Raw genomic sequence first — 144,179 nt, 5'->3', positions numbered from 1 at the left:
AAAAATCATTCAAATAGAAATCTAAATGCTATGTACACTATGCACATGTCCCTAGGGGCTCCTATATGGATTTTGTCCCCATACTCCTCTGTAACACTACTATGAGGGCATATACTCTAAATTTCGTCAAAAAATTATCACAATAAAACGTAAAAATTCAATGCATCTCACAAAACATTGTCCTCTAATAGTCATAATGTTAGGTCCACATTCAGAAAGCCTCCCCCCTTCCTATTTGGAGTCATCCTTTACGACATGGTATTGCAAAGGGTATGTGTTGTGCTTGGGCAATTAAAAATTGTGCCTATGCAGGCCTTGTAATGTAGCCCTATTATGCATACACAGTCAATGCATGGAAAAGATTTACGTTGTGCAAGATGTGGGTATAAGCAATTTGCTTATTGGCATTTGTTGGTGAGGCTTCCTATTTTAAGCAATGTAATGGTCTTTGAAGCTCCTGTATTGTTGCTTGATTAAAGCGACTTGCACTCTTTCAGAAGAACTTAGACTGTCATTGCTTTCTTTCTCTTTGGATTCCTCCTCTTGAATGGGAGAGAGTCTTCTTTTGGGGGTCTCTTCAAGAGGCCTCCTAAGCTCTCTCTCCTCTGGGAGAGGAAGGGAAATTCCATAAGTACAAAGTTGTTGAGTAACTTTGGCTTGCAAAACAGGGTTGCCCATAGCTTATTGCAACCTAGTGACGAGATAATTCACAAACATGGGAGCATCATCATTAGCACCTTCATGTGCAAAATCAAAGCTATCAATGTTCATTCTACTCTCTTGATTATTGTCAGCCATGTTAACAAAATTTATGTTTATACTTAGTGTATGCTTTGGCAATACAAAACCTTAGTTGCCACTCCTCTTAGCCTTTGAAAATCGGCTCTTAAGTATCTAGGCCCACGGCTCAAAGTGGTTAATTATAGAGAGTAGAGGAGTAGGTCTAACATAGCAGAGTTGCCAAGAGATAGCTCCTTTCAGACTTCTTATGGCTCAATAATGGTAAAGCCGTAGGCAAGTCTAAAAAGACTCCATTATTAAGTCCAAAGCTCCCGAGGTGTGCACCATCCCCCACATAGTGGGCTTAACAAAACCGATATTAGATCCCAGTTCCACTTACTCTATTATAATTAACAACATCAACCATTTATAGGCTACTTAAGGACCTCTCTTCTTAAGCAAGAAAAGAGAAACCAAATGCTCTGATACCAATGTAATGGAATTTGCCTATTCAATTTGAGAGTAGCGGAATTTAATGAGAATACTTTCAAGAAATGATTTTGTGAGCATAGCGGGTAGACATAATTGAAGATAGCAACATAATTATAGCAATTAGTTAACTTGGCATAGACAATACTTTTGCAAGAGAGAGAATTTAGAGAACATGACAACAGTTGAGGACCGGATTTATGTGGAGCCGGTCCCCCCTCCAATAGGCATTTGTATTATGATTTCTCCCATAAAAAGAGACTTGTTACAATACATTCTTTGTGTTCCTTGTGACCTAGGTGAAGCAATGAAAATGGAAAGCTTCATGCATCACCATCATAGAATAACCTAAACTTGAAGAAAGATTTAACTATACCAAGCCTCAGTCCCAAGACCTCAAACACCTTCGAAGGTGGAGAGAGCTAGCAGGGAATGAGGGTAGGGAAGAGGAAGAAGAAACATTTCGTAGGAGAAAGAATTAGTTCCTCACTTATCATACTCTTGTTGCTAGCATACATAATAGCATAGTAATGAAGAAGAAATAGATGGCAAGCTCAAGCATTGAAGCATGGCTCTTGGATGGATTTGCACTCCATAGCCAAGAGTGTTGGTGTAGGCTCTCAACCTCTACTGCCTTGGAGAAGGAGAGGGAGCTCTTGCACTTTGCATAGTACACAATGAGAGTGCTTGTGAGTGTGTGTGGGTGAGTATACCCCCTAAGCACCCCCCTAGCTTGCTTGGGTCGACCCCCCCTAGTAGCTCATGCTTGAAGCTCATTGGACCCCTCCAGGCCTAGCCAATCACAAACAGAAGCCATTACAAGCAACATGGGTAGCCTTGGGACAAGTGTCCCCCTTTCCCCTTTGAGAGAGAGGACTTGATAAATACAAAAACAATTAGATAATTCAAGTAATTTATCATTGGACCCCTTTGAAGCCTAGCCAATAGGCTTCAAGCAACACATGAAGGTAACATGGGTAGGGACCTGACATGTGTCCTTGCTCCCTCTTCAAGCTGGGGCTTCCCTTGTGAGTGTGAGTGTGTGTTCTCTCTCTAATCCCTAGGAAAAGGGCTCTCCCCCCCTCTTGTAGGGATGATTTTGACTTTAGGAGCTCAAGCACCTTAGTCATCAAGCATGACAAAGCACTTGGACTAGGGGGTATTCCCACAAGCATCTCAAGCAAGCTTCTCAAGGCACCTCAAGCACCTTAATCATGCACCAAGTCAAGCACCTCAAGCACGACAAGCACCTTGAGCTTGGGCCGGGTTCCCACCTCAAGCTCAGCCCTAGCTTACCTAAGAGATTCATATAAAACAGAGTCCAACATGCACGTGTCTGGATTTTCAAAAGTGAGAGAATACCAACAAATCCTTTTTGGCATGCAAACATATGTACTATGTGTACAAAAAAGTGCTCGGACTTGAACCTAAGGAGCATATGATTATTCATCAGCCAACCCTCTCACCAATGGACATCGCCTTTATTCTTGGACAACCAAGGAGTATTTCTCCCTCCATTTAATTACAGCTGGTTTGGTATGCATCTTTCACTCAACTAGAATATTGATCTATGATATTAAAGTGTTTTTCTGTATTTATTCTGGTTTATTTCACTTGTGATTATTTATCTTGAAAAAACATTGTTTATGCAGCACACGATTTCAAATTTCAAGCAAAAGACATGAAGCAACTTGCAAGCTATTTGGGAGCAAATTACTTGCCTTTTAGAGTGACCATTACATTTATGGAGACTATCCTTTTTTATACTCTAATTTTGATCTTTTCCTGTGGTAGTTTAGTGAATGTACTTACATCCTCAAACTTACGTTGTTTCAAAAAGCTCAAGCTTGGGAAAAATAGTATTGTCTTTATTTGGCATGATTTTTGACTTCATCACATTTATATATGTTGTGGATTACTTAACTCTGAAAATAGTGTTGTCTCTATTTTGCACGATTTTTTATTTTATCGCATGTATATATGCTGTGGATTATTTGACTCTGATGACATGCGTTGCGAGCATATTTGACTCTAATGGCATGAGTTGTGAAATGATGATTTTATTTGTTTACATTTTCACGTCGTTATGCCCTCTCGATCTCTCTCTCTCTCTCTGTGCATAGTGATATACAACTCTATGAATTTACTTTCTCTCTCTAGAAGAGAAGTCGCTCTCTCTCTCTCTCTCAAGGATTTATGATCTCTTCTTCCAATGGTAATGCGCATAAATACTATCTCTTTAGAATTTATACTTTCTCTCTCCGTCAACCACACATATATGGAGTCTTATGATGATTGAAAATTACATTAAAATAGATACTTTATGCTATGACACATATTTGGTTTAAAAAAACTCTAAAGATTGCTAAAATTGTCAAAAAAACTTGAAATGAAAAACTCGCAAATGTTAAATCCCCATAAATGTGAATGTGTACACCCTTCATGCCCGTCTATGAATTCAAGACAAGTTTCTTATGCTCCATATTAATTATGCTTGGAATATGGAGCCTGTAGAAAGAAGAGAGAGTGTATAAGAGAACTCAAATTTATTCTATCAAGTGTGGTTTATATGGGGGTGTTATTGAGTTATCAAAGGACAAGAAGGCATTTGGAAGTACACAGGATCGTCCTAATAAAATATGTATGGGTGGTAGTAAAGCTAAGTATTTGCTTTTAGACTATTCTAACTTATAAAGTCCCAATGAGTTTCAATTGTGGAAAAAGGTGTGTGACATTACCACCTACAAAGGTAACGAAACAACCCTAGGAATTAAGTGTGCTCGTCTGTGGCAGTCTATAGATGATATTTTTTGTTTGCTTGAAAAGGCAAAGCTAACATGTATTGAGATATCCACTTTAAAGTTTGTAATCAATAGTTTCACAGTGAAAATGGTGGATGCTTGGGGGGAGACACACATAACACATTACATGGTGGATTGAACACTTTGTCTTTGCAGTCAAAAAACATCAGTGTTTGAACTAAAGTTTATTTTTTTTTTTCAACACATTCTTGTTGCACATAGTTCTTTTTTCTCGACACATACGGTTCATTGGGCATTTGGAGTAGCCAAGGAATGGAGAGCTCACACTATCAAGAAAAAGCAGTGTCTATCAAGCAAAAGCAGTGTATTTTAAAAATACACGGCATGGAGGTGGAAGGAAAAAGAGCAATGCCCTGCACGAGATGTTCAATAGGTTCTACACAGTTTTAGCGAGGAGAGAGAGGAAGAAGACTAAAGTTCAAAGAAGTTTGAAACACAGAATAGAGAAAGTGGTTAACATAAGCCGATCACAATCATATCATGCTTCAAGTGCAAAAGATCGATTTTGACGATGGTTGGAGACAAGGCGACGAAATGGCAGGCATTGGGTGAAAAACTAATAAATTTTTAACACTAACCACTTCTATTGTAAACATGCATTGTAATGCCAAGTGATTTGTTGACGCCCTAATCAGTGGTCCCGTGGGTCAAGTTTTGTCTATTTTGGATTTTTTTAAAATTTTATTAGTATTGTTGATTTTTTAAGTTTTTTTAAATTTTTTGAGTACTATATAAGTCAAAACTCACAACTTGAAGTTCATTTCTTGTTTGCACATTCTAAAAGATTCTCTCAAGCACAAACACACTCATATCTTGCACCACATGGACGATTCATATGAGTAGACCACTACGCACATCGCTACCACCACAGCCACTCATACCACTGAAAATCCGCAACCAACACCCCATGCAAAATCTACGGCTTCAAATCCATATCCTGAGTCACAAGTGGATAACCCAACGCCGCAACCCATTCCATATGCCCAACAGTCTCCCCAACCATCGAATCTAGATGATCAAGCCACCATGTCATGTGTCGTGGTCGTCCCGTTACCTTCATACGTCCCTCTAACACCCGGTTTTGTTAAAAATTATGAGAGGTGCCCCTGGGGCTGACGGGTGCTTGTATGGTTGAAGTTTTGTGCACATGTTGTAAAAATGAAATTTATTGGACAATATGAATCATGAAAAAAACAAGTATAGAATGTTGACAAAAATCGATGAAAAAAACAATTATTATGTATTGATTTGGATATTACATCATGGTCGATTAGTTTCTTTATGAATTCCATCTGTGGGTATGGGACAAATGGCTGACTTGACGCCAAAGGATTTTACAATTTCCTCTGGGTTTGTCACCCCTTGACGTAGGCTTAAGGCGTAGTGGGAGAGGACTTATCTAGGGTGCTTGCTTATAAAGGCATACAATGACCTCTCGATCCACCAATATAAATTTTTGAGCATTTAGGGTGAGGGAATCTTCAGCGAGTATGGCACTTAATGGTTTGCACTTGAGCAGTTCTGCAGAACCATTCTTGGAGAACTCTGTGTAAGCAACTCAAAGAATCAATGGCCCAAGTGGCTCAGGTAGTGCCAAAGCAAACTATCCCTACCCATGGGCACGTTGCAGGAACCTCCAGTATGCATTGTGAACTTATCAACATGGTATGCCATCTGCAAAGCATTTAAATGACTTTAACACTTGTTGTAAGGAACAATAGACAATCGACCAGGTTAAGAAATGTGTACCTCAATTCCTCATCCATCTCTTCAAGATTTTTCTTTGTAAGATTGATGCTAGAGAGATCATCTCCTCCCATAGCATTTAGTAGTTTGTGTGGATGGAAAGCACTTTTTGGGATGCTTTCGTAAAATGAGGCACATGATTTGATTTCCACAAGTGTACTTGCCACTGTTTGCACCACCTTTTGTTCGTTTTCATTGGGGAGGAAAGAGAGGCTTGCTGCGAGACCTTGGTCTTCAAAGTCAATTTGAAACTTGACTTTCTCTTTCTTTCTACTAAGATCCTTCATGCCCGCATAGATAGCCAGCACTGAGAGCAACTCCTCTTCTCTGAGTCCTAGTGTTTTGGCAATGTCGTCAAGGAACAAAAAGTGACAATCATCCACCCCTACGGAATGCAAACTAAAAATTTGGAGGTCTGGGACTTCCTCTAGCACCTCATCTCCCTCTATCATCTGATCTTCCTTCTCATTGGAGCTGGGCTTATGCAAGAGGATGAGTGCCATAGATGCTTCAATTTGCTTATCAACCTCTTTGATAACTTCATTTGATTCCTCCACAATGGTCACAAATGGTCTTTGGCTGGCCTTTTTCTTTGAATTTCCCTTATCCATGCTCTCAAGCACAAGTAAGGCAAGAACCATGTCCCAAGAAATAAATTGGGTGCCTATGCACCCCATGCCCAAGTCTATGAGATCATCCTCATCCTCTGTCCTGTAGTCCCATTTTGTGAGGCCTTTAGTAAACCTCAACAAGCGAAAGAAAAAGTTTTTTTCGATCGCATTTGAGGAAATCCACTGGCAGCCATGCCGTGTTGGATCGCTCAAAGACTATGGTATATTCTTCCATGTGCTACGCCATATAGTCAAGAAAGCCTTTGAATGCCTCTGCATGAAGGTTGGCAATGACCTGCATGTCAATTGTCCCCTTGAACACACTGAGTAGTTCATGTGCTCGATCCACAAGTCCTATTTTTTCTAGTTCTGTGAGAAGTGCATCATAAGACGTTGCCATGGGTTTGTTCGTAAAGGAGATGCAAAGAGAGCTTAGAGCTAGAGTTTTGTGAATGTGAGAAATGAGGTTTAAAACCTAAAAAGTCACTTATATACACAAGGTCACTTATAAAAGAGAACTTAAAATTAACTTCAAAATAACTTTATAATTTTAAACAAAACCACGTGACAAAGCATTGAAGACACCAACATTGAAAACATTTGTGCTCCACATCAAAGAAATTGCACATTTCAATCAAAATCTTGAACAAGTTGAGAATAAACAAGTATGCACAGAGACAAGATTCAAAGCACTGTATGTATTAATGGGAGTACAATCCGTGTCAATTACAAGCTTTTACAAAAATACATCGCAAAAACAGAATGTTCTCACACATAAAGATCTTCTCTTTTTTGGAGCAAACAACGTTTTCATTGATTACAAAGAGATATTGCTTGGGCAAGATATATTTGAGATTAAGATACTTGCGAAGGTGTCATTGACACCACTTACTGCTATACTGCTCCACCTGCTTGTCGGCTTAATGGGGAAGATAATGTTGCAAAGCTTGAGAGGGAAGTAGATCCTCTCTAGAGAGCTTAATGGAGAAGGACTAGGAAACCTGTTGAGGAAAGAAAGAGGGATGATCTAGCAGAAGGATACGTTGCAGATCTTCAGCTTTTGGTAGAGGTGATTAGTGAGGCTCGTGGAGAAATGGAGAACTTCAGCTTGAGGAGAATGCAACAAGCTTGAGGAGACTGCATTAAGCTTGAAGAGGGAAAGGAGGTTCAAACTTCTGTTGTAGAGCTTTTGAGAGGGAAAATAAAAAGGAAGGAAAGAGAAGCAACTTGCAAGGTAAAGTGAAGAGAAGTGAGAGATGGTACAATAGAGAGAGAGGGAGGGAATGATCACCACATTTTTGGAGGGATCCCCTTTTAGGAGAGAGAGGGGGGGAGAAACTGACAGCCCCACTAGAGAGAAAAAGGATTGGTTTTTACCCACCTATATAGAGAAAAGTTCATATTTTTGAATGTATAAAAGATTTTCTCTTTATATTTTATAAAAGAGTACAAGTTTGACCGCTTACTTTTATGCCCTGCCATACCCACCATTTTAGTCCACATGGCATCCACCCATTTTCCCCTTCCATAATTTTATATTTCCCATGGCAAATAAAGAGGCCCCCTTAGGCCCCATTCCCTTCCTAATGATCTAGCTACACTGTTTTTGCACAAGGACGACACAAGCATTGGCATGTGTGTGGAGTGTGACTTCTTTTCAAGATATGTGATATAGTGTGTGTAAAGATTGATATCAGGTACAACTCTATGTAATCTACATAATATAACCAACAAACTAGTTTTAGTTTACCTTTTTTGATAATGTCATCCTTGTGCAAAAATAGTGTAGCTGGACATCTATCCGGGGCTACATTGTTTTTGCACAGGGACGACACAACTATTAGAGTAACTCCTTTGAGCTTAATATAGAGTGACTCCTTTAAGCTTAATATAGAGATGTGATATAGTGGAATGGAACAAGGTAACTCTATTTAATTTTGTAGACCAAAACCGTAATTTAATGGACCAACAAATTAGTTTTAGTTAGCTTTTTTCGATGGTGTCGTCCCTATGCAAAAATAGTGTAGCCAGACATCTTTCGAATATAGGGTTTTTGCACAGGGATGACGCAACCATTGATGTGTGTGGAGAGTGTCTCCTTTTGATCTAATAAAGATAAGTGATATATTGTGGGATGAAATCAAGGTATTTCTTTGTATTTTTTTGTTGGGAACACTTTAATAACTTTTTGTGAATGTGTTTTTTTATTTTTCTCCTTCAAGGTCTATAGATATGACAAGCACCATGAAAATTGCAAGGAAAGTTCCCAGAGAAAATGTCAATCCAGGAGATGTGAAAGGAACACTAGCTGCTTTCAAACTAGCAGACATAGGTGAAAGCTCACAAGAAGGAGATAAGGGAGCTGCATCCCCCAAGGAACATGCCAAAAAATGGGGTTGATATAAAACTCCCACTTGTAAAGAGAAGGACATTCTCTCAAAAAGTAAGATGCTTAAGAGAGATAAGGAAAGCACAGGAGGCTCTTACACTTGCAGTGCAAAGGATTCCTTTTCAAAGGCTTTGTAGGCAAATAGTAGAGCAATTTAAGATTGAGATGAGATGGACAAGAGGTGCTTTGGCATGCATACAAGAAGCTGCTGAAGACTGTTTGATTGAGATTTTCCAAGATGCATACATATGTGTAGCCCACTCTCACAAGATAACACCTATGACAAAGATAAGATTTTATTGAGGAGGTTAAGATACAAATTTAGCAAAATTCTTGAGCCAATACCTCTACAAGATGAGAAAACCTTCAATATTCTCAACATACCCCCATCAAGAAAATAAAAAGATCCTGAAGTGGTGATTGAGGAGACCACAGAGGAGGATGTTCAAAATCCCAGAGTTGAAAGGGAGGAGCTGGAAACAAAGGAACTTAGGGAGATTGAAGCTCAACTCCCTTTAATGTTGAGAGCTGTCAATCCCACAGGCTTCTTGGTGGATGCTTTCTTAGAGGGGGACCTTCTTCAAAGAACATATTATATAGCCGTAGATGCTGAGTTTATTGTCCTTAAAAATTGGCATAGAGAGATCAATGACCGTATTATTATTGCATCCTTGAGGTTAGCCTAACTATCAACATTCTATATGGCTTTTTGAAGATTGTTCATAACTAATAAGTGTTCTTTGAATTTCTTTGTAGATTAATGATGCATGACTATAAGCTAGATGTCCAGCAGAAAGTGGACATGGTTGACCCAACCATCTCTCACTATTTGCGATCTGATTTTGACATAAGGAACTAGCTAGCCAATATTGAGTGGTATGTTCTATTGTAACCCTATGTTATCTTCTCGCCTTGCCATAGCCGTCAATGGAGCTGTCTTGCCATGACTCTCACTGGAATCTTATAGCAATTGATATCACTGATAAAACATGTTTAATATTAAACTCTCTTCATGGCCATTGTGGAATGGCTAGGCTGTAAGTGTAACTATCCAATACTTTAGCCAGTGCTCCCACTTTCAATACTGCAGCCAGGACTCCCACTTTCAGTTATTCTGTAACAATGATTTGGATCTTTGTAAATAGGGCTACCTCAAGGCTAGTAGAGGCAATTGAGCAATGTCCTCCTATTACAAATCTCATGGATGACATGCAAATTGTAAATGTGAAGGTAGACTGATCTTCAAATTGTGTATTTATTTTTTCTATTTTGTTTGTGTAGCCATCTTTATAGGAGGAGTCTTTCTCTTGTGGATGGAGAGTGATAACAAATGCCAATATAGTGATTGACTACACCTATTGCAATCCAAAAGAGACTATCAAGGTAAGACTTTGACCATATAAATAGCTATTTCTACAAGGGTAAGCTATCACACTAATTTTCCTTTGCTAGATCAATATGAATTGCTACACTGACAACCATGTTTGGTGGGTATGGGAAAAGTTGATTAGATATATAGTCAGTGTCCAAATACCACTAGTCACAACAACACCCAAGCCTCCAAAGGCCAAAGGAAAAGGCTAGGCACCACACAGGTCTACACAAGTCAAGGAGTATACGCAAAAAAGAGCAAAGAAAGAGAAGCCCAAGGAGGTTCCAAAGGAAGAGAGGCTCAAGGTAAAGAAGCCCAAGGAGGTTCCAAAGGAAGAGAGGCCAAAGAAGGCAGAGAAGCCCAAGGAGTTTCCAAAGGAAGAGAGGCCAAAGAAGGCAGAGATGCCCAAGGAGGTTCCAAAGACGCCTGTTGCACCTAGAAAGAGCCCCAAAAAAATACAAACACATGCCAAAGAGGAACAAAAGAAATAGATAGTTGAAGAGGTAGAGCCAAAAACACTCCCAAAATAGAGGAAAATAGAGGAAGCTAGCACAAGAAAGAGTCCTAGGACTCACAAAACCCCCAAAGTGTTTTGTGAAGGAGAACTTAGTAAATACATACATTACATAATCAAGAAGATCTACTTGAGAAAATTACATACTCTCTTCTTGAGAGCACCCTTGTAAAGAGAAAACATTACATACTCATTTTCTTTTTTGCAATGAGAAAAGTATAAAAATTCTCTCCTTGAGAGTTTACAATTTCATTTCTCATGAAGCTCCCAATATGGTCTTTTATTTTCTACTGCAATTGTGATAGCCCTTGCATTTGTCTTTGCATGTTTTTCATAGTCCAACTGTGTTGACAACAACATGTCAAGGCCCAATCCATAATCCATGCCATCCTCCAACCGTACCCTAGAGGGGCATAAGAAATCTGCCAACCATGGTGGGAGTTGTTTCAAGTAGGTGGGGATAATGAAGAGTGGCTTTGGGTCTTCCTTCTCTTCCACCTCTTCCCTCTCTTCCTTCTCTTCCACTTGTTCATGGACTTTCTCTTCTTCTTGCCCATAGGAAATGAGGAGGAGGAGGTAGATTCCTTACCCATATCTCTTCACCTGCTGCTCATAGAAAGAGGAAGAGGAGAAATGGTGGTAAGTCTAAACCGGGCTCTCCTATTTATTGAAGAGTTAAAAACAATACTGATTACATTAAATAAGACATCTGTACAATAAAAACATCAAACAAGACATCGGAAGAAGACATTAACATCAAACAAGACTTTTGAACCAGAATGTCATTTCACATTGATATGGAAATGTACAAAATGTCAATCTGTTATAAGAAGGGACAACCAGCATTTTTACAAAATTCTAGTTTGATACAATTTGCACAGGCTTTGGCAGGAGGCCTAGAAGAGGCTTTAGCTTGTAAGAAGATGTACTATCTCTTTGTTGAACCGCTGGGTCAACAACACAACATAACTCAAGTTTCGTACCAAAGTCTTATCTTTTGCGAGTTATGAAATGCTGCGGATTATGGCTATAAACGTCATTTGTAAGTAGTTATTCTAGTTTCAGAAGCCGGGGTGCAATGGCACTTCCAGATTGTAAATACAAAGCCATTTGACCCTTTCAACCCCATTTTTGGTTAAACCTAAGGTAGCCTTAGTATATAAGGTACCTAGGTCATTTTGTAAAGGAGGACTTTTGTCATAATCAAAACTTTAGCACTGCCGTCTACTGTGTGAGAGAGAGAAAGAGAGTGAGCGTGAGCTTTATCCTCTCACAACGCACGGCTTGCTCAACACATTGGAGATCCGACTGCACCATTGCTGTAGGCTCGAGGAGAGCTACGCGACAACGCCAAGCATTCCACGCGAGACGAAGCGCACACGCCGACGCATCTACAAGCTATTTGTGGCCGTAAGTGTATCAAACGATGTCTATTTTCTATGTGCTAGTAGTCTATAGAATCGCGGCAACATAAGCTACGCATTGGTACTCATAAATTTTAATTTCGGGCACTTTCAAAATTCTGCTCTGTCATCCTACACGTTTTCTGCAGATGGGTTTAGAGTGAGGGATTTGAGTGTAGAAGCTTAGGGACAGGTGTATCCTAGTGAGGGGATGGTGTTCCTTAAGTTTCGTACGAATCTGGCATGATTAGGTGAGTTACCTTCTGTATGTGTGTATGTGGCTAGGTGGTGTAGTTGAGAGCAGTGAGGTTCTTGATTGTGGTTTAGTTGGCCTTCCAGAGTGTTGTATGTATAGGATGGTCTCAGCTTGACAAGCTAATGAGATTTCCTCCGTGTGCCTATCGTGTCATCTGTGTCCTCGATTGACATTATGTTGATCTAGGTAGTGTTTGCATGCACTTCATGGGTGTGTGAGTCGCTCCCGTCCAACACTCTTCTAGCACATCTTGACATAAAATATTCTTCTCAATTCTCCTCAAGACCTACAATCACACAATAAAAGTAAGATTAGGTCAAACAAAAATTTCTCCATAAAAAAGTAACTATTATTTACATACCTTCCTTCTTGCTACCTGAAAAGCAAAAGTTGAAGGTAATTCTATCTCCTCATTGTGTAAGTCTTGCCTCACTTGGTGCAATGAGCACTTGGTCCTTATCTTCAGTGTTGCCAAGTGTTCATTGTGCATCCACAGATCAATGTCTTGAATGGGATTCTCATTGAAATCATCCATGTTTTGATCTAAAGGAACCAAGTCCCCCCTCACATGATGCCATAGACTATAAATAAAAGAAATAATAAAGTTTTGGATATGGATCATGTATTTACAGGTAATCCAGATTGCACTTTTCAAAGAACCCCATTCATTGTTTTTTGACTCCAACCCTCACCCACAAATTCTAACATATCTTCACTTTCTAAGAACTTAACTGACATCATTGTTCTAGAGACTTTCACATCAAGATTTGCAAAGAAATCTACAAAGACAATGATGGGCATAAACATTGAAACTTTGCTCAACTTGCTTGCAATGTTGGCCTTTAGACATTTTTGGATCTTAGAGAAGATATTGTACATATAGCTTTCACATGTTATAGAGCTTGGAAATGGCCATTCTTCAGTTCTAAAACTAGGCAGTGCAACCTTGGTGACAGTCCCCCAATCCCTTACAGATTTTGGGGGGACATAAAAATGATCATAAAAGAATATCCCTTTTTTTGCCAAAGAGCCACGTGTTCTACCTTTGTAAAGCTCTTCACCAATGGATGCATGCCATATATCTAAAATATCTATGACACACTCCACTAATTGCCATTCCTCTATGCTTGAGGGATATATGTCTGTAATAATCCTAGTAGAGAAACACAAACCACAAAGAAAGTGCAAAAGATAAGCATAGTGGAGAACCACAAACCACAGTCATGTAGAGAACAACAAACAAGAAGAGAAGTGTGAAATACTTACATTTAGCTCTATGTAGAGGAAGATTTGAGCTTTCGAATTATAGATGAAGCTCCTTATGCATGTAAACATGCTGCACCAAAATCGAAGATCATAATCTCAAGCAAAATTAAGCCAAAAACAATGCATAAATCAACAAAGAGTGCTGACTAGGCATAAACCGACATATGTTGCTCAAAGAAACTACCGAGTGATTGCCCAATCTGGCATCAAAGAAGTTATACCCGTCTAAACATGTCCTATGGAGATGGGGATCTCTAGCAACCTTTTCCAGCTCACACTAGATAGCCCGACCCCTAGTGCTCGGCTTCAAAAAACCTCACACAATGACCCTCCCAAAAGGCTATGCAGACATGACTAGCCACAATTTCAGAAAGGGTTCTTCTAGATCAAGTCTCAAAAATGCTCAGGACTGCCAAAACAAGCCAAGATTGATTCCACAACAATGTGCAGTGGCAGTATCTATAAGACAACGTACATCCAAACTGTGAAACTCTCACTGCAAAGTTACAGGACACGCGCTCAAATAAGCACAAATGAGTATGCGAGAAAATTCACAAAACCAGCTCCCTGCGAGGAGTAGAACACTCTCAATAGAGTACAATGACTCTCAAGCACTAGTCATGCATAAATCACATGCATCCAAACTCCCATTGGAATTGTCAAAGATTCTCACGGACCTGCTGTGTTTAGAGAGTAAACCATAAATGCACAAAACAAGAGAACAACGAAGCTCAATCTAAGCTCTCTAGATGTAGAAAATTAGCTCCAAAAGAAATCTAACTCACCACAATATGCATACATGGTATGCATATCTATCGGCAACTTCCAGAATACCCTCAACTGGTCAGTTGTTGATATATCTCTCAAACCGTTCAAAATTTGCAAAAATTTTATTATGCAAAGTTGTAGATCTTAAAAAAATGGTTAGGAGTTCTTGGAGTGGGCATGAAACAGTCCGTTTTTACACGTCAAAACAGATCTATAGAAATCCATAGCTGTCTACCCTCGACTTTTAGACAATTTGCCAAACGTACAACAAAATCGGTGCAAAATTTGGAAAAACTTTCAACTCAATAGTTGTAGACCGCAACATTTTCGTTAAGAATAACGGGAAGAAATCTCAAAATCAACCTTTTACTCAGTCCATTTTTTGTTGCAAAATAGTGCTTAAAATTTTACAGCTTCATCGCATTATTTGCTACATCGCAATGATGCAAGACCTTCATTTTGAATCTGATACCACTTGAAGAGTGTGTGATGCATGCGGAGTACAAGGGAGAAGAATAGTAGACATGAGCACGATGTGGGTGCAACTCTCAGTGAGGATTAAGAATTGCCTCATTACTCCTTATTGTTCTATATGATCAAAAGAATAGGTAAGGTTAGTACGATCAATGTGATTGGTGTTTGGCAAGTTGGCTTGAACCTTAACGCCTCTAGTGGCTAGAAATGCTTCCTCTTCAAAGGTGATGAGGTGTGCCTGGTTTTCTTACAATAGATGCAATGTTCACACATAAAAATTTCAAAATAACTTAACACAGGCAAGTAACCAAAAACATGCTAGTTTTTTCATTCCCTTTTGGCTCATATGGCCTAGTGGGCTATGCCACAACTCAACAAACGATAGCTCAGCTATTGAAATACAATCCTCTTTTACATGCCAACAAACGAACATGGAGTAAAGTGTTCTATGCTTTTGACCTCTGATAATCATAAGATTATTGACCATGAACCATTCCCAAAGGTGGTTGTGTAACCCAAACTGACTAGTAGGTATCAAACTCTTCGCTAGCTTGGGAACATACCTGACATTCTTGACTATGAATTCCGTGCCGTTATGCATGACTAGCTTGATGTCTCCAACACCATGTATCTCAAGCTCATAACTGTTAGGGTATGCCCAACTTGTGGCACCATATGGGAAAGCCCTCTAGCCACCTAGGAAAAGATAAATGATGACATGGTCCAATAATAAGAGGATGCAACCTCTCTATCCAATGATTGTAGAGCTCTAAGCCTATTTGAGAGGTTACTTTCTAGTGAAGCATAAACAATTTGACTCTATCCTTGTGCCTATACTCTTTCTCTTTATACTTTTGCTCTTGGCATTACCTAACCCTAATCTCCATCTCTCTATCCCTAACCTTAACACTATGGTCAAGCTAAGGCTCCATCCTCTATCATGAAATCTACTATCCACCTATCCCAAATGGTTTTCTCATATTGAACTGATCATTTAATATGGGGAGATAAATGGGAACAAGAGTTAGCTATGTGCTGCTAGACCCATTCTCAGCGGGGGACCAAGAGGAGAGATAAGCTCATCTCAGTAAGGATCCAAATGGAGAGAGGTATATGAAGGAGCAATGTGCACCTAATGAACCGTTAAAATACCTTAGGTTAAGCTTAATTAAAGCCTCCAAGGTGAGTGATAAAAAGTACTTAGGCCTAGAACCTTTAGGTAAGACTTTTGCCAACTTTAGGTGCTTGAGGTGCTTGAGCCCAAAAGTCAACAACTAGTCCTACAAAGGAGGGGGTGAGCCCTACATGTAGGAGCATGAGAAAGAACACACGCACACCCAAAGAGTCACCCTTCCACATGAGGCATAAAGGACACTTGTCAGGCCCCTAGCCAAGTTGCCCCCAATTAAGCTTAAATCCTATTAGATGGCTTATGGAAAGGACCAATGAGAATTAAGCTTAATTAAATTAAGCTTAAACTTTATGGAAAAGCCCATAAAAGGACCAATAAGAATACAAATCCCTTTAATTCCTATTGGGCAATTTACCAAGAGGTCCAATGAGGATTGAGCAACCTATGTGCAACCTTAATTCCTATTGGTCAGTTGACCTAGAGAGCCAATAAGAATTTAGCTTCATTATCTAATAAATCAATCCCTATCTCAAAAGGGCAAAGGAGAATACTTGTCTAAATGCTACACCCCTTGCTTGATATGACCAAGGCCTTTCATTGGCTAACCGTAGGCTTGGGTCAATGAGCTTGCAGCTAGTGCATTCTAGCTAGGTCAACCCATCTCTCTCTCTCTCTCTCTCTCTCTCTCTCTCTCTCTCTCTCTCTCTCTCTCATTCTTGCAACCCATGAGCACACACACACATACACTCATTGTGTGTTAAGCAAGAAGTGATGTCCTTCTCCAAGCTTGAGAAGTAGAGAGCCTACGCCAACACCACTTGGCTATGGAATGCAAATCAAAGCAAGAGTCAAGATTCAAAGCTCGCTCAACTTCTACTCAAATCTCCATCACTATGATAAGGTATGCTCTAATAGTGATGATATATGAAGAGAATAATTATTTCTTGTATGTTACATCTTCTTCCTCTTTGTTTTTCTCACTCCCTACCAGTTCTCTTCACCTTGGAAGGTGTTTGAGGTCTTGGGATTGAGGTCGGGGACAAGTTTATGCTATTGCAAGTAGGGATTTAATATTTACGTAATTACCTAAAATTTTGTGTGATCACAAGGTCTCATTAACATATTTACATAATCACACTTAACATGATTACAAACAAGCCGGTTAAGAGCAACTTGGAAACCCACAAAAAACCCGCCGGGCATTTACATTTTCCCGGTGGGCCCGCCGAGAAAACCCTAATTTCCGATGAGCCTACAACATAATATATATAGGGCCTCGATCGGGCCTCTTGGGTGTTATTTCTTGAGCCACTCTGAGAGAGAGAGAGAGAGAGAGAGAGAGAGAGAGAGAGAGAGAGAGATGATTACCTTCATAGGTACGTTGAGAGGAGAGAGGGAGAGAGCGGGTCGTATGGGAGCATGCTCTGCATCGTAATGTATGGTAGTAGCAAAGTTCCTAACCACACGACCTGGTGTGTGTTGTGTGTGTGTGTTTTCATTGTGTGGTAGCATGCCTTTTGTCGTATTGCACAACAATCATAAGGTACCTTTCCACACAATGTGAGTGTGTGTGTAAGTTGTTCTATAGAACAGTGCTTTCCACGAGTGCATCACCTTGGTGACGCAGGAATTATGGTGTCATTGTGGTAAGTATTGGCTCGCTATTTGGGTACTATGTTGGTAACATGACGGTTCTAGCATCCTTATGGTGAGTCAACTTCCCTTCCCCTTTCCAAAAAACATATGGGAATCAATTGATAACGAGGCTAATCGAGTGTCGTTTGCTAGAAGCATTTGTTTTTGCATAAATGTGGCATTCAGGTCGTTAACCCGGCCGTACGAACGCCATATAATTTGTATGTGCATGTGCAGTTCATTTTTTTAAGTATTAAGTATATGATATTAGTCACCATTTTATCATGCATATTGTTTAGGTAATTATGATCACCAGTCGCTTGTGGTTAAAGAGAGTGCTTTCTACTCTCTCTATGCCATATTAGTCTAGTAATTTAAGAAACTTGAAATAACGGAACTTGAAATATTTAGATAATTATGACCTCCAATCACCTATGGTTAAAGAGAGTGCTTTTTACTCTCTCTAAGCCATATTAGTCTGGTAGTCTAAGCAACTTGAAATAACATCGTTTGATTAGTTTTTAGCAACATGGTTAGTTATGATTAGTAATGAACCATAATTAGAGGGACACAACAAAATTAAGAAGTTATTTCTTCTTCCCAAGCAAAAGGCTTGCTTATGAAAAATGTGAGAGCTTAAGCATGAACTTAAGTAAGCATGAAAATAAATCACTTTCATTAAAGTGCAATAGCATAAAGAGAACAATAAAACATTACCTTGTGTGTATGGTATAGTCTTCTCCTCAATTTGGGAGAGTATAGAAGAAGTATGTTGATGTATACGACTCTTTTCCTCTTCACTTTGCTTGGAGACCACCAATTAGACCACTTGGAATGAGAGAATGGCAAGAGGCAAAAATAAATTCAAGCTATAGAAATCTTGAGAATTAGGAGAGAGGAGAGGGGGAGGGTAATGTGAAGAAAAAGATCAAGTTTTTGATAGATTTGATTAGGGTTTTGACCATGGATTCTCCTGGGGAGATATGTGTGTGTGTGTGTGTGTGTGTGTGTGTGTGTGTGTGTGTGTGTGTGTGTGTGTAGGAGGTGTGTGTGAAAGAGGTTTGGCTATGGCTTTCTCAAGCTTACTCTCAATTTTGCACCTTGAGAAAATGAAGGAGAGAAGTGTAAAATGAGAAGAGAAGCCCTCTTTTTATGAACATTTTTTATAAGTGTTTTTACTTATTTTGATAGCTTATCTTCTTTATCTTGATAACTTATCTTTCTTTGACAACTTATTTTACTTATCAAAACTTTCTCAACAAGTTACTTACTCATCTTATCATCATCTTCTCTTTTCCTTCTTTATCTTTTTCTTTTACCTTTTTCCTTTTCTCTTATCTTATCTTTTCCTTTATGCTAATTTTTCTCAAATTGAAAAACTATTTTCCTATGCATTGGTTATGTCCATGTTCCCATGGCATAAGCCGGAATTGTTTCGTGAGTATACTTTGGTGCCTAAATTGAGCCCGAATATTCTCGAACATTTTTTTCTTTGTATTATTTTCTTTTTCTTTTTCATCTTTTAAGTCGGCGACTTAGATGTGTTGGCCTCGCATAAAGGCTAGGAGAAGGCCCTTACAAACTCCCCAACAAAAAGAAAGAGTTGTTTTCAGCTCGAAACAAGAAAAGAAGATGGTAAATCTTTAATCGCAAGTTACACCTTTAACTTCTAGGTAACACTAATTTGTTCTTTGCTAGCTAGCTCATCTATATAAGGAGCAATCTCTCCTTCTTTCTTAAAGTATTCTTACCTCCATCTTTCTCTTTTCTTCCCATCTCCTTATCAAGAACTTCTTAGGATTGTCTCTTTTAACCCTTTTCATTGTCTCTTTGGTCATTACCTTACCTTATGGATGAGTGGTGGTAAGAGGTGGTTTTATCTGTGGCCATTCCTCATCTGCAACAAACAAGTGAATCTGTGAGGAGAGATTTTGTGAAACGGTATGAGCATCTAATCTTCCCTCACTGGAGAATCTGAGTAGCTCAAACCAAATGGTGGACGTTCTGAGACATAACAAGGGTGACACTCTGGGGTCGTGATCACTTTCGAAACCATGTCCACTTGGCTATGGTAATTGAAGCAATGGGTTTGGGTCCTTGATACAATTGCGTGATGAGGTCGATGTATCATGGGTTCTCCGAGCGATTATTTTTGCTTGCACAATTTCTTCCTCATCAAAAGATATATCTTTACCCTCACTTTCGTTTACCTTTTAGAGAGCCCTTTAACTTCTCACCTCATACTCAAGAGATTAGTGCAACAATTTCACAGCAAATTCTTCCTATGGCTAAAATCACTAATATGCGTCCCGCTTTTGTGATAGTTGTTTTTGTGATCATGTGATGGATGGGCTTACTGACTCTTTAAAAATCCATCTTCATTGTATCTCTTAACAAGTTCGTCGTTTATTAAGACCTTGGTTCTTGTTTTAAATCCTTCTTTCTCGGATTTCTCTTGACAAATACAATTAACTTCGTTCTTAGCTTTCTATATTTGATATTTTGTAGAATCCCTTGAGAGAAATACAAATATAGTTAGCTTAGTTACAAAGGATAACGCTAATCTTGTTATTATGTAGCAAAAATAGTCGTATTACAAAAGGTAGTATTTCTTGAGTGACACAAAAAGGTTACAAGGCGAAGCTTGTTTTCATCGATTACATCGGCTATGGAAGATTAATATGGTCACAAAAGGAGAAATCTTATTACAAAAAGGTGAGGAAACTGAGAAATAAGATGATCGTGGTCTTCCTAGGAAGTAACTTCAATGGGATAACCCTCCCACTGGACCAAAACCTCCCAAACTATTCTCTATGTATCAACTTTGATTACTTCAAGTCCAAAATTTTCTCTATCTCCATCTACTCTTCTTTAGTCTTGAGAATGGGGAATTGCCAATTACGGTTAGTAGTATCCATGGTAGCATAACCATTGGCTTGTTCATCTATCTCATCCTTTACTGAGACAAATTTTATTGTTTGTTGATGTAGGTGGGTTGACGGTTGGCCTTTGAGAACAAAAATGAGTGGTAGGGGGAGTTCTTGCTTGGGTTGGATTCCTTCCTCTTGCTCCAAGGTTTTTGAATTGTCCCCCTTGATTGGGTGGATTCTAAAGGTTAACAAGGAGTCTTGAATTACTAGGGTCGTTTCCTTTAGGGCACTGGGCCTTCTTATGAACAAATTCTAGGCATTCATAGCACTGAATTTGCCTTCCACTCTGAGTGACTCGAAGAGCATTCACATGAACAAAGCGCAGTAGTGATTGGGGTTGGGCAACTGGATTTGGTATAAATGGTACTTTGGTTGCTTGACATGGTTGACTGGGGTAGGAAGGAAATTCTCACTTCCTATTGGTTGTAGTGCCTCTCTGAAAAAGGCTCTTATGCTTTGACTTGGCCGAGATTAGAGCGTCTGCAAGTGAGGCAGGTCGAAGGGACTCTACTTCGGGAGTCAAATCTTCTCCAAGCCCAAGGATGAAGAGACTTAGCTTTTGTTCCTATGTCATAAGAGGAGCATATTATGAAAGCCAGAAAAAATCCTCATAGTAAGCTTTAATAGATGTCTTCCCCATCTTGCAAGAAAGGAACTCATTCATCTTAGTGGTGGAGTAGTCTAGGGGAAGATAGTGTTCCTTGAGATGATGCTTTAACTCATCCCAACTTTGAGTCACCTCTACTACTTGGCAAGATTGGTAGTTGAGCTTCCACCATGTTTTTGTTGGTCCTTCTAACTTAGCTCTCCCCATTATTCTCTGAGCAACTGCATTGTAGCCAGCAAGAGAAAAGTAGTCATCCATCTAAATTATCAATTCTTCTAGTTGAGTAGGCACATTATCACCCGTTCCTAAAAAAGAATGTGGTTGCACAGATTTGAGCAAGGCCTTCAGATCCTTGTCACGTCCAAAATCCTCTACGAATGTTGTAGGCAAGCGACATCTAATTTGGTATAGGGACAACTTGAGGGTCTAGTGGCACTTGTGTATCAGGAAGAACCGAATCTGAAGTGTTAAGTACAGGCGAGTTTCAAGCAGCTCTATTTCTTGGGAGTTAGGTGAAATATTTTATGGTTGTGGCAAACAAAACTACTTCCTCTTAGTGATAGGTTTATAAACATCACAAATACAAAAGGGTCTCTTAAAAAGTCACACATTGCAAAAGATGGATTATCTTTATCACATCCAAAACTACATTTGGGAAAATAATTAACAATCAATAGAAACACGTCTTTAGCATTTTGTAAATCCTAAGTTCTCCCATTTCATGCTTTTGAGATGACTACCCTTAAAAACCCTAGGGCTAACAATCATGAAAAATACAATATTATAGACTTGAATAAAATTTATCAGGAGTTTTTTTCTCATTTCTTTTTGGGAATATATCTTGACATCCTTTTTGGATTCTAAGCTTGGTGATTCCTTATTGGGTTTATTTAAGTTGATGAAATACTTGAATAGACGTTTCTTAAGTTTCTTAATAGATTGATTAACTTTAACTACTCTTCTGCCTTGTACTTGTATCTTGTTCCCTTTAATTAGAGGCAAATGGTTCCATTGACTTGATTGCAATAACTTGATTTTTGCTCAACCACACTATCCTTAGAATTTCTTTATATATATATATAATGTTTCCATCTTGCGTACACAAAATTGAATGAGAACTAGAATGACCTTCTAAGCTGTAATGAAGGTCTATGCCTTCCTTGTCTATGAAAATAGTGGACCTACTAGCCCAATGATGCTCTCAACTCCTTATCCATGGCCCGAGCCTCGAGTCACTGTAGTCTCCTAGTGATGAAAGTAAATTTGAACTTATCTTGAATAATCTTTTTTTATTTGTTTCTTAAAATTCCTTAATTTTCAAAACGGTCTTATTAACTCTGATTTTTGTTACAAAAATTTATTACCAAATCTCATTGGTCCGAGTACTTTCAAGGGAGCTTCTCTCGCTCTACCTGGCACTAAAACTTGTTCACCATTTGCGTTTTGAAAATAAACATCTTCTTTTGTAGGAAAGATGAGGTGGACAAAATGTTCTAGCATGGTTATTGTTTCTTTTCTAGAGAAGCTACTTCCATTTCCTCTTTTTACAATTCCAAGAACTTCTCCTTTTCAAAAGTTCTTGGCTATTTTCTATTTTTGTTTGCTCTTACACAATGTTTTTGAGAACTTCTCATTCTTGAGAGTTCCATGCCATTTTTTGTCCATACCTCAATCTCTTCCTACAAAAGCTCTACTAAAAATCTTTATCTGGCCAAGGATAGAAACTACGCTCTGATACCACTTATGAGGGCCATGACAGGGACCGTCGGCTACACCATCTTCAAATGGATACACCACGATTCTTGACATCCCTCTCGCTTGAGACTGACACCAAGACATGACTCCTCCTGCTCTTCGATGTGAGAGTCAAGGAGGTGATAACATTCACTTTTCTCTTACAAGACCCTTAACCCTGAAATATCTTTCTTTATGGCTTTGAAATTTCAAGTCGAAATCATCAGACTAAACGTGAACTCAACCTTCCAGGATCGACTGGTGGGTGTTCTGTAGTTCACCCTTGGTTCAAGGTCACTAACGCTTTTTTCTCGGTTAAGGCCGAGCAGAGTCATCAGAGCATTCCCCTAAGATGAGTGTATTTAATAGCTACACAAAGCCCTCATTCCAAAGTTTGATTCCCGCTCCATAGATTAGAATCCCTTATCTTGTTTTCGACTGGACAATATAAAAATTGGGTTCAACTTTCCAACCAACAAATTAACCCTCCGAAATCCACCACCCACCAAACCATTTGATAAATGCAGGTAATATTATGATACTAGAAAACAGTATTCCAATCATGTCAAACCAAGAACACATTTCAAGCATTTGAAAGCAGCATGCAAATTGTTGCATACCCTTGCAAGTGTGCATTTATCTTTAGAATATTTTACTTCCTTTTTCCTTTAGTATTAGTAAAATTATCTAGTTATCTTTCAAGCAATCACATATACTCCTCCAGGCATATCCCTATCATCGTCCCAAGACTTAGGTATCATGTCTCCTCTGCCATGTGAGGAGATGGCACCTATACACAGATTTTTAATTTTTATTTTTCTTTATCTTGTGGGGGAAAGGCTTAAAAAAATAATCTACTCTAGGTTCTTCTTAAATCAATATCCCAAGAAGCAGAGCAAAGGTTCGACTGATGACGACAATTGCAAAATAACCCATTTAGGTGCCTAGACTTTCCAAGGTTCCTTTTCATCAAATAATTAAAAGAGTTCCTTAATTAAATCACATCCTCCCCCCTTATCCTAATCCCTTCATGAATCCATTTTTCCTTCCTCCATTTTTTCATCGGCATGAGGCCTACCTGGTCTAGGCCGATTTCCAGATGCATTCGCGGGTCCCTATCACCCGATCGGGACTCACTCCCATTCAATCCCATTTCTAGGGCAATGAATGAACCCGAGCTCAAAACATAGACCAACATTTATCAGTCCTAGCCAAAAAGGACCATCCCTTGTTGCATCCCATAGGTGAACACCTGCACCAGTCTTTTGCAAGCATGTAAGACAAAGTTCACGCTTAAATCTTCTATGTTGTGCTAGGGCTATCCACGTCAAATCTTCTCAATAAATTTTTAATCCTAGTTTAAGTTTAAATTAAGTTCCTTGAGTTACAATTTTTTAGTTCCTAGTTCATTTTAATTTTCAATCAAACAAGATCTTAAGAAATACAACGAGTCTCTTGGGAGTTTAAGGTTTTGTCTCGATGTAAGTTTCAAGTTAACCTTGACTTTGACAAATCCCATTTTGGTCCCTTTGCATCATTTTCCATCCATGGGGCATCTCCATGGAAGCAATGGGAGTTTTATATTAAGAAAGATGGTCACGACATCCATGAAGCTATCCCCTTACTCCCCGCCATATCACAATTGCAAAACAATTTTGAAAGAATACGAACTTGAAACGGGCAATACATATGCTCTTTGCTTTAGAATGGGTCATGAATTACACACATAGAACTTTAGAGTGCACCAACTTACAATCGTACCCTTCTTTTGAGTGATTATGCAATAGGCGATGCTTGATTGTAGAAGAATAGAACCCTTCAAAGAATGGTAGTGCAAGAGTGAAAATGCAACATTCCTAAGAGTGGACATGTTAGTGTAGTGAGAAATACATACGCAATGAATTATGAATGATTAACAAATTCTTATCAAGATAGGATTTATGCTTGCACCTTGCTTCCGTGGAGAGGATTAATCACACAGCTAGGATGATTTGGGAACTTTTCAATTGGCAAGAGGGAAGGGAGAGAATGACCTTATTGGGAATTGGGAATCTTCATTCTCAAAGAAAAGGTTTTTTTTGTAATTATAAACTTACCCTTCAAACCTCAACTTCTCTTGGAATTTAGGTATTAACTTAGTATGTCACTAACAGCTTTTACACACATAGTTTATGCAAAATTAAGAGCATCTCTTTTGGAAAAATTATAGTCCCCCTTCATGGAAAATAAGATTAGTTCCAAAATAACTCCATTATCTAGTTGCCTTTGAATTATGGCTTTAGGTAAGAGTATATAATAGCTTATAAATCAATAAAAAGTATATAATAGCTTATAAATCAATAAAAAGTATAGGTAAGAGTATATAATAGCTTATAAATCAATAAAAAGGTTTATGCAAGAGATTAAGAGATAATTAAGGATATTAGTCACCATTTTGTCATGCATATTATTTAGGTAATTATGATCTCGAGTCACCTATGGTTAAAGAGAATGCTTTCTACTCTCTCTATGCCATATTAGTATGGTAATCGAAGAAATTTGAAATAACAAAACTTGAAATATTTACATAATTATGACCGCCAATCACCTATGTTAAGGACAGTGATTTTTACTCTCTCTATGCCATATTAGTTTGCTAGTCTAAGCAACTTGAAATAACGAAACTTGAAATAACATTGTTTGGTTAATTGTTAGCAACGTGGTTAGTTATGATTAGAAATGAACCATAATTAGAGGGCAACAAAAAAATTAAGAAGTTATTTCTTCTTCCCAAGAAAAAGGCTTGCTTATGAAAAATGTGAGAGCTTAAGCATGAACTTAAGTAAACATGAAATTAAATCACTTTCATGAAATAAACTTGAAATAACATTGTTTGGTTAGTTATTAGCAACGTGGTTAGTTATGATTAGTAATGAACCATAATTAGAAGGAAACAAAAAAATTAAGAAGTTATTTCTTCTTCCCAAGCAAAAGGCTTGCTTATGAAAAATGTGAGAGCTTAAGCATGAACTTAAGTAAGCATGAGATTAAATCACTTTCATGAAAGTGCAATAGCATAAAGAGAACAAGAAAACATTACCTTGTGTGTATAGTAGAGTCTTTTCCTCGATCTGGGAGAGTATGGAAGAAGTATGTTGATGTAGGCGACTCTGTGCCTCTTCACTTTTCTTGGAGACCACCAATTAGACCACTTGGAATGAGAGAATGACAAGAGGCAAAAAGAAATTCAAGCTATGGAAATCTTGACCTTGTGTGTATAGTAGAGTCTTTTAGGATCTGGGAGAGTATGGAAGAGTATGTTGATGTAGGCGACTCTGTGCCTCTTCACTTTTCTTGGAGACCACCAATTAGACCACTTGGAATGAGAGAATGACAAGAGGCAAAAAGAAATTCAAGCTATGGAAATCTTGAGAATTAGGAGAGAGGAAAAGGGGAGGGTAATGTGAAGAAGAAGATCAAGTTTTTTGACAAACTTGATTAGGGGTTTTGGCCATGGATTCTCTTAGGGAGATGTGTGTGTGTGTGTGTGTGTGTGTGTGTGTGTGTGTGTGTGTGTGTGTGTGTGTGTGTGTGTGTAGGAGGTGTAGGAGGGTGTGTGTGTGAAAGAGGTGCTATGGATTTCTCGAGCTTAATCTCAATTTTGCAACTTGAGAAAATGAAGGAGAGAAGTGTAAAATGAGAAGAGAAGCCCTCTTTTTATGCACATTTTTTATAAGTGCTTTCACTTATTTTGATAACTTATCTACCTTATCTTGATATCTTATCTTCTTTGACAACTTATCAAAACTTTCTCAACAAGTTACTCACCTTATTCTCATCTTCTCTTTTCCTTCTTTATCTTTTTCTTTTACCTTTTCCCTTTTTCCTTATCTTATCTTTTCCTTTATGCTAATTTTTCTCAGATTGAAAAGCTAATATCCTATGCATTGGTTATGTCCATGTTCCCATGGCATAAGCCAGAAGTGTCTCGTGAGTATATTTTGGTGCTTAAATTGAGCGCAAATTTTCTCGAACATTTTTTTCTTTAAATTATTTTCTTTTGCTTTTTCATCTTTTAAGTCGGTGGCTTAGATGTGATGGCCTCGTGTAAAGGCTAGAAGAAGGCCATTAGAGAGAGAGAGAGAGAGAGAGAGGAGAGAGAGAGAGAGAGAGAGAGAGAGAGAGAGAGAGAGAGAGAGAGAATGCTGGGCTGAGGAAAATCTCTTATTCGACTGTGGTGTGTACCCTCTATGTATGCTTCTGTGCATACAATATCCGTTTAATAGCTTATCCTATAAGGATACAACAAACTGCTTATACAATGCTCTCTTATAGAGATGCAACCAAAAACATAAGCTGTAGCTTGACCCACCTACCTTGGTTATGATCGTGACTGTATCATATTGGCTTACTTCTAGCGCTTTGCCTGTGAATTAAATATGTGTGATTAAATCATTTTAAACAGTCAATATCTTTCCTTATCCTTGGTGCCATAGTAACTAGGGTTATAGCAAAAGCATATACCATTCATTCGCGGTGTCTAGCTCCATATCGGGCATCGCTGGGTGGGAACGCCCCCTTTGATCACTTAATGGCCATGCAATGTGAAGTACCTTCTACTTGACTGGCATGTCGTACATGCAAAGGTGTAAGCCCTTGGTTAGAGTGATGGTCTCAACAGTGTGAGCCGATTCCATAAGCATTGTGCACAATCGAGACTAGCATGGATACATCACAATTCAACTTTATCCTAAGTAAAATGTGAACTTATATCCCTATAGTGCCAAATCTCCAAACCCAGTGCTTTTGATCCCAAGTCAATCAAAAATACCTCAGCACAGGTTAGAAGCCTTTATTGTCATTAAATATGCCAAAGCACTTTGCTTGCATAGCAAGCAATCCTTTCCAAATTGAAGGTTTAAAACATAGAAAAACAAGGAAAACTTAAAATTGCCTAACCTTGTCGCCTTGCTGTAGCGAGTTGTCCTAAAGTTTTGAAAAGAAAAAACTCCCTCAAAGCTATATTTGATGCACAAAAGAGAGTTGTTGTATGTAACAGGTCTCCAAACTTTGGAAACCTCGATGCTGGATGTCGAAATTGAAGCCTTGCTTCACATGATTACCATGGAGTTCTTGTGCTCATAGCTAACAATGACTCTTGTCAACTTACAAACATCGTAGCAAAAGAAAGTAGACCTTGTCAAGTTTTCATAAATAATCAACCTTGTCGAATCATAAATCATATTGAAAAGAAGAAATATATTTGCAAGGTATGTACCTTGTACCTGCTTGTCTTTATTACAGTTGTCCTTGACCATGTAGAGTTGTCTTGATCGAAGAAAACTCTAGAAAACTTTGCCTAGGATCCATGTCCTAGCAAAAATGAAAATCCAAAACACAAAAAGAGAGAAGCCCATGTCGGCTTCGCAAGCTATAACAAGTGGTTGGCCATGCCGAGTAACTTTGCACTCATCAAGTCTAGTAATAGGCCGTGCCAATCTCCTTGAGATGCTAGAGAGACAGTTTACACTCAAGTTATGCTTTTGGGTTTGCAAACTTCTCATTGATCCTTGCCAATAATGTATGCAATAAAATTTTAATGTTTATGGTAACGGTCACAAGTCCTGCTTGTGGTTGGAGTGCTTAACCTAACACTCACCTCTATTGCATAATAGGGCTATGCAACATTGTATGAAAAATTTGTCAAATAAACTAAAAATCTATACATACCTCATTAATCACTCAACTTGACTTGCCATGATGTACATCTATTGCAGGTTTCATGACCCTACAGGCCAAGCTTTTTGTATCCTTGCAAATGTGCCCTACAAAATCTTGAGCTCCACTTTGCCGTCGGATACTTGCCAACAATTTTGACAAAACCATTGCCATTTTTGGAGTACAATCTACACTTCTCCACCTACCATTGGCACCGGTGTATCTTGCATGATCCGATGACGTAATCAAGTATGTGAAGCATGCAATCAACACTTTTGAAATCGACTCTTCTTGTTGAAGGTCTTGATATGATCCCCATATGGAGATATTTTGATCAAGACTTTATGAAGTCTGCTGCATGCCACTCTTTGGCCATCTTAAGGGCTTGTAGCTTGAAAGCATATACCATTCATTCACGGCGTCTAGCTCCATACCAGGCACATGTGGGTGGGAACACCCCCGTTGGCCACTTAATGGCCTTGCAATGTGAATTCACTGGAAATTGAGCTATGCCGGTCATTTGCAGCAGAGCCGATGGTGAGGGAGAAAAACTAATGACGCGTTTCTCTATTCAACCCTGTCCAAAGACAGACTGTGCTTGTGCTGCCCTCGTGCTCCTATCCAGTCCCTTTGAGTGTCGTTTGGTGTAGGTCAATCCTGCCAGCATCTTGTGTGCAAGCGGCTATTTTCACAACTACCAAGACTCCGAGATCCACACTTTTCTCCTCCACCGCCATGCAAGGGCGCATGCTTCATGCAACTCCTCCGCCATGGAAAACTGAGAGAGAGAGAGAGAGAGAGAGAGAGAGAGAGAGAGAGAGAGAGAGAGAGAGAGAGAGAGAGAGAGAGAGAGAGAGAGAGAGAGAGAGTCCATCCCCCATGCCTGCTTTCCCCCTCCTCCATAACTCACCTTTCCCCTGCCTCCAAAGCTCATCGCTCCCCTAAGCTCTGATACGAATATGATGCCCCATGGAATTGCTTTGAGAATACGTCCTCCCTACCACCCTTTATATAGGCCCTTGATCGTATGCATATGGTATTCCCATGTCCACACCTTGGAAATCGTCCATTGGCCCAATCCGTGCCCCTCTAGGATTGCCCTTGGCATGAAAAATTGTTTAGGTTTAAGTCTCATATTTCTTAACTGGTCAATTAATCAATGGTTTGGATATGTGATCTTGTAATAATTGAGCAGGCTAGGGCACCATGAAAACTAGGTTGCTGAAAGAGTTAGGACTAACTAATAATATTAGGGTAGCTACTTTTTAGAAGAGACCCCCTCTATAGGCGCTCTGATAGGAATGATGGATTTATGAGCAACTAGCTATCTGCAAGGTGTATCATTTTGGGTTTATATAAGAGATGAAATTTAGCTTTAAGACTAACCCCATGTGCACCAAGAACACATGAATAGCTAGATTGTCATTCACCCTCTCCCTAAGCAACAAGCTCTATGGCATACAATTTTGGCTAACTAATCATACGCACATGAACAATTAGGGAGGTTTTCTCCTTGAGAAGCAACCTTTACAATCAAGATTTAGGGATAATTGTTCATGTGCAATGAGTGCACATGAATGATTAGGGAGACATTGAATTCTCCCTCAAAATCAATATGCTAGAGGAAGGTTTTGGTCTAATTCATGTGTCTTGAGTGCACATGAACGATTAGTGAAGAGTGTGCATGCTTAGATGCATGAGTGTAGTGCTGTGTGAGGATGGTGAGCACACAGTGTGTGAAGCACAGAGAGAGTTATCCTCTCTCGTTCCTTATTCTATGTTCATGTAAAGAATAAGTGAGTTGGTAATGATGGGTTAGTACCGAGTGTCCAACCAATTGGCCTAAACCCTAACAATCTCCCACTTGAATGCCAATGTGGCCCAAGTGGCCTACGTATGTACAACATGTACAACCGTGAAGCATTATAGTGGCTTCACTTACAACGAAAATCTCAATGCAATGTGCAAACCACTCTAAGGCTAGACTCTTCGTGCGAGCATCTACAGGGTTGTCATCAATATGAACCATGAGTATCTTGATGCGCTTGCTAGCCACTATGTCCCATATCACATGATACTTGGCCTCTATGTGTTTTGACTAAGAATGAAACATGGGGTTCTTTGAGAAGGCAATAGCACTCATACTATCACAATGAAACACTAGAGTCTAATAAATGCTAAGGTCTCTCATTAGACAAGGTAACCATACAAGTTCCTTGCTAGCATGAGCTTTATGCGTTTTGACTTGGAGTGAAACATGAAATTCTTTTCTAAGGCAATAGCACTCTGACTATCACAATGCAACACTAGAGTCTGATAAGTGACAAATATCCCATTAGATGAGCTAACCATATAGCTTTCATGCTAGCACCAAAAACTGCAACATACTCTACATTTGTGGTGAAAGATGAAGTGCAATCCTAGAGACAAATCTCCATGACATGCATCAAATATGAATACATAACCAAATGTGGATCTTTGACTATCCACACAACCCACATAGTTTGCATCCATGTAACCCACTATGGATGCATCACCATTTTGAAAGAGCAAGCACCTGCTTTATATACCCTTAAGGTATCTCAAAATGTGTTCCATTGCTTCCCAATTCTTGCTACCAGGATTCTCCATATATGTGCTAACCACTCCCACTACAAATGTAATGTCTATTCTGGTGGCTACCATGGCATACATAAGAATATCTATTGTAGAAATATGGCACTTTTCCATTTTGCTTTCTTAGCATCAGGTTTGGGAGCATCATTCTTGCTAATTTTTGCATAGGCGTGCATTGGGGTAATCAATGTAGCCTTCCCTACTCTACATATTAAAACGGTTCAAGACCTTGTGGATATATGTTTAACACATAACTCAAGTATTCCATGTTTCCTATACCTCTTGATATGCATACCAAGAAAGTGATTTGTATCTACCAAATCCTTCAAAGAAAACCGTGTGTTAAGTGACTTCTTCAAGATGGCAATCTCATCTCTAGACTTCCCAGCATTGAGCATATCATCAACATTAAGTATCAAGATGATAAGTGGACCATCGTTCCAACTTCTAGGTATACAAGTAATGATCTTCTTGGCTCCTTGCATAACCTTGGGATTGCATGTACTTGTCAAATTTTTGGTGCTAGTGCCTTGAGCCTTGCTCTAGGCCATACAATGCCTTATGCACTCTACACATTAGTTCTGACCTTATAGGTTTTTCAGGTTTTTGTGCCTTCTAGGTCCCCAAGAAGGAAAGTCATCTTCATGTCTATCTGGATAAGTTCCATGTTCTCAGTGGCTACTAGTCAAAGCACAAGGCACAATGTAGTCATATTGACTACTAGAGAGAAGATCTCATCAAAGTCCACTCCTTTCTTCCGCTTGACTCCGTTAGCAACCACTCTAGCCTTAGACTTAGGCTCGGGATCTTTTTCTGTGTATTCATTCTTATACACCCATTTTCAAGGCAAGGCTTATTCGCACTTTGGAAACTCTATTAGTTCCCAAGTCTCATTTTTCATAATCATTAGGGGAAGTTTGAGGTTTTTTTTTTCCTTTTAACGTTTAAACTTTAGAGAGAGAGTGCTCTAGGCCAATGAGAGGAGGGCTTTTGTCACCGAACTTTTATTTTTACAATTGCTTTTGGATTTCTAAAATGATTTTTTTGGAAAGAAAATCTAAGGTAACTTTTCATCACATGGATCTTTTACCTCAAAAAGGTCTCCTTCACTGACCAAACATTGTTTTTGAATCTTCTTGTGGCCTTCTTTTCCCTCCTATTTTCACCTCTTTTTTGAATCTTCTCATGGCCTTCTTTTCCCTCTTATTCCCACCTCTCTCCTCATTCCACTAACTTCTTCTTCCTCCTCTTCCTATTATTCTCTCTTCGCTCATCTTCTGTGTGTCACTACTAACACATTTGTTTATTGCAAGTTTCACTACTAACTCGACGGTTTAGTGATCTAACATGCAATCAACCATATCAAGCAAATACTCCAATGATTACTAGCTCCAGATCAGGATCAAATGAAGTCCTACCTAAGCTATTCCTAATCATAAAATGGGTTTGGTAATTGTGATTTTAAAGAGATCCACTGCCACTCACGGACTAGCAAATTCTTCTTCTATCAACAACTACTCAACACCAACAAAACAACAAACAAATCTAAGCTAAACTAAAAAGACTGTCAACACGGAAGACCCAGGAATACCCCACTTCCTAGTATCTCTCGAGATCTTCGGAGTCCACCACTCCTAGATCTTTTCTAACTAAAGTATACAAAGTAGTTTATACGACTCACCTCATAGGATTAGTCTAAGGTCACCTACTTACGGCTCTCGTCCCCGGCAGCGGCGCCAAATGTTAAGGCGGTTACGCCGCTAGCGGAAGCTAAATAGCGAGAACTCAACCAACAACAGAATTTGTCAGACGAGGACGAAGCTTGACCCGCAGGCGCATGGAAACAACTAGGTGGGTGTCAAATCACCTACTTGACCTTCTAATGACAATCACTACTAAGGAAATCAAATCTAAGTTCTAGAATACGCAAGTGACTGAAATCCGTACTACGAACGAATGCTATACGAAACAGGATCTAGAATCATTGAATCGATCTCAAACTCAAGGGGAAGTCTATACACTAAGTAAGAACAACACCTTAAAGACTTGAACTGCAAAATCAACCTATAATCACTCCGTGCGGTAAACGCGTATGAAGACAGGCCGAAAAATAGAGGTGATTGAAACTTGACCCCGATGGTACTAATGTGTAGCTCTACTCGTTGTGGTTCTATAGATATGCTGCACGCTCCATTCCGACACACGAGTTGGAAGAAAACTCACACCGAAGCTCGTAGGAACTTACCACACATAGAAGCCGATAGCGCGCACTCTTGGTATCTGTGCGTAGCTCTCGCCGTTGCTAACACAATGGCGGTGTCGCTTCTCCAATGGCAGCTCCGTAGCTCGCGTAGCCAGTGGATAAGACTCTCTCTCTCTCTCACACTCTCTCTCAGACACAGTCACGGCGCTCAAAAACTCACTTTGATTAATAAAACTGAATCCCTTAGGTTACAAAAACTTTGGCTTATATACCTCAGCCTTGGAGGTGAGATCATCTCTAACTAATTACATCAGCGAGTGAAGTTACTTCGGAATTACAAGCTGGAAACTCAATTGAGTCCCGTTACTTAATGAATGGCTCCAATCAAAATCAATGTCGGAAAGATATTTATTACAATCAATGGTTACAAAAATGATGAGTATGAGCAAAATTGTGGGTGTGATCCTCTACTGGCTCTGTTGGCTCAACACTCCCCCCCCTCCGCGTTCATGTCGTCCCTGACATGACTTTTATGCTTGGTCAATAAAGTCCTATCGTCTTGAGCATCTGCAAATGTGATTCGTATCGTAGGTTGCCGATGGTCAAGGTTGGGCCGAATATTTTACTTTCGTGGGTGAAAAATCCGGTGTAGAAAGCTTCTTCGAATGTTTGCATGTGGAAGCTGGGCAAAAACATAATCCTCTGGTATAGGAGGTGCAACACTTTTGGAGAAGGCTGCAATGAAAGATCATACATCATATCAGTCACTGTGTCGGCCGTCGATAGTAGACTCGAGGTCGTGGCTTTATCCGGCGCGAACACTTCAATGCAAGCTAAGAGAGTCCTGCAAATTTTCTTGAGCATCTGACACGAAAGGTCAGGAGAGCCAGTAAAGAGCTTGATGGTGCCCGTTAGGGTTTTCACCATGTAGGCTTTACCTATTCTCTCTCCTGCCTTTGGTCCTGGCATCCTGGGGTAATTAAGCCAATTTGGCTTCTTTTCTGCAATCCTGCCATGCTCTTTCCAGCTTCTGACTCTTGGCAACGGGCAGAAGGTTGCATCCTCCCGAATCTCCTTTGGTGCCTCTACCAAGTAGATGAGGTAGGCTGGGTATTTGTTTAGCCAACCTTTCCTCCATCTAGGCTGCGAATCTACAATCTTCTTTGATTGTTCCTCTTTTGTGATGTCGCCTTCGTAAAGAGCGACATACTGCTCCTCCTCTATTCTCTTTTTCGTTTTTATCACTTCAAAATTCATCAAAGGGAAAGGCAGGTTGGGTTGCATCCACTCTTCATGGAGCACTTTTGTGTCTAGTCCCTGAAGTTTAATGGAGATTAGGAGTCTCCTCTCCCATTCCATTTCTGCCTTGGCACTCTCCTCTGCTGACTTTTCTATTTGGTCATGGAGCCTTTGTTCTTCTTCTTCAGAGATTCCTGAAGTCGCGGCCACCTCGTGAACTGGGGCTGGATCTCCAATTGTGGTTGCCTCTCCAGTTTCTGGTAGCTCTATGGCTGCTCCACCTGATTCTTCTTGTGGTGTCTCTGTCTCTCTTCTTTGTTGCTCTTGTAGATCTTGGAGCTGTTTGCGGAGGGTCTCATTCTCTGTTCTTAGTGTTTGATTTTCTAAAGTGAGTCTCTCCTCTGTTGCCAATGATCCCTCCGCAATGTGCAACCTTTGCACTTGCTCCAATCTTAGTTCTCTTTGTAAGCTTCGGACCTGGTCTTCCAGAGCTGGTACAAGAGCTCCCTCTTGATCGGTTCCTGCTCTGCTAGCTCTAGGAGTAGTCCTGAGTCTAGTGATTGTTCTTTCGTGGAGCTCGACTCTTTCCCTTAGCTCAATGAGCTCATCTTTAGCCGCCTCCAAGTCGTCTTCCATCCGCTCCCTTGCTTCCTGTGCACTTGTTACTTCTCTTGAAGCCTCGGCTAGCTGGAGTATCAAGCCGTCTCTCTCATTTTCAGCGTCGTAGAGTGATGCTTTATGACTTTCAGATTCAGTCATAGCATCCTCTAATTTCCTCTGCAACTCGGCTTCCCTCTGTTTGGCTGTCTCAATCTCCACTTCCTTTGCCTTGGATCTTTCTTTGATCTTGTTGAGCAGTTCATGCACCATGTGCATGTCTTTTTCATCTTCATCTGTCAATTTTAAAGCTTTTTCTGCCACCACCTCCACTGGCTTCGGCTCTTCTAGTACGTTCTGCTCGTCCAGTTTCTGTTCACTCTCTTTTGTACTCTTTATTTTTTCCTCTGTCCCTCTCCGATCATCTTGTTTTTGTAGGTGGATCCCATATACTGCCTCAAGGGCCTCTTCTTCAGTGTACCCTATCGCTACCAGATCCTCATAATCGTTTTTCTTTTGCTGAATTGGATCTATCTCGTTTTCCTTGGTCCCGGCCTCCGGCTTTTCCATACCAACCGTGTCCATCTCTACTGTGGTCTCTTCCACAATGATTTCCGTCTTCTTCGGGCTTGGTACATCAGTAGAGGAGGGCTGATTGTCCTCAGTCATCTTGGCTTTCCCTTTGTTTGCTTGCCCGTCTTTCTCTTGAGGTTCAGTAGACTCATCTACTTTCTTCTTCCCCTTGTCGTCCTTTTTCAGCTCAGCTTTTAAAAGCTGTACTTCCTCTTCAGTGTATGGCTCGACAGGTTGCTGCTCCAGTATAGCCTCTGACTCCTCATAAGCTCTAATATATTGATCATATTGATCAACATGTGGCCTGGCTGAGCTAGTTTCGACTTTAGTGGGGTCTGGCACCCACTTTTCTTCAAAGTCCCCCTTTAGAGCTCTTTCCGCTCTAAACTGCTCCACCAGTCTTTCCATTCTTGCCGCTTTCTGACTTTTGGTTTGCTTGGGAGCAACCTTCTTCTTTGCTTTCTTCATAAGCAGCTCATCCACATTCTCTTCAGGTTCTGAAACTATTTCTAGTTTCCTGCGTGCTCTTGTGGACGCCCTCTTGGATACTTCAGGCTGTTCTTCCTCCTCATCGGCTTCTCTAAGCCACTCATTCTGGGAGGGAACCTTTGGCCATTGATCTCTGGCTCCAATAGCTTCATAAGCTATTCTTGTCAGAACTTCAGCTCCTCCTATATACTTTGGCTTCTCGTTGTGCATGGCAATTACTTGCTCGTGGATGTGTTGAGTGTAATTCACCTCTTTTGGCATATTGCTCTTCAATGCCCATGTGATGGTAGTTGCAATGGCATGGGGTGGTGTCGTATACTTTTGCGGTCTTTTACTGCAAATATGGAGAAATTGGTTGTACAATCGGCAAAGGGTTGCCGCTCTTTGGTCTGCCATATCTCCATAAGTTGCATTCTGTTTCTTGGACCCATAAACCTCTATAGCCTCCCTTCTTTCCCTGACAGAGCTCCCTTTGTTGTTCGGCTTCAATGCATCTGCAATGAGCTGTGGAGTGATCTGTACCTCTACTTTCTCTCCATCTATTGCTGTCAATGTGGCTTTCCCATCCTTCTGAATGGAGGTTGCCAACTCATACACTCTTCTTGTATCTACACCTGATGGTCTCGAGGTGAAGAATCTGTGCAAGTCTACCCTTTCTAGGTACCTGCTGATGTTCTCTGACCTGCTATAATCCACCAATTCTTGTGGGATCATCGGTATATCCACCGCTTGCCCTTGAGGATCTCTAAAAGTCCCCTTGTAGATCTTTATTCCCTCTTTCTCCAGTGCTGCTTCCTCCACCCAAGTTTTGGTTGGCTTGAGGGTTTCTGCTGGAATGTCAAAGGGTTCTGCTTCTACAAGAGCATCTTTGATTGTCGGTCTTTTTCTCTTTGCTACTGATGACTTGGCGGAATCCATGGATCCTGTAACTCCAAGTTCAAAAGTTAGCGTCTTTTTAGTACTGAAAGCCGAAATGAAGCTTTTAACTATTCAAATGACTTGAAAATTGAAACATGAGCTATTCAGGGCCTAAGGATGCAGGGTAGGTGAAAAAATATGCAAACTGGGCTCAAAATCATGCTGGAGACATCATACGCGTATGATGTCTTTTGTGTCAAAATGACTTCATATTGGTTGTGCTTGTAGCTGATAGTGTATACATGAGTATCATATGCTTGGATTTGAGTTTGGATACCATTTGGTCAAGTTTTGGCCAGTTTAGTCCAGTTCAGGCTCTTGGCAAAATTTTTGAAAGGGAATTGGATTTTATGATCCAAATTGGATAAAACTTGGTGGTTCACCTTCAAATGGCATGTAGATCACTTCTGTTTGGTGGTTGAAGCCCTGAGGTGCCAAAATCACATAGTGAGACATCATACGCGTATGATGTCTTTTAGTGTATTTTTGGACCAAATTTCTCTATAAGCTTGGATTTGGCTTTAGATAGGCTTATTCAGTGGATTTATGAATTTTGGATAGATTTTGGGCTAAAAATGGCTCTGGAGACATCATACGCGTATGATGTCTTTTTCAGCAATTTTTCATGGGATTGGTTCTGTGGACTCCCCATGTACTAGTGAAGGACTGTCCCTACTCAAATCTTGGTTTGGACTTAAGTATGTTGGATTTGGGCTAAAATAGGCTTTGGATGAAGGATTTTCCCTCAATTGGGCTAATGGGGTGATCCACTTGACCAAATGGTTCCAAACTTCATATGTAGCATGTATTAGATATATATAATGGATGTATGATGACAAATGAGCAGTTTTGGCTCTGTAAGTGCAAATAGACATCATACGCGTATGATGTCTTTTGTGTCAAAGTGGTGCTTTTTGGTTCCAGATAGCTTATAGATGTGTTAATCAACAATCCTACAAAGTTTCAATGAGTTTGGAGTTATTTTGACAAAATTAGGACCAAAAATCAATTTTATGGCCTACTTTGCGTCTTTTTGGTTTTCCTTGGGTTTTCTAACTCCAATTCTCATGATACTTGGTTCATAAGATGTGATTAACATGTGGAGTGAGGCTATGCACTCAAATGTTGAAATGGATGTGAAAATCATGCTATGAGACATCATACGCGTATGATGTCTTTTCTTGAAATTTTGGTCTTTTTGTGCAAAGAATGCTTTGTGCTAGTGCCTTAAGCCCTGCTAACTAGTTTTCAACTTAAAAAGTCATCAGTTTAGCTAAAAAGCCCCCTTATAGGCATTTCAGTCTCCGAAGTCGTCTTTTTGCCTTGGAGTTGAATTTCTTCAACTTTTCTTCTTGAGAGTTGCATTTCCAGCTCATTGGATATGTTGTGAAGCCACCTATTTGGTTGAACTTGACTTTGGCTCCCCGTTCTCCATCTTTCTCCATTTGGTTGCCCGAAAGCGTCTTTTTCACCATCGGTAAGTGAATCAGCTTTCTTTTGGGTTTTGCTTGCAAACATAAGTCATCCATGTATATTTGAAGCTGCTTGTGAAGTTTCATGTCATTTGGTCGTCAATTTTAGCCGTTATGCCAAAATGACGCTTTGTGTGTCCGCAGCCGAATCGGTTGTTCCGACCTACTTTTGGTGATCCAAACCCGGAGATACCCCATGGTTGCATTTTCCTCGATGTTGTTAAGCTTCCTGAGAAGTTTTGTGTCGTTTCGATAACTTTTTCCTGTTTGCCTCTTGCAGGCTCTGTTGACCTAGGGTTTTTCAAGTCGTTCTTTCTCGAGCTTTGAGTGTTAGAAACCCATCTTCTATGCTAGGGTAACCCACCTCTAAGTTCTTGCAAGGTTTGGTTAGGCGGTTGTGCCCCTACCTAGCGTTCTTTCCCATTCCCCGTCTGCTCTTGTTTCTTGGTTTTGGTCAGTTTTCGCGACAAAAGTTAACGATAAGCATCAAAAGCTTATGGCAACGAGTCTACCTCTCATGTCTAGTGTCCTCTGAGCTCTCGTAGCAGTCGTAGAAGACGGTAGAAGGTCGGATGCTCCTATGTGCTCTTTGCTCTCTCCAAGAAGGTAATAGTGGAAATGAGCTTGAAAGTGATGTGAAAAATACTTAACTTCGGGCTTCCCGGATCACTTGTCACCAAATTTGACATGTGCTTCTATCTCGTCGTGAAATGCACTTTAGGATTTGAAATTTCTCAATTTGGACTCCGTTTGACCTATTTCCGAGAAATCTGTCCACTCTGCCAAAATTCTGTCATTTCGGGCTTTTCGCAACTTTTTCAGAATTGTACCCAATTTTTACCATGGGTTGCCCTTGTCATTAGGACCATCACCGTCTATTCTTTTCTTTTTTCTGATCTCGTTTCACCTGCTTTTTTATTTTTCTTTTATTTTTATTAAGAAAATCATAAAAATAAAGAAAAATAGCAAATTGAAGCCAAAAAATTCCAAACATACACAATAAATAGCTGGTAACCCTGTGGATATGAATATACACTTATTTGTGATTTCTGGACTTGGATTACCACTTTTTTCCACTTTTTAGCTCCAAAAACACTCTTATTTAGTGATATTTACATGTCTAGAGACCCAAATTCATCATTTGATCTCTTCTTGTTGCAAAACAAGGTATATAAGGGCATAAATATTATCAATATCCGCAATCAAACATAAAAAATTGCAAAATCATGTAAGACACTGCCCTTGTAATATAATTTTTGTTTTTCTTTGTTTTTGGCGCTTGTAGCAGCTTTGTAACTCCCGTATACCTGTATACCTCCCCCCTTCCTAGTCTGAGTCCTGTCGGACGACTATGAAGTGTCTGTGGGCGAAGCATTGTAGTTGTTTTGGTCATAAGTTCCCAATGCAATTGCAGAGCGATGATACAACAGTCTTTCCAATAAAGCTGCTCTTTGTTTGATTGAAAGATTGTTGGTCGGGTTTCGGGTTGGTTTTGGCATTTCGGTAGTAGAATCAGTAGATGGATTCTTCTCTACCTTGTTGTTCTTTTTCACAATCCAAATCTGCTTCCGCTTTGCTTGTGCTTGCCACAAACTCTTTGCGACCCAAACCTGCTTTGTCCTTTGTGTTTATTTCCTCGCCTTGAAATACCTAGGAGTTTCCGTTGATTGTACTGAAGGGAGTTCCTGGTTACAAATCTTTGGGATCCAAATTTGCTTGCTATAGCTTTGTGCCTTCAAAAACTCACTTTGATTAATAAAATTGAATCCCTTAGGTTACAAAAACTTTGGCTTATATACCTCAGCCTTGGAGGTGAGATCATCTCTAACTAATTACATCAGCGAGTGAAGTTACTTCGGAATTACAAGCTGGAAACTCAATTGAGTCCCATTACTTAATGAATGGCTCCAATCAAAATCAATGTCGGAAAGATATTTATTACAATCAATGGTTACAAAAATGATGAGTATGAGCAAAATTGTGGGTGTGATCCTCTACTGGCTCTGTTGGCTCAACATAGGTGTAGATCTAGAAGATGGCATGGATTATGCTTTGGGGCTTGACATGCTAATTTCAACAAAATTAGATGGAACTAAACATGCAAAGACATATCCAAGGACTGCCACAATTGCAACAAAAATTGAAAGACTATATTGGAAGTTACACTTGGGAGACAATGAAATTATAATAATGGAAGCCTTTGATTAAATTTATTTAATTTATAATCAAAATGTTTGATTTTACAAGGGGTTTATATCTATAGAAAATGTTGATTTATAAAAAGAGATATTGTAAATTCTTCACAAAATGCTATGTGCTCTTTGCAAAATGTTCCACCTCATATCTATTTTCAGTTGTTCTGCAACATGCAACATTTCTAGAAAGGAAGCCTATGAATTGCCATAAGGAGTGCCTTGTGTGCTCTCCTATTCTCTTTGAAGCATACCAATCTTTGTTCTCTTCTCTAAAGAGAATGAAATGAAATCTTGTTATCAATTCATTCCTTAAGAGATAGGCTTTTAGATGCAAGACTTTCTTCTTGCTTTCAGCTCTCTCCTTTGTTTGCTTTTGATGCATCATGTAGCTCCTCCTTCTTCATCTCCTCTTTAGGAACCTTCCTAGTAGTTTCTTGGTCGTTGCCATTGATGACTTTCCCTCCTTGTATCATCAACCATAGTATACGTAAAAAGAAGCATATAATCTAGAAGAATACTTGTCTTGTGTGTGTGTGTGTGTGTGTGTGTGTGTGTGTGTGTGTGTGTGTGTGTGTGTGTGTGTGTGTGTGTGTATATATAGAAGATGGTGAATTTCATCCAAGTTTATTATCAAGGTAAATATCGTTTATAACAAAGGGTGTCCCTTATGCACAAAATTAGAGAACCCTTGAAATTCTTTAAGCAAGGTACTAAAATTATCAACAATTTATTTTGAAAAATCAACAATGTGATTCAAGAAATAGTGCTTTTGACCCCGCCAGTGCATTCGACACGCCCAAAATTCCTAGGATAGACTCCTAAGTCACCTATTTTGGACATCCGTAGAGGGGAAAACGACAAAAAAAGCCTCCCAAAATGTTGTGTCCTCCCTGTGCGAATTTAGTGTATGCGGAGGCTTTTTGCACTTAACTCACTAAATTTGCACAGGGAGGACACAACATTTTGGGATGCTTTTTTTGTCGTTTTTCCCTCTCCGGATGTCCAAAAGAGGCGACTTAGGAGTCGAACCTATGGTTTTTGGGCCTTCCAGATGCACTGACGAGGTCAAAATTACCATTTCTTGAGTTTTAAAATCAATTTTTTCTTGATGGTGTCCTCCTTGCACAAAAACTATGTATGTGGGTGGATCTTCATTTTCGCTTAAGGAGGACACCATACAAAAAATTATACAAAAGCCTTTGGTCGTAGTAAATAGCCCAAACACAAAAGTTGTTTCATTTCTTTTTGATCCATATGACCAATTTGGCTATGCCACAACTTAGTAGAAGATAGCTCGATAACATAAATGGAATTCTCTTTCACAAAAGAGATCTAGAAAGAGTACAATGAGCCATACTTTTGGTCTTTAGAAAAAACCAAGTTTTCCTTGCAAATCATCCAAGAAACATTACCAAAAATTGTAGTATATCCCAAATCATCAAGGTGACCGACTGATACTAAGCTCTCAGTCAATTTTGACACATGCCTAACACTTTGAAGCATAAACTCAATGTCATCACGCATACATAACTTCACATCTTCAATGCCACAAATTTCAACTTAATGCAAGTCACCTAGCTTGACCAAACATTGCATAAGAGAATAGCTAGAGAAACATTCCTATGGGAAGTAACATGGAAACTGGTACAAGAGTCAATGATCCATTTTTGTGCATAACAATTATCAAAATCCAATAATGCATCTGGACTCAAGTCAGCAGTGGATATCAAGACAGCTGACAAAAACAGCATGTCAAGAACAACCTAAGTTGGTGGAGACTCAACAACATTGAGTTCCTTGATCTTCACATTGATCTTAGGAGGGCCAGACTTGACAATGGATTTACCCTTTTAACATTGCAAAATGTGTCAATATTTCTTCAAATGCACTTTCTTGTGGCAAGGATAGGAATCCACATTTCACAAGTCATGTCCATGACTCTTCCTATGAGCATTCTTGCAATCATGTGATCGATCGCGACTATGATTGGGACCTCTTTGCCTATGATGACCGTCACTAGCCATATATGCATTTCCATGCCCAATCATATCAAGAGACTGACGTCTAATTTTATTCATGAGCAAAGTACTGGTAACATCACTGAAGCAATATTACCACCAAGTGAGAAGTTACTAATGGTAGTGTTCTACATGTCCCATAATGAAGGCAAAGAACATAGCAAGAAAATATATTTCATTTCATCATCGACATTGAGTCTCTTAGATGTAAATTGTGTAAGAAATCTATTGAACTTATTTAACTGTGAACTAAAATTGTTGCCTTATTTCATATTCAAATGCATGAGCTTTTTCATAAGAAAAACCTTATTTGAGGCACTCTTGCCATTCCAAGCTGAGCATGATGACTCCCATAAATCCTTGCAGTAGTCTTGTCCATAATTTTAAAGAAAATGGACTCACTAAGGTGCACATGAATGGTCATCATAGCACTCACATCAAGCTCCTTCCACTGATCATCAGTGCAAACACTCTGTTTGCTCCCTTTCAATGGAATTGCAAGGCACTTATTGACCAAGACATCAAGCATACACTACTTCCATGTTGTGAAGTTTGTGCCATCAAACTTCTTGATATAATACTTTGAGAGAGAGAGAGAGAGAGAGAGAGAGAGAGAGAGAGAGAGAGAGAGAGAGAGAGGTTGGACAAAAATGAACTTGTAAATGCAATAAAATGTGGACAACACTCAACTTGATTTAGCAATTATAGTTCAATGAGGCAATAGCCACACAGGTAGTTGCATAAATAACACCTTGTTTTCCACGAAGGCCAAAACATTTCAAAAACCAATGGCACAAACATCCACTAAAGACATAAACAAAAAAAAGAGCTTCATATTTCCACTACATAATGGGAAAGTAGTGTGTAAAATATGTGTGCATCTTGCTAGAGCATTGCTAGAGCAACATCACATGTCAATTCATAAAGGTAGTGACCAAAAGTCAAAAAGTTCATATGTCTATGAGTAGATTAATCAAAGTATCCTTGGGGGTGCTGAAGAGCAACACAATGTACTTCACTAATCTATGCCCACGCTAGGTTCCATCCTTCCATTGCGTTTTTTTTCTTGTAGATAGATCCTCTGCAAACACTTGCACCAAAAACACCTCAATTGCTAATGGAAAGCTGCCACAAGAGGGTACTTGAAAGGAAAGTAAGATTAGAAAGCACTTACACATCATAGTTAGGTCTTTGCCAAACTGTAGGCCAACCCCAAGATCTTGCTCTCTTGAATTATCTCATGTATATTAAAATAGTCCATAGGGGAAGAGGAGCACTAAAAAAGGGGAAATATTAAGTAGGAAATCTCAAAACATTGAGTGGTTAACAACAATCCACGATGTCAAAAGAAGCACATATATCAATTGTGCACTAGTTGTGCCAAATACCTATGTGGGCATATGCCTTATCTTTGTACCAATTGGGCGGTGCACCACACCACCCAGTGATGAAAGGTGACAAACTCAAAGGTGTTTGCAATCTGCTCAAATCTAATGCCTTCTTCCATGGTGCATAACCAAACCTCACGTGGAAACGCTTTATGAAAGGTGGCAAACCCAAAGGTCTTTGCAATGTGCTTAAAGTCAATGCCTTCTTCCATGGTGTATAAAAACACCTCACCTAGAAACTCTTGATTAGAAATTCTCCTATAAAGTTTAGCAATTGGGGAAAATGACTATTGCTCCACCAATGCCTCCCTTTCATCTATTTCAACTACCTCATCAGTGGTAAATGACTATTGCTCCACCAATGCCTCCCTTTCATCTATTTCAACTACCTCAGCTTGCACTTCAGCACTACTTCCGTCATTGGACTGAGCATCTTGATCCATTGTGCGTTGCCAAATCCCTTGCCTTGTCGAGGAGACTCTTGGCCCCTTAGCATCTATGACAGTCTTAGCAATTTGCACATCTCTTCATGTTCTCTTAGGCATTGGGATGTCAAAAAGAACAATAAGACATCGATTATACATCCTGCAACTCAGCCTAGTAATGACATGCATTTCCAATAAAATTATAAGACCATGATTCTTCTTTTGAATGACATAAAGTGATACAACAAATGATTTTTCTTGGAGAAGTACTCAATATTCAATCATTTCCCTAATTTTAATCATTATAGGATTTTCACTGCCAACAAACAAAAAATCTTTTCGAAAGGATAAATAGCGTTGCAATGGCCCATCCCAAAAGGTGGGAGTTCTGAGAGGGGGAATTGCCAAACACCTACAAAAATTTAAAAATCACATTTATAACTAAAGGATATCTTGGAAATTGTGCCATTAAAGACGACAATGTGATGATAGAAAGCTCAACTTTCCACAAATGACTCCATTTTGATTATTTTAATAAAATCCTTTTGGCATTGTCAAAAAAAACTATGAACCAAACTCTAATGAAAGCTTCCTCATTAGTAGAATATCTCATTATCTTAGCATATCTGTGTTTTGTGCCTCTCCTTACACTTAGAAAACTAAGTGGTTATGATTTAGCCTAATTGGAAGTTAAGTCCTAACCATGTTGTTCAAGCCCTAAGCCATAAACAATTAAATGTCCTAACCTCCACCTTGTGTGTTGTTGCTCAAGGCACATGATTAATTATCCTCATACCTAGATTTTGTGGTTTGAGTGCTTATGTTGATTGTCCAATGACAATCTCCTTGACGGTTCATGTACATTCAATGCACATGAAAGATTAGCCATAAACATTGTTTGCATAGGTTGTTGATTTAGGGTTATTGTCCATGACAATCACCCTAATTGTTCATGTGTGCTCAACACACATGAGCAATTAGCATAGAAACTTTTTTTTGGAGGTTGCGACTCCAAAAGAGCATCAATTACAATCTCCCTAATTAGCCCAATTTTTTCTTGTAGTTTGCTCCTCACAAGGATTAAGTCAATGGTAGTTTCTTAATCATACATTTGCACTTAGAGCACATGAAAAATTAGCCCTAACCTTATTTGTGTAGGCTGTTGATCAAGGAGAAATTCAATGAGAATTTCCATAATCATTCATGTGTGCTTAGCACACATGGGCAATTTAGCCCAAAACCTTTTTTGGTAGGTTGTTGCTTAAGGAAAATTAAAATAGTCACCTGAATTGTCCATGTGCGCTCAGTGTAAATGAATAATTTGGCCAAAACCTTGTTTTTGTAGATTTATGATCAAGTAACAGTTCCCCTAATTGTTGGGGTTTAGGCCATATCATCCTCCTTGTGCTTAACCTTGAATTCTAGGTCCTTGCATAGGTAAGCAACAACCTTAATATAAAAAAACTAGTATATCCCATGCATGTTTTATTATTTGAGTTTAGCAAATTTGTGGAATAATGGAATGCTTAATAAAAAGTGCAATAAATGCATGAACATGTGTATCCTTAGCATCCAAATGTGCGTGTTCAATAGCAGGCACAACAACTCTAGCATTAACATTGCTAGGACTTGCATCATCATCCATAAAGCCGGTACCCATAAAACTTGGTCTTACATCATAGCCACACCACAATGTTCCAAACACCTTTTGCAACAAGGATACGTTGCATCTTCTATGTCCAAAGTGGGAAGCTATCCTCATCATCTACCTTGTCCTCAATTGACCACAAGCGGAATACATCATTGCTTTCAGCCATGGCTAGGGACTCCACCCAATGCAAAAGTTTCTTGTTCAGAGGAACAATTGCACAACACCAACCTATGCTATGTGGCATAATCCACAATAGACTACAAAATATTTGTTTCAAAAAAATTTGCACCATGAAAATATGCACAAAAGGACTATGCAATATGACATAGTGGAAATGGAGATCGAAATGAGCTTTAATCACAATCCTAATGATACAATTATGTCACCTTGAAAACGATCACCAACCATTATCTCAATCAGAGGAAGTGAGCCAAAAGGGTGCTAGTAATGCTGTTTGGGATGCCTAAGATAGAGATGATGAAGCAAATGCCTAAGAGTGTTTATACAATTTTTCTAGAATGATGGGCATATATACAAGCTGATGGAAAAACACATCCTAATGAGCAAAAAAAAAATCCCATGGTTCTAAGAGTGTTCACACACATCACTGCCATATTATGGTACAGTGACCTATAGGAGCCAAAGATGTACATGCAAGATGCGTCGAGAAGACTAGGTTCATATGTGACATGGGATGAAGAAAAGGGATCCAAAGTGGAGAGGTGCTAGCATGGTTCTCAAGGTGGTTAGGTATGATGCAAATTAGATCATCATCTCTCATCAACTATGGTATACATACTCAAACTTAGCATTTCAATGCATGAGCAACGCTTACTTGTTCAACATTTGCACGCATGTTTGACCAATTGCATGCATGCATGTAAACAAATCAATGTGACCACATTGGATGAGGATCAATAAACATGCAGTGTCCTAATTGGCCTTGACATTATGATAGCATGATATGAGTCTCCTTGGCCAAACTAAAAGGCTAATCCCTCTCCAACTTTTCAATGATTTTCAGAAAATGCCCAAATTTGGAATATTGCAATGTGGCAAATGCTTTCACCATGAATTTGATTTATAGCAAAGCAATGGCAATAGGGAAGTTAGTACATGGAATACTTGGTGGAGTGTAGGTATGATGTTTCTCAAAACCAAACATCAATTGTGCCTTGCCATGTAACCACAATGTGTTGTCCATTGTTTTGCATGGGCATGAACATTAGAAACAATGTTACAAATGTGAAATGCTAATCTTGTGCATTTTGATGTGTGGTCCTTAATTGATTCTTTTGCAATTAAAAGAAGGAATATTCTCTCTCAGGATGCCATGACACGTTTGTCATAAATTGTGAGCTTGCTGCTCATAAATCACATTCATTGATTATGCAAGAATTTTCTATGATATAAACATCCTTTGAACTATGAAAAACTATGAACCTGGAGTGATCTTGACTTTCTAGTGTCCTTACTCCATCCTCATCAAGTGCAAAAGTTCTTGACTTGCAATTACATGGTACCTTAACTTCCTTAGTAGTCAAGGGCTTTCACTTTAGGTTTTCCAAACTTGCAGTTAGATGGAACCTTGATCTCTTTAATAGACGAGATATTTTATTTTATAATTTCTAAATCTCTACATAGGAGAAATACGATGGGACTAGCGAGGAGCGATGAGACAAGAAAACAATGTCCTAAACACCCATGAAAGCATAAAGGCTATTGATTGCTTCAAGTTCTATAGCACTCTTAAGAAGGACATGAGAGGAAAACTCAATAAGGAGATGGTGAGGATGTCTTGCATATTTCTATGAGGCTATTGTTATTCCCTCTATAGCTTCACCACTAAGTGAATCTATGTACATCTAGCTATGTGGATGCCTCTTGTGTTAGGTGTTCATAGCATATATTCCTCGCATTTCTTTGAAGGGTTGTGATATGTCCGCATGGTTCTACCTTTGAACATAAGGAAATGTATATATGTAAATATTTTTGAAAAAAATACAAAGTAAGAGAGAGCACATAATATAATTTAAAACAAAGTGTAGAATATAATGGGAAAAAAATAGTGTCTGCTTTGAAGCTTTCATTTGTTGAAGGTTTTGACTCTATCATTGGCTTGAAAACGGTGGTAAAGCTCCCAAGAGTTGCAAGCTCGAGGAGAATTATAAAGCCTTATGTACTGAAAAAATAAGGAAACACAATGAGTCTGAAATGTGTCCATATTCAAGAAGACTAATGTGATAATCCATAGCTATGCAAGTCCAATGGTCAACAATTTGTCCTCATTGTTCTACAGTCTCTTAAGGCCTTATATAGGCCAAAAAGGAAATGCTCACATACTACCTTTAGTTGCATTTCATGTGGAGCTCTCTTGTTTGACTTTAAGAACAATTTAAAATTGGATGTATGTTAGCAAAATATTAGATATCTTGCAAGGTTTTGTGCTAAAGGCTTAGAATCTAGTTTGTAAATTTATTGGCACGAAGTAGTCGGCACTAAGTGGCACATAGTCAGTGGGGTAGAGTGATGGGAACAACAGTCAAGATGAGTGCACAAATGTCGAGGGAAAGTGGTAGTTCGCTATGAATTGTTAATGAAAATGTTTCATTGTTTGTACCTAGATGTGATTTATGTTTTATATTCTATTCTAGATCAAATGTTTTAGCAAGGCTTGCAAGTGATTGCAATAGGAAGTATTTAGTTTCTTCTTAGAACTATTTACCCTCTGATTTCATGTGTGCTATGAGTATCACATTTTCCATATGCGTTGGAAGTTATAGTCATGAAAATGCACATTTGGATTAGTTTCTGCTAAAGGCATACACACTAGGTGTTATGGGCCCTAGTGTTTAAAAAAGGCCGATTTGAAGTGGCATGCAAATTCATGAAATTGATGGATTATGAAGCATTTTGCACTCTCAAGGTCATGGCTCGGTGTAGATAAGCCGCTTAAACTATGTAAAGTTTACTCAAGTTAACCAATTTGGTTGTTTTTAACATTGTTGATTCTTCAACAATGTTGCAAGGAATTGTGACCCACGTTTATCAGGCATTTTTGGAGACAGTCTCTGTACACAGTGGAAAACACAACTCACTATTGTCAGTCATCCAGATATGGATAGGGTTACAAGTGTTCATCTTATGATAAAAGATATGAAAACAGTGTACATTAGCACAAAGCAATCCAATTGGAAAAATTATCTTTGTGATTGGAGTTTGTGTACCACAAGAAAAATCATGTTGCGACTAGGTTTAGTCCCTTCATGTTTAGGTTAGGTTTTCAACCTAGGTCACCAGTTACGATGGGGTTGGCAACTGAAGAGCTTCAGTAGGTTCATGATTTCTCCAAGACCACGTGGAAATGCTCAGACTCTTGGCTCATTAAAATGTTTGACAAGCATAGGATCGGTATCAAAAGTATGCTGATGAGAAACATCGGCAAGTTACCTTCATGGAAGGGGAAGAGGTATTTTTGCATGTGTTAGAGCATTTAGATAGTTTGAAGATTGGACCAACACCTAAATTTTCTTTGACATATTGTGGGCCTTTTAAGATACTCAAGCGAGTTGGTGATATGGCCTACAAACTCTCATTACCTGTGCACTCTTGTATTCATCTGGTATTCCATGTAAGTCATTTACGTAAACGCTTACATAAGGATGATTGTTATTGAATGGCAGATCTTCGTTAATTTCATTGAACTTCCTACTTAGCCGCATGAACCTGAGCATATTTTTTACTACAATGATCTATGTACGTGTCATCATGTACGTCGACAAGCATTAGTCAAGTGGAAACATGGACCTAAGGAAGGTGCCACTTGGAAAAATTATTGTTACATGTACGTGTCATCATGTATGTCAACAAGCATTAGTCAAGTGGAAAGACGGACCTAAGGAAGGTGCCACTTTGAAAAACATTACTGTTCTTAAGAAGAAGTTTCCCACTTTTTTTAAAAGGGAAAAAACACTTCTCCAAGGGGGGAGTAATGTAATTCCAAGGGCCAGAGGCCATGAGCTAGTCTGAACGTGGCTCGGGGGTTCCTATAAGAGGCTACCGATGGGTGGAGAGTCAGCATTCACACTTCCTGTGGTCTCATAATGTGACTATGTGTGGTGTCTCTACTTCCCAAGAAGAGTCCAAAGAGGGGAGAAGCGATTTCTTCATGCAAAGTAATCTAGGACAAGTATAGGATAATCTTGAGTTGCATTATGAGGTGTTTCCACCTCATTGGTCAAGTTATAAGCATTCTAATTGAAGACTAGTTGTACACTCATAGGAGCATATAAGGAGGGGCTCGTTGGGATTTTTTCTCTCTTGCTGCTCTCACACACTCTCTCAAGTGCCCAAGTTGGCAAAGCAAGATCTCTCTCTCTCTCTCTCTCTCTCTCTCTCTCTCTCTCTCTCTCTCTCTCTCTCTCTCTCTCTCTCTCTCTCTCTCTCTCGACGGACTCTATGCTCAAGCTCTTGGCTGTGGATGCAAATCCAAGCCAATGAAAGTTTCTTTTTCTCCATCTCTTACTAAGCTATGCTAAGAGATTTCCCATGAGTAAGTGTACACGGATGATCAATCCTCTTGCTTGAAAAATACTTCTTTTCACCCTCATCTTCCTCTTTCCCCGCAATTCCTTTCTCTTCGTTGGTGTGTTTAGGGTTGGGGAAGGATGATTATACCATGGAATCTTGAAGAACACCATCTTCTGGATGCAAGAAAGGCTTCTCAAGAGTACAGACATGTATTGTAACAAATCTCTCATTTGAGAGGATTATAATACAAGTCCTTTTGGAGAGGGGACTGACTCCAAGCAAATCCGTTCCTCATCGAGTTTTCAATCTTAATTGTGTATTCTGTTTGAATTATGTGCATGATAATAGTGTTTTCTTTAATGTGTGATTTTGTAAAGAATTCAGCACCACACAACCTAATGTATACATAGAAGTATACCTTTTGGATAATTAATTATCGTCTTTAGTTAACTCACAAGATATGATACACATTTGAAACGTGACCACCTCCAAAATCTCTACATAAAGAACATAACAATACACATTGATGCCAACCATAAATTGGCAACAATCTCTATAAGGTGGCATAACGCATCAAGAGCTAATCTCACATAAAGAGAGCATACACAAAAAAAAAAAATCAATGGCAATTGCCACGCAACCATAACCAACCTCAACTTAACATCAGCTGGCATAAAGCATCAAGAGTGTATCTAATCACATATAAAAAGAGCACACACAAAATCAAAATCAATGTCAAAGTGCGCACAACCCTAACTTGACTCAAAATCATGCCACTGTTGAGAACTTGATAGTGAAAATGCACTCTGTAGGGCCAAATTCTTTATCGATGCTTGCTGTTGAAAGTGCTTTTTATTGGCTGCTCATTCACAATCATTTTAATACCAACAACTTCTTCCACACCATGTGAACACAAGATGTGGGTGGCAACCCAAGCTCTTAGGTGCCATCGGGCTCGTCTATACCCAACCTTAGAGGGTTCCCCCCATAAGCCCTGGTAGAGGCACGGAGCCCCATAGCTAGTACCTTGCAAAAGGTTTTCTTATACACAAAGAGGGGATGACCACATTAGAGAAATGCCTTTCGTCAGGTTATTGTAGGTGAAAAGGTTGCCACCTCACCTACGATGTGGGTGCTGGTGGAGGGTTTAAAGGAGTATGGGACCCAGAGAGCCAACTTTCAAGACCCTCCACAACCAACACCAAGGCTATTAATGCGCTTTTGGGAAATGTTGAGGCTACACATGCCCAATGTGGGTGGAATTCCTCTCCTTCACCCAATAATTGAGAGAGCATACCTGTGCTCACCAACTCTTGGCACGAAAAAGACAAAGCAAAACCACTCACACAATATGAGCTACATAAATAGCCTGCACACTTGCAATGCACTCGTGGATGCTTCTTATGAAGAAGTACATCGAGCCTAATAGAGGCCCACCATGCCATTGCACTCAGCCATTGGGACTCTCATCGGCACCTCTACAATGTCACTATAGTAATCGTAATTATCACCCGTTTCCATAGAGAGTAGAGGCCTCATTTGCTGCGGGATAGAGCCATTGATGGAGTTGACCTTCTTCCTAAGGGAATTGAGAACGGCTACATCTGCAACATATGCACATAATACTGTAGGTGGTAATCATTCACTCTCGATGAGCCGGCTCCTACACCAACACATGAGAGCCGAGTCGTCCAAGAATTAGTGAAGCTGGAAATCAATGCCTCATCAACTTGAGATGGCAACGGTCAAGCCGCTTTCTTTTTTTCCATAAAAATAGCCTATTGCCTCCCTTTTCCAAAGTGATCCATCCATGTTGCCATTGTTGCCTTCATTGTAGGAGTTATCAAATGTAGAGAATTTGCTCTCTCCACTCCCCCTATTGAGCCTGAGTGTGACTTGACTTTGAGCATACCATAACAGTTGGCAAAAGGAGCGTCCAGCTATGGGCAGTCTGAATGGAGCATTGGAAGGTGTTCAAACTGTATGGAAAAGCCTCTTACGTAGGAGCATAAGTCAAATGTGTCACGGCTTCATTGGTTCAAAAGAAATGGTCTGCACGTCCAGACCCTCCGGGCTATGTGTGGCCTCTCGCCCTTAGAAACTCACCCAAGTAGTTCATTGTTCAGGATGAAAACTAGAGAGAGCTTTGGTCTCTTGACCTCACATGCAAAAGGCAAAGCATCAAGCCACTAGCTCGTCGCTTATTTGCTGCTTTACAAGCGTCTATAGAATAACTCCTTGCCTAGTGTGAATTACAAATGCATGCAAGAGGTGCATGGCGATCTACAACATGTGTGTAGTCTGAATGGGGTCTTCTTTAGTATAGACTAAGGATAAAGGGGGAGGGAATTCCGGTTCCCCCTCCCTGCCACGCATCAGAATGTCCTTCAAGCGGCGGGTGTGGCCTGCAGCTCCAGGAGCACAGTGACGCAGAGAGAGAGAGAGAGAGAGAGAGAGAGAGAGAGAGAGAGAGAGAGAGAGAGAGAGAGAGAGAGAGAGAGAGAGGAGCAGGCAAAGCCCGCCCACTGTACTAGTGGCTCTTAAAAATTTCAAGCATGGAAAGGGCTTCCACATGTCAGACATAGGTTTTCTTAAAAGAAAACTTTACAAAACATCTAATGTAATAACAATTGAAGGGTCCTTAGAAACATCTAATTTAATACAAAAGTGAAGGGTCTTACAAAAAAGTTAATTTAATCAGAAGTAAAGGGTAAAAAGTGTGTGTGTGTGTGTCAAGGGGTGGGGGAAAAGGGGGTGGGGGGCTGGGTGTTTCCTATATCCACATTCTGTCGCCAAGGGCGGCGATGGGGCAGACTGGCCTATCGATCGATCTTGAACCACTAGTGGTCTAATTTCTTTGTTAGCAATACATCAGCATTCAAAAAACTACTTCCACATTGCTCCACGTGGCATCTTACTTTGCACAATGTCTTCTCTTTTTACTCAAGCACAACTTTTATTATCGACCATGCGTGCAATAGATTTACATAGAGAATCTCTCTCTCTCGTGGAGAGAGCAACAAAAAGTATAACACCTAGTTAGATAGCATGAACAATACTTCAAAAGAGAGAGAAATTAAGCTATTGACAACAATTGAGGACCGGATTTACATGGAGCCAGTCCCCCCTCCAAAAGGCTTTGTATTATGGTTTCTCCGATCAAGAGAGACATTTTACAATACAATTCTTTGTGTTCCTTCAATACTAGCTAGTGCAATGAAGATGGAAACTTCACGCACTAAGCAAAACACTTATTAAACACAACATCAATTCCCTCACGATCTCAGACCCAAGACCTCACACACCTTTGAAGATGGTGAGAGCTAGCGCGGTATGAGAGTAGATTGAGAGGAAGAAGGAGTAGTCTTACGAGAAAGATGTACATCTCCTCACATAATCAGTCATATTAGCATAGATTAGCTTAGTAATTAGCATGGTAAAGGAGATGAGCATGCATTGAAGCTTGGCTCTTGGCTGGATTTGCATCACAAAGCCAAGAGTTGTTGGTATAGGCCTCCCTTCTCACAAGCTTGGAGTAGGTGATAAGCTTTCCATTAAAGCTTGAGAAGGAGAGAGAGAGTCTTCTTGCTTCACGCATGAGTTTGTGTGGATAATGCCTTCAAAAAATCAGCCCCCTCTCTCTCTTGCTCGACCCCTCTTGCTATTTGCTCATGCTACAACCCTATCGAACCTTTCCAGGCTTAGCCAATGAATATTAAGAAGCATAAGTCATAGCCTTCTGACATGTGTCCCCCTTTCCCCTTTTGTGAGAGCTTTAGGTAATTAATAAATGCAACTAAACTCTCATTGGACCCCTTTTCCTCCTAGCCAATAGGAATCAAGCAAGCCATTGGGCTCTTGAATGCTCATTAGACCCCTTGGGAGACTGTCCAAAAGTCTTCTAGAGAGCTTAATTCTTATTGGTTCTTTTATTAAGTGTTTTTAAATTAATTAAACTAGATTTACTCTAGCCTAATTCTCATTGGTCCACCTCCATGGCCATCCAATAGGATTTGAGTACACCTTGTGGGCATCTGGGCTAGGGAGCTGACATGTGTCCCTCTTTCCCCTTGTGTAAAGGAAGCTTATGAGTGTGTGTGTGTGTGTGTGTGTGTGTGTGTGTGTGTGTGTGTGTGTTTCTCTCTCATCCCCTACTTCCAGTGCTCGCCCCCTCATATGTAGGACTTGTGAGGACTTTTTGGGACACACACAAAGCATCCAATTTCCCTAGTCTTTGACCTTTGGACACGACCTTTGAATTTTGGAACCTTAGCATTTTGGAAGTCTTAATGGGCTGAACCTTTGGGTCTTTTAAGCCCATTGTTGCACATTGCTCTTTTGCAAATGGACCCTCCTTTGGATCCCTATTTTCTCTCCTTTGGATGCCTACTATGGCCGCACTGCCAGCTTAACCAATATTCTAGCTTTTTCTCCCCTGGTACTTCCCTATATTAAATGATCAGTTTAACATGAGAAAATCATTTAGGAGAATTCGATATTAGTTATTATGACATGATTAAACTTGTCATCTTCTCCATCTTCATTACTATGCTATTATGTATGCTAGCAAGAAGAGTGATGATAAGTGAGGAACTATTTCTTTCTCCTATGAATGTTTCTTCTTCCTCTTCCCTACCCTCATTCCCTGCTAGCTCTCTCCACCTTTGAAGGTGTTTGAGGCCTTGGGACTGAGGCTGGGGATGGTTAATGCTTTTTACAAAGCCTATGTTATGCTCGTGATGCATGAAGCTTTCCATCTTCATTGCATCACCTAAGTCACAAGGAACACAAAGATTGTATTATACCAAGTCTCTCTTGATGGGAGAATCTATAATACAAAAGCCTATTGGAGAGGGGACTGACTCCACATAAATCCAGTCCTCAATTGTTGTCAAGTTCTCTAAACTCTCTCTCTTGCAGACGTATTGCTCATGCCAAGTTAATTAAGAATTATGGTTAAGTTGCTACCGTTAAATAAATTCACCCTCTATGTTTTCAAAGTAGTCTCACTAAAATACGTTCTCTGATTCTCCTAGTTTCACTGATCTCAAAGTTCATAGGCCATTTCCATTACATACATTGTATTGTCATCTTTGTATTTACTTGGTGAGCCTAAGATCCTTTTCTCAAATAAGGCCAGGGGTTTGAGCCACTGGGCTGAATCGTGACCATGAATCCCCAATCAATTATGGCTCAATTGTGACCATAGATCCCTAGCAATCAATTTAAAAAAAACCAAAAACACTGAGCTCATGCAAAGAGCTTTTTATAATGCTCTGCAGTGCGCGCTGCGCCTATATCGTTTCCTTAATCCTGTATTTTTTCCTTCTCAAGTTGTCGAAAGCTCCCCGCTTGAGATTTAGCAGAGAACGCCAGCGCGTCTACCCACTTAGCAGGCCAACGACTTCTTCTTGCCAGGCCAAGAAAGAAAGACTTCTCTCGACCCGAAAACCTGCTTCACTTAACACAACTTGTGAAGGAGTGGCAGCAAGGCACCGAAGCGAGCGACGGCTCAATTCTTGGCAGGTGCGTGGAAATGACATATCACAAGGTGTAAGCCATAACGAGCAGAGTGACGCATTGAGAGCAAGCAAAATAATTAACAATATGGGTCAATCACCCGTCTTTTCAAGTGATGATGCTTGTTCCAATAGAGAAGAGATGACCAGGAACATGCAAGGGGGCTTTGGAGTTATTCGTCTTTGCACGCATCTTACACAAATCACTTGCACTACTCACACTTAGCACAACAGATTCCCATGTGCCAAGGTTGTCGAGGACCTTGGTAGATGAAGTGATCTGTAGAAAGCCATATTCCATAGAAATGGGCAGACATTGGGCTACCATTGTTTGAGGTGATGGAGGAGGCCAAACTCCACCGGAATGGAGTCATATCCACGACCAAAGACTATCAAAGACCCTTTGTGATCAGAGGGAGCCTAGTGATAAAGAAACTCCATTCTTTCCATGAACTCTGGCTCACCTCTACCATCGAGGTAATCGATGCCAGCTTCCATACATGCTACAACAACGGGTTGGTCGTAAAGACGAAAGGGGCCGACATAGTTGAGCACAAGCTTTGTGCATCTGCACATGGCTTTAAGTAGAGGGAATGTAGGTGGATTCTGCAATTATCAATATTTACTTGGCGAGCCTAATATGCTCGAGCAATTTTGTTCCCATGAGAACTCGATGGTGCTGAACTCAAAGCGACGACTTCGAGGAGACAACAAGCACATATGGAGCCAAAAAGAAGCTTGACATTCAATTGCCTCCTCATGAGAATGCAAAAGCAGCAAGATGTAAGATAAGTTCTTCAAGAGGACATGTCTCCTTGGATATTCATCATCTCTTTTGCGACCCCTCATGTCAACTGTCACACTCATTGTGAGCGCAGGTTCAACATGAGAGCGAGGTTGGTGGAAAATGGTAGGTAAAATCTCGGAGTTGGTGCTAATGAAGCAATAGCAACAGACAACAGAGGCTCCTCGCTTTAAAGAGCACCGGGTAGTATGAGTAGCATCGTAGATCTGGTGAAAGACAGAGGAGGAAGCAACAAACCTTTCGGGATGAGGGGAAGTGGCTGAAGGAGAACCAAAGATTTGCAAAACAAGCTTGACCATGAGGCTAACAAAAGTAAGCATGTAGAATCACTCTTCATTGGGCTTTCTCAGGGAGAATCAAAGATATGCAAAGCGATTTTGAACAGAGCCTAAGTTGAAAAAAGAGAAACAACATAGAAGTATTGGTGATGATAGACATGATAGCATAAGTAAATGCAAAACTCGACGTGATGAAAAGCTATTTGTAGCAGAGATAATGAAGCAATAGTCAAGGGCCCTTGGAGTAACATGTTGTGCTTGTCAATTCTTTGTTCGATATACATAGCAATTTTAATGGCACAAAAGTGTGTACCTTGGCACATGCCCCCAAGATGAGATCTTCATGGATGCATCAAAGAGAAACTTTAATAATGCCCTTAGAATACAAAGTTAATATTGATTGAGCCATTCTATTGTAGTGATTGTGCTGGAGCTAATGAACTAATTAGAACTCATCACTACGTACCAAAAATCTTACACTGTCTATGACATAGAACATAAAGTTACCTCTGCTTCGTTTTAAGTTAAATATATCTCTTGCATCTTTTGTCTTAATGCGTGCTTTGTGTATGACACAGAGGACATATATTCACAACATTGAATGTTTTGATTGCACAAGCACGACTCCAACTCGACAACACTGCAAGATCCGTTATCTGAATCCAATTCCCCATGTCTATGTGTTTTCTTGGCGCAACATAGAAATGCTACGGGACAGGGCATCGCTTTCGTTTCTTATAATTTTTGGAGAGATCACAACTCTCCACCATACTTTTGTATGGCACTTCTGCAGCATTTTCACTCTGTGACACTTCATTGCAAGACAGAATGTTTAACTATTTACATTGATTTTATGTAGCTTGACTCAAACATTGTCCTCTAGCTTGCACAATTATACGACACCCGTACACGATTATTAGGTCAGTAGTGCAGTTTAATTTTTATAGTTTGTTGATGCTTTTTGTAAATTTTGAGTTTCTTAATGCTTCCTTAAGTTTAGTTTACATGGGATATCAAAACTTTTGAATGATTTTTGTTCGATTGTACCTCAAAGATGGCTTTTAAAAAATAACAATTTTACATGAAATTATTTACATCTATTTTCTTTTCAACTCCCTGCATGCCTTGAGGGGTTTGATGAGGTTTTTTGGGGTCTATGAGAATAAGAATTTACAAGAAAGTTGCTTATAGCCACAAAAGTGGCTCATGTTCACACATCCCCAGTGTTAACCTGCAACCCTTTTGCTATTAGCCCTCTGTCATATAGTGATCCCTATGGGACACAACTTGCTTCTTCCCAATGGTCATCAAACCCCAATCTAAGCCATTGATATTGCCTATCAATTGGTTCTACTCATCCGCTCGTGTTCCACAACAAAAGCCAAAGCGATAGCAATCACAACCAATAACCAACTATGCTTCAAAATCTATCAAAACATGTACGGCAAAAAGCAGTGCCTTGGTCTCACTGCTCAAACAATTGGAGACGAAGCTGTGAAATTGGACCATTTTAGAGACAACTATAGAGTTGTGTTTAATAAATACACTTGCAATTCTTTTTTGAAAATTTGTCAATGCACTTTGTACTTGTTTACTTCAGTGCTAGATGCTTGATGTCAATCTGGGTATGTCTTGTTATGTTCTATAGCAATGTCCACCAATCAAGGCTAGTTCTTTTTCCTAGGCCTATGCACTATACACTTAAGTGTGCCTCAGCTTAGCCTTGAGCCAGTTGCAAAATCAAAGTAGCCGGTTGAGGGAGGGCAAGAAGGAGAAAATTCCGCTTAAAATACATGGAAAATAGTGTAATTAATAATGAGCTTAATTGTCATACTGGTGGCTTCATTATTATATTCATTTCACCACATATTCGCAAGAATCTCATGCTCCCCCTTATCAAGGCCTTATCTTATAAAAGGATTGAAGGGAATTGAACTCACGTCTCTCAGCGAGTAGCATTGCAAATCCTCAAGCCTAACCACATGCACCAACATGTCGAGCTGCGATTGCACCAACCTCTGCTCATTGCTTTGTCTTCGCCTCAACATTCGGCTTCGTATCCTGTTTGCTGCACCCCCCCCCCCCCCCCCCCCCCTTGCTGATTCGTCAATGAGCTTGAGGCCACCCAGGCTGGCTCCGCCCCTCCCTGCCTCTACTCGCTCCTTACCTTTGCAGCATCTTCAAAAGATTCTGGTTTATGTATCATTTTTTGAAATCGTAGGTGCATACTGATGAGATAAGCACGACTGTAAGAGAGGGCCACGTAGCTGGAAGGAACATCGCCATTTCTCACAGGCGAGAGAGAGAGAGAGAGAGAGAGAGAGAGAGAGAGGAGCACAATGCCGAGTGCAGAGGCGACATGGAATGGAGCGGTTTTGGCGGTAACAGACAAGTTTGAGACGGTGGAGGGCAATGTCTATTTCCCCCCCTCCTCTGTCAACATGCAGTACATGAAACCCAGCTCCACGCATACGACCTGCGGTTGGAAAGGCGTCGCCTCCTACTACACGGTGGAGGTAGACGGCAAACAGAACAAGGACTCCGCTTGGTTTTACCCGTCACCTCTCCCTGCTGCTTCCAACATCAAGGTCTCCATCTCTCCCTTTGTTTCAATGAGCTTATATGCCTTCCTTTCCTGCTTGTTGTCTCGTGATATTCTCTGTGTTTTTGGACCTTGCCAATGGTGGGCGCCTTGGATGGAGTGTTGCACTACTTGCATATTTTCTGCCAGCTATACATGACTAGGATTCATGAGACCTCTGTACAGTTTTGGTCGTATCGACGTGAAGAAATTCATGGTAAAGAGGCTCAAAAGATTTGGGTTGGCCCTCCATCCTTTGTCTGTGCTTGCAAGTGAGCTCTTCTTGGGCAAATTGACAAAAGTTGAGGAACCGATTGCTTGCCTATGCTGTATGTAGATATGCTGATGAACACCCGAACCCAAGATGTAAACTATTTTTTTTATTTTTTATTTACATTCAGGTTCTTTTTTTGCAATCTTTGTGCCTTCACGGCTGCAGAGATGTCTGAACAGGCTCTTGCCTTTCTATTCTGGATATTGAACTTAAATTGTTTTCTTTTTACACTCACATGTTGCCCTTGCCTTTTGCAGGATCATGTGGCATTTTGGAAGGGCGTCTCTGTGCAAAAGAAAACTTGATGTAGATTATACTAAGCTATTGTCGACTGAGGAAAGCCTGTATCTCTTGGTGTATTAATAAGCGTAATGATTTTGTTTGACTCTGTGTGGCGTCTATGTTTCATCGTACTGATTATCACCTGCACATCGAGGTGTGTTTTGGTGAGATGCTGATTGATTTAAGAAGTTGCTATCATTGTTTGTGAGTTTCAATCAATTGCTACTATTGCATGCAGCAGCTTTTCATGCGTGAATTCTGTCTTTGCTTATCTGCAAGCATTCAAGAAGACAGCCTGCTGTTTATTTTGAGGATTCAAGAAGAGAGCCCTCTCCTCATGCCATTTTCTTCGGAGGAGAAGAAAAGCAAAATGTCACGTCCTTGTTTGCCACCTATCCCCTACGGATGAGCCCTCGCTAATTGTCCCATGTTTATGAGGTCTACAAGTCTTTGAAGGCTATTCTCTTGTAGATCAATCTTGTCGTATATTGGGAGTCATGGCTCCAAATTGTGCACATGTGAGTTCAATGCACCTCCGTTTGCCAAACATTACTCAAGCAAGGATGGAAGAGGTGGCCTTCATCCATGCATTTGAACCAATCTTTCTCTCTAATAATGTACCTTTTGTGGATAATTATGTTGGAATTTCTGCTTCTTTGTGCTAACCTTGTGAGATAGCAAGACTCTTGCAACTATGCCATCATGAATGGAGGCACCAGCAACGCCAGTGCTTGGAAGGGGTGTCTGCCTCTCTTTTCCATCGGTCGTGTGGCTATGCGTTGCCTCTCCCACAAAGACTCATCATGCTGAACACTGCAAGGGACCCCAGTTTCCGATGTGAAAGATTGTGGAAACTCTTCCTATGCACTCTTGCCTCTTGGATTTGCTGGCCAAAGCCTTCACAGTAGCCAATAGGCCACGAGCGAGACCTTTGGTTTGTTCAGGCGCTGGGGTATCGTACTTGAGCCTTGCCTGCTCTTGGTGCTGAAAAGTGTCCATGCTGAACACTGCAAGGGACCCCAGTTTGGTATACATATCAACCAAAGCACCACCAAGCACAACATCTTCCTCCAAATGCTCCTAACCAACAACCACCCATGGAAATGGCTTGCATAAGGCCACACACCTTCAAGGTGCAAGCGTAGGGGTTGAAGCATGTATAGGTGGTAGCACTTTTTCACCTTTTGGTGGTACCACCAATAGCCCCAAGAAGGAGGGAGGTTTATTGTTTTTCAAATGTGGGAAAGGGAGATAGAGGGAACTGTCATGTTACATGCAAAGATATTTTTTGAAAAGCATGCAAAATCTAGGTGTATCTGCATGCAGGTTATTATGGCATGGTGTGGGGTCCTCGTTTTTTAAAAACCTCATTAAGAACTAATGTGGCTGATGTGGCCGCGCCTCGTGCCTACGCGCGAAGCTCTTTCTTCTTCTCCATCCTTCTCACTAAAACTACCCTACTCTCCTCTTCTCCACCCTTCTCATAGAAGCTTCCTTGCTCTCTCTTCTCCACCCTTCTCACATAAGCTACCCTGTTTTTCCATCGCTCAATACAGAGATGAGCACTCCCACCCCCAAGATGACCACACCCCTCCCCCCCCCCCCCCCCCCGCAGAAAGTGCAAGGACCCATTTCAAGATTCAGAATATGTTCAGTTGACCCCATCATATGTGCCATAACCAAAGCATATAGAAGCTTCTCGGTCTAAATGCGGCCCCCCAACACCAAAGTCTGCTCGAAAAGGTGCTATTTGTAGTCTTTTCTTGTCTGATCATTGCATGTATCTCACTATTGGCAGCAAACCTAACTTTTTATGATGATCTTATTGGCAACATCATTAGAGTATCCAAAACTATCTCGATTTTTCTACTTAGCATTGGAGTTGCATCAAGAGTATGGGTTGAGCATGGAGGGCAAGTTGCCCAAGGAGCTCACCGACGAGGACTTGCCACCTGATCAGTGGATCACTGTCTTAAAGGTGCCTGAGAAGAACAAGACCAAGGTCTTCCTCCACATGGTGCACGACCACCTCTATGACGCTTGTCACCTCCTTTATCAGAAGGTATGCCAAGCTGCCCTTCAACGGTGAACTCACGACCAAGTTTTCAAGGGCCTTTGCCTATGAAAATTATGGAGCAGCCAAAGCAAAACCTGAAAGCCATAGGATTGCATGGGTAGTGGTCGGTGGCATGGTCTTGGAGAGGGTCAAGTCATAAAAGGGGGGTTTGAATACGATAGTGATGAAGTTCATGACGGATTATGGTGTGCGCATTTTACGAGGACATAAGGAATTTGTTGTGGACTCCTACGGTCCTACTGTGTCCAATCTCCTTTCAAAACAAACTGAGACTGCAAACCAACCCTTGTACGCAGAGTGGGTGGATCAAATTTCAGATGAATTGGATCAATTGGTGGTGGCTTGACCAATGTTGCAAAAATGAAGGAGGAGGTGTCTGTAATGCAGGTACTAAACTTTTACAATTCTAAGTTTTGAGAACTTTTAGGTGCTTAGACCACTTCAAAGTGCCTGGACATCACTTGAGGGATCAGAGCGCTTGAATGTGATTAGAGTACTTTAAAGTGCTAGGACCACTACCAAGTGCATGAGAAGTGATAACACTTATAAAATTTCGAAACACTTTATACCTCTTAAAAGTGCTTAAAAATGCTTGTAAGTACTTGGTAGTGCTTAAAAGTGCTCCAGAGTGTTTCAAAGTGCCTCAAAGTACTTGGAGTGCTTCATAACATTAAAGTGTTGTAAAGTATTACAATGTGCTTCAAAGTACTTGAGAGTGTTTCCAAGTGCTTCAGATTTCTTGCTACTACTTCACCTTATGGGCATTTACAGGCTCTCTACACCACTTTGAAGTGCTACGGGTACTTTAAAGTGCTTCAAAATGCTTCCAAGTGCTTAAGATTACTTAAAAACACTTCATCTTCAAAGCTTCTTCAAGCACTTGAAACCACTTCGAAGTATTGGAAAGCATTTTCTAGCACTTCAAAACACTCTGAAGTGCTTGAAAGTTGTTGAAATTGCTTCAGTGTTCTTCCAAGTGCTTTGGATAGTGCTTGAAAGTGATAATGCATGATAAACCTTCAAGTTTCATGGTTGGTTGTGCAATTTTTTGTTTTCTTTTGTTTTTCATTTTGTATAGACAATAGTTCAGGATATGGAGAGGATGCTATGTGAGGTTAGAAGGCAGGCCTCCTTCATGAAGGAACCTGCAAATTCCTAAAGAGAGAGGGCGGGGCCCTTCTAGTGCATACTTCACCTTCCAAGTCTACCTCAAGTGTTGAAACTATTATAATTGGTGGAAATTGTGTTGTTTGTGGACAAGTGCTGTCGGGCAAACATGCAACCAGGGGTTTTTATCTGCCATGTGTCCACAAATACCATCCCTTTTGCTCTTCTATTGTTTGTGCGACTGAGCCCAAGTGCGTTGTACCAGACTGTCAATGGGAGATACATGTTATAGCAAGATGTTGGGCCCTTGGGAATGTCTATGAGGAGCTTGTAGGTAAGCTGGCTATTTCATAGAACAGGAAGCATGCTACTTTGTTATGTATATTAAATGTGTGCTATGTTTTAGGTGAGCCAGTGGCTGACAAGGGATGTGACCCAAGCTCTTCCACATGTTCACGGAACGATATGGATGAGCTCTAGACTTAAATTCCATGGTGAAAATTGTAGCTGAGAGATGCTCAAGGAGATACCTTGTTCTGCAAGCGATGAAGGTAATGTTGGTTTTGTCTACTTGTTATCCTCCTACCTCTGGTTCATGGTCAGAGTGTTCATTACCTTAGTATTGCAAACTTACATTACCTTACCTCCTATCCTCCTAACTTGCCTTACTATTGCAAACCTAGGTACTGATATTGGTAAGGACGACCAAGATGCTGAGTTGTTGGATCCAGAAATGGATGCAACCCTGCAACTTGTTGTAGGGGAGCTGCGAAAGAAAAGAAAAAAGCAGGTGGAAGATGGGCTGGCCCTCGGCCCCAAAAAAAGTATTACCATACTTCTCCCCAAAACCAGAGTAAAGCTTCTTGCAGCTTTGTATTTTTTTTTCATGCTATCATATTGTCTCGTGACATTATAATACAACAGTTTTTTTTCTCTCAAATTTTATTCATGTGTTTTGTAGTTAAAATTCATGTTGTTGGCTCAAAATGCCCACCACCCACTGATGAGGTACAACAAATCGATCGCAAAGCTCCTCCTTGCATCATCAATCACTTCAATGTCCATAGGATTTGGTAGTCATTATTGACTTCAACAATGTACTTACATACGTGCGCGATAAGCGCACATCAACAGTGCCCCCAGATGTATCAATGCTATAATTTACCAAAATACCAAGGGATGAGAACATTACCTAGTACTTACGGTAGGACGTAGAGATTTTCTTACTTGCATCGAGTCAGGTAGTAGAGGTGTTTCTATGGACCTCTTGCACTCAACACAAGTTGGAACATGCTATTAACAAGCGCCTGACTCCTGACTCAGCCCAAGTGTTGCTTGAGCGGCTGGCTCTGCCAAAAAAGCTAGAAACTTTTTGATATCATTTCCCTAAGTCCAATAAGTCAATCACATTAGTGCTAGGTGACTCTTTGTATAAGATGTACTTCAATGATCCTTCTTGCTATGTGATTCTTCCTGGGTTGGAGCAACAAAATGAGAGGTAGTGGGAACATTTCCTGAGATAGGATGTAGTCGAATTTGGGTTACAATGGGCCGAGAGTGTTGACATAGCAAAAACCATTAGTGAGTGTCCATTTGATGCTAGGAAGGAGGCTCTTGCACAATGGAATTGGGATATTGTGCATTATAAGGTACAGTCCCAACATAAAATTACCTCTCCGTCCATCCCAAAAGTCCCCCCGACCATACTCCAAAATCCCCATACAAGCGTCCAAAGATTGGAAAATTTCCATAGTCTTTATATGTTAACATTGGTTCATACCAAATATAAAGAATCAAGACTTACACATGAATGATTTTGGGTTGATGTCCTTTTTATTATTATCTTGAGTGTGCTATAAAGTGCTAGTCAAGTAGTGTGAACATACTTTCAAGTAGTACAAAGTGCATGGTTAATGCTTTCAAGCGGTTATCAAATAGAACGTGTTGATAAGTGCCAGAGTGTGTCTGTTATTAGTGCTGATAATTGATGTCAAGTGGTGCTAAGTGGTGGTAAAGTGCTAAAAATTTGTTATCAAGTAAAGCTTAATGGTGGTGAAGTGCTGGAAAGTGCTATCAAGGAGTGTTGTGGTTTGGTAGAGTGGGAAAAAAGTAGTGCTCAATGGTGGTGAGGTCTTGTAAAGTGTTGTCAAGTGGGGTTAATTGGTGATAAATTGCTGGAAATGTTCTTTTAAGTGGTGGTAAAGTGTTGGAAGTGTGCTGTCAAGTAGTTCTTATTGGTCGGGAAGTGCTAGAAAATGTTGTCTAGGAGTGTTGTGTTTTGGTGAAGTGAAGAAAAAGTAGTGCTCAATGGTGGTGAGATCCTGTAAAGTATTGTCAAGTGGTGCTTTTGTGGTGGTAAAGTGCTAGAAATATGATTTCAAGTAGTGCTTATTGGTGGTGAAGTGCTCGAAAGTGCTATCAAGGAGTGTTGTGTTTTGGTGGAGTGCTGGAAAAGTAGTGCTCAGTGGTGGTGAGGTCCTGTAAAGTGATGTCAAGTGGTGATTTTGTGTGGTGAAGTCTTGGAAAAATGTTGTCACTTGGTTAAATTACTCCTATTGATTGAGTACAAACTATGGGCAAACTTTGAATGATCACATAGATAGAACTTACAGGTTTTCCCCTGGCAGCATGCTATTATAGATTTGTTCAAATACATCATTTGACATATCATATACATTAGGCTCACCTTCCCTCGGACACATTGGAACCTGATGCATCACACCAAGTGGGAGTAGATAAGAGAAGTGGGCTTGATATCCAAAAGGACATAGGTATCATCTCACCCATTTACCTTGTCGTAGAATAGTCCCTCAACGACAAATGAATTTTTCTTAATATGGTTGTTCCATTCATCCCTTCTAGAGATTATGGTCAAGCACTTTGTCTTAGTGCATTTGAGGATGTAGAAGTCTGCGCCTGGCTCCTCAGCAGTCACTGCAAAGTTTTGGCCAACCACCAAGGCATCAATCAGGGTGGTGGCCAGTGTATATGAGGGAATATCCATCCTCATCCTCGCTTGACGCTTGTCCATCCCTTTCGTCCCTAACTGCTGGTTGTATTTGCAAGTACTCCCACCCTCCATGTGCTCTATGTTCTTACATCTCCTCCATTGACCCTTGATGCATGCATGGGAAAATCAAGATAATAGTTTGTGTCGTAGCATGTGTATATCTATTTGACTGTAGCCATTAACACAGTAAACGGATCAATACCCTTTGATGTGCATGCAATCTCACACCGTGTCTCTGTCAACATCACCAAGCTTGACCTCCCAAAATAAATGATCGACTTTCTTGCTTGTCTGTGGACATTCTTTTTTGAGGGTGCATTGAGGAATGAAACAACACTTGAAGCATTAGAAAGCACCCATCCATCAGATTTCAACCGCTCATGTGTGAGAGCTCTTTTGAGCAGTGTACCAACCCCATCATATTCACCCTTCCCATGGCCAGAAGCAAATTGTATGGAGGTTTCCACCGACATAAATTGAAACAAAATTTCTTTAATTTTGGTTGTTAAGATGCTTTTTCTATGCAGTTGATGGTGATAAGCGTCTAAGGGAAGTTCCCCCTCCTCCGCATCATGTTGAGGCCAAAAATTGGTAGCAATGACATTTCTTCAGTGAAGTCCTAAAGCCTTGGCAACATCTCTACTACTTACTTGATTGTTACCCCCACTTGCTCCATTGAGGCATGCCATGACCGTAGCCTGCTTCAAAAACAGCTCGTTATTTGAATGATGTATCTTCACTTAGATAATGTATGACCATTGTTAGAGAAAATGGCTCTCTTGACTGTTTTTGATGTGGTTTGCAACACTGAGAATGTTGGATAAAGGAGGAGTTGTTGTAGAATCTTCTTTTGAAGACCCTAGGAAAGCCTGTTTATTTGAGTATGCCAACACTTACTATTGCCCAACAAATTTTCTTTGCCTCTCATTCATCTTTGCAGCCTAGTAGTTTTGTAGATCTGATAGAAGTTCCCTATCCATGCTCCATGAAAGCTCAAGTCCATCTATGTTGCAAAATCATAAACAAATACTACCACCTAGAAAGCATAAAAATGAAAATTTCATTACCTAAATGCAAATAAAAATAAATCATATACTAAGGTCTCATAACTGGATGACTAAAGGGAAAAAACCCAATGGGAAAAAAGTGCCTCTAGTATACGTGCTTGTGTCTAGTGCACCATAGTCAACCTGCACAAGTCAAGGGTCTAGTGAAACTAGGAGGGATAAGAGAACTCTCTCCAAATAATAAAATCTGCAATCTCCTAGCTCTCTGTCTAATGGTCATTGGTTGGCTAGCACCTAGCTCCATATGGATGGTAGAATCTATAGCACAACTAGTGGGTCTAGGGATTCCATCAGCCTGTGACTGTGTAGTCAATGAACTATGTGGCTCAAGATCTCTCAATGGCTACCTCTTGCCTAGCTCTAGGTCAACAACATGGACAATTGAAATCTCTAGAGATCTATGGCCCGTGTCAACCTGTTTGTGATAGGTGGTCAACTCATCGGTAGCCAAATCTTCAATGTCGGCAATATTTCATTGAATGTAGGTTGATCTCTCCTCACCTGTGGTTTTCAATGTCTAGCTTGTGTTGGCACTCGTCATGGGGTAGGCCTCTCTATAGTGCAACATGAAACCAGCAAAGTCAAAGACTATAGTAGTTGTGAGTAGGAATCCAATATAAAGGCAAGGAAAGACCACCTAACACCTGTCAACCTAAAAAGGAATTAACGATAGTGGGTCAATCAAAGCCTTTAGGTAAAAAATCTCTAAAGCCAGCGTGCTGGTTACCCAGCAAGCTAGGAGAACCTTGTGTGTTGCTGATTTTAAACCGATACTTATACACAAAAGAACATAACATTTCAAAAGACAACTAGATTTATATAAACAACAAGGATTATCACAAAAACAACTCAATCTTTGGTTCATTTTTGTACACCATAATGAGAATGAGGTATTATTCTAGTTACTTGTACATAAGATAGTTAAGAACAATTGATACTAAAGTGACAAAGGCCGAGTTTCACAGTGAAGGACAACAACAAAGCCAAAAAGATCCTAAGTAAAAATAGAGTCCTCACCTGCATCCATATAAACAAGACAATATATTTGTTAGCTTAACCAACATAGAGTGGCAACTCAATATAACCATGCTAAAGGGTATAATCCACATGATGTATATAACCCAAAGAGCCATAAGCCGAAAAGGGTCAAGTCACATGAGAACAACAAGTTTTAAGATTTAAGTGTTAGTGCCAAGTTAAGATTACTACTATAAATTAGGTGTTTGATCAAGGGGTTACCAAGAAAAGAAAAGGCCACAGTTAAGCCACAATATCCAACCCAAGGATAATGAGATCAGTAAGGTGTATTGACAGAGGATAGGTGTATATGCACTCTCCAAATATTGTAACATTTAACCCCCAGTAGGCATATTTATCTAAGCCATCCAAGTATGCCAAGGGGTAAGACCCAAGGGAGGTAGAATTGTATATATGCTAGTAACATTATGCTTCCATCAAAATTCCTTTAGGATACAGGCACAAGACATCCCCTTATAAGACAAAATGATCATTAGTTATCCTAGTAGCTTAGGTTTAAGTGTGTAGTTGGGTGGAACATTCATAGTAGACGGACTGACCGTGTGTGTGTGTGTGTGTGTGTGTGTGTGTGTGTGTGTGTGTGTGTGTGTGTGTGTGTGTGTGTGTGTGTGTGTGTGTGTGTGTGTGTACACGTGTGCAGCCTAACCCTGGCCTCATCACCCCCTTCTGATCCAAGTATCTTAACCATTATTTTTCCCATGAACCACTTTCAAGCTTTAAGATGTTCTTGTTTTGCAAGTGGCATTATTTCAAAGCAATCTTATTTCTAAATCTACTTACAGGCTACTTTGGTTTTTGTAATCAAGAAGTAGACCTAAAATTTATATGTGCTATAAGCAAGATAATCAACTAGTAATATCCAACCCATTTGTATGGTCCATTCACAATGTTCAAAAATAGATAAGCTTACCATTTACTAGTGACTTAGATGACAGTTTATGCCCAAGAAAAAGCTACAAATGAAGTAGAAATTTCCTAATAGAGTCAGTAAAACCATACACTAACATCCAAGAGGCATTGCTTCCAAAAAGCCTTATAGCCAACCAACCTAGCATGTGTACTCATTGTAGTAGCATGTGATGTGGCTGTATCTGTGCATGGTAACTCTGGTGGTGCACTGGTAAGGCTCTGGCTCCTACACTTCATATCTGCCCTTGCCTCTGCTATGATCTCAACAAAGGTCTATCTTGTAGATGGTCTAGATGATGTAAATCATGAAGGTGATCTAAGTCATGTTGGTTGTGTAGAGGGTATGGTCATCGGGTCTATTATAGGCTCAGCATCACTACTCCGCAAAGGGGAATAGCGTAGTCCACACAACAATGTATAGGTAGCATTGTCATAAATGCTCTTATAGGTACCCCGCAAGGAACATGGTGGGGTACTACTTGCTGTATCATAGGAAGGGTACTCTCAAAATCTTTCTTCCTCATGTACATCCTCCGATCCTCATTAGCATACAATGGTCTAGTCTCAAACCGGTCCAAAGATACAGTCTGTGGTAGCTCAAATGTGTCTCTCGACGATCCTCATGAAGGGCTAATGTGACACGCTTTGGAATCTCCTTTGTCATGCGTCTATAAGATGTACCAAAACCATCAAGAAGGTGATCTGGCAAGGTGGGGTGTGCTTGGGCTCTAAGCATCTGAAAACTATGTGTTTGATAGTTTGTGGGCTGAATTTGGATGTACCTCTGTTGAGTGTCTACATGTATGTATATAGGCAATCTGTCTAACTCACCATGAACCCACAACAATCTATCAAAGGGAGCCTCAGGATCCATGATAGCCAAAATCTATCAATCTAGTTAAGGAGGTCTATATGCAAGGGCATTGGCTATGGTGCATAATCTAGCAATCAAGGGCTAGCCAAATGCTAAGGTGAGATCACTGCGTGTGAACAAGCTCTAAAAATCGTATGTGGGCCCAAGTTACAATTAAAAGTCAATTAACAGATCAAATTGGGCTCTAATCATGTGCAAAGTGTGTGACCAATGACTAAAGTCAAGCCAAATCGAGGTCTCACGTGTGAACGGGGCTCTAACTAGCGTAATCTGGCAATCTCAAGGCCACAAACGAATCTCTATAGGAACTCGAGGTCAACGGTGGTCAAGCATGGAATCTGTTGTCAAATCAAGCCAAAATGGAATAATGTGTGTGAACAGGCTCTAAAGCTGGTAAACTGGCCAAATGTAGATCAAAATCGAGATCCGTGTACAAACAGGATCTATGCGTGCAATCTGGCTCAAATCTGGTCAAATCTGACAAGATTAGGTAAAATTTGGCAAAATCAGACTCTTTGAGCATATCTAAATGTGCCTAATCGTGTATAAATTCGAATGAACGGGGTTGTGCACGGGGTGTGTGATATGCATGGGAAACAAGGAGAAGAGTTGAAAAAGAGAGATGCAATTCTTTTCTGGTTCTTTAGTCTTTGGATTTTGTTTTGTTTTTTATAAAAAATTTAATATATATATATAAAGAAACACTAACAAATGCAAAATAAAAAAGAAGATGAATAGAACAAAAACTAAAAAGAAGAAAAAAGCAAATAAACACTTAAAAGAAAAAACAAGAAAGCTTTTTATTTTACTTGATTTTTTAGGATTTTTTCCCAAAAAATTTTGGGGTTAATTTTTTGTTTACTAAGATTTTTATTTGAATTTCTCTTTTTTGGGGTTTTTATGATTTTTTTGTTTTTTCTCTCTTTTTGGAATTTTAAATTCCCCTTTTTTGTTTTCTATTTGGTTTTTCTTTCTTTTTGAAAATTTTGGCCTTTTTTTGTTTTTTTAATTAATTGTTTTTTATTATTTTTTAAAAAAGAGGTAAACACCAAATGATATTGATATAAAAATGAATGAAATGAAACAAAACAAAATAAAGTGAAAATCAAGGAAATGAAATTTAAAATTTGAAAGGAATTTAAATTTAAATGAAATTTATGCAAAAATTGTAGGCAAACTTGGCAAAGTCAACTCAAGGAAAAAAGAGGGGCGTAGATCGAGGAGGAAAATACAAAAAAAAACGGTGCCGATTAGTGCAATCAAAGGCGGAGGGAGCAGTGGTGTGCAGTCAGAGGGGTAGGCCCGACGCTTGCAGATTGGGGGTCGTCACTTGCGAGGCCGACACTTCATAAGGGAGGGAGAGATGGGTTGGAAGGTGGGGTCCCGAATGTGTGTGTGTGTGTGTGTGTGTGTGTGTGTGTGTGTGTGTGTGTGAGAGTGAGAGTGAGAGAGAGAGAGAGAGAGAGAGAGAGAGAGAGAGAGAGAGAGAGAGAGAAGTCAAAATTGCCACGGATCAGATAGAGGACAAACAAGGGCACAGGCGCCACAAAAAAGGGGGCATCGGAGGCTCGGAGCGACTCGAAAGAGAGAGAGAGAGAGAGAGAGAGAGAGAGAGAGAGAGAGAGAGAGAGACTGCCCAAGACTCAAAAAATGCACTAAAAATATCCAAAATGCAATAAAACAGCCAAAAATAGGAGGAAATTTGTATTGTTACAAAGCACGCTCTGAATTGACAATTTACATCAAGTTTTTCCATTTTCATTATTTTTGGATAGAAATTAACAATTTTAGATAGTAAATTAGCAAAAAACTGTTTAAAATTTACAAAAAAAATAACCAACAAATTACCTTTTTTTTTAAAAAAAAATGCATCCAACTCAGCTCAATTTTCAGCACCAATGTTGGCTCCCTTTGTAATATAGCTCCAATGGATCAACAAAATCATCAATCCACGGATGGTAGCAACCCGGCTAGGGCATGGAAGCATCACAAATGGATGAGTGTGTGAGAGTAAGGAGTAAGAATAGAGTGGGAAAATCATGAGAGGCCATCTAGATTAGAGAGAAAAGAGAACTAATGGACGGTATTAGTGTTGCACACACGTGAAACCTCATGCTAATCACACATTTCTCTTCGTTGCATTCCCTACCAATGCTTGTAAGCACATCCGAATCACAAGCTCACCCAACCTCATGGGGTTACAATTAGGGCAATGCATGCACAAATCCTAATCTACAAACTAATCTAATCATGCACACAACACCACAATCAAACACACAATAGGTAGTCAAGCAATTAGAGGGCGATTACTTCTTAACACACACAAATCAAGACACTAATACACAACTTGAATGAAAAGCAAGAGAGAAGCAATAGGACTCAACTTCATTGCATGCTTAACCGGTTCGCGAAGAGAGTACATGCGGCTCCAAGCCTCCACCTCCATTGCCTCCTTCTTTCTCCTCTCTACTCTAGGTTTTCTCTCAAAATGATATCTCCCCTATCACATGACCTACAATTCACTTATATGCCTAGGGTTATAAACAAATGGCCGGCCGTCCAAGGCACATAAAGTGAAATAATAGATACAATCTGGAACTTGTAAAGAGCCCATGAACTTATACATCATAAATGAACAAAATATGATCATGAAGAAGAGGTAACTCTAACAGCTGCAATCCTTGCAGCAAGACCTACAACATCCTCAACATCGCCTACATCCTCAGAACCAGGACGTACATCAATGCCCTGCACAATGTTCCAGACACCCTTTGACACAAGAACATGTTGCATCATATAAGCCCACATAGGGTAGTTGTCCCCATCCAACCTGTCCTCAGCAGCAAACATCTTGAACACATCTGTGTTGTTGTTGTCAGCCATGGTAAATGTTGCACCTGATGTGAAAACTGCCCGAAAATAGGAGAAACGAAGCGGGAACAACCTGTGCTATATAGCACAAACCGTAGAAGACTATACGGCACCTGTTATGCAAAAAACGGCACTGACAAAAATTCTGCACAAAATGACGAAATAGCCTGTGCAGAGTAGCTTGTAGTGGAAACGGAGGCCGAAATGAGCCCAAATCAAAATTCTGAGCAAACCGAGCTCTACGAGCATTCCCAAAATATTTGTCGACCTGCGAACGCTAGCCAAAGCTCACTGAAATCGAAGAAAATGAGCAGGCGTGTGCTGGAGCAGCTGGCGACTAAGCTCGGGAGGACGTGACCTGCTCTGATACCAATTGTTGGAATTAGGGTTGTAGAGAAACACACACAGCTTGGAGAAGACGAAGGAAGCTCAAGGCACACAATAGAGAGTGTGTTACTTAGTGTGCAATGGAAAGATAGATAGCCCTAGAGTGATGGGCGTATATACAATGCTTGGGGGGAAAAACCTCCTAAAGAGGGAAAAAATGCCCCGGCGGTCCTAGTGTGTTCACACACATCACTACCACATGTATATGGTAACATCAAATAACTCTACTCATTCTTGTAATCGGCTGGTTATTGGCCATATAGTATGTCTCTTTACCTAATGATATTGATATCACTTTGGTTTATTGTTGGCATTGGCAATGTCTTTAGGTGTGCAATGCTTGGAGTGTTTTGTGTTTGTACTATTGATCTGGAACTCTAAAAATCTAATGAGGATCTCTGATCTTTTTATGATTGGGTGGCTGGGTACTGGTTTGAAGGCTAATATAATTTTCTTATATTGGTAGTGCATAGCTGATGAAAATTTGCTATGTTGGACTTGACTAGTTCTTGTTTTACTTTATTGCTTCTGACCTATGGATAATTGTTATGTGAGCATGGCTACTCGAGGCTCTCTTGCCTTACTAGAAGGTTTCTCTCAAGGACTTGGAAGATTTCTAGGCTTAAGAGGTATATAAAAACACCTTGAGACTAGGCTACAAAAAAATCTCCAAAACTTGCATTAGGTTGAGATTTTGTTTTTGGCTTGGAACACAATTACTAAACTGTGACCTTTTTGGGTGTTGGTCTGCTGGCTAAATAATGTTTTGTAATGGCATTGCTTTACTGCTTTACTGCTTTACTGAGTTGGGAATGACATAACACTCTAATTGTTTTTGGAATTTTGGGATGGGACTCAAACAACTAGTCCACGTTTTTTGGTAGTTGCATTGTCCTTTCAAAGTTTTGGCTCTTGACTGATTATTTTCTATTGGGATGTATTTTGGCAATAGATATTCCTAGTTATTTGAATTTAAACTTGATGGTCAGTTTATGGCAAGATGGATTTCTGTAACTCTTGTTTTTTGCACTAGCTAAGATTGTGTTTTCCTTGCCTTTGGTAAGTTGTATCTAAAAGGATTGATTTTTAATGACCTACTAATGAATTAAAGCTAAGAACCATAGTGCTAAGAAGGGTGGTGTACATCTTGCGACTGTCTTGGTTACTTGGATTCTAAGATGAATGAAAGTTACGTAAAGAGGTTCCTAGCTTCTTTAAAGAGGATCAATTTACTATCAATATTTTCAGATTGTGTAGTAAGCTACAAAGCAAAGGATGGTTTTCTAAGCTCAAGAATTGGGTCACTTCTCTACTTTAGATACTTTTTGCACATTTAGGATTGTAGCTAGTCTAATTTTTTAAAGTTTGACATAGATAAAAACTGAGGGGTTCTTTGACATCTATTATACCTAGCCAAGTCTAATAGAATATGTTGACTTGTCTATATTTCATCCTCGTAAACTGGTGTAGTCCCGATGTATAGGATAACTAGAATGATATTCATTATGATCATATTGTACAAAAGTGAGTCGAACACATAATTGTTTTTGTGCAAAGCACAACCCTAATTTCTAAACTTAGTTTCCTCAAATGTTCTTTTGTGTATAACTATTATCTCAATATAACAACACACGTTTGATAATTGTGTAACACCCATGTAGTTATGGCATGCACAAACAAAAATATTTGCAAACAAAATGTCATACATACCCAAGTATCATTTGACTTAATATAACAACACACATTTAGCATTTGTGTAACAACCATGCAGGTATGGCATGCCCAAAATTATATGCAAATACAATGTCGTACATACCTCAGTCTCATTTCACTTGAAGCATTCTAAACTTAAAGGTTTTGGACAAAAGAACTATGTTTTTTCGGACAATATTATGAGTGTCATGGGTTTTGACAAGCAGCTATGTCCAACTTTCTTATTGTTGTAACATGTCTTTGTGGCTCTATTATGACCAAAAAAGATGAAATGAAAAGAATACTTAAAAAAATGTTGAACCTCAACATGCATCAAGAGGGAGTCACTGCCTCTTAATGGCTTATCGTAAATAAAGTAGGTTAATACCTAACACTTTAGATTATAAAAGATTTGTACTGCTTATGATAGTAGTTAGCCAAGGTGGTTTTAGGTTTGGCATGGATAACAACTGATAGGCTTAGTGACACCTGTTAAACGTATGCAAAACTAATCGCTTGATTGTTTTATTTACATCAATACATGTGAGAATTCTATCCTTTCTTAAACGCGCTAATGGTAACTGCTATTCAACATTGAAGATGAAAATCAAGACATGTAATTTTAAGTTCTTGATATACATGAAAACTAGAAATGAACCTACAAGCTACAATTCTTACTTTGAAGTACAAAATTTTGAAATACAAAAGAACTCATTATCTTGAGGTCGAGAGTCATGTGTGTTTTGAACTTGTAAAAGTGTTTTTTTTTTTTGTGGAAAAGTATTATAATTATATTGAATCCCCCCTCCCCCTCTTCTTTTACATACAATATGTGACATGTAGACGAGCATGTGATAAACTCAAAAACGTTGCTTGATACTTAATTGAAGATGGTATTTCTCTTTGAACACATAATCACTACCACTACAAGTTTTCGATCTTTTCACAAGTTGAGAAAAAGGCCCTTTTTTCCACCCATTTTCATAGTTCATCGAAGTATTTTGGGGGACGTGTAAAAGTTTCATGATAATAAAATTAAGATTCCCATGAAAAAACGAATTTCAATAGAAAAATAGCTTTTCATCCTTAAATTTATCTCGCTTGCGCGTATAAAAAAATCATTTTCTCATAGGGCGGGTGTGGATCTCGATTTTCCTACTCGTTTTTGCAGCTGTTAGTGTACTTGCACACCAAGCTGCTCAGGCTTATGAAATGTTCCAAAACACTTTTTTTTTGGGAGGCTTGGAAGTTTTATATACGGGTGATCTATGATGATCACTCGTAGTGTATGTGTCATGAGTCCAAGGCCAACCAACTTGTCATTTCTCGTTATAACCTTGTAGTTTCCTTATCCATTGAGGGCAGCTGACGACGAACGAGGAAGATGGCAGCGACCATGATGCTCAACGCAGGTAAGCTCGGAAATGTGAGAGAGACAGAGAGAGAGAAAGAGAGAGAATGTGACTTAAGATTGTCGTGCGTCATCTAGGCTGCTTTCAGGTACATTGTACGCACAATGTAATGAAGGATGCAACTATACACCATTCAAGGGCCCGGGTGCTTGCCGAGTGTCCAAGGAGTAATGAGATTGCAAAAGCTCAGTGTGTCAGCCGACGTGATACTCTGCACTTACTTGGTGCTGGGGCCACCTTCTCTGCATTTTGGCCTGCATGCTCAGAAGCCCTTGCTGCAAGCCTTCCCCCAGAAACCCTTCCCAAGCTTTGTGATGATGCCTGCGAAAAGGAGCTTGAAAATGTATGCTGAACATCTATGATTTCCAGGTTTTTCCCCCTTGCATTTCAATCTACATATTGTTTGTCAACCTCAGTCTTTTCACATTAGCATGCTTCTTGATTATGAAACCGAATGCTTAGTTTTGTTCTCATGCTTCCATTCTCGTGGTCTATTTGCATAAAGTTTCTGCGAATATGATTGCCTGGGGTAGTCCTTTCTCAAATTTTCCTTTGGAATTTTGTATTCTCACATGTGCATGACATGTCTTCAAGAAGCTTAGGAAAATTTACAAGTTTGTGCAGGTATCTAGGTTTCCTAAGCTTATTATAATGTTAAAAGCTGCCAACTGGCAATCATGTGTGTGCTAGATTAAAGTTCCCACATCTCATTCCATGAAGATGGCTTATACTGCATTTTCTTTCTGGAAATAATTGGATTATCGCCCTTTTCATTTATTTGTTGAACCCTGACCCAATCATGGCACATTTTATGTAAATGACCTTGCTAACTTTTGATAAACATTTTGTCTAAGTAAACGGTTTTTTTTAATTTTGAGAGGACTTTGGATTGTATTTAATTAAATCTCTCTTATCTGTTTTGGAGACTTTCTACTCAAGCCATCGTGTATACCGAGACTTGGTTTTGGCAATACGATGGTAGAGGCAGGTTTCATGGAGTTTTTTTTATGATGTTTTAGAAAATCCTTATGTTTGGACTATGTTTTAACTGGTCTTTTGGTTTTTAATTCTTGCACCTTTGCTCAATGCTTTCCATACACAGGGTTTCCAAGTTGGGCTTTTCAAGTACGAGCCTTTGCAAACGTCTTGTAATGGAGATTTTACCCTATTTATAAAGTATAATCTTTCAATGGTTTTGGGTATGGATGTTTCATACATGTCCAATGATAGATTGTGGTAATTGGAGAGGATATGTGATTGGATTTACTTGGCCAATTATCTTGAATGGTCCAAGACTTTGATAATCCAACTCTTGGGAAGGGCGAGAGGAACGTAGGTCATGGTGGAGAAGCCACACTCAATCCTCAATCTTGTATGGCGGATGCTGCATTTGGTGTTTGTCTGCGTTACTTTTATACCTCTCTCGAGCCTGCTTGATATTCTTTGTGAATTCTTTATGAATGCTCCATAAATCTGAAGCAGCCGGATTCTTCACTTGGTGATTTGTGTGGACATCCATCCTTGGGTGCTGACCATAATCGGCAAAGAATGAAGTATGTCGAGTCGAAACATGAATAGTGTTGTTGTAGACAAACTCAGCTACGGCCAACAATTCTACCCAATTGTCTTGATGATAGTTGATGGTGCATCGGGGATTGTCCATCACTCTGTGGATGACTGGCTAAAGAGAGGTTAATCTTTACTCTTAGAAGCTTGAACAATCCTCTCCAAAATCTTGATATGAATTGTGGTCCTTGATATGAAGCGATGTGATCTGGAAGCCCATGATAGCGGTAGATAATCTCAACGAAAAGCTTCGTCGTTCCTTCTTGAGTGATTGAAGCAGGGCAATGATCTTGTTGTAGCTTGTGAAGCTTGGTTTCGACAAGTATTTCTCTAAAGCATGTTGACAGAAGAGTGCCAATGAGACTAACTTGAGAAGCACCATCTTGGTAACACTCTGATTGCATGCGTATAAATAGCATCACTTGTTGAAGAAGTCTCTAAACTTTGATCTTGTCCCGTCGAACTTTTCAGATAGGTTTGACCTTGGGCTCCTCCTTTTGTTGTGGTTGACTGGGTGAAACCACCCGTAGATTTCTGCACGTATTGGCTTCACATGGTTCTTGGACTGGGCGTTGAAGTTCTTGCACCACTAGTTTTAGCAAGTGTGTTTGCTCTGCTTTCCACTGTGCATGTAGCTCGTGAAGTTGTTGCTCCAACTTTTGCAAGTTGGACACAACACCTTCCAATAGAGACTCCATGTCTAGGCAAGATTAAGAAGTGGAGTCTTGCCAAACTGTTATGAGCGCATCTCAAGCTAGAGAAGAGCGTGAGAAGACGCTCACAATATACAAGAGCTTGGAACTTGATACGACAAAATCTCTCCCTCTGTACGAACATTTGAAATTGCAAGAAGCTTAGAGATATATTTGATTGAGACTTTACAATGCGAGCGATCACCTTCTCAAACAGTGATTTACCCTCAAGTTTGAAGCCTTTGCAAACTTCCATGCAGTCATTTTTTATGAAGGCAAAGTTCATTCATGAGTCAGTCATGATTTCAGTGAACAAAAGAACATTCACCTCCGAAATCCTACTAAGGGAATCTATCATGGCATTGGCAGTGCCTTTGTGGTAGCGTATCTCAAAATCAAACTTTTGCATGAGTTCGGCCCACCTTGCCTTGCGAACAAAAAGGTCAGGCTGATCATAGAGATATTTCTATGAATGGTGTTCAGTCCATACCATGAAGCGGGCACCATAGAGATAATGACACCAATTTTCAAAGCATGGATGACTACGAACAATTCCTCTTTGTGTGGAATAAGGGGATTGTGTGTCCATGAGCTTGCGGCTTTCAAATGTTGTAGGTCGGCCGTCTTGATAGAGAATGGCATTCATGGCATAATCGCTGGCATCCGTTTCTTTGGATCCACTATTTGCAACATCGGTGTAGATGTTACTCGGTGCTTCAATGTTTTGGAAACATTGATTGAGCTCATCAGTCCACGTGATAGATGGACTTACACTACGCTTCTTGCTTACAATCCCATTTAACAAACACGTCAAGGGTTCAATAATCTTGGTGTAGTCGTTGATAATTTTTTTGAAAAATCCGATGAAATCTTGAAAAATTTTCACTTGCCGTATGTTTAATACAACGGGCCACTGTAGGACCTACCGTACCTTTTCGGGATCAGTTCGGATACCATCTACCCGAATGACATTGCCAACATAAAGCAGCTTTGTGCAAAAAAAGCCGCCCTTGTATTGCTTTTTGCATCCAATTCCTCCTGTTGCAGAATACATAAGACAAGACGAAGGTGTTGCAAATGCTCCTCAAGTGTCTGACTATAAACATGTACATCGTTGAGGAACACGACAACCCACTTTCCCAAATACAGACAAAAGTAAGACCAACAACTAGTAATGTCCATATTGTTTATAAAATGCAGTTTTTGGGACATCACGCCAGCATACCTGTATCTAATAGTAGCTAGACCAAAGATCGATCTTGGTGAAGTATTGTGCACCCTAGAGTCGATCCATGAGGTCATCCATTTCAGGTAATGGATACTTATTCTTGGCGGTGACTTTATTGAGACCCTTGTATGTTACGAGCTGCACCTTCGTGTGCATTAGTGACTCCCCCGGAGCAGATTAGGGAGTGAGGGCTATTTTGTGGTTGTGCCCAGCCATACTTGAGATAGACGTACCTTCTCAGCGGTGACAGACACGTGTTGTGTCCACCTGGTAGGCCGACATGAGGCATTGAGATGTGTTCCATGGACTTCTCGAGGTTAAAGTCTATATTTATCTCCAGTTTTCCCTTATATACGCGGTTGGGACTAGATTTGGTCCCCTACGCCAATTTATTATGAGTTGAGATGATGTGGAATATTTACTGATTTATTGGGTACAGTTTGCTGAAAAGTAGGTAGGAAAATTTAGGGGACTCCATATATGTGGTCCCTTATCCCTGTGTGCTTTCACATCGAGTCATTGCATAGTATGCTAGTATTTGCGGTTTATACTGCTCTCTAGCATTCTTCTCATGCACTTGCGATCTCTCGTCTTGGCGTTTCTAGGCTGATGACAAATGGTGTACGGTTGAGGATCATAAATCGAATCCCAACATTGATGCACTCCCATACCTTTGTTCCTGCTGGATTTCTTGGCTTTTGAAAGTTGCAACTAACAAAGCCTCTAAGACCATCGTCATGGTCACCTGTTGTGGAGCGGAAGAATAGGATTGTGGTGGAGATGGCGAGGATGATGCTTTAAAGACTTGCTGAAGTCTTTGTGGATGGAGGTAGTAGCGACAACAATTTACTCTATCAACCAGTCTCCTACGGCTTTAGTTCCAAGGAAGACTTCGTTTGAGGCTTACTTTGGTAGAAAGCCCAGTGTCTCTTATTTTTGTATATTTTGGAGCAATGCGTACGTCCATGTACTGAAGAAGCGGAGGGGGAAGCTTACAAGTCCAACTCAATGTTTTTTTATCCACTATAATAGTCTTTTCTAGGGATATCAACTTCATGATCTAGTGAAGGAAGACATTGTATTGAGCCAGAGTGTGATCTTTGATGAGCGTAATAGCGTATTCCTTTAGAAGGGGCTTCCGCTCCTAAGTTTTCCACAACCCTTGATTTGCCTATCCTTGGAGATCTTGATGATGATGTCCTTGAGGTTGATGAACCCTCTTCTGCAGTTCTTGTCCCTTTGGCTCCGAAGGAGAATGCACCGATTCTTGATGCGTAGTTGATACGGTTCTCAATGCTCACCATGATGCTGATGTTGAAGAGGATGCACCAAGAGAGCTCTCTTCGGAGCGCAAATCGATAAGCTACTTAAGTGATTATTGGAGACTTTGTGAGATGCGGGTAGTTTAGAATGTTGAGACAGATGGGACTCTAGGTAAAACATGCTTTGATGTCCTCAATGATGAAAGACAGAGAATCTCAAGGAGGCCCTTTCACAACCGAAGTGGAAGATGGACTTGCAGAAGAGCTTCCGTCGAGCGAAGTGGAAGGTCATTGGTGTCAAGTGTGTCTACAAAACTAAGTACAAATCAGATGGATTTATGGATAAGCACAAGGCAGGGCTCGTTGCCTAGGGCTTTTTTCAAAGACCGGGTGTGGACTATGTCGAGACCTTTGCATTGACCGCGAGGATAGTGACTATTGAGACAATGTTTTCCCTAGCAGCCTTTTTTGGTTGGCCCGTGTTTCAGATGGATGTGGTGTGAGCTTTTCTCAATGTCGAGTTCGAGGAGGAAGTGTATGTGGAGCAATCTCCAAGGTTCTTAGTGTCACAAGGCGGGCACCACGTGCCAATAGAAAAGAACAGACTGAACAGACTTTTAGCACTTCAATAACAACTGAACTGAGAGAGAGAGAGAGAGAGAGAGAGAGAGAGAGAGAGAGAGAGAGAGAGAGAGAGAGAGAGAGAGAGAGAGAGAGAGAGATGACACGCAACACGGAGTGGCGGAATTCCACCCCAGAGAGTATTGGCCCCAAACCCTGGCGCCCCTTTCGGTATTTCTTTATATTGCATCAACTCAGTACAAGCCGGTACTCCAGACTCTGCACCTTCTCCAGGAAGCAAGCCAAAGAATGAGCCCTAATCTCATATTTAAAGGCCCTTGGCCTAAAAAGCAATTACAGCGAAAAGCTTTCAAACTCAAAAGCATTTGGTCCAGAAAGCAATGCTCAAAAGCTGCCAGTGTAAAATCCGGAATTCTATATAGCTGCCACATCAGCAGTCAGCGCAAAACACGAAAATCCGTACAGCCTGCCATGTCATCAGCTAGCGTGATTTTCGGAAATCTACCAGGTCATCAGCAGCTACGCATTTTTCGGAAATCTGTTGCTGCTTCTGCTTCTTCTAGGGTTTAGGCCCCTTGGCCGGTAGCTCCGTTCTTCAGTAGGTCGACACGTCAGCAGTTTGTTACAGATCTAGAATTTAGCGACATAGTTTACAAATTGTGGAAGGTGCTCTATGGCCTAAAGCAAGCGTCTCGAGTGTGGTATCAAAAGATAGACTCTTTCTTCCTATGACATTCATTTCATCGTTCTTTTGCAGACCCAACTTTGTATCTTTTCAGTGAGGTAGGATTGGTGACTCTAGTTAATGTGGATGATCATGGGATTACAGGTAGCCATGAGCAACACATATGCATTACTATGGAGACCTTGGCAAAGAAGTTTGAGATGATAGATCTTGTCTTGCTTCACTACTTTCTTGGGTTGGAGGAATGGCAGACAGAGGGGGGCATCTTTCTCTCTCAATAGCAATATGTCCAAGAGTTGTTGAAAGCATTTGGTATGATTGAGTGCAAACCTATCTCTTCTCCTATAGATCCCAACCAAAAGTCTCTCAACAAGAGACTTGCCTTTGAAAGTATGCATTGTGTTAGAGTGGAGGTCCAAAGAACCCCCACAGGAAGATTCGATAGATCATGGAGAACCGATCTTGGCTCTCGAGTCGAGGTCCAAAGAACCCCCACATGAAGTATTCTGTGTTCGAATGATTACTCAGCACGCATTGTTCGACTGTTTCATTCGTGATGCTTTCCTGTATTTTAGTCACTGTCCTTATGTGATCCCTTTTCATAGGCATGACATATTGCATGATGAACACAATTCACTCATGATTGAGCACGGATGTATGCGGATTACTCATGAAAAGATGAAATGTTAGTACTCAAGGAATTCACATTCCATGTCTCTTCCTTGGCATGACACAATATTTGAAAGAGCACAAGAAGGATTGAGCATCAAGCATCAGCATTCCCATTGTGATTTGCCACGATTGATAGATTTAGATTAGAAAGACAAGTTTCGATTCCATTGTTTGCGTGTGTTTGATGAACGGTTTGGCACTCCGTCTCTTTGTTCATCTACATTGCATGCACAGTCTTTTAGGAAGACTAGAATTTTTCCAGTCACTTTGCATGGAATGCGTATGTTCATGAAATGGTTTCAGGAATTTTCATCCTCGGAGATTCTTGAAGAAGGTAGACGCATGACTATAGACGAAGTTGAAGCTTTGAAGGAGCCACAGATGACTTTGTCTCTTTCAGTGCGGCCCACAGAAGCAAGCGTTGCGACCTTTACGAAGTTCAAGTATCACATGACCCACACATCAGAGTGGGCCGGCGAAGAGTTCTTTCCAAGATTCCAGACACTGTTGGCGATCTCCCTCGACGCCATACAGTTCGGTACCAGTACCTCACTTTGAAAAGGAGGGGATGTCACGCGCACATCTAACCCTATGTGTACGTGGACAAGCTACTTCATGACATGGGTTCAGTTCAGTTAGATTAGGAAGTGTTCTAGCACTTTTGTGAGTCTGTTCGCAGACCGTGCATATCCAAGCACTTAGAGTAGATGCATATCCTCTTGTTGCACACAACATGACCATCAGATTTCCATCAGAACCCATCAAGAGCATTTTTACAGTGCATAGACCTATTTTTCCTATCTTAGCCATTTTTCACTTATTATTTTTAAGTGACTTTTGTTGGGAACTGGGTAGGGCAATTTAGCCATGCAAGTATATAAGAAACCCTAGCGCTAGCACTTTTGGGCTGAAGAGGCAGCACGGACCTCTGTCCAACAGTGCACCTTCTCAAGCAAGACCCCCGGCAGTCAACCTAGCGTTTTTAGCCATCACCAAGAACTAGCGTTTTCATGCCATTGCAGATCAGCCCAGCGTTTTGCAACTTGCAGATCAACCTGCCGACCGCAGAGCACAGCAGTTCACGTAGCGTTTTTGCATCAGGACAGCAAGAGGCCTAGCGTTTTTGCATCAGCAGGACAACCTTAGCGTTTTGCAGTTTCTCGGCGACAGGACCAACAGATAGACCAGCGTTTTCAGTTTTCAGCATAGACACACCGTAGAATAGCCCCCAAACCTCGCAGATCTCACCTTCCCGCAGCAGATCCTCGCCACACAGTTAGATCCACCGAAGTTTGCAGATTCAGCCCAAAAAACGCAGATTTCAGCATCTGCGTTTTCGTCTTGTCGTCGTCTTTGCCGTCGTCACCGACATAAAGTCAGATTTCAGCAGATAAAGATTTGCAGATTTTAGCCATTAGCGTTTTCAGATTTCAGCCCATCTCGTCATCGACGTCCTCATCGTCGTCGACATCGTCGGCAAGTCCATTGCATCGTGGAGATTTGTGCAATCAATAGTAGACCGCTCTCGCCATAGAGAGTGGGGCCTTCGGAGGAGGGTTTGACAACATTTTGGTGTCGTATTCTTCTCTCTCTATCTCTCAGTCTCAGCACCTTCATTCACAGTGTTTATCCACTTTGTTTGTGATCATTTGCACTCTCTCACTAAAGGAACGGAAGGCTTCCGTAAGTAAAAGAAACCTTGAGCACAGTTCAGAGCACTCATCTTGAGCAAAGTTCTTCGAAGCACTCATCTTGAGCAAAGTTCGACATTCGCTTGCGTTGCACCTTACATGCAAGCTTGCAAGTAAGCAAGTATTGCATTGCGTCGCTTCTCTTATGCCGAGGACATCCATCATTGGAAAGTTGCCATGAAAGTGAATAAAATGAAGGAATTATCCATTGGTAGATGGGAGATCATGCACACACTATTGCATGCAGTGGGATATATCTTGCATCTAGTGTGGAAAGGAGGAGGTCAAGATACTGATCGAGAGGTATATGAGGGATGGATATTCTTAGAGAGATACTTTTAAGGGAGACTTACTTTCAAGGTGTCCTCACTGATGAGTTGGACAAGTATAAGCTTGAGAGTGGCACTTTTGCTAGGCCAATTGCAAAAGAGAAATTAAAGATTGCAAGAGGGTGTGAAGTGGTGGGAGACTTTTAGGGCAAGCACACCCAAGTTGCGGGCTCTTGCGGTTAGAGTGCTATCCCAAAGTGTTGCGCCTCTCCATGGGAAAGGGATTGGAGCACATTTTCTCTAATGCATACAAAACGAAGAAATAGGCTTCTCCCTTCTCACATAGAGAAGCGAATGGAGGTCACATTGGAGTTGCTTAACAATGAAAAGGATGAAGAGCGCTTGCTTGCCGTGTAGTAATTGCAAGAGGCCATTGCAGAGACAGATGATGCTTTGGAGCTTGTGGTGATCCATGCACCTTCTCCAGGTGGTCAGCCATCCTCTAGCCATGTTGGGATGCCATGCTCGGTTGCTATTGAGGCTTTTGAGTTTGATGATGATGATGAGGAGGAGGAGTGTGTAGATGAGGGTGGGGACTTAGAGGACGAGAGCTACGAGGATAACTAGAGCTTTAAATACATTCAATCTTTTTGCAACGAGCATTGTAGCTTATGCTTCACGTACTTATATTTTTTCTCATGGGTCATGACACAGCCAGCTTTGAAGTCATGGACTTTCTCATCTATGACATCTATGCTTTGTGACTTTGTCCATGACTTTAGTCTCTATCTCCAGAGTTCATTGTGATAGTGTAGACTCTATATAGTACGATGTCTTGCGCCTTTATTCTTGAGTCTTGACCATGTGCCCTTTTAAAGGTTTGCTCTCTTTCATGCTATTAAGTATCAGTGTCTAGTCACTAGTGTTTCTCTGGATCAATTTTCATATGATATGATGTTTTTGATGTGTTTTTTTAGCATTCCGTATGGTATGTGTGTGTGTGTGGGGGGGGGGGGGGGGGGGGGGTTCTGAACTGTACTTTTTTCGTACTTCTCTATCTATATGTTTTTACTGCATGGTTGTTGTATGAAAAAAACTATGGAAAACCCTACCAAAGGTAAGTATTTCTCCCTTGGTTACTTTGATCCTCTTACCAATATAGTTTTTGACAAGATTAGTCCAATTTGTGATTTCACATTGGCCATCCTTATGTTGAAGAGATGTGTGCACCCCTTCCAAAGAGATTTGTCATACGTGGATTTCTATCAGAGACTATTGAACTTGGCATACCATGGTACTTCAAAATTTGAGAAATGAACAAAGTAGCCATGTGATGCGATTTACTAGTCTTTTTAACAAGACTAAAATGAGCTTGTTTACTAAATTGATCAACTTTTTTCCAAATACCTGTATTTCGATGTATTGACTTTGGCAAGCCAAAGGTAAAGTCCATAGAAATACTCTCTCATGGAGCTTCTGGAATTGGCAAAGGTTGCAACAATCCAAGGGCCTTGTATCTATCATACTTGAACTTTTGACATCCTCTACATAGTCTTGAATGCCATGTTGCATAGTGGGCCACAAAAATATATTTCTATTGCTTGGGTCGTGGCTTGAATTCCATGGTGCTCTCTATGAGAAGGAGCATGTGATTCGTACATAACCTTCACATGCAGACTCTTTGTTATGCATAGTCGTGAACCATGCAATAATAATTTTTCCTTTAGTGAGAAAGGTTCATGGGTCTTTTTCTCCGCCAACTATAATAGTCACGTAGTCTCCAACTTTTGCATACTTTCCAATCATGCTTGTAAGGTCATGACTCTATGTAATAGAGACAACATTAACACTAAGCCGAGAGTGCATCTACGACCGCATTTTACTTTCTTGGAATGTACTATGTGAAAATGAAATTGAGAAAGAAAATTAGCCCACCTCATTTGGTTGTTGGAAAGCTTGGTTTGTGTAAGAAGGTACTCGATACTTTGATGGTTTGTTTGTATGAAGAAAGGTGTCCCTGGCCAATAGTGCTTCCATGAATTTAATGCATGAATAACTGCAAGCAATTATTTTTCATAGATCCCAAGTGCTTTCATAAGCAATGGGGCGTCCTTGGGAAATGCATCGCAATGGGCCTCAAAAGGCTTAGTAAAATGTGGTAAAACCAAAAGCGGTTTTTTCATAAGCTTTTGCTTGAGCTGATTAAAGGCACGATTCTCTTTAATCGTCCAATGATATTTAGCCTTTTCTTGGTTAAATCATGGAGTGGTCAGGCAATAATATTGTAGGAACACATGCCGCTCGTTTATCACTCTCCTCCGCTATGCCTTCTTCAGAGATGAGGCTGAAAGGTCAAAACCACCATAAGTATCTTCTCTTAAAGTTCTGAATGCTGTAGCTTTTGAGCTCATAATGGCTGTGCTGGGTTTTGTAAACCGAAAACCAAATTATCTCATTGAGTTCTCTCTACACTTTGTAAAAAAGAACGATGTGATCAGTGGCTTCTTTTCCTCGAGCAGTCCTATTTCATAATTTTAATTCATTAGTGCAATTTTCAAATCCTGTGAAAAGTTCTGGGAATACTTTATTGTATTGCTAATATTTTCAAGCTCTTCGTTTCCAAACACAGATTCCAATGGTTTCAACGGCTTCTGGTCTACAATACAAGGACATAAAAATTGGGTCTGGACCGAGCCCTCCGATTGGTTATCAGGTTTTTATGATGCAATGTCTTATTTTTCCCTCTTTATAGAAAAAATTGGAAGCAAGAACTGTGCCTTTACTTGCACATAGAGCAGACACGAGGATAAGTGAGAGGTGCATACACAGAAAATTTGAACAGCACATCATAATCAAGTTGATGCAGTGTGACTATGCGCTAGTACAAGGAATATATGATCTTTAAATTCTTGTGAAAATTTGGATATGAAATATACTGACATGCGAGAGAGAGAGAGAGAGAGAGAGAGAGAGAGAGAGAGAGAGAGAGAGAGAGAGAGAGAGAGAGAGAGAATGAAAGAGAGAGAGAAAATGAAATGAAATGAAATGTTATATTAACGTCTTCAAAAGGCCAAAATGAGAGAGAGAGAGAGAGAGAGAGAGAGAGAGAGAGAGAGAGAGAGAGAGAGAGAGAGACGTATATCTACGTACATACAAACATTACTACATATGCATACATCCATGTATGCGTAATACTGCTCATTTTGTTCTGGTGTCTGTTTTATCACTTACATCCATATACATAGATATTTATCCAATATTTTGGTGCATTTGTGCCAGCTATTGTCTTAAATATAGGTATTAGAGTGCATTTGTCTATGCAGGTGTATTTGTTTACATGCATGCGCATGCACATGCATTAACACTAAAAAGTTTTACTTGCAGGTAGCTGCTAACTATGTGGCAATGGATCCTTCTGGCAGGGTTTTTGACAGGTACAATTCTAGTATGCTTTCAAAGTCAGTTACGTTATTTTGCTTCACTTGTGTAGTTTTGAATGACATTACAGTGGGGTTTTGGTAAAATGATAAATTCTGTACAGTACAAAATGCTGTTAACTTTTGGATGACTACAAAAAAAGCAGTTATTGTGAACAACCGGGACAAACAATTGCAAGGGAGAAAAAATATTGAGAATGTTATGGGGTCAACACATTTGTTTCTCTTTTTGGGCTTTTGATTTAATGTAGTACAGTCAAATGTTTATGGAATGATCCAGCACATTGATAGTTCATGTGAAAATTGTTGGCTCATACTAAATCAACATCTCTTTCTTTGAATCAACGTCCTTGTTGATAAGGTGACAGGTTTAAGTATTTGAACTAAGATGCATGGTTACTGGCTCTGCAGCTCCTTGGAAAAGGGAGTACCATACATTTTTCGAGTTGGTGCTGGGCAGGTTCGTCTTTGTGTCTCTGCGTCATTGCATTGTAAGTTTGGTGCACATCTAAGAGAAATTTGAATGCCCTCGGGGCCTTTTTCCAGGTCATCAAGGGCTTAGATGAGGGTATCTTAACTATGAAAGTAGGCGGTAAACGGCGCTTATACATTCCTGGCCCGGTAACACCAATTTCCATTTTGCTCTTACTTTTCCTCTAATAACTTCAACAATTGAAATGTGCTGCATTGTGGAATTTAAAACTCCAAGTAGTCTGGATGCTGTTTGACCTTCTATAAGGCCTTGCAACCCACCGGGCAAAGGTCCCATGGACTGTATTGGTTACATGAAATCTGAAAAGCTTCTGACAACTGGTAACATGCCTAACAGTGTCAGTTTCACTAAACACCATGGCAAGAATATCTGTTCTCTCTCTCTCCCATTCACTTCTCCCCCTAACCCCTGCTCATATCCTACAGAAGCCCAGCTAGCTTCTTAGCTCACATCTAGCAGCTTAGGATTCTATAGTTTTTATTTTTGTTACTCAGACTTTGTATCAGATCCACCACATTGTAACTTTCTGGTCTCATAGGTCACTTTGGCCTTTTGAAGACGTTAATATAACATTTCATTTCATCTCTCCCCCCCCCCCCCCCCCCCCCCCCCCCCGCCCCCCCCTCTGGTGGCCCTGTTTAGTGTCGTGGCTGCGTGAATGCAGCTGTCTGTAGTTTTTTTTGGAGCAGCCCCCAAATTCACTGCATTATGTTTTATTCTGTGGTCAGTTTTTGAGGCTGCCTAGAGATGCTCTGAACTTGGTTAGTCAAAATTTGCCTCTCAGGTCTGGCCTTGAACACTCTGAAGCAGCGGAGCTGCCATACAAACCACTAGCCAACGCTCTTGATCAGCTCCCATCTGCAATCTCTCTCTTGTGTCCATACCACTGTTGAGAAATCAAGCATAGGGCATTGGTGAGGTCGACCCGTCAAAAGCCGAATTGCGAAGATCTCTTGCCCTGTCTCATATCCAAGGGCTGGCCCTGAACATGCTGACCATGCAATTGTCCCCCAAGTGCAAGTCATTTCCTGCAAAAATGGATGCCATCACTTGAAGAATCTAGAGCCAAATCTGTTGGGGCTGAGGGCAATTTTAAAGGCAATGAGGCTGAGTCTTTAGAGGATGTCCACTGTTGGGGTTAGGGTTGGAGGTATGTACACACACCTTGGAGACGGAGAAGAAGCTCAAGGCACACAACAGAGAATATATTACTTGGTGTGCAATTACAAGATAAGATAGAGTGATGGGTGTATATACAAAGCACGGGAAAAAAACCTCCTAAAGAGGGAAAAAATTGCCTCTACGGTCCTAAGTGTGTTCACACACATCACTACCATATACATTGTAACAAATCCCCCTTGGGAGTGATGCGATGAACGAGACTTGGAACATAGTGTATAGGGAAGTGCTATGCCCTATGGACATGATCAATCCACAAAGGGAAGTATGCCCAAAGCTTTGCCAAAAGCTTCGAAATTTTCAACGAGGAAATGCCTTTGTGAATTGATTTGCAAGGTTGTCTTGTGTCGACACATAAGCCAAGCTGATCTCTCCAGCGGAGAGTCTCTCTCTAACATAGTGATAATGCACCTCGATGTGCTTTGTGCAAGCATGAAAGACGGGGTTCCTCGCAACTGCCAATGCGCTTTGACTGTCAGTGTTGTAGATGAGAGTGCCAAGACTAGTGCCCAACTCTCAAATCAGCCATAAGGCGTCGGAGCCACACACACTCAACCGTAGATTTGAAAGTTGTCTTGTACTTAGCTTCACAACTAGAGGTGGCCATAGTAGGTTGCTTCTTGCTCAACCAAGATATGCATTAACTGTTGAGCACAAAAACCAATTGTGGATACTCGTGTGTCATAGCAACCAACCCACCAATTTGAATCAGAAAAAGCATGTAAATCTGGTAACAATGATCCCCTCTTGGGATAAAACAATCCAAGATGTATAGTGCCACTCAAGTAGCGAAAGATTCTCTTAATTGCCTGCCAATGCCTAGACCTTGGGCTATGCATAAATCTGCTCTCTTGTGAGACTTCGAAGTGAATATCTGGCCTCGTAATGCATACATAAATGAGGCACCTAACAACTGTCTGGTAGAGGGTAATATTTGCAGGACCTCTAACATCATGTAGACTTAACTTCAAACTTGTCTCCACACCCCACTCTTGGGCATTGACGACATTAGTGGGGATGTCATAGTATTTACTCAATACTATGCATGACAAAGCTGATGGTTATTTTGTCTCGTGGGTGACTACCATGAGTCTATACCTTGCACTTTCCTTAAGAGTGAATGTGGGCTTATCTTGGATTCATCTAGGTATATAGACTTCAAGCCTGTGTCCATAGGAGTGGCAATTGGCTTGCAATTTTTCAAGTTCAAATCTTCTTAGCAAAGTTTGCACATACTTTGTCTAAAATAATGCAATACCTTCATCACATCGCTTAGATTGAATGCTCAAATAATAATGCAAAAGCCTCAAATTTGATGTCTCAAATGTGGCATTCAAATGAGTCTTTACTTCAGGAATGTGCGTCTTATTCGGATGAGTGAGTAGTAAATCATTCACAAACACAAAAACGATAAGATATACATTGTCAGCACGTTTTACATACAAAGTGCATTTAACTAAACTATTTCAAAAGCCGCTTGTAGTCAAATGATTATTCGTTCTCTCATACCAAGGACGAGAAGATTGCTTAAAACCATACAATGCTTTATTACATTTGCACACTTTCTTTTCTTGTCCTTTCTTGACAAGACCACGAGGCTGCAATACATACACTTCCTCATACAAGTCACCATTCAAAGAAAGCGGGTTTAATGTTCGACTAATACACATCCCATCCAAAATAAGCTGCTAATGCACAAATGAAACGAACAGTAGTCATACGACAAGTGGGAGCAAAGGTTTCTTAATAATAATCAATGCCCTTTTGTTGAGCATAATCGTTTGCAACAAGCCTTGCCCTGTAGCATTCGATACTGCTCTGTTTCAGCTTATAAATCCACTTTGTACCAATGGCCTTCTTGCCAGGAGGCAAGTCATATAAAGACCAAGTATTGTCTTTACAAGTGCATCATATTCATCTTGCATAGTAGCCACCGAATTTTTTGAATTTTGTGATTCATCAAATGTAAGTGATTCCTCCTTGTCACATATACTTGACACAGCCAAAGCATTGAACTGCATTTTCTACAAAAACAATCTCTCAAGAAGTCAAGATACGTTTCGATTGCGATGTGTAGACAACACACATGACAGCCTCTAGCGAGAAAGCATGCGGCAAAGCTTGGCTTTTGACCATACATTGTGCCATCTCTATAAGCGGCCTGTATTTTCTCGCGTCAATACCATTTTATTGAAGTATATAAGGCTCTATAGGTTGATGTTTTATCGAATGACCCGCTAGAAATGCATCAAATTTTTTTTACATGTACTCCCCCTCAATGAGAACGAAGGGTGCCCACAATACAACCAGATACTTTTTTAGTTGACAATTAAATTTGTTTGAAGCACATAAACACTTTGGACTTAGCCTTAAGCGTAAGTTGCAGCTTGTTCATAGTGATGCTTGTGGCTTGATGCACACTCCTCCTTTTAGTAATAATTTTTGTTGCGTGACTTTCAATGATGGTTACTCACGACATACTAATTATTACTTAAAGAAGTGTGCATCGGGCTGCACACATCACTGTAAACAAGCTGCAACTTGCAAGTAGTCCGCATTGAACCATCTTTCAGAAACCTAGAACTCTGCATTGTTTTTGAAAATACAGCCTCCACAAACATTCTTAGTGGTGCTTCCAAAGGGGACAATGAGGCAACCATATTAGATTTTTTCAAACCGATCAAAATGGCAAATTTTAGATGCCCAAAACGTGCATGCCATAGTTTAGCAATTGAAACAGCTTTAGAATTTGTAACTACAATTGCAGAATTTTCACACGCTTTTCTTAAGAATTGAGGTTGTATAGCCCATGAGACAAGGTACCTGATGCCACAATAGTGTCACTTGAACTAAGATTGTGAACAAAGTGTCTATCATCCATAAAATTTACAACAAGTCCAAGTCTTGCTAATGTAGAAATAGACAACAGATTCTTCTTGATCCTAGGCACAAAAAGTACATTAGAAAATGTGAAGGGACTGCCATTAAGGGCAATGAGTACAATCTTTCGAACTCTTTGAACTAGATAAGAGGCATTTTGGCTCTCAAAAGCTCACCAAAGCTGACGCTCGCCAAAGCTCACCAAAATTGGAGAAAATGAGTGGGGGATGTCAGTGACTATGCCCGGGAAGACGCGACGTGCTTTGATACTATTTGTTGGAGTTACAGTTGCAAGAATGCACACATAGCTTGGAGATAGAGAAGAAGCTCAAGGCACACAACAAGGAATATTTAACTTGGTGTACAAATATAAGATAAGATAGCCCTAGAGTGATCCATCATGTGCAGGCCCGACCCCTATTGCAATCCCTTTGTGTGCAACCAACCGTTGAAAAACAGTAATTTACTGAGTGTCTAACCCGAAGACAAGCTATCATCCAAAAGAATAGTCTGAGGGATCCGAAGTGCCTAGCTCACCTACCGCTCACCCTCCTCAATGACAAGAATGGATGGCAGTGGTCAGAGGAGGATGAGCTTGCTAAAATAGCCATGGAAACACCTCTAAAGCCCAAGAAGTTGCCAAGATAGAATTGATCTGGCTGTGAGATGTTGACCCCTCCCAAGATTTCTGAGCGAGAGACCTCTGCTGTCGCACAAAAGCCTCTGCTGTCAAGAGCGAGAGACCTCTGCTGTCGCACAAAAGCCTCTTTCTGCCATACATAAGACAACCTCAAAGTCATACATAAGCTCTCCTACGTGCGAGCTCACTACATGCGACTGTAGTGTGGCTTCTCCCCACTCTATCAGATAGGACCTTTCAACACACCAATGCTCCATAGCAAGCAGGGCCCCGACTATAGAAGCCCCCTACCCGAGCGCTCACATGGTAGGGTGCATAGACATCCAACAAGCCAATCAACGCCCCCCTCTGTCCACAATAACATACCTCGAGGAATTCACGATAGAGATACACACACCTCTCTGAGCGCCCTCTAGTGTCAAAACCAGCATACCAAAATGTCTCGTACTGATTGCCAAGCTATTGACCACAACCCCAAATACAGCTCTCGTATAAGTGGTTCTCTAGAAGCATCAAGATGTGAATGCATCCACCCACCAAACATTGCTGCAACTCTTGTCTCAAGCGACCCGGCAGTGCAAAAACTGTGGTCCACTAAGTCACTGAACACTCTTTGAGACAAGCCTTATGGGTAATCCGTGAATACTGAAGCTGATGCAGGAGCAAAATGGGCAATCTTTGCGAGGGGCTTGAACGGGGAGTAATTTGCATCCAAATGCCTACGAGATTAGGAAAGACTAGTGTGGCAAGCCCGGGGGGGTCCACTGAATAATCATGTTAATGTATGGTGTACCACATGAGTTCAGTAGAGGGGTTTTTTATTTTTGAAAATTTAAGCAATTTAATAGATATACATTAACAAGAAGGGTTTTTTATTCCATTTTGGAAAGAAAACCCCTTAATTTATCAAAACAAAGGGGCCAATCTATTCATCTCTACGTTTTAATAGAGGAGTTTTAAAAGTACCGTGAGAGTGCACATGATATAGGGGGGTTCTTAATAATGGACCCGCCCGAGGTGGCAAGACAGATGCCGAATTATAGACCAATATCTTCTGACAACCCGCCATGCCTTAGGTCAGACCAAGAATCCTCATAGATAATTTATAATAAGGGCATTCGGCTGTAAGGTGCAGCAGAATGAATGTTGTATTTTCTCAAGATGAGTGATCCATATTTGCTCAAGGTTCCTTTTAGTTTATGGAAGGGAGAGCCTTCCGTTCTTAATGGAGAGTGCTATGATCACGAACAAAGTGAGTGGATATTCTACGTGCAAGTGTATGAGACTGAGAGAGAGAGAGAGAGAGAGAGAGAGAGAGAGAGAGAGAGAGAGAGAGAGAGAGAGATACGACACCAGAGACGACGTAAAACCCTCCTCCGAAGGCCCCACTCTCGTCGGCGAGAGTGGTCTACTATTGATTGCACAAAGTGGTACAATGACGATGCATGGAACTGATGCAACTTGGGACTATGTCGGTGACGACGATGGGGATGGCGACAATAATCTAAGGGCTGTAATTTACCAAAACTTTGGGGCTGTTTTGTGTGGCTGGAAACGCAGGTTTGGCTGCGTTTTTAGGGCTGAAAAACATTGCTGTATTTGTCTCTGAAACGCTGATTTGCCGCTGTCCTTGATGTTGAAAAACGCTGATGGTGCTGCTGCGATTAAGGGCTGAAAACGCTGTCACTTGCAGCTTTGATGGCGACCCAAAAACGCTAGGAGTTTGGGGATCACCGCGGCCCGTATCTGCTGAAAAACGCTAGGCTGTAGGAGATGCTTGTTGAGGTGATGAAGGGGAGCTTGATGAGTTCTTGCTGAGAGAGAGGGAGTACCTGCTGCCTCAGGCCTTTTGTGCTCCTTGCTCATCTGCCAAAGAATGCTAGCTTTGGTTTGCTTATATATTTTCTTACCCAATTTGCCCTACCTACTTTTGTTGGGAAGTCACTTAAATTAATAAGTGAAAAATGTCAAAAATAGGGAAAATAGGCTAAATGCACTGGAAAAACCCTAATTGATTCTAATGGATTCTGATGGAAATACTGATGATCATGTTGTGTGCAACCAGAGGATATGTATCTATTCTAAGTGACTGGGCATGCACGGTCTACAAATAGACTCACAAAAGTGGCAGATTACTTCTAATCTAAATTGATTGGACTGACGGAAACCCTGTTATGGTGTAGCTTGTCCACGGACACATAGGGTTGGATGTGTCACGTGACATCCCCTCTTTTTTAAAGTGAGGTACTGGTCCCGAGCTGCATGGCTTCCTTGTAGTCTGCCAACAACTCTAGATAATCCTTGAAGAACTCTTCGTCTACCCACACCGCTTCATGGGTTCCTCGATCCTTGAACTCAAAAAATATTGTCGCGCTTGCTTCTTCGAACCATGGCGAAACCGATGCAACAACACTTGCTCCGGCTCCATGACTTCAGCTTCATCGATGATCTCTGGTTCTTCTTCTTCCGAAATGTCCTTTGGAGGTGTTCCCTGAAACACTTTCAACCAAGAAACATGGAAAACGTTGTGCATTGACCATGAGTTAGGCAACTGCAATTTCATTGAAACCTCATTTATCTTTTTAATGACTGGAAATGGACCATACATACGAAAAGACAACTTTGGATACTTCTTTCCAACTTGCTTAAGACGTTGCTTCATGATTCTTAAATACACCCAATCTTCTTTCTTGATCAAAACATCCTGACGATGCTTATTAGCCTGCCGTGAATAAGATTCCTGAGCCTTGCTTAGCCGAAGCTTCACACTCTCAGAAATCTCATCGAATGACTGACTTTCAACATTGGCATCAGGCATTTGACTGACCGAGCGAGTCAAAAGTGATTGGAACGGGCGGCCAGAAGCTGCCTCATACGGAGTTCGACCAATAGCAGAAGAGAAAGAGTCATTTAGAATAGCTTGTACCAATGGAAGATAGAGCTCCCACTGAGACTGCTGATCATGCACATGTGACTTTAAAACATCAAAAGCCAATTGATTGTAAATTTCTGTTTGACCATCTGACTGTGGATGAAAAGCCGATGAAAAATTCAACTTAGTGCCAAAATTTTCAAAGAGTGCTCGCCAAAAATTGGGACATGAACTTAACATCCCTATCTGAAACAATTAACTTTGGCAAACCACAGAGGGGGTACCAATGCTTAATGAACAACCGTGCTACATCTTGTGCAGTAACTGTGGCTTTACAAGGAATCAACATGCAAAATTTGCTGAAACGATCAACAATTGTTAAACATTGAGTGTTCCTTGAATGCAAACTTGGTGGTAGGTTAGTCACAAAATCCATAGAAATATCCTGAAAAGGTCCATCGGGAATAGGCAGCGGAAGCAAGAGGCCTTGCTGCTTACCCCGAGGAGCTTTTACCTTTTGACCTATAGTGCACTCTGTGACATAACGAAACACATCTTTTCGCATTTTAGGCCAATAAAAAAGTCGTTCAATTTTTTCCAATGTGGTGTTCATTCCCCTGTGCCCACCCGTGAGAGAATCATGTGCATCATGCAATATGGTTGGCCTGAGAGAGGGCAACACACATAAACGTTGACGAAAAAATAACAATCCATCACGAATGAGATAGTTGTTGGGCCTTTGGGAAGCAAGAGGCTGCAACCAATACTTACCAAACTCGGAATCTACATACTGATTCTTCATGCTGTCAAAAGACTCACCCTGAATAGAAAATGTGGTTCTTGACTCAAGAGCCAAAATCTGTCCTTTGCGACTCAACGCATCTGCAACAGGGTTAGCTTTTCCAGGCACATATTGAATCAAACCTCTAAATTGCTCAAAAAATTGTGACCACTGTGCTTGGCGATCACCCCAATGTGCACTAGGCATAGACTGGAGCCACTTGAGGGCTTGATAATCTGTGCGCGCTGTAAACTCTCTACCATACAGAAAATGCTTCCAATGCTTAAGAGAGTGAATGACAGACAAAAAGTGAATAATTCTTTTCTGCACTATTGAGCTTCTGGCTAAGGAAAGCTACAGGACGACCATGGTGCTGAAGCACAACGCCTATGGCAACATTGCTCGCATCCGTCCATACCTCAAAGGGATCATCCCAAGAGGCAAGGATAAGACACGGCGCTTCTGTCTCACCGCAACCTTGAGAGCTGCGAAAGCCTCAATGGCTGCCTCGGGCAAGTCTACGCGCTGACGGCGAGTCTTTACCCCTTTCAAAACATCAATCATAGATGCAGCAATGCGTGCAAAATTCTCTATGTGCGAACTATATGCTTGACATAAACCAAGAAAAGAACGCACATCATATGCAGTTTTGGGCAAATCCCAATTACGAACCTGTTCCACCTTCGCAGGATCTAGCTTGACGCCTTCTGCAGAAATGATATAACCCAGATAAGTGACTTCAGCAAGAAAAAATTCAGACTTCTTAGCTGCAATGTACAATTGACACTCATCCAAACGAGTTAGTACCCTTTCAACATCTCTTTAATGTTGTTCCCGTGATGCAGAAAAAATGAGAATATCATCTAAAAAGATGAACACACATACACTGACCATATCGCCGAAACGACCTACCATGAGACGATTGAATGTACCCATGGCACCTGTCAATCCAAAAGGCATAACAATAAACTTCCATTGCCCTCGCTCGGTGCGAAAAGCGGTCTTGAAAATGTCGCCTTTGAATACCCGTACCTGATGGTATCCACTTTTAAGATCGACCTTGCTGAAAACCTTTGCCCCATTGAGCCTATCGAGGATATACTCAATGCGAGGCATCAGAAACTTGTTCTCGACGGTCATCTTGTTTAATGCCGTGTAATCAACACACAAACGAGACGAACCATCCTTCTTGCGAACAAACAAAATAGGAGCAGCAAAAGGACTTACACTAGGACGTATGAATCCTCTAGCCACCAACTCCGTGAGTTGTCGCTCTAACTCTTCCTCCTGTGTCTTGGTCAATCGATAGGGAGCCTTACTGACAGGTTGTTCGCCCTCCATAAGCTCGATGCGATGGTCCTCTGGCCGCTCGGGTGGGAGACAAGGTGGAAGATCATCCTGCAAAACGAGATGTTTAAACTTCGTAAACAACTCTGAATACTTAGCTGGAGCGTGAATGCTCTGGGAAACTAGAGCAGCATAGATAAATGCCGCTTGTGCTCCTCGTCGTAATTCATGCTTTACCTACACATGAGAGATGAGAGGCAAAGAATGCAAGCCCTCCTCAGCACGAATGATGAGGGGGGAATCAGTTTTGGCATGTAGAGTGAGAGTGTTAGCCTCAAAATCAATGAGAGGGTTGAGTTCAAGAAACCATTTAATGCCCAAAATCATATCACATCCTGAGAGAGGAGACACAAGAAATTTCCTACGAAATGAAGCTTGTTAAACGGTAAACATCACATCAAGCACTTCTTCGTGATGAGAGAGTCCATAACAGGAGCAAAGCCAGAAACCTCGAGAGGAGATTTTTGACTAACCTCTAGGCGGGCTCTCTCCACAAGAGGGGGGCTAACCACATCATGCATACTACCTGGATCAAACAATATGATAAAATGCTGCCCTTTTACATGACCATAACACTTCATGAGGGACATCAATGTGTGTGTCAGAGTCAGGAGAAGATGCAAGTTGGTTTGCGATAGTGCTTGTGGTTGTTGTGGGTGCCTTTTGTTCTTAAGGTGGGACTGTTTTAGGAGAGGCCTTCTTAATGTGACCCTTGACGTGACATTGAAAACATCTACCTTCTTTAGCATAAATCACTTGTTCTTCAGCCGTGATGTATCCTCCTATAATTCCTTGTGAAGCTTTTTCATCAGGGGTTAGCTTAGGTTTTGCAGGTGCTTTAGCTTTACCCTTAGATTCATTGTTAGAGTTCTTTTTCGAGGAATTAGAGGAAGAAGGGCTAGAAGAGTTACCATTCTTACCATTTTGCGTGTTCTGAGAATTCTGAGAGGTCCCTTGAGAAGACTTGTTCTCCTTAGGCTTTCCCTTGTTGTGCTTCATCTTTACTCTGGATATCGAGAGAGTATGGCTCGAATCCTCTGTTGTAGTCTCCGTCGATGTTGTGTAGCCCCTCTCCTCAATCGTGGCCGTCTGGATCTCTGTAGCTCCAGTGCTCGGTCGACGAGAGTGCCAGTAGTGGCCGAATGAGTGTGGGCCGAGCTCTGCAATGATGACTGCTCCTCTGGCTATCCCATATCTAGTGAAAAGAAATCTGTAATCTGTCTTTGGGATTGTCTCTCTCTATCTCTCCCCAGTAAAGTGTCTCTATATCTGTGTAACTCAAGTAGATATAGCCCAAGACATCTCTGATCCTCATAACTCATGACCCTAGAGAAAGGACCGAAACCCTCTTTGAATAAGCAATGGAAACGGCCCCGTATCTAGAGAGAGAGAGAGAGAGAGAGAGAGAGAGAGAGAGAGAGAGAGAGAGAGAGAGAGAGAGAGAGAGAGAGAGAGAAGAGATGAAATGAAATGAAATGAAATGTTAACGTCTTCAAAAGGCCAAAATGACCTACGAGACCAATCTGTTACAAAATGGTGAATCTAATACCATGTCTGTGTAGAAAAGAACTAGATACTACTACTAGAATCCATCCTCGTCTGCACTTTGGATATCAAGAGTATGGCTCGAATCCTCTGCTGTAGTCTCCGTCGATGTTGTGTAGCCCCTCTCCTCAATCGTGGCCGTCTGGATCTCTGTAGCTCCAGTGCTCGGTCGATGAGAGTGCCAGTAGTGGCCGAATGAGTGTGGGCCGAGCTCTGCAATGATGACTGCTCCTCTGGCTGTCCCTTATCTAGTGAAAAGAAATCTGTAATCTGTCTCTGGGACTGTCTCTCTCTATCTCTCCCTAGTAAAGTGTCTCTATAACTGTGTAACTCAAGTAGATATAGCCCAAGACATCTCTGATCCTCATAACTCATGACCCTAGAGAAAGGACCGAAACCCTCTCTGAATAAGCAATGAAACGGCCCCGTATTTAGAGAGAGAGAGAGAGAGAGAGAGAGAGAGAGAGAGAGAGAGAGAGAGAGAGAGAGAGAGAGAGAGAAATGAAATGTTATATCAAATGTCTTCAAAAGGCCAAAATGACCTATGAGACCAAATTGATACAATCTTGGTGGATCTAATCCAATGTTTGGGTGCAAAAAGTAAAAATGAAGTAAAGTGAAAGACAAAAAATCATTATCATCATCACTACTCGAGGATGCCCGGCATCGCACGTATTGCATCGGTCGCTAAAGAGCTTCGTCAATGTCCGCCTCTGTAAATAGTCGTATTGGGCGTCTCCTTTGTCGTGCTAGAATAGTCTTGATCCTCTGATGGAGCATCCGTCGATGTCGTGTTCGCCGTGGTAGAGGTGGACGTCTAGCTCTCCCGAGCTCAATGGCTCTGTCAACTAATATACCTCCGGTATAAGTGGGCTCTGAAGTCTACTGTGAAGCATGCTCATCTGGCTGCTTAGTCCGTGCGAGAGAGAGAGAGAGAGAGAGAGAGAGAGAGAGAGAGAGAGAGAGAGAGAGAGATGAAATGTTGTATTAAACGTCTTCAAAAGGCCAAAATGACCAATGAGACCCAACTGATACAATCTTGGTGGATCTAATACAATGTCTGGGTACAAAATAAAATGAAATAAGATAAAAGCTAAAATGAACATAGTCGTACTGGACATCTCCCTTGTTGTGTTAGAATAGTTACGATCCTCTGATGGAGCCTCCATCGATGTCGTGGTGGCCCTTGTAGACGTGGGCATCTAGCTCTTCCAAGCTCAATGGCTTTGTCAATCAAGATACCTTTGGTATAGGTGGACTCTGAAGTCTACTGAGAAGATTGTTTACTGACTGCCGAGTGTTTGCTCTAAAGAAGTCAGTGATCTCCCTCTACGAATGTCTCCCATTGTCTAATCTCCTCAAGAGACTCTCCTTGTTTCTCTACAGCTCTAGCAAAAACAACCCAAGGAATCTCTGATCCTAAAATCTCATGACTCTAGCAAGTGGTCCAAAGCCCTCTTTGAATAGACAGTGAAAGGGGCCTCGTATCTTATAGTATACCAAACAATGACATATGGGATGTAAATCTGTCTCGGGCTCTATATAACATAACTAGCAACTCCTGGCCTCTGTTGGTATTCTCCTAAATCTGCCAGTCTCAATCTCTAGCTGATGCGATGATGTGCGCATCTGACCAGACATCGTATCCCATGCCAAAAATGAGTGTCCATATAGGCAGGTTTGATCACATATCCATCCTCTATTAGATGGAGAAGATGTTCTCTGTAGAAATCCATCTTCGTGCCAAGCTCTTGTGTCGCCTCTGTCGAAGTCCTCCTGGTGTCTAGCTGTCATGTGCGCACTTCACTTGCGCTACGTGGACATGCTTCTGCTACAGTCTAGCACGAGTCTTAGCTTAGGACCTAGCCTGGCACCTTTTGAGACTCTAGCAGGATGTGCATGTCAAGGCAGGTCATAGTTGCATACCCTCTCTTGCATAGTACCACATTTCAGCATATAGATTTGCCGCGTGACTCACCTCTTAGCATTTTATTTATTAGTAAGTGACTTTTTGCATTCCAAATCATGGGCTGTTTTTGATGCTGCTTGAGCCAGCCTTTTGCACCCATAAAGGGGGCCCTCTTGGCGCTAGGAGAAGGAGAAAAGGCAGCAGAAGGAGGGCTTGCAGCCTTCAGTGCTCGCAGGGTCAGCAATCAATGTTTCCAGCCTTTTCTCATCAGCGTTTTCAGCTTAGAAAAGCCAGTGTTTTCCGCCAGAACAGCCAGCCATTCAGCCTATGATCACCATCAGATTTCAGCCCTAGCCTCGTCATGGTTGCAGATTCTAGCAATCGACATCGCTAGCCCTTTCAGCATTCAGCCAGAGCCTCGTCGTCCTTGTCATCGTCGTCGTCGACACAATACCCCAGCTGTCACCAGCATGTGACTACTATCTATTCTTTTTGTTGATTTCTTTCTTATTATTTATTTACTTTCACTTTTTGGAAACACCCCTCGGGAAATCTAAGTGCCCTGCATTGCATAGCTAGTGTGGAACTTTCCGGGGGGAGTCCAGGCCCGAGGGCAAGACAGCACTAAGGTTGGGCAAAGACTATGGTTAGCCAAAGTGGGGTCATTGACTAGCCAAAGTGGAATCCTTTGCCACAGAGGCTACATTTCAGTTCTGGGTGTGGCTGAAGTGTACAAAGGGGGTCAGATGACCTAGAAAGATACAATGGCAGCATCTCCTAAAATTTAGGGAACTGCTATTTTGGGACCTGAAAATGTGTTCGCGTCATTACCTCCGGAATGACAAGGGGAACATTTTATTACTCTGCAGTGAAGGCAACCGGGCAACCGGTTGGGAGATTTTTAAGCGGCGAACCCGAAACGGGAAAATGCTTGTAAATGCGCCAAGTGGCACATTCTGGTGCACTTTCCTCATGCAACAAGAAGTGGCGCTGAATTTAGGAGGAAGGAGGCTCATTTTTCAGTTTTGTCACAGGTTAAGAGCTATGGAGTGCTTCATTTCCCTCCTATGTACAATGCGGTGCCAAGAGTGATGCCTTGCACGCTACGCACTGCCCTCTCTCTCTCCTATGGCAGTATGTTATGCCCCTCTAGTGGGCTTTTCAATTGACCAATGTACAGTTGTGTGGGTTCATGCGCGATTGCCGAGGCAAGAGCCTCTTGCACAGGTACTGGATTAGCTAGCGGCTAATCCCCCACAGGTACAGGTGAATTCGGAGAGGTTTCACGCCAGAAATCTCGTCCGATTCAAAGAGCAAGTAGCCCTACAGGTGCGGGAGCTCGAGGACTTGCTACGGATGCGACCGGCACGCGAAACAGAGCCCGAAACAGTAAATTACAGCCTGCTGTGTATTTTTGCAGGTTTAGGGTTTTGGCCCTAAACGGACCCTAATACCCCAAGGAGGTTCGGGGACGCAAGGGGACCGCTATACAGGTGATCTGGCGCATTTTCGGGGCTGAAAACAGAGAATTTAGCGTGCTGCAGATTCTCGCCAGGTTTTGCAAAGTGCCCGTATGCGTCGGGAAAGTCATTCAATGCGTGGGAATACTGACTGTGAAGGGTCCTAGTACAGTTATGTTGCCGAAATCGGGCCGGAACAGTTGAAATTCAGCCAAGTTTGTGCGGGGCAGCTTGTAGGGAACCACAACGTTTATTCCCTCTTTTAAACAATAAAGAAATACCGAAAGGGGCGCCTAAGTTAGGGGCCAATTTGGTGTCGGTCTACTCATACAGGTGCAATCTAGCAACCTATATCCCTCTCCCCTTTGTTGTGTCTTGAAAGTACAGGTAAAGTGGGCGACAAATTAAATGGGTGAAAGAAAATAAGTTTTAAGTCTAAAGTCTACCGCCCTTTTTGAAAGTACAGGCCAGTTTCATGGTTCCATCGCCGGGATTAAATCACTTTTTCCCATAGAAGTGAGCCTTGGTCAGGTTGGGCTTGAAGACACAGGGGATCATAGACCAGACACAGGGAATTGCAATTATGGCTGACAGACCAGATGATGTGAGTGAATAGGTTTCCTCTTCACAGGGTTAACAGACACATGAAGTGGGTGAGTCTTCAAGGCCACCACAGACGGATGGTGATATATTTATGACCCAGTTGGCTACTGCTGTGGCTATGTTCACACAAGTAATGGAGAACCCAAGGTTTTTAGCTTTTCTACAACCTCCTCTTCCGTCTCAGTAAGTTGGGTCACTGGATTATATTCAAAAGCCTGTTAAGGCTCGAGCACAGGTGATTCATACTGCACAATCAATGGAAACACCTTTACACTTGACGGAGAACATGCAGTCTCCACAACCTATGCCTAAGGTGCAAGAACAAATGGCTGAGATGCCAGTCTTTCAAGCTGTACCAGATAGCCAGCCACTTTTTAGCAGCCTATAGCTGGTTCTAATGGGCAGGGAAGCAACCTACAGGCTATGCAACAAGTCTTCCCACCACCTTCAGTACACCCTGGCTATTTTGGAGGTGGATCGGTATTCCAGAGCATGGCTAGTCATGCACCTGGAAATCAGTTTTACACGCTAGGAACAGTGTTTGGGGGTGCTCAAACGATGATGCCTAACCCCATGTATGGTGTCACGGGCATGCTACCGGGGTTTCAAAGCACTCAGGGCCAATTTGGGATGCCACAGGCAAATTTTGGTATGGCTGGAATTACAAATCAGCAGCCAAATATGGCATTTCCAGGTCAACTTAATTGCGGTCAGGGAACACAAATGAACCCTAATAGTGTTCCCATGTTTCAGTCACTTCCATTTGACAACTTAACGCCACTGGAGAGGCCAACTCCGTACAAAGAAGGTGGCAAAGATGTGACATTCACGACCTTTACAGGGTTCGATGACAGGAAGAAGGCTCTCTCATTCCTCCAGCAGTTTGACAAGGCCTATGCAGGGGGAAACTTTACAGAGGCTTCAAAGGTCTGCAAGGTAGCCACTTTCTTGACAGAGAATGCGGGACAATGGTGGACAACTTTATTGCTTCAAGTGCAAGCTCCGTCCACATGGATTTACTTCAAGCAGATTTTTGCAGCAGCATGGTTATCTGATGACTTTGAGGCAGATGTCATGACAGAATGGCACCAGCTTAATGCTGCCACTTGCAAGAATCTGGATGACTACAATCGGAAGTTTTGGAAAGCTCTACTTCCAGTAACTTCCTATAGGTTTGTGCCATTGACAGAACAGATTGAAAAATACTGTTGTGGCCTACCCAAAGGATTGAGAAAATACTGCACGAAGACCAAAGTCATTACTTTGACGCAGCTCATCGAGGTAGCAAACACTGGCAATGGTTTGCTCAAGGGAGAAGATTGTGAATTCAATACTGGCGTCAAGGATCAGCCAAGAAAAATTCAGCGAAGAAGTATGTTCCCAAGGAGGCTCCGAAAGTGACTCAGGAACCAGCCAACGCAGGGAAAGACAAAGCTACGGCTGAATCAAAAAAGGGACCAGCGAAGAAATGGAAAAGACGTTTTCCTCGCAAGTCGGAAGAGCAAAAGGTCCTGAGGTCAGAGAACAAATGCTTTATCTGTGAGCAGCCTGGCCACATTGCTTACAACTGTCCTACAAAGAAAAGGCCAGCTGATTTTAAAGACAAGGAGGACAGGAAAGGAAAGAAGCCCATGGCTGGTCTAGTGCCAGATATGGTGGGCGACAAGCCAAATTCAGATGCAAGTGAGCTTTGCAGAGCATGGGGAAAGGTCAGGGATCAAACAGTGCTTATCTTCTTTGATCCAGGTGCCAAAGCCAATTTCATTTCCCCAGAATTGGTTTCAAAGTTGGGAATCAGACCTTAAGAGATTGGGTATACAGCAGAGGCAGGTTTGGCATGTCCTAGCCATACAGAGGCTGTGACACCCATCATCGGAAAGTTGCGCCTACATATCCAGTCCTATGTAGATGCTGAAGAATTTTACATCATGCCACTGGACGGATGTGATGTGTTGTTAGGTATTCCTTGGTTATTTCGTGTACAGGGAATCATGGATGCCTACAACAAAAAGATCACTGTACAGAGCAGGGGAAAGAATCACATTCTGGATGTAAAGCTTAAAGGGGAGTCTATTCCCACTGTATCAGCTTCTGCTATTACTTCTGTAATGAAAAAGCATCTTTCTACGTACTTGGTTTTTGCACGTGAAGTGTCAGATTGTGATGAATCAAATTTATCTGTGCTAGATAAAGAAAGGTCAATGTTTTTACAACAGTATAGTGACTGTTTTTCCGATTCATTACCATCTCAATTACCGCCATAGAGACCCGAGGACCATGCTATAGATTTGGTGCCAGGTAGTAGCCCACCCAATAAGTCTCCGTACAGGGTTAGTGCGGCTCAGCAGAAAGAGATAATGGGCCAAGTACAGGACCTGTTAGAAAAAGGGTTGATTCAGCCCAGTTCATCTGCATTCTGTTCTCCAGTGTTGTTGGTGTAGAAAAAGGATGGCTCATGGCGTATGTGTATAGACTACCGTGCACTGAACAAGAATACTATCAAGAATAGGTTCCCTATACCTAGAATTGATGATATTCTGGACAAATTAGAAGGAGGATCTATGTTTAGCAGGATAGATCTAAAGAGTGGGTACCATTAGATCCGCATTAGAACAGAGGATGTGCACAAGACTGCTTTTAGAACAACGTTTGGCCTTTACGAATTTTTAGTGATGCCCTTTGGTCTCACAAATGCTCCTGCTACGTTCAATAGGATGATGGACAGAATTTTCCGTCCACACCAGCAGTTTGTTGGTACATTCTTTGATGACATGATAGTCTACTCAAAGAATGAAGAGGAGCATAGGCATCACTTGGCCATTGTGTTCAAAGAGCTACGCAGTCATAGGCTGCTCATCAATGCAAAGAAAAGTGAATTTTTTCTGGAAGAGATCCACTTTCTGGGACACATTGTCTCAAAGGATGGTGTCAGAATGGATCCTGCAAAAGTTGAAGCGATCAAGTCATGGCCAGATTTGAAGACGGTGCATGATGTCCGAAGCTTCTTGGGACTATGCTCCTATTACAGAAGGTTTATCCGAAATTTCGCTGAGATTGCTTCACCTTTACATGCTCTTCAAAAGAAGGCAGTCACCTTTAGATGGACACACAAAGAGATTTCAGCTTTTAATCTTTTAAAGGAAAAGATGACTTCAGATCCAGTCATTGTGTTGCCAGATCTTAGCAAGTCATTTGTGGTCCAGTGTGACGCCTGTGGTAGTAGCATTGGTGCAGTGCTAATGCAAGATGGCAGGGTAGTAGCCTATGAGAGCAGAATTTTGCAAGGGCCAGAGATGACCATGCAGGTCTATGAGAAAGAGTTACAGGCTGTGATTCATGCGCTCTTAAGTTGGAAACACTACCTACTAGGTGCAGATTTCGTTGTCCAAACGGACCATCAGACCTTGCGATACTTCTTGACACAGACAAAGTTATCTGAGAAGCATATGCGATGGGCAAATATCTTGTCCATGTACCATTTTCAGATTGTGCATGTGGAAGGCAAGAAGAACGTTGTGGCTGATGCCTTGTCAAGGAAGCCACAAATTTCAGCTGTGTCAATTCCTTATCATCACGAACTTGATGATATGAGAGAACAGTATGCAAATGATGAAGATTTTGCAAGGGTCTTCGAGCAACTAATGGATGGACAACGTCATGAACACTATCTTCTCAAAGATGGGTTCATGATGATGCATGGCAGATTGTGTGTCACAAAGCCATTGCGACGCAAAGTTATGGAAGAGAGTCATGTCCCACCGTATGCAGGGCATCGTGGTATCGATGCTACAGTTAAAGCGGTTGAGACATTCTTCTACTGGCCTACATTGAGAAGAGGTTTGGATGCCTTTTTGCGAGAATGCCTAATTTGCAAGAAGGTCAAGTTTGACAGGCAAAAGGCACCAGGGTTATTGCAACCACTACCTATTCCAGATAAACCATGGGAAAGTATTGTTATGGATTTTATCTTTGATCTTCCGAGAACGCAGATAGGAAACGATGGTATTTGGACCATCATTTGCAGATTCAGCAAACAGGCTCATTTTATTCCTGTCAAGAAGAAGATAAAGCCAGATCAGATGGCACGCTTGTTTATGAGCAATATTTTCAAGTATCATGGCATGCCACAGTCGATTGTTAGCGACTGTGATCCACGCATGACAAGTTTGTTCTGGAGAGGCTTGTTTGAGAATATGGGCACAACGCTCAAATTCTCTTCGTCATTTCATCCTCAAACAGATGGGCAATTAGAAGAGGCAAATTCTACTGTCCTAGATCTGCTGAAGTGCTATGTGTCAGAGCAAAAAGGAAAGTGGGAGCAATATTTGCCATTGGTGGAGTATGCATACAATAATACAGTGCATTCATCAACTGGCAAGGCACCTTTTGAGATAGTTCAAGGTGGCAAGAAAGTTCCTCCCATACTGCATACAAAGGACAAGATATTTGAAGCAGATAAGTATGTTCAGGACATGGATGAAATGTACAAGAAGGTCAAAGTGGCCTTGGAAAAGACTCAGGCAAAGCAAAAGAAAGCAGCTGATCGTAACCGTCGTGAAGTGGTATTTTCACTTGGTGATTGGGTACTTCTACGCTTTGAAAAGGCAAGGTTAAAGAAGATGAAGGGCAAGGAAAGACTGTTTCCAAAGCTCAGCATGCGTTACTATGGGCCTTTTCAAGTATGCGACATAATCAATGATGTTGCATATAGGCTGAAATTGCCTGAGAGTTGGAAGATTCACAATGCGTTTCATGTGAGTCTTCTCAGACCCTATGTGGGTGATGTGCCAGAATATATGCCAGCTGAAGATTAGCCGGAAGTCGAGGAACTTGACAAGATCTTGGTCCCGGAACATGTTTTGGCACATAAAGAAAGAAAAGTGAAAGGCAAGGTTGCTAGGCGTTACTTGGTAAAGTTCAGAAACTATCCACCAATGGATGCTAAGTGGATGGAAGAAGGTGAGCTTATAGAGTCACCAACTGTGTTATCACTTTACCTTGAAGCCTTCGATTTGCAACCTACCTTGACCCCTTGAGTTTCAAAGCTACATGGATTGTTAGTGTGACAATGGCTTCTGAAACAAATGATGTACATGGTATTTAAAGTGAGCTCAAATGAAATACCTGTTACATGAATGTTAGAGCTGTACAGATTGTTAGTTTGGCAATTTCTCTTATGGAATGTCCAAAAGTTTCGTTAGTGCTATAGAAGTGAGTATTTCTTGTCAGTTTGCCAAGGATACAGTAATTGCTTCTATTAAAGGGTACATGTGTAACTGCATTCTTAAACTGTCGGTTTGGGTATTTTCGAAAGTGTTATTGGGCCCAACGTGTACTATAAGACAGTGGCAAAATGTGTAGCTACCATTTTGTCATTGGAAAGTTAGTGACTCAAAGCAATGGCAGAGTGTGAAGCTACCACTATGTCATTGGGATAGGGTTCACACGCAGGCAATACATGTGTCGACGAGGTGTTGTATACACCAGGGTTGACAATGAGCATGTATGTGTTGTACATGTGTCGACAGATTGTGAATACATCAGTGTTGACTGTGAGCATGTACGACATAGATGCAAACGAGGACGTTTGAGATTTCAAGAGGGGGGTATGTCACCAGCGTGTGACTACTATCTATCCTTTTTGTTGATTTCTTTCTTATTATTTATTTACTTTCACTTTTTGGAAACACCCCTCGGGAAATCTAAGTGCCCTGCATTGCATAGCTAGTGTGGAACTTTCCGGGGGGAGTCCAGGCCCGAGGGCAAGACAGCACTAAGGTTGGGCAAAGACTATGGTTAGCCAAAGTGGGGTCATTGACTAGCCAAAGTGGAATCCTTTGCCACAGAGGCTACATTTCAGTTCTGGGTGTGGCTGAAGTGTACAAAGGGGGTCAGATCACCTAGAAAGATACAATGGCAGCATCTCCTAAAATTTAGGAAACTGCTATTTTGGGACCTGAAAATGTGTTCGCGTCATTACCTCCGGAATGACAAGGGGAACATTTTATTACTCTGCAGTGAAGGCAACCGGGCAACCGGTTGGGAGATTTTTAAGCGGCGAACCCGAAACGGGAAAATGCTTGTAAATGCGCCAAGTGGCACATTCTGGTGCACTTTCCTCATGCAACAAGAAGTGGCGCTGAATTTAGGAGGAAGGAGGCTCATTTTTCAGTTTTGTCACAGGTTAAGAGCTATGGAGTGCTTCATTTCCCTCCTATGTACAATGCGGTGCCAAGAGTGATGCCTTGCACGCTACGCACTGCCCTCTCTCTCTCCTATGGCAGTATGTTATGCCCCTCTAGTGGGCTTTTCAATTGACCAATGTACAGTTGTGTGGGTCCATGCGCGATTGCCGAGGCAAGAGCCTCTTGCACAGGTACTGGATTAGCTAGCGGCTAATCCCCCGCAGGTATAGGTGAATTCGGAGAGGTTTCACGCCAGAAATCTCGTCCGATTCAAAGGGCAAGTAGCCCTACAGGTGCGGGAGCTCGAGGACTTGCTACGGATGCGACCGGCACGCGAAACGGAGCCCGAAACAGTAAATTACAGCCTGCTGTGTATTTTTGCAGGTTTAGGGTTTTGGCCCTCAACGGACCCTAATACCCCAAGGAGGTTCGGGGACGCAAGGGGACCGCTGTACAGGTGATCTGGCGCATTTTCGGGGCTGAAAACAGAGAATTTAGCATGCTGCAGGTTCTCGCCAGGTTTTGCAAAGTGCCCGTATGCGTCGGGAAAGTCATTCAATGCGTGGGAATACTGACTGTGAAGGGTCCTAGTACAGTTGTGCTGCCGAAATCGGGCTGGAACAGTTGAAATTCAGCCAAGTTTGTGCGGGGCAGCTTGTAGGGAACCACAACGTTTATTCCCTCTTTTAAACAATAAAGAAATACCGAAAGGGGCGCCTAAGTTAGGGGCCAATCTGGTGTCGGTCTACTCATGCAGGTGCAATCTAGCAGCCTGTATCCCTCTCCCCTTTGTTGTGTCTTGAAAGTACAAGTAAAGTGGGCGACAAATTAAATGGGTGAAAGAAAATAAGTTTTAAGTCTAAAGTCTACCGTCATATTTGAAAGTACAGGCCGGTTTCACCAGCATCTAGCACCCCTTGTGTTCTAGCTTGGCTCCTGCCTACCTCGGCATAGGGATCCTCAGTACATATTAGTACCTGTAGTACCCTCAATACCCGCACTACCCCTTAGTACCCCGCAATACCCATCAATACCTGTAGCACCCATCAATATCCGCAGTACCCATCAGTACCCGTAGTACCCCAGTACCCGCAGTATCCCTAAGTATCTCAGTAGTACCCAGCATCAATAGCATCAGTACCCATTAGCATTAGCATCTCAACATTTAGTCAATGTATCAGCATTGTGCAAGAATAAAGAAAGTACTTGCTCTGGCAATGGAGCAAGGGGGCCCTTGAGGGTTAGGACCCAACATTCAATGTCACTTTTTTCTCTCGTTGTCTCTCTCTCTCATTCATTGTCTTCAGTTCAGTTTAGTTCAGTTCTTTCAAGTGAAATAAAGTATCCTTGTGTTTGTGTGCGGAGTACTAGATCCAAGTTAAATACTCTTCCACTGCACCTGGCATTGGTATCAGAGCTCTGTGCATACTCGGACTTTGCGAACTCAAGGGAAGAACCACCAAGAACCCAAGGAGAACCAAGAACACAAAGAACCTCTCTCAGTTTTTTTCCTTAAAAAAGCTTCATGTGCCTATCCCGGACTTAATAGCCTCTCAGCACCCTCAGTATCAAGCATTCAATACCAAATCCCATCTTCATTGCCATGTCTTTGAACAAAGATCGACATCAAATATACACAAAAAACCAGATCTTCAGTACCAAGATCTGCTTGCCTCCTACACAGATATGGAAGGAGTTGGAGAAAAGATCCCTGACCCTCTTCTGCATTCGCATTCGCATTCTCATGTAGCATGCATCCACTTTTGTCGACATGGAACCATTGGAAATACCTCCGAGCACCCTTACCTTTCAACTTCACCCGCAATGTTTTCACGGCAGGACTATTCGAGTGGTCGTACTTGCTCGCAAGGCAGAGTCGGCACCAAGGCTGGTATTCTGCGATAGTAATAAGGCTACCTAGCAACTCGTATGGTTGGTGTTTACAAAAGTACCTACCTCCATTGTATACACCCGTTTGGAGGAGTTTTCATTGGTTTATGCATCCACAAGCATCAGAAGCATTCAACATCAGAAGTACAAAAAGAATCCAAGATAGAAGTTCGGTGGTTGTGCCTCACCTCTAATAGGGGAGATGTCACGTGCGCACTTCACTTGCGCTACGTGGACATACTTCTGCTACAGTCTAGCATGAGTCTTAGCTTAGGACCTAGCCTAGCACCTATGTGAGCCTCTAGTAGGACGTGCATGTCCAAGCCGGTCATAGTTGCATACCCTCTCTTGCACAGTACCACATTTCGGCAAACGGGTGTTTTACCTCGTGAACCACCTCTTAGCATTTTATTTATTAATAATCGTGGGCTGTATTTGATGCTTCTCGAGCCAGCCTTTTGCACCTATAAAGGGGGCCATTTGGGCGATAGGAGAAGCAGACGAGGCAGCAAAAGAAGAAGGGCTTGCAGCCTTCAATGCTCGGAGGGTAAGCAATCAGCGTTTCCAGCCTTTTCTCATCAGCGTTTTCAGCCTGGAAAAGCTAGTGTTTTCAGCCAAAACAGCAAGTGATTCATCCTATGATCGCCATCAGATTTCAGCCCTAGCCTCGTCATGGTTGGAGTTCTAGCCATCGACATCGCTAGCCCTTCCAGCATTCAGCCATAGCCTCGCCGTCGTCATCGTTGTTGTCGGCACAGTACCCCATTATCTAGCACCCATTGTGTTTTGCCTTGGCTCCTGCCTAGCTCAGCATAGGGATTCTCAGTACCCGCAATACCCCTTTGTACCCTTGAGTACCCGTAGTACCCCTTAGTACCCATCAATATCGGCAGAACCCCTCAATACCCAGTAGTAAGTACCCATCAGTACCCCTTAGTACAGTACCCGCAGTACCCCTTAGTACCCATCAATACCCAAGTACCTGCAGTACCCTTCAGTATCTCAGTAGTACCCAGCATCACTAGCATCAATACCCATTAGCGTCAGCATCTCAGCATTTAGTCATTGTATTAGCATTGTGCAAGAATAAAGAAAGTACTTGCTCTGGCAACAGAGCAAGGGGACCCTTGAGGGTTGGGACCTATCAGCACCCGCAATATCCCAGTACCCGCAGTTTCCTTCAATCTCTCAGTAGTACCCAGCATCATTAGGATCAGTACCCATTAGCATCAGCATCTCAACATTTAGTCATTGTATCGGCATTGTGCAAGAATAAAGAAAGTACTTTCTCTGGCAACAGTTCAATTCTTTCAAGTGAAGTAAAGTAACCTTGTGTTTGTGTGCGGAGTACTAGATCCGAGCTAAATCCTTAAACTCTTCCGCTGCACCTAACACTAGCTGAAGCAAATCTTGTCTAATAAGGCGGGTCATCTCGGTCCATGTGAGGGACAAGGAGAGTGCATCCACAAGTACTGGAAGGGGGGTAATTTGTCCATACTAAGTCCATTTAGCTGAAACCATGATGTCATCTATGCATACCAACAAGATGTGTCTCCTTGTGATGCAAGCTGTCGAGAGAGAGATGAGAGAAATTGAAAGAGAGAGGGATGCTCAAGCCTTGCTCGGAAGAGAGGGAGGGATAGATATATCACACACACACACACACACACACACACACACACACACACACACACACACACACACATAGAGAGAGAGAGAGAGAGAGAGAGAGAGAGAGAGAGAGAGAGAGAGAGAGAGAGAGAGAAATGAAATGTTATATTAACGTCTTCAAAACACAATGGGTGCTAGATAATGGGGTACTACAACTCGATTAAAAACAAGCCTAGGCATCTTTGGTTTGGGTATCTCATGACTCTAGAAAGTGGTTCGAAACTCTCTCTGAACATGCATTGAAAGCGGCCACATATCTCCTAGTACACAGGGTAGTGACATATGTAGTGCAGCTCTGTCTCTGGCTCAGTATGACATAAATGACATATCCTAGCCTCTGTGGTACTCCTCAAAATGTACCAGTCTCGATCCGAAGCTGATGCGAGGATGAGCGTATTTGGCCAATAGCACACCGTATCCCATGAGATAAGTGTGTTCCCGTGTATCTAGGCCTCGTCACAAACTTGTCCTCTGTGAGTTGGAGAAGATGCTCTCTATAGAAAGTCATCTTCGTGCCCAACTCTTGTATTGGCTGTATCCATGTGCTCTTGGTATCTAGCTGAATCAGCTCCTCACATACGAGTCTAGTGATCTTTGTCCATGTGATAGATAGGGAGGGTGCATTCAAGGAATACTGGAACGGGGACAATCTGTCCATGCTGAACCCATGTAACTATAACCATGATGTCATCTGCCCATACCAACATGCTGTATCACCCTGTAGCACTAGCTGTCTGGAGGACTCAAGGGCCAACCAAGCATATCTGTCTCTAGGGAGGTCCCATAAACTGTGCATAAAGGATACTGATTTGGTAAGGGCCTCGACCACGAGGGGAGGAGCAGCTAGCTCGGCTCGAATAATGTCATGTGGCACTGAAGCCTTGGCCCGAATCATCCAAGAAATCATAGAGACTAGAGGCCTCTCCATACATCTCCATCCATCAGTGCTACCAGATTTGCCATGGTGATCCACCGAGGGTCCCCATATTTGAACTTTATTATGCATAGCTGAAGCCACTAGAGTGTTTGCTCGAGGTTTCTGAAACTGAACCTGCAAACACATCCTCTCCAGTCTCCTCAATGCTGCGTAAGCTCTGGTCAGTCTCTTCTCTGTTGCTCTCCTCAAGGAGAATACTGGGCCGTGGGTCTTCAGTGGCATTCCACTATCCTGGGCAAACACATGTAATGCATCCTAATGACGCTGCATCCCTTCTGGAGAATCTGAAATCAGCACAAAATTATCAGCATATAACAAGAGCAGAATCCATGTCCCTGAGAGAGAGAGAGAGAGAGAGAGAGAGAGAGAGAGAGAGAGAGGTTGCTTAGCCTTTAGGAAAGGGAGCAATGTGGGAGCTCGAGTTTAGAAGAGGGAGGCCAGGAGCTTTGAGATTACTTGAGTGCATGTTGTGTGTAAGGGAGAAAAAGGAGACAGAGTCTATTTTAGATCTTTTTATTGCTATACACATATGAATGAATTGGAATACATTAAGAAACTTCAACGAAAAATTCCGGGTGCAGTGCACCAGCGCCATAATTTCCTGCGTTCCAATCCAAAAAGTAGTAAATAAGTATTGCTATACACATATGAATGAATGGTATATGGCAGTGTCCACTATGGAAGTATGAGCACTTAGATGTAGATGGGTTCTTATCAATGTATTACATCAATGTTTTTCCGTACCCGGGGACGTCCAGTACAGTTCATTTGATTCTTTTTGGAGCAGAGGGACTTTTGTAAGTGAAGACCTGGTAAATCTATCCTGGTAATGCTTTGTAATATGTGCTAGCAAATTATTTTTTCTACCATGTCTCAGAATTGACCTGAAGCTTTTAAAAAGCCTTTTAAAACATTGGGCAAAGTGAGTGTGAACAGTTTGAAGCACTCAGAATATAATTTTTTTTTCCAGAAGGCTGCGAAGGGCTTATCTCTGCCTTATGAGAGTGAAATCGGCTTGAGGGTGTGAAGAGCTTCTCTCTCTCCCTCACCCATAGCCCTCTTCTACTGATTCACTCTCTCTAGCTCAGAGTATACTCAGACAAGTCCTCTGTATTGATTCCCTACATTGGCAGAGGAGGAACCATTGCAGAGAGGGGTTGAAAATCCTTTTGTCTGGAGAAGAAGGTCGTAGTCCAGGGAAGATTTTTCTTTTTTCTGAGATAGAGAATCTGTTCTCTCTTTGTAAGATTAAGATTCACAGAGAGAGAGAGAGAGAGAGAGAGAGAGAGAGAGAGAGAGAGAGAGAGAGAGAGAGAGAGAGAGAGAGAGAGAAATGAAATGAATGTTATATTAACGTCTTCAAAAGGCCATAATGACCTATGAGACCCGAAAGTTACAAAGTGGTGGATCTGATACAAAGTCAGAGTAACAAAATAACCTAGCAACAGTACAAAACAAAGATATATACTATGGGGTCCTAAGTTGATCGATGTGAACCAAGCAAAAGACCAAGCAAAAAAATGGGTGGCTTGTTGGGATAGCTGAATCACAAAAGATCTAGCATCAGTCGTTGGCGAATCTCATCAATTTCCTCCATGGTTAGTAGTCTGACCGGGCGTCGTGCATGTCTGGCCAGCGTGCTCCGAATTTTCTGTCGTAGCCTCCGTCGATGCTGTGTAGTTCTTCGCAGTCGCGGGCGCCTGGATTTCCCCAGTTCAATCGCTCGGTCAATCAGTGTGCCTCTGGTATAAGACGAGGGGGAGCTCTGCTGTGGGAGTGGCTCTTGCGGCTGTCCCGTGTCTGCTCTGAAGAAGTCTGTGATCCGTCTTTGAGACTAGCTAGCCTCGCCATTCATCAGGCTATCTCTGTGTCTGCGCAGCTCGAGCAAGAACAAACCCATACATCTATGATCTTCGTATCCCATGACTCTTGAGAGTGGTCCAAAACCTTCTCTGAACAAGCAATGGAAGCGGCCTCGTATCTCGTAGTAGACGGGGCAGCGACATGTATAGTGTAGCTCTGTCTCAGGTTCCATGTTACACAAGGGGCATGTCCTGTTTTCTGCTGGTACTCCGCTGTATCTCCTCGTCTCAATCCGCAACTGGTGAGAAGATGTGCGTAACTGGCCAATAGCACATCGTATTCCATGAGACAAGTGGGTATCCATGTATCTGGGTCTCGCCACAAAACCATCTTTCGTAAGCTGGAGAAGGTGGTCTTTGTAAAAAGCCATCTTCGTGTCCAATTCCTGTGCTGGTTGTATCCATGTCTTTCTGGTGTCTAGCTGGGTCAGGTCTTGGCGTATGAGCTTGGTGATCTCTGACTGTGTAAGGGTGAGAGATGGTGCATCCAATGAGTAATGGAATGGTGGCAGCCGGTCTATGCTGAACCCATGTGCCTGAAACCATGATGTCATCTCCCCATACCAGCATGTTGTATCTCCTTGTATGGCTAACTGTCGAGAGGCTTCAAGTGCTATGCGAGCATATCTGTCTCGAGGAAGTGCCCATGTGCGGTTTATGAAGGAGACTGATCTGGTGAGCGCCTCCACCACAAGTGGGGGGGCCGCTAGCTCTGCTCGGATAATGGCCCGTGGTACTGATGCCTTGGCTCTAATGAGCCGCGAGATCATAGAGACGAGAGGTTTCTCCATGTTCCCCCATCCGTCTAAGCGACCCGTCCTCCCGTGGTGATCCAGTGAGGTCCCCATATCTCGGTTCCATAGAGCAATGCTGAAGCCACCAAGGTGTCAAAGAGCCAGAGCTTCGTCCGGGGCTCCTGAAACTGAACCTGCGAACACATCCTCTCCAATCTACCCAATGCTGCGTGGGCTCTAGTAAGTCTGGTTTCTGCTGCCCTTCTGAGTGAGAATGTAGGTCCGCTAAAAACCACTCCAAGGTAAGTGTAAGCGTCAGTGTACTCCACAGTCTTCTGGCCGTATGTGAGTGTGGGTGCTGACCTCCTGATCCACTGTGGGGTGGTATTAAACACCATAACCTTGGTTTTACCCAGGTTGACAGACAAACCACTTTCGTGGGCAAACGTATGCAGAGCATCCAATTGACGTTGCATTCCCTCTGGGGATTCGGAGATCAACACTATGTCATCAGCATATAACAAAAGTGGAATCCATGTCCCTGCCAACTGAGCACCTTTATCCCCTTTGTTGTCAATGTAGTCAGAAATCTCATCCACATACATACCGAAAAGAGTGGGAGAGAGCGGGCAGCCCTGCTTCACCCCAATAGTGGAGTGAACCGGTGTAGAAAGTCCCTCCGGGGTGCGTACATGCCCTACTACTGATCTGTACAATGCCATGATCGCCCAAACGAGTTCTGTGGGTACTCCCATTCCCATTAATCTGCGCATCAGTCTAGCTCTGGGTACCGTGTCGAAAGCTTTGCGGAAGTCCACAAAGCTACAATAGATCCGTCTCCCATGAGATCTGCCTTCCTCGATGATGGCCCTGAGTGTCAGGATATGGTCAAGAGTAGAGAAGCCTCTCCTGAATCCTGCCTGCCCAGTTGCACGTATTCCTTCCCTCTCTGCCCATCTACTCAGCTGTTGCTCAAGAATGGATGCATACAACCGTGCCAGTGTGTGCCCAATCATAATAGTGCGATAATTCCCAAGCTCCATGGGGTCTCCTGATTTGAAGATAGGTACGATTGTAGATAGGCTCCAAGTGTCCGGTAGGCCCTCACACATGGCACGGTTAAACATAACTGCTAGAAGCTCTGCTAGTAGGTCTTTGGCATGCATGAAATGCTCAGCTACTAGGCCCTCATGATCATATGCTCTCCCAGTCTTCATCCTGTCAATGGCTCTCTTCATCATCTGAGCAGTGAAAAAGACACATGTATGTGGGCATGGGTCGGGGGGGTTGGGGAGGGGCGGCTGTCCAGGTACTGTGTACAAAGATGATGCGTACTGACCCGAGGTCTCTGTGGAGGAAATAGCAGGGGGGGGGGGGGGGGGGGACTGCTCATGAAAGAGCCGCCACGCCTCACGCGAGTCTTGACTTAAGAATAGCTGATATAGATCCTGCTCGAGTCTAGCCAAAAAAGCCCTCTTCTTCCGCCGCACCAGGCGTCGGAAGTCCATCTGTGACTGTCTGTGAGTGACGTCCCCCAACAACACCTCCCTCTGAAGTCTGGCTCTAGTCTGGCGGCACCCCTCATCGTACCAGATGTTGTGAGGCATGCTCCCAAATCAGCGGCTCTGCTCAGGCTGGGTGTGTGGGTATGCTTCAGTTGTTGCCTCATGTAATGTCTGTGTCAATATAGTAGTTAGCTCCTCCAGAGGTCGCCTCGGGTCCTCAGTGCATAGGCGTCTGTAGATTCCGTCCATGTATACAGAGTCCGTCTCCCTTGTGAATGTGTAGCGAGTAGGGACTGCTACTCGTGGCCTGTGTGCTGCACTGAAATGGAAGGAGATGGTCATTGACACTAGAGCATGATCCACCGCCACTCCGACCGGTTTGGGCCCAACTATGAGATCCTCGATACTAGAGATGAGATTCGGTTGTGCCATGACATAGTCTACCGTGCTGGCTCCATGTCTGTGTGAGAAGCATGTAAAGCCTCTCGCAGCAGGAAATCTCTGTAGGCCGTTCAAGATGGCCAATCCATGTGCAGTGCCCATGTCTATCAGGTGTTGCCCATACTCAGTATATTCCATATCGTGTGATAGTCTGGAAAGGCCCGTCTCTGCCACATCTATCTCTCTTAGCATCTCCTCTGAAGTATCATAAAACACTGCCTGGTGATGGGCAGTCCTAGCATTGAAGTCCCCGAGGATGATAATGTCACCGTCCCTAGAGAACTCCCATATGTCATCATCCAAAATAGAGAGAGGGGACTGTCCTTTGGGTGGTGCATACACTGATGTACTCGGGGGAAAGTAACAAATAGCTAGATAGAGGTATCTGCCTGTCTCTGCTTTCAGTCTCACCCACATGTACCTAGCCTGCTCGTCCCTGCGGGCTATATGTATCAGTGGCTGCAGACCCTCTATAAATAACACTGCCACTCCTCCCGAGCCCCGCCCTCTGTGCTCTGAGCTTGTCTCCTGTCTGTAGGTTGTCTCCCACCTATATCCACTGATGTGAGGCATGGATTGCCCAGGGGCCTGGTGTGTCTCAGAGTAGAAGATGATGTCTCTTCCAGCAAAGCTATCCTCAAAAGCACCCACATCAAGACGCATAGATCCATTGCAGTTCCAAGCAGCTACTTTGAGTGTGGTCCCATAAGTCTCGCACCGTCATGTGGAGCGTCGCTCAAGTATTACCACTTTTCCGTCTCGGTAAAAAGCGATCTTGCCTTTTCCCCTTGCCGCTCTAATCTCCGGCATTACTTCCTGCATATGAGCGATCTGCGAGAGGGTGAGATCGTCTCCAAGAAATATGCCAGTCTCTTTAAGAGTTGGTCTTTTCTTCAAGAATGACTTCTTTACTTCCATGGAGGGAAAACGGAGGATGAGTGCTCTTTCTTTTGAGGTTTCTCCACTGCCTCCATTTTTCTTTATGTTGCCCACTCTCCATGCCCTTGTGTGTGTCGGCTCATGAATCCCCATCAAGGCTGTGAGTTCTTTTATTTCTTCGTCCACATTGCCTTTGTCTGTAAGACTGCAAATTCTCACATGTAAAGCGCGCACCCTTCTCCTCTGCTCCTCCTCTAGTGTCTGGTTAATGATGTTGTTGGGTGTGGACGTTGGCGTTATCTCCTTGTCTTTTCCTTTCTTGGCCACCTTGATCCATTTCTCGGCTTCGTCTGCCTTCTGTTGGGTTTTGGTAAGAACATCCACCCAAGAAGTCGTCATTTCTTTGTGCTGTTCTTCTCCCTCTTTGATGGCCCATACTTGTTCCTTGATCGTGTTGATTTCTTCAATAATTGAGGGTTGCAGTTCGCCCTCTTCCAGTGTGTTTCTTGATCGGGCTTCGGCGAGTTCTTTCTTGAGTGACGTGATCTCTTCCTCTTGGGTCGTCACTTGGTCTTCCAGCGTGCTTATCTTGCTCTCTTAGATCAGCACACGTCCTTCGAGAATGTTTATTGTGCCCCAGAGATTGCGGTTCATCTTGGTGATGATCTCCGTCATTTCCTCTTTGCATTTTCGAATGGTATCCTCTAGGGGGTCGGCTTTTTTGTTCGTCTTCCTCATGTTTGATCGTCGTCTGCAAGGGGGTTAGATGCTTGTGTGCACCCACTCTAGCAGCGTACGCGGCACTGGATGTACGTGTGCACCCACACTGGCGGCGATCGCGACGAGCGGCGGAGCGCGAGGCGGTGTGGCCTGGTGCCCTCAATATGTTCAGCTCTGTGTGTGTGTGTGCGCGCGCGTCTCGAAAACAAAAGTGAAGGAGAGGGGGGGGGGGGGGTAGAATTGAAATGAAATGTTATACTAAAGTCCTCAAAAGGCCATAATGACCTATGGAGCCCAAAAGTTAAAAAGTGGTGTGTGGGGGGGGGGGGGGGGGGGGGGGGGGAGAGAGGCAGTGAGATAGAGTTAAAAAGGGGGTTAAAAAGTTAGTACATTAAAAAATTAAAAGCTTAAAAAGTTAAAAGGTTAAGGGGTTGAAAGGTTAAAAGGTTAAAAAAAGAGAGAGAGAAACAGCGCGATAGACTCATCACGAGAGAGAGAGAGAGAGAGAGAGAGAGAGAGAGAGAGAGAGAACGTGCGATAGACTCATCGCGATAGAGAGAGAGAGAGACAGTGCGTTAAAGGTTAAAGAGAGAGAGAGAGAGAGAGAGAGAGAGAACGCGCGATAGAGAGAGGGAGCGGGAAGGGGGCGGGGGGGCAGGGCAGGGGGGTGTGGTTGCGGGGCGGAAGAGGGAAAGACTCAGGGGGGGTGCGGGTGCGGGTGCGGGGCGGGATAGGGGGGGAGATTTACCTGCGCAGGGCGCGATAGACTCATCACGAGAGAGAGAGAGAGAGAGAGAGAGAGAGAGAGAGAGAGAGAGAAGGAGGGTGGGGGGGACAGCGAGTGGGGTAGGGGCGCAGGGGCAGGGCAGGGGGGTGTGGTTGCGGGGCGGGAGAGGGAAAGACTCAGGGGGGGTGCGGGTGCGGGTGCGGGGCGGGAGAGGGGGGGAGATTTACCTGCGCAGAGAGAGAGAGAGAGAGAGAGAGAGAGAGAGACTCTTTCCACTTTTGGTCATTCTAAAGACCAACACTCATTAAGTTTTTTGGTTTGATTTTGACTGTGTTTGTTTTTGGAAAGAGAGGAACTCATGATCGTTTTGTTGGCAGCTTGCCTTTCCTAAAGGGCTTCCCGCAGCTGCAGGGAGACCACGTGTACTACCCAGCAGCCCGGTCATGTTTGATGTGAGTCTCGAGTATGTCCCTGGATTGGATGATGGAGAGGAATAGTACTCATTTTTGACTTGAGTATAGTCTTTATGTCTTCTCAACCCCAAATTGTTTCCATTTGATTTCACCACCCCAACCCCACAAAATACCGAAGTTTTGTGAGGTGCTCTTGTGCCAATGTAATCTTAAGTTTTCCTTATGATAAAGTTGCAGTAGAATAGCAGAATTGCAAGAACCAGTTGCTGTAACCGGCTGAGAAAACACACAAGTAGCATTTTGGCATTAAGTTCAGCATGCAGAAAAAGCTTTTAAAAGCAGGGCATTTTAAGCCTCATATAAATTATGTAATCGAGATGGTTCTCATGAATGATCTGGTCTGAAGGGCTATTGAAGAAGGTAGTAATGAAAGTAGAAGTTTTTCCCACCATGACTAGCTGTCTTGGGAACACGGTACTCACTTTTAAGCACCATTGAGCATGTCTTATGTGTGTGTGTGTGTGTGTGTGTTTGTATATATATATATATATATATATATATATATATATATAGAGAGAGAGAGAGAGAGAGAGAGAGAGAGAGAGCCACTATGTGGGGAAAGTAGAGGAGTGGGCCACTATGTGTCGACTTGCTTTTCTTGCAATTGTTAGGAACTCCACACATTTTTCTTGGTCCGAAGAGATCTCCCACGATTAGATTTAGAGTGCAGGTTTTACACGACTCCGTCTGAACGAGGTAGGTTGTCTATGATACCAGCAGACAATGGTTGAAGCCAATTACTTTATGGAGATCAGACAGTTTGCAGGTTTGTTTGAGCGCTAGTTTAGAGAGGCCTTAGGGAAGTTGGTTTGGTCAGAGAGATGTGCATCTTGGTACCTTTCTTTGGCTTTTGAGGTGGACAGTGAGTGGGTCCCCCTTGCCTCTCTTACGTTTTGGTTGTGTTGTAGATGCGCATCCCTTTTTGGGTTACACCATTAGGAAATGTTAGAGTGGATGCAGATGATTTTGGAGGCATGGCCTTGGGGTTTCACAATCCCTTGGCTTTTGTCAGATGTTACTCCTCTCCTTTGATGGTGTGCCAACATGAGCCAGAGATTGAGCCAGAGACAAAGGAGCACTACATATGATGATGCACCGCTTATTAGGACACTAAAGGACGCTTCTATTGCTTGTTTAGAGAGGGCTTTGGACCATTGGCCAAGGTCGCGAATTATTGTGACCAAAGATCTCTGGTGTTGTACCTCTCAGAGATGCGCAGATATAGAGAGACTCTCCTAAAAGGTGGACACCCCATTGAGAGAGTTGCTATACAAAGACAAACCACGGTTTTCTTTAGATCCCTCTCTTAGCAACAACATGACATAGAGGAGACACTGCCTGCTAGGCTAGTCAAGGGTCGTCACTTGATAGAGTTGCCAAGCTAGGAGGAGCCAGATGCACTAGGCTACAAGGATCCCCATATCACCGGGGACGCATACTCAGGTGGATGAGGATCATCATTGATCAACATCGAGCACAACCTATCAAGCTTCTCAGCATGGAGGACATTGACACCCTACGATAGAGACCAATGCTTGATCTCTTGAAATGAGCTATTGTACACCTTGACCCTCTACCCCCTATTCCCCCATTCCTCCTGTGTATTGATGTATATGATAGTCTCCAGCTGTGATCTCCCCTACCCTGTTCACTATGTTTACTTTGTTATGCCTCCCACCAACCCATCGCCGTATAACATACCTAGATTTTAGATTTTGTGTTCATTTTCTATTTTCATAGCTTTCCAAACAGAGTATCATATTCTATTGGGATCTAACTTTTGGTCTCATAGGTCATTTTGGCCTTTTCAAGATGTTTAATATAACATTTCATTTCATCTGTGTGTGTGTGTGTGTGTGTGTGTGTGTGTGTGTGTGTGTGTGTGTGTGTGTGTGTGTGTGTGTGTGTGTGTGTGTGTGGAGGGCTACAACAAGTCAACGTCCCTCTAGACTATAAGGAAATAGTCATTGCACTCTGAAAAGCCATAGAGGCATTGCTGGTCCAGATTGTGGTAAGGACATAAGGAACTAAAGCTTTCCAATAGTCCAAAGCCCTCTCTAAACAAGCAATAGAAGCGTCCTTTAGTCTCTCAATAGGCGGTGCATCGTCATATGTAGCGATCCTTTGTCTTTGGCTCATGCTGGCACACCACCAAAGGAGAGGAATTGACAAAGGCTATAGAGGCATTGTTGGTCCAGATTGTGGTGAGGACCTCCGCAAGCTTACTATCCCCATCGTACAGCACTGCCTCCCCCTATCTGAGTCAGGATTGCCCTCATCGATGAGAGCAGTACTAGGGGCCATCATGGAGCACTTCGTGAAGCAAGTGGAACGGAAAACCGCCAAGAAGCTCCTCGGGCGTTCGAAGGAAATGGTGGACGAGATAATCCTATTGTTTAGTTTTTTTTTTTAATAGAGAGTACAAGAACTTTGAAACACATGCACACACCCTATGTACAACGGCCTCACGGGTAGGGAGAGAGGCATCCCATCACACGCACACGCTCGCATATGGGAACAGTCCCTAAGGACTTAGACCATGTCTTCTGGTCGCCAAGGAGGGAGTGAACCCAATACCTTAGGCACATAGGCTATGACTCTACCAACTGAGATAATCCTACTGTTTAGTTGCCTTCTTCTTTAATTTGGAAAAGAGTAGAGGATAGAGCCCTAGCAGGTCTGATAGTGAGCCCTCGTTTTCTCCCATAGCCTTTCTCAAAGAATGGGTTAACACTCGACACTTTCACTGTTGTTTATTAACAAATCTAGATTAAATGTTGCGTGCATCACACAATGTATTTAGGAAAACCCTCTTGATATGTTTAAATATGTTAGCTAGATGGTCTTTAAAAAATATAACCTTGCATTTTAAAAGCTATCATGATCAAGAACTATACTCATCAAATGGACCCACGTAAGATTACGATTGATGATTTGCAAAAAATGACTTTATAAGCTCAAGAAAAAATGAAGAGACCTCATAGAAAATTTTACATGACTCCTCCACAACTGTGTTATAGATAATTGCAAGTTTCATGTGCAAAAAAAATTACTCGAGAGTATATAAAATGATGGAAAGTTTTACATGTTTGAGATGACCATTTCAAGCATATCATTGTATATCAACTATATATGTCAAAGTACGTGGTACGGACACAATTGGGGCATCGAAAACCTTGGTTCCAATGCTATTGTGGAGAATTCAAGATTTTCAATAATTTTTGTACCAAAAAATTTTCAAGATAGAGTTCAAGCAATGAGATTTAACCGAGTTAGGGGGTCGAAAAAATACGTAGTTTCTTGGTTTCCACATATAAAGTCATTTGTAGTCGTCAAACTACACTAGAAAAGCCCTAATTCCATGAGAGGACCTTTGGAAGGCCAAGATTATGCTCTTAGTCAGCACGTGCTCAGTATGAACTTATGTCTATACTTTGCAATTGTCTCGGAAACTAGTCTTTGAAGGGCATTCCAGTGGTTTGTAACGCGAAGTACTAACACTCTGATTTTACAAACATTAAAAAGGTCATCTCTACAAAAAGATATAAGAATTTGATGAATTTTTTTAGCAAAATCGCTTGAAATTTTACTAAAATTTATGACTTAGTACTTACCATAATTCTCTCCATAGGGCTTGTATTTTGACATGCAAAAAAACCCAATGTTGTCTTTCCTTCATAACCAATCTATGGTAGAAGCAAGGTGTAAAATACTCTTCTTTCGAGCTTGGTTGCCAAGACTTTGGCAAAAAAAAAAAGGAAACTTTAGTGTCTCAGGACACTCAAGTGTCCAATTACAAGACTAGTGTTAAGGCTTATTGGGGGTCCATATTTGCAAAGCTAGAATCGTGCCAATCCCTTCCCAAGAGCCACCTACTACTTTCTGTTCAAAACGTTTGAGATGGGCTTCAATATCCTCAAGACTGGTCAATGGGTCATGAGGAACTTCCCCTTGCTCTTGATTAAGTGATCCCCCTCCTTCAACCTAGAAGTTTCTACCCCGTGTGGGTTGATTTCCAAATTTGTCTTTGCACTTCAACAATGTGTAGGAGCCATAGCTTCCACGCTAAGCAAGTTCCTAGAGGGAAGGCCGCGTAAAAAAGATAACCCCAGCTTGGCATCCACAGGCTTTGGTGGAGATGGACCTGTCAAAGCATATACCTTACACATAGATATTGGCACGAACAATGACGGAGAATCCTTCTAGCAGTCCCTAGAATACAAGTATCTAACCAGAGCTTGTTTTCTTTGAGACGTAGCACTTTATTAAGGATTGCCTTGTGAAGAACCCTTGCCCACCTCCCCTCCCCCTCCCCACTCAGGGAGTGCTCATGTCCCTTCACGTCCTCCCCAGGCTCATCCTGCTAGTGCGGGGGACTCTTCCTCCCTTGGATCTTGCAAGCTCTCCCCAAAGAAAACCATAATTGATTCGATGACAATTGTAACCAGTTTAGGCCTGTCGACACGTTGGCATTGTTGGTCCCCCTCTCCAAGGGTGAGGACTCAAGACTTAGGGGAGTTCATTGGACCTAGGATTACTCTACAGAGCAAAACTCTCCTAGCCGTGAAGAACCCTCTCCTATGGACGTCTTGAAGCAAAAAAAGAAACCCTGCTCATGACCCCTAGGCATGAGAATAGTGGAAAGAAGGACAAAGGAGTCCTACAATGAAAGTCTTCTCTTGGAATGTAAAGGGGACGGATCCCCTCAATTCCAAAAACGTGTGCAACTATGGAGCAATAGATGCAAGGTAGTAGCTCTCCTGGCGATTAAAGCGACAAGGAGCAAGTTGTTGAGCATGCTCAAAGAGGTTGCTAGATTTCTGTAATGGGTTTTTCAAGACCAGAGTCGAGGATCATGAGGCAACGCTATTGGGTTTCCAACCGAGTGGAATCTCAACTCGCTAAAGAGTGTGTGGTGCGTACGGAGTGTGAGGGAGAAGAAGAGCAGACGAAGGCACGATGTGGGTGGAGCTCTCTGTAAGGATTCGAAATTGCCTCAATACTCCCTATTGTTCTATATGATCAAAAGAATAGATAAGTTAGTATAGTGAGTGTGACGGGAATTCGAGCAGTTGGCTTGCACCCTAACAATCTCCCACTTGAAGGCCAACATGGCCCAAGTGGCCTATGTATGTACATATATACAACCATGAAGCAATCCTATGGCTTCACCCTACACCCATCATCTCCATGCAACGTGCAAACCGCTCAGAGGATACGCTCTTTGTGAGACCATCTGCAGGGTGGTCATCCGTATGAGATCCGTGTGAACCTTGACTATCTCAATGTGCTTGCTAGCCAATATGTCTCGTATCACATGATAATGGAGTTCTATGTGTTTTGACATCGAGTGAAACACAGGGTTCTTTGCTAAATCAATTGCACTCTGACTATCACAATGCAGCATTAGAGTCTGAGTAACGCGAAGATCTCCCACTAGGTGAGCTAACCATATGGCTTCCTTGCAAACATCAAAAACTACAACACACTCTGTCTTTGTGGTGGAAGATGTACAGTTTTGGAGACATGATCTCCATGACACGGCTGCTCCAACAAATAGAAAACCATATCTAGATGTGGATCTTTGACTATCCACACAACCTGCATAATCCGCATCCGTGTAACCCATAATGGATGCATCACTGTTCCCAAAGTGTTAGCACGTTTCTACAGTACCTTTCAATATCTTAAAATGTGCTATAGTGGTTCCCAGTGCTTTTTATCAGGATATCTGCTCACATTGTAAAATCAATGTCTGATCTCGTGGCTACCATGGCGTACATAAGACTGCCAACTGCTCAAGAATGTGGCACCTTGGCCATTTCAGCTTTCTTAGCTTCAAACTTGGGAGCATCATTCTTGTTAAGTTTCTCATATGTTTTCATTGAGGTACTCAATGTATCATTCCCTTTCTACGTATTAAAGCATTGCAAGACCTTGTGAATATAAGTTTTCTCAGACAACTCTAGCACTTCACATTTTCTAGCCCTCTTGATATGCATACAAGAAACTGATTTGCATCTCCCAAGTCCTTCATAGAAAATTACGTGCTAAGTGACTTCTTCAAGATGGCAATATAATCTCTAGACTTCCCAATAATGAGCATATCATCAACATAAAGTATCAAGATGATAAGTAAGTCAACTTTATATACCATTGCCTTGACCCCTGTTTTAGTCCATACAATGCCATATGCAATCTACACACCAGTTTTTCCCTTGTAGTCTTTTCAGGTTTGACTTCAAAACCCTCTCACTGTTTCATGTAGACATCCTCATCAAGATCCCCATGAAGGGAATCCGTGTTCACGTCCATTTGGACAATTTCCATGTCCTCAATTGCTACTAGTCCAAGCACAAGACGCAATGTAGTCATCTTGACTATTGGAGAGAAAATCTCATCAAAATCCATGCCTCTGATTTAGATCATCAAGTTGTCCTGTTGAAGCCAAGCTCTTAGTTAGCTTTGGCACATGTCTAACACCTCGGAGCATGAACTCAATACCATTACGCATACACAACTTCACATCTCCAATGCCACATATATCAAGCTAATGAGAATCATCGAGCTTAATTGAACCATGTGTAGAGGCCTAACTGGAAAACCACTCCTTGTGAGGAGTAACATGAAAATTGACACTTGAGTCAATGATCCAATTCTGCGCATAGCATTTGTCAAGAGCTAACAATGCCTCTAGAATCAAATAAGAAGTGAAAACTAGTACATCTTACGGCTACCACACGTCATGAACAATATCAACATGTGAGACTCAACGACATTGAGCTCCTCTATCTTCACACTGCTTTTAGGAGATGGAGGACTTATTACAATGGATTTACCCTTTTCTCTTTGCAATAAACAACTATCTTTCTTCATGCGTCCTTTCTTGTGACAATGGTAGCATTCAATGTTCCTTATGTCACGTCCATCACTCTTGCTACGCGTATTCTTGTGATCGTTGAGAGCGAGCGTGACTGCGATTATGACCTCTTTACCTTTGTTTTTTTTTTTTTTTTGCTACTTTCACTTGTCACATATGCATCACCATGTGCACTAGTGTCAAGAGATTGATGTTAAATCGCTTCCGTGAGAGCAAAGCACTAGTAACATCACTGAAAACAAGCTTGCCTTGAGGGGCAGAGTCATTAATGGAAGTGTTAAATGTATCCCATGATGCATGCGAAGACCATAGCGAGAAAATTCATTTAAGTGTGAACTGACATCGTTGCCCTCTTTCATATTAAGAGTCATAAGCTTCTTCACCAAAAACACTTTGTTCGATGCACTCTTACAATCACAAGCTGAGCATTACACATACGAGAAATAGACTAGGCTACGACTTTGCCATTGGATAGAAAGTTAGAGAATCCTTTAGATTTGGTTCATAGTGATCTATGTGAGCCTATGTTGCATAAGTCTTTAGGGGGGCATTATATTTCTTGAATTTCATAGATGATCTACTCAAAAGGTGTGGGTCTAACTCTTGAAGAGAAAAGGCAAATTTTTTGCTATGTTCCAGAAGTTCCTAGCTATGGTCGAGAACCAGTTAGGCAAGAAATAGAGGCTTTATGCACTAACAATGGGGGAGAGTGCCTAGTGTGTGAAGTGCAACGGAGAAGAAGACCAAACATGAGCACAATGTGGGGGGAGCTCTTAGTAAGGATTTGGAATTGCCTTACAACTCCTTATTATTTTATATGATCAAAAGAATAGATAAGACTAGTACGGTCAGTGTGATGGGTATCCGGCCAATGGGCCTAAGCCCTAACACCCACAAAGAGCTATGAGCTCAAATTTTTTCTTGCATCTCATCAGTGCCTATTTGAGTGCATGCCCTATGGTTTTGCAGTAATATTTTTATGTTTTGGATGTACATTGTTGCGTATACTACCGTTGTGCCTCGTTGGGGATCCAATTTTGGCTTGTTTTGGTAGTTTCAACCGTTTTTGAGACTCGGTCCGAAAGAGCCCCTTTTGAGATTGGGGCTAGTCATATCTACATAACCTTTTATGAGAGTCATTGCCTGAAGTTTTTTAAAGTCGAGCACTAGGGGCCAGGTTACCCAGTGTGAGGTGGATTACGTTGTTAGAGATCCCCATTTGTGGCCTCACCATAAGACATGTTTACATGGGTATAGGTGCTTTGAGGCCAAGTTGACAGTCCTTCAACATGCCCAATCAGCACTCTTTGTTGGTTTATGCATTGTTTTTTGCTCAGTTTTGCTTGAGATTTTGATCTTTGTATAGAGGAGACGGTGCCATATTATTTCCATGACTCCTCTAGTTTTCTTACTGTACTCTTTTGCGTTGATATTTTAGTGGTTTTCTTTGTTGAGTTTCTACTTGAAATTTTGATCTTTGAATAGGAGAATTTGCTTTTAAAAATTGCAATTTTTTTTGTCATAAGTTCTTAATGTTATTTTCTTGTAGTTAGCTCTTGTTAGCATGGCTAGATCTTCTAACAAAGAAGATTACTACATTAAGAAGTTCGATGCCACAATTTTCACTATATGGAGGTAGGGAATGCTTGATGTGCTAATCAACAAAGGACTTGCAGTACCATTGAGAGAGCATAGAGAGGGTTTGTACAATGATGATTAGTGGGAGGAGCTTGATGTTCATGCAATGGAAACTATTATGTTGCATCTTGGTGAGTCTATAGTTTTTATGATTATGTACAAAATGAATGCTAAATAAGTGTGGGAGTTCACACTTGAATGAGTTTAACACTGTGTTTACTCAATTCACATCAAAGAAGCTTAATTTTGATGATGAATCGAAAGCCATCTTATTTCTATGTTCTCTGCCTATATCATGGGATACTTTTAACATTTCCATTAGTAACGCTATCCAAAACAGCAAGCTTGTTTTCAGTGATGTTACCATTGCGCTACTCATGGAAGAGATTTGATGTCATTCTTGACACTAGTGGACATGGTGATCCATATATGGCAAGTGGAAGTAGCCAGAGGAATAATTAAAGGTAGAGAGGTCTTAATTGTAGTCACGATCATTCTCAAGATTGTAAGAATGCACGTAGCAAGAGTTGTGGGTGTGATACAAGGAAGATTGAATGCTACCATTCTCACAAGAAAGGACACTTGAAAAAGGATTTCAATTTGTTGCAAAGAGAGAAGGGTAAAGCCATTGTCATAAGCTCTGCACCTCCTAAGAGTAGTATGAAGATAGAGGAGGTCAATGTTGTTGAATTTCTACATGTTGATGTTTTTCTTGACGTACCGCAGTTGTCAGAGTCTTCACTTTTGATTTGAGCCTAGAAGCATTGTTAACTCTTGACAAATGCTATGCGCACAATTGGATTATTGACTCAGGTGCCAATTTATCTTACTTCTTACAAGGAGTTGTTCTCTAGTTATGCTTCTACACATGGTTCAATTAAGCTGGCTGATTCTTGTCAGTTTGAGATATGTGGTATTGAAGATGTGAAGGTTGCATATGCACACTGATATTGAGTTCATGCTACAAGGTGTTAGACATGTGCCAAAGCTAACGAAGAGCTTGGTTTCAACAAGACAGCTTGATGATCTTGGATAGTGCTTGGCAATTCTTGGATGATCCGAAAAGGTAACTTGGTCATGCTGAAAGGCCCAAAAGTTTGGCTCCTTATATGTCTCTTATGTAAAAAGAGAATTCTATCTATGTAGCTAAGTTGCCTTCTATTGAGTTGTGGCATAGCCAGCTTGGTCATATGAGTCAAAAGAGACATAAATTCCTAGCTATGGTCAAGAATCAATCAGGCAAGAAGTTGAAGGCTTTGCACGCTAACAACAATGGGGGAGAGTACACATCCATTGAGTTTAAGGACTCCTGTAACAAATGAGGCATTAGGAGGCAATTAAGTACGCCCTACACACCTACTCAAAATGGAGTTGCTAAGTGCATGAATAGAACTATGCAAGAAGAGAGGGACACTTCCATGCTATTTATGAAAAATTTACCTCAAGATTTTAGGGGAGAGGCTGTTATGACAACCCTACATATAATCAATAGATCACTTAAAACATCATTGAATACAACATTCCACAGGAGATGTTGATAGGTAAGAAGCCTAATTATGACAGATTACGTGTGTTTGGGTGTGAGGCATTCTCACATGTGCCTAAAGATCTTAGAAAGGAGTCGGGTTTTTTAGCGAGCTCAAAGGAGCTAGCTTTAGAGCGAGGTTTTTTTTTGGGGCCTTTCTCCCCACCTCCACCTCCTCCTACTTCCTCCTCTCTCTGCTTAGGTGCTTCCTCCTCCTTGGCCTCCTCTTTCAACACCCTCCCTCTCCTCCAACTTCTCCCTCCCTCTCCTCCTCTCACCGCGCTACCTTCCTCCATTTCTTCCTCCAGTCACTCTCTCTCCATCTCCTGCTCCATTCCTCAAGGTCCTCTTCTCCCATTCCCTTCTTCCCCTCCCACCCTCTCTCTCCTCTCTCTCTCCCCCCCTTCCCCTCCCTCTCCACCCTTTATCCCTCTCAATCTCCCTTTGTCTACCACTTACTCTCCTCTCCCACTCTCCTTCTCCCTCTCTCTCCAATCACTATTCTCTCTCTCTCTCTCTCTCTCTCTCTCTCTCTCTCTCTCTCTCTCTCTCTCTCTCTCTCTCTCTCTCTATAATTCTTTCCCTCTCAGATCCCTCTACATCTTACATCCCTCTCAGTCTCCCTCCCCTCTCTACCTCTCACTTCCATCTCCCACTCATCTCTCTCTCTCTCTCTCTCTCTCTCTCTCTCTCTCTCTCTCTCTCTTCGAATCTTCCCTCTCAGTATCCCTCTTCCTCTCTCCACCTCTTACTTCCTCTCTCTCTCTCTCTCTCTCTCTCTCTCTCTCTCTCTCTCTCTCTCTCTCTCTCTCTCTCTCTCTCTCTCTCTCTCTCTCTCATCCTTCCCCTCCAAAAGCACCATTGCAAGGGTGAAGAAATTAGTGGTTGAGGCCGTGGAGACGCTTGACATTCAAGCCTCCTCAAAAAAAATACAAATGGAGGTGGTAAAGGTCATTTCCCAATCCATGCTTCAACCTTCTTTAGATCAATGCCATGTGACTCGAACAAGTTGAGTTGACAATTTTGATGCAAGAAATATTTCCTCTCATTAAAAATCAAAGGTATGGGAACTGCATTTTTTTCATTTAGTAGTGCTATACGTTTCTAATCTTCCATCATGATATCCGCAAGATAAATAATTGGGTGCATAAATTTCATGGAGAATCGAGTTCTCAAGGAGAAGAGTCAGAAGTGACATACTTAAAGAGGTGCTTGGCATTTTCATTTATCCTTGGCATGATTTTTCCAGGTCAATCTCATAAAGAGGAGGGCAGATGTTTTGTATTCAGGATGTCAACAATAGGGACCTGCTCAGGCATTGATCTTGTCGATAGAATGCAAAGAGTTGTAAATGGAGATATGAAAAGAGCGTGGGTGTGCTTTGATCACATGAAACGGATAGAAGGATGGATGACTATCTTAATGTGGGTTCCTATTGGTATTTAGTGTCCAAGAGTTAATGATGATTGCCATATGTGAGATGAAAGAGGAAGACACTACCGCTCAGATGATATTTGGGAAACAAATGATCGATGTGGTAGAGCGCAATGGGGTGCCTCGACTAGACTTCATCGTGTTTATGGCAGATGAAGCCCAAGCGAATTGGAATGTTGCACGTAAAATTTTGATGGAGGTCTATAAAAGGTGATGGAAGGTAGAGAAATCTTGGCTTTTCCATTGGGAACAAAGTCTAGGGATCCACATCACAAAATATGTAGTCAATGCATTTCAAGATGAGCACAAGTGGTTGCGTTGAATGTGGTAGTGCACAAAAAGCAGTGAAGATATAGAGGCCCAATATCGATTCATTTGAGCTTGGTGGGCAACAATAAAGGTGGCAGATTGGAATCTAGGCCTAATGGAGTGCTGGTTAATTTGGTGGCATGTGAGGAACCCTCATTGGAGGAAGGAAATCCTTGGGGTAAGTATTGATCGATGTTTTTTTTAAGATGTCCATGTAATTAAGCCTTTTGTGACGTCAATGGGATATTGTTCCATTGTTTGGCAGTCTCTAGATGAACATTGCATCAAAATAATACCTTGAATGAATCTCTCAAAGTCATATCACGCATCATGGTTAGCAGGTGAAGGTCACAAGGGAAAAATTTCTTTGTACGATGCAACAATTTCAAACATTGACAACACACTCCTTCAAAAATTATGAATGGCATATAGGGAGGGTAAGTATATTGGAAGCAAACCAAACATAAGCAAGATGAGAGACAAAGCATCTTCACGACAATTCCACACACCAAGTCCATCACAGACTAGCCATGTTGTGAATGATGCAATAGGAGGCACTAGCCTTCCAAGGATGCTTGAGTTTTTTGGAGATAGAGTTACAGTGACAAAGCAGTGCAATACATTCACCCATATTAAAGGTGTGGAGGTGAATAGTTTACATAGGCCAGAGTGTATCACTAAGAAGTTCGTCCATCAAAGAAAGGCCACAAAATCTCGTTTGGTGGAGTAGCACGGACAACCAAAGTACCCCTTGTAGAAGAAGAGAATGTGGGGGGGGGGGGGGGGGGGGGGGGGGGATATTCAGGCCATGGAGGTTGACATAAATGACACCATGTGGGTCATCCGAAGGTAGAAACCAAGGAGTAGGTTCACCTATACCAAGGAATCATCAAAGGAGGAAATTGCAAAAAGAAGTTGAATGTATGCAGTGAGGGAACAACTGGCCCCATTTTTTTTGGGAAAACGCAATTGGGAGGGATGCAACACTGACACATGGATAATGTTTTGTAGTGATGATGTGACTCATGTTTGAAGTGTATGTCCACACATTGTGATGTGACCTCCAAGGCCTCCACTTGAGTGGCCAATGGCATGGGGCACATTCTTAAGAGAGTCACAAATAAAGGCATTACACCTTGCAGGGTTTCATATCACAACTAAAACTGTGGAAGTATAGGGGAAATGATGTGTGGATAGATATAGAAAAGGTGTTTTTGAAGAGGCCTCCAAAAGGATAGAAAATGCATTGGAGCTAGAGATGGACATAGCACAAGTGGAAGTGATCAAGACACAAAAACACGAAGTGTACATTGTGGAGACTCAAAACTCAAAGTTGCATGGTGATAAATACAGGGTCACAATAGCTAAGAATTTTAGTTGTACTTGTAGAGACTTCTAAAGGAGGGTAGGGGAGGGAATGACCTATGTGGTTTGCAAACATTTGTATTACATCTGCTTGAGAGTGTTTGGAATGGACATAAATCACAACATGTTCATTCATCAATCTAGTTTGGGTGACAAGGAGGTCAAAGTTGTATTGGAGGCCAAAAGGCTATTGTAAGAATTTTGCATTTTTGGGTTGCCATATTCTATTTGAGAGTGCAAATGATGAGAATGTCTTGGGTTGACCACAAATTAACTTCTTGTACTATTGTCTTGCGATCTATAATTCACTTTTAAGTTAGAGAGAGAGAGAGAGAGAGTTGACCACAAATGAACTTCTTGTATTATTGTCTTTTGATTTATAATTCAAGTTTATGTTAGCTAGAGAGAGAGAGAGAGCCATAAAGACTGGAGAGAGGAGGAAAGAGAAACACACACACACACACACACACACACACACACACACACAGAGTCTTGTATTATTGCCTTGTGATGTATAATTCAATTTCCTCTTAGCAGGGTGGAGAGAGAGAGACAGAGAGAGAGAGAGAGAGAGAGAGAATGTGTGTGTGTGTATCTGTGTGTGTGTGTGTGTGTGTGTGTGTGTGTGTGTGTGTGTGTGTGTGTGTGTGTGTGTGTGTGTGTGTGTGTGTGAGAGAGAGAGAGAGAGAGAGAGAGAGAGTTAGCGGGAGGTTAGCACGTTAGTTGGAGGTTAGTTGATGGAAATATCAAGACGATGCAGCCTTTGATGAGTCGATCACCAATATCATGAGTGGCCAGGGTAGCATGGTGTTGGTGCATTCAATCCTAGCATGCTCGTGTTGCCGTTGTGGGGGTGATAGTGAGTTCTTTATATGCATGGGGGGTCATGACTAGTAACTCAACCATGGTGTGGTGGAGAGTGGGATGATGATGATGTTGCCAATGCTAAAATGCCCATGCTTGCAACAAAACATGATGCCATGAGCTCCCTAGCTTGGGAGGTGCATTATGTGCTTAAAGGTGCTTGAAATGTAGAGTGCATGGAGCTAGTGTGTTCTTCCTTCACTTGTGTCCCCTTTTGTGCTTAGCGGAGGCCTCTTTATATAGGCTTGAGAGGTGATTCTTGCAAATATCCACTGGTCGCTGTAGAGAGTCTAGATGCCTCTCTAGTAAGAGAGATAGAGAGGGAGAGAAGGTAGAGATAGAGAGATAGGAGGTAAGAGTGGGGTGGGGAGAGTTTTTTACAATCCACTAGCCACTGACTAGGTTATTAGGGAAGAGTGGAGTTCGGGGTATTTACAAGGGGTTTTGTTGACGGTTCGGGTGGCTGGTGTGAGGTTTAATGCTGCCAGAATTGGTATTTTGCTGCGTGATACCGAGATGGCTACGTGTCACTTCCTTTCAGTGCCGATCGGGACGTGCCTTCGGTGTCTTTCCTTGATTCGGAGTCGGCTTTGTGTGAGTTGGCCGTCTTTGTCGATGGTGTCAATGTCGTATTTCTTTTTTTTTTCTTTTTTCTTATTGTGCGAAGGACGCGCATGTGCTTGTTTGAATGTGTGCATGCCCGTATGCGTGTGTGCTCGTATATATATATGGGTGCATATGTTCAAGTGCGTAAATGTGTGTGTGTGCTATTTGTGATTGTGTGAGGGTGTGGGTGTTGTGAGTATGTGTGCGTATGTATGTGGGGTTGTATGAGTGTGTGTAGGTGTGTGTGTGTGTGTTCGGTGGCAAGAGTGTGTGTGTGGGAACGAGAGAGAGGGGGGTAATTTTATTTTATATATATATATATATATATATATATATATATATATATATATATATATAACTTGCTGGCGATGGCGACACAGAACGTGAGGGGGGGAGAGAGTGTGTGCGAGAGGGTGTGAGAGGGACGGGGTGTGTGTGGGTGTGTGCGTGTGTGTGTTTTACCCTACTGCGCCTTCAGGCCTACTCGTACGGAGAGCATGGAAGAGAGAGAGAGAGAGAGAGAGAGAGAGAGAGAGAGAGAGGGAAAGAGCTTGGTGATGGCGGAGGGGTGAGTGGGTGAGGGGTGAGGGGTGGCAGTGTGTCTGTGTGTTGGTGTGTGGTGTGAATGAGCGTGTGTGTGTGTGTGTGTGTGTGTGTGTGTGTGTGTGTGTGTTTGAAAGAGGGAGATAGAGTCATTATTGCACCCTTGCGGGCTGCTTTACACACACACACACACACACACACACACAGAGAGAGAGAGAGAGAGAGAGAGAGAGAGAGAGAGAGAGAGAGAGAGAGAGAGAGAGAGAGAGAGAGAGAGAGAGCTCGGGTGTGAGCCTGTCGACAGGGATGAGAAGGGGGGGAAGGAAGTCAATGGGAGGGGGAATAGCGGGCCAGGGGGGAGTGATGGTGAGTGAAGGAGGAGAACGAGGGGGTGTGTGTGTGAAAGAGAGAGAGACTTATTGTATTGCGCCTTTGCGGGGCCATTCACACAGAGAGTGCGAGAGTGCTAAAACGAGGGAGGGAGAGAGACTATGGAGAGAGAGCTTGGGAGAGGTGGCCTGCCGAGGGAAAGTATGGACGAGCAAGGAGGGGTGAGAGAGAGAGAGAGAGAGAGAGAGAGAGAGAGAGAGAGAAGATTGAGATATATGAACAATAGAAGGGAGAGACGGACACTTTTGTAAAGCATGGCGGCCCGTCGGTGGAAGATAGAGGGTGGCGGCTTGTTTTATGCGCCCGCGGGGCTGGGTGACACAGAAGCAAGGAAAATGAAAGATGGGAGGGAGTGTGGGGTGTCAAAAGGAGGCACTGCGGCCTACTTCACGCGTGCAAGTTGGTGGCTGCAATAATAATACAAAAAAAAAATGTTGTTTTTACCTCCGGCTCCCCGAATGGGGTTGATTCTTGCAGCCTTGATTGTTGGAATTAGGGTTGCTGAGAAACAAACACAGCTTGGAGAAGGCAAACGAAGCTCAAGGCACACAATAGAGAGTGTGTTACTTGGTGTGCAATGGAAAGATAGATAGCCCTAGAGTGATGGGCGTATATAGAATGCACGGGGGAAAAAACCTCATAAAGAGGGAAAAAATGCCCCGGCGGTCCGAGTGTGTTCACACACATCACTACCACATGTATATGGTAACAAATCCCCTCTGGAGTGATGCGGTGAACGAGAGCTGGCACATGAGTAAAGGGAAGTGCCATGCCCTGAGGACATGATCAGTCCACAAAGGGGAGTAAGCCCAAAGCTTTGTGGAAAGCTTCTAGCTTCTCACGAGACAATGCCTTTGTGAAAAGATCTGCAAGGTTGTCCTGTGTTGGCACATAAGCCAAGATGATCTCTCCTGCTGAGAGCCTCTCCCTGATATAGTGGTAATGCACCTCTGTGCTTTGAGCAAGCATGAAAAACTGGGTTCCTCACAACTGCCAATGCGCTCTGACTGTCAGTGTAGATAGTGTTGGTAGTGTCCTGTCCAACACCCAAATCAGCCATAAGGCATCTAAGCCATACACACTCAACCGTAGCTGTGAAGACTGCCCTGTACTCAGCCATAGTTAGGTTGCTTCTTGCTCAACCATGATATACATGAACTACCAAGCATGAAACAAAAACCACTTGTGGACACTCGTGTGTCAAAACAACCAGCCCAATCTGAGTCCAAAAAAGCATGTAAATCTGGCGGCAATGATCCCTCCTTGGGATAAAACAAGCCAAGATGTAAAGTGCCATTAAGGTAGCGAAAAATCCTCTTGACAGCCTGATAATGCTTAGACCTTGGTAGGTTGCTTCTTGCTCAACCATGATATACATGAACTGCCAAGCATGAAACAAAAACCACTTGTGGACACTCGTGTGTCAAAACAACCAGCCCAATCTGAGTCCAAAAAAGCATGTAAATCTGGCGGCAATGATCCCTCCTTGGGATAAAACAAGCCAAGATGTAAAGTGCCATTAAGGTAGCGAAAAATCCTCTTGACAGCCTGATAATGCTTAGACCTTGGGCTATGCATAAATCTGATGACTTGTGAGATTGGAAACTTATTATCTGGCATGGTGTTGCATACATAAATGAGGCAGGCAATAGCAGTTTGGTAAAGAGTGACATCAGCAGGATCGCCGGCATCATGTAGACTCAACTTCAAACCTGTTTCCATGGGAGTGGCAATAGGTTTGCAATCCTCAAGTCCAAAATTACATCGCAATGTCTCTATGTAACTTTTATGACACAAGGCAATGAATCAAAGTTGAACAAACAACCTATGAAGAGGTTGAAGTCCAGTCATGCAAACAGCTCAGTCTACTAGCAATGTATCTAGCACTAGTAGAGCTCCATAGAGAGACAGTGATGCTCCTGAGAGAGCAAAGTCTAGCAATCAAGAAATGAGGGAGCTACACGTGTATCTCGTGCTCCCGAGCGGTTTTAACCAGAATTAAACTATTTGTTGGTCATTAATTGCGGAGAGCCTACCTACTACCAAGAGGCTATTGAGATAAAAAATAGCATGAAGTGGGAGTAGGCAATGCAATCTAAGTATATCTCGATTATGGAAAGGAGCCAAGAAGATCACTACTTGTATACCTGGAAGTCAAATGATGGTTCACTTATCATCTGAATATTTAATGTCGATGATATGGACATTGCCAGGATGTCTAAAGATGAGATTTGCATCTTAAAGAAGTCACTTAGCGGGCAATTTTCTACGAAGGATTTGGGAGATGAAAGGCACTTTCTTGGTATGCGTATCAAGAGGGATAGGAAACATGGAATACTAGAGTTATCAAAGTAAGCGTATATCCAAAAATTCTTGCAATCTTTTAATATGTAGGGGGGAAGGCTACATTGAGTATCCCAATGCAGCCATATGCAAAACTTAGCAAGAATACTGAGAAAGCAAACATAGCAAAGGGGCCATATTCTTCAGCGGTTGGCTGTCTTATGTATGCCATGGTAGCCACGAGACCAGACATTGCTTTTGTAATGCAAGTGGTTAACAGATTCATGGAAAATCCTAGCAGAAAGCACTAGGAAGCATTGAAGCACATCTTGAGATATCTAAAAGATACGACGATTAAGTGCTTATGCTTTGGAAATAGTGATGCATCCATTGTGGGTTACACAGATACGGATTGTGTGGGTTGTGTGGATAGTCGAATGTCCATGCCTAGCTATATTTTTTAATTTTCTAGTGCAGGCATGGCATAGACATCATGTCTCTAGAACTATACGTCATCTTCCACCATGGAGACAGAGTATGTGGCAGTTTTTTATGCTAGCAAGGAAGTTGTGTAGTTACATCGCTTAGTGGGAGATATTGGCATTACTTAGACTCTAGTTTTGTATTGTGATAATTAAAGTGTGATTGTGTTAGAAAAGAACCCCATGTTTCACTCCAAGTTGAAACACATAGAAGTTTGTTATCATGTGATATGTGACATATTGGCTAGAAGACACATTGTAAAGGTTCATACATATGAAAACCCTACATATACTCTAAACATCAATTGCCCAATCTCAGAAGAAGAAGAAAACACAAAGGAAGAGATTGCAAAAAGCACCGAAGTTGATTTTCACATTGGATAGAGATGATGGGTGTATTGTGAAGCCCACTTGAATGCTTCATTGTTGTACGGATGTACATACTTATAGATATGGCCGCTTGGGCCATGTTGGCCTTCAAGTGGGAGATTGTTTTAGTTCACGCCAACTTTTTGGACACCCACCTTACAGACTGTACTAACATTATCTCTATTCATGTTTGGTAATATAGATCAATAAGGAATAGTGAGGTATTCTAATCCTTGTGCTGAGCTCCACCAACACTATGTGCCTATTCTTCTTCTCCCTCGCACTTCGCATGCAAGGGGCCAACAATAACTACAAAATTTACGATCTTTGGGGTAAGGGTCAAATTTGATAAGGGTGGTCTCCATCTTGTCCACCACAGATGTGTCCATGTCACGTGCAAATCAGGTCACCTCTATCTCCTTTAGATCACCTCTATCTCCTTTAGATCCTTTCCTCTAACTTTTCCTTTTTTTCTTCCTTTCTCTACTTGGCTAGAGGATTTCAATAGTTCACAATATCTTAGAGATAAATCAAGGGTGGGGCTAGACTTTAGACTTTGTAAGTGTTCTTAAACCCACATAAAACCTTGTCACCTTCCTTGAAAGTTTCCTAACAATGCTTCCCATTAGCATATGTCCTATGTAGTGGTCTTATGCACATCAAGCAATATGGTGACCAATTCTTAACATATCCATATGGTCTTGCTAATGTATGCTCATACCATATTTTCAAAAAGGACTTGGTTGACCCATTCAATTTGACAATCAATTTGGGGTGAGTAGAGGTACGTAGATTTAATAGACTACCTTATCAAACATCATAGTCTCTAAAATAACTTGTAAAAACATTGAACTTAATGCTCATAGCATAACTAAAACATAGGGTATACATTTTCAAATAACTATTGAAAAGATAAATACTCAACGATTACTATAAAGATAGCCTAGCTATGATCATTGAACCATAAATGGACATGAACATATATCATGATCAAGTTCAACAAAAGAAACATTTTCATATGCATCAAATAGCCCTTGATATACACATTAGATACAATCATAAATAGGTATGCATGCCTTTGCACCATATGAGTTTCCTCTAACCCAACCGTCCACAAGGTCGTTGTGCTTTTGAGAACTTGATTTTATCCTGGGGGGATACACCTTCTAGAGTTGTAGGTGTATCACATGTGCTAGATAGGATGGTGTATTTTAGCTCCTAGCAATTACCGATTTACATAAAGAAGAGGGTCTTATTAATTCAATTTGCAAAAAAAGCTATAAATTCATGAAGAAAGAAGAGTTATTTTGTTCAAATATGTAAAATGTCTAGAGGGGAAATTTTATGAACCTTTAAGTGCACATGATTCATTACCATAACAAAATTCTCAAACCATAATCATAACCTTAATCGGTTTCCAAAACCATTACCATAACCAAATTCTCAAACCATCACCATAACCTTAAGCGGTTTGCAAATCCATAACCATAACCAAATTCTCAAACCATAACCATAACCATAACATGATTTCAAAACTATAACAGTAACCAAATTCAAAACCTTAACCAAAACTATAACACGATTAAAGCCATAACCATAACCATAACAATGTTCATAGTCATAACCAAGACCTTAACCAAATGTATAACACAATTAAAACTATAACCATAACAATGTTCATAGTCATAACCAAAACCAAAATTGAACATACATGGCTATATCTAGAATCATGGTGGATATCTAAAAGTATACATGAATCAAAAAGCATAAACATAACTAGCTATACATCAACATTTCTCGATAAAAACATATACATAGAACATACTCATTAGAGTAAGTCCTCCCACGACGGCCTCCCCCTCATCCTAAAGCTGGCAGAGAAGAGTTGATGGTCCATGCTTAAATCCATATTTTTCTTATCACATATCAGAGGGCGCTTCATGGCAAGCTCCTATGATATAAACACTTAACCATAAGATAAACATTAGAAAAACATATGTACATATGCTATTTAATAATGTATGACACTTACAAACTCATGTCGACAAGTCTCGTAGCCTCCACTGAGAAGATCCTATGGACTCCAAGCGTGCTTTGGTTGCATCTCGTTGCTGCTGCTAAAACTTGTACGGATGCTCCTACACCTCTTGTATCCCTGCCCACTGCTCTGTGTGAAACCATGCCGGGTTTGGCTCAATATTTTTGTATCTGTCTCATGCCTCTGATCGACGATGTGACATCATCACAATAGCCACACCTAAGATCTAGTAATTGGAGACCGGATCGTATCCATCTGTTGGCATATACTCTCTGTGAATAGCATCTATGATATAATTATTTCTCTCTTGATCCTGAGCATCCCAATGCTCCATCACACAGTGCCCAAAATGCACCATACATAGTTGGAAAACCCTCTCTCGCATGGCCTTTTCGGCCCTATCCATAACCAGTGCCCCATCCCTGGTCTTGTACACCTTGCTAGGATCAAACTCATGTGATCCCCAAGGTGTGCGTGGTGTGCTAAGCGGTGTAGTATCTACTGAAGACAAAGGTGGACGCTCTCTTGATGATGTGGACGCATCAAAAGTGCTGCTACCACAACGACCACCATC

The 144,179-nt window shown here is 41.7% G+C and overlaps 2 protein-coding genes and 1 pseudogene across 2 annotated transcripts; 2 read left to right on the top strand and 1 right to left on the bottom strand.

The window, feature by feature from the left end:
- Positions 1-59,697: 59,697 nt before the first annotated feature.
- Positions 59,698-60,724, top strand: LOC147447887 (uncharacterized). Its single transcript, XM_086523791.1, has 2 exons — positions 59,698-60,069; positions 60,594-60,724. The coding sequence occupies exons 1-2, from the start codon at positions 59,821-59,823 to the stop codon at positions 60,639-60,641; spliced, it is 297 nt and encodes a 98-aa protein (XP_086379917.1). The 5' UTR covers positions 59,698-59,820; the 3' UTR covers positions 60,642-60,724.
- Positions 60,725-76,905: 16,181 nt separating this feature from the next.
- On the top strand, positions 76,906-123,091 carry LOC147447885 (FKBP-like peptidyl-prolyl cis-trans isomerase family protein). Its single transcript, XM_086523789.1, has 7 exons — positions 76,906-77,062; positions 77,140-77,405; positions 88,339-88,422; positions 89,094-89,143; positions 89,558-89,606; positions 89,693-89,767; positions 122,784-123,091. Exons 1-7 carry the CDS (start codon positions 77,035-77,037, stop codon positions 122,901-122,903), a joined length of 672 nt encoding a protein of 223 aa, XP_086379915.1. The 5' UTR covers positions 76,906-77,034; the 3' UTR covers positions 122,904-123,091.
- On the bottom strand, positions 116,895-121,860 carry LOC147447886 (uncharacterized; annotated as a pseudogene).
- Positions 123,092-144,179: the final 21,088 nt, after the last annotated feature.

This window comes from Adiantum capillus-veneris, chromosome 11 (assembly GCF_014529385.1).
Source record: "Adiantum capillus-veneris isolate H3 chromosome 11, ASM1452938v2, whole genome shotgun sequence".
NCBI lineage: Eukaryota > Viridiplantae > Streptophyta > Polypodiopsida > Polypodiales > Pteridaceae > Adiantum > Adiantum capillus-veneris.
The sequence above is the reverse complement of the archived record's forward strand: the minus strand, read 5'-3'. Positions and strand labels throughout refer to the sequence as shown.

Bases quoted from the DNA above. Each gene is read 5' to 3' on its own strand.
- LOC147447887 (XM_086523791.1), top strand. From the start codon at position 59,821: ATGCCGAGTGCAGAGGCGACATGGAATGGAGCGGTTTTGGCGGTAACA. The intron at 60,070-60,593 runs GTCTCCATCTCT...TGCCTTTTGCAG, and splicing joins CTGCTGCTTCCAACATCAAG to GATCATGTGGCATTTTGGAA.
- LOC147447885 (XM_086523789.1), top strand. From the start codon at position 77,035: ATGGCAGCGACCATGATGCTCAACGCAG. The intron at 77,063-77,139 runs GTAAGCTCGGAA...TGCGTCATCTAG, and splicing joins GACCATGATGCTCAACGCAG to GCTGCTTTCAGGTACATTGT. The intron at 89,607-89,692 runs GTTCGTCTTTGT...GCCTTTTTCCAG, and splicing joins TTCGAGTTGGTGCTGGGCAG to GTCATCAAGGGCTTAGATGA.